The following is a 101,482-nucleotide window of genomic DNA, read 5'->3' as shown; positions in this document are numbered from 1 at the left end:
GGCTCCCAAAAGAAAGTCTGAATGAGGGTTGCCAAATCTTTTTTTTTTTTTTTTAAATGGCTCCAGAAGACGAGGCTCAAAAGCAAAAGTCTGAATGAGTGGTTACCACGCCGCCTTCTTATATACCCGTGTATACGGGGAGTGGCTCGGCATGCAAATACACTAAGCCAATGTTCATGAATGTTCATTGGCCTTTTGAATAAGGCTTGGAGATGATTGGACTCTCAAGCGAGTTCCCATATGTAACGTTGTAGTGAAGCCAACTGAAGGGAACTAAAATATCATTTCATCCCATTCTCATTCCAAACCTGTATGAAAACACGTTCTTCTTCAGAATACGAAAAAAAGAAATCCTTTAGAAAAAAATCCAACTCACTGTTTTTGGGAAATTACATTGAACAGGAAATGAAGGCTTTGAAGCTTCAATAAAGGATTCAGATGTGCAATAAAAGCATGTATAAAATGGTTCATAAATCCTGTTCACTATATTCTAAGATGTCTAAAGCCATACAGTAGTTTTGTGTGAGAAATTTAAGTCTGTAAAGATTTGTAAATATCAGTGAATCACCTGGATTTGTGAATGAATCATTCAGATGGGTTTGTGAACTGAATCAAGTGATTCATTGATTAAATCTGACTTTCTGATTGACAGAATCTAAAAGAACGATTTATTCATGAATCAGATTTGCTACTTTTCTCACAAATACACCAAGACGAGCCCCCATAAACATTCCAATCATAACAGAGCTCATTTACATATAATTTTAAAGATACAGTAGCAAAACAGTGTTTTATTTAAAAGCTTAGAGAAAGGTTGGAAAACATTCACAAAGAACTAAACCATTGTAAGTGAAATGCAAAGTATGTTATTTCTTGTGTCACCAAATTTCTAGAGAGAAAAAGACTACAAATAGTAAAAAAAAAAAAAAAAAAAAATCCCTTAAAGGGACAGTACACTCAAAAAATTAAAATATCATTTCATCTCAATTTCATTCCACCTTGTATAACTTATTTTCTTCTTCAGAATACACGAAAAAGAAATCCTTTAGAAGAAATTTTGTCACTGTTTTCTGGGAAATTAAGTTGTTAATGATAAATCCCCTATGACGTTTGTACTTGCTACTGTATACAGGCCACCAGGGCACCATTTTCTTCAAGAATTTGCTGATTTTATATCTGAGCTGGTGTTGGCTACAGATAAGGTCTTAATAGTAGGTGACTTTAACATCCATGTTGATATTGAAAATGATGCGCTGGCAGCTGCATTTACAGACATTCTAAATTCTATTGGAGTTAGACAACACGTGTCAGGTCCCACTCATTGTCGAAATCATACTCTAGACTTAATACTGTCACATGGAATTGATGTCAATGCCGTTGAGATTCTGCAGCAAAGTGATGATATCTCCGATCATTATCTAGTCTCGTGTATACTTCAGATAACTAAAACTGTAAATTCAACTCCTTATTACAAGTATGGTAGAACCATCACTTCTACTACAAAAGATTGCTTTCTAAGTAATCTTCCTGACTTATCTGAATTCTTCAGCATGTCCAATAGCTCAGAAAAACTTGATGAAGTAACAGAAACTATTGACTCTCTCTTTTCCAGGACTCTAGATACGGTCGCTCCTCTGCGCCTAAGGAAGATTAAGGAAAATAGTCCGACCCCGTGGTATAACGAGCACACTCGCGCCCTAAAGAGAGCAGCCCGGAAAATGGAGCGCAGCTGGAGGAAAACAAAATTAGAGGTTTTTCGTACTGCTTGGCGGGAATGTACCCTATCGTACAGAAAAGCGTTAAAATCGGCCAGATCTGACTACTTTTCGACTCTTTTAGAAGAAAACAAACATAACCCTAGGTATTTATTCAATACAGTGGCTAAGTTAACAAAAAATAAAGAACCAACAGGCACTGACTATGCCCATCAGCATAGCAGTAATGACTTTATGAACTACTTTACTTCTAAGATCGATACAATTAGAGACAAAATTGTCACTATGCAGCCGTCAATTACAGTGTTGCATCAGATAGTGCGCTATAGATCTCCTGGGGAACAATTCAACTCATTCTCTACTATAGGTCAGGAAGAATTGTATAAACTTGTTAAATCATCTAAACCAACAACTTGTATGCTAGACCCTATTCCATCTAGGCTACTAAAAGAGATGCTTCCAGATCTCATAGATCCTCTGCTAAATATTATTAATTCATCACTGTCATTAGGATATGTCCCCAAAACCTTCAAACTGGCTGCTATTAAGCCTCTAATTAAAAAAACACAACTTGACCCCAACGAATTAACTAATTACAGACCTATCTCGAATCTCCCATTTCTGTCGAAGATATTAGAAAAGGTTGTATCCTCACAGTTATCTTCCTTCCTACAGAAATATGATATCTGTGAGGATTTTCAGTCAGGTTTTAGACCGTACCATAGTACTGAGACTGCTCTTATTAGAGTTACAAATGATCTACTCTTATCATCCGATCGTGGTTGTATCTCTCTGTTAGTGCTACTGGATCTTAGTGCTGCGTTTGATACTGTTGACCACAACATTCTCTTGAATAGACTTGAGAATTATGTTGGCATTAGTGGTAGTGCATTGGCATGGTTCAAATCGTATCTATCTGACCGCCATCAATTCGTGGCAGTAAATGATGAGGTATCATATCGATCTCAAGTGCAGTATGGAGTACCACAAGGCTCAGTACTAGGGCCGTTACTCTTTACGCTTTACATGTTACCCTTGGGTGATATCATCAGGAAATATGGTGTTAGCTTTCACTGCTATGCTGATGATACCCAGCTCTATATTTCTTCGCGGCCTGGCGAAACGTACCAATTTGAAAAACTAATGGATTGTGTAGTTGAGTTAAAAAATTGGATGACAAGTAATTTCTTACTGCTAAATTCTGAAAAAACAGAGGTGTTAGTTATTGGGCCTAAAACCTCAGCGTGTAATAACCTAAAACACTGTCTAATACTTGATGGCTGTTCTGTCAATTCTTCGTCATCAGTTAGGAACCTAGGTGTGCTATTTGATGGTAATCTTTCCTTTGAAAACCACATCTCTAGTATTTGCAAAACTGCATTTTTCCATCTCAAAAATATATCTAAACTACGACCTATGCTATCAATGTCAAATGCTGAAACATTAATTCATGCGTTTATGACCTCACGGTTAGATTATTGTAATGCTTTATTGGGTGGTTGTTCTGCTCGCTTAATAAACAAACTCCAGCTGGTCCAAAATGCAGCAGCTAGAGTTCTTACTAGAACCAAAAAGTATGATCATATTAGCCCGGTTCTGTCTACACTGCACTGGCTCCCTATTAAACATCGTATAGATTTTAAAATCTTGCTAATTACTTATAAAGCCCTGAATGGTTTAGCTCCCCAGTACCTGAGTGAGCTCTTATCGCATTATAGTCCCTCACGTCCGCTGCGTTCTCAAAACTCTGGCAATTTGATAATACCGAGAATATCAAAATCAACCGCGGGCGGCAGATCTTTTTCTTATTTAGCACCCAAACTCTGGAACAATCTACCCTACAATGTTCGGGACGCAGACACACTCTGTCAGTTTAAATCTAGATTAAAGACCCATCTCTTTAACCTTGCTTACACATAACAAATCCACATTCTTATAATTCAAATCCGTTAAAGGATTGTTAGGCTGCACTAATTAGGTCAACCGGAACCGGGAACACTTCCCATAACACCCGATGTACTCGGTGCATCGTCAGAAGAATGGCATCTACGCTAATATTAGTCTGTTTCTCTCTTATTCCGAGGTCACATTAACCACCAGATCCAGTCCGTATCCAGATCAGATGGTCACTGCAGTCCCCGGATCCAGTCCGAACCCAGCCCAGACGGTGGATCAGCACCTAGAGACGACCTCTACAGCCCTGAATGTCAGCGGAGTCCACATCAACTAGATGAGCCCCAGAGACGGATCCACATTGAAGACCACATCACCTAGACGGCTGTCGGCACAAGACCACGGGAACTTTGGCCAGAGGAGAACTGGCCCCCCGACTGAGCCTGGTTTCTCCCAAGGTTTTTTTCTCCATTTGTCACCGATGGAGTTTTGGTTCCTTGCCGCTGTCGCCTCTGGCTTGCTTAGTTGGGGACACTTTCTCTTAACACAATATTGCATTTTATTTTATTGTTTTTGATTAACTACCTTTACCTATAATGTGAGTGTTTAATGTTGCCTTTGGTTTGCCTTGATGTACTGTTTCCTATTTAATACTGTACAGCCGCCTTGTCACAATTCTGTATTGTTAAAGGCGGTATATAAATAAAGGTGACTTGACTTGACTTGACTTATTAATTCTTAATCTTTAGTAATGAAATATAAATGAATTTACACCTTTTTTTTTTTTTACAATTAACCCTTCGCAGGGAGTTTGATTGACAAGCGATCTGACCAATCATAACGCCGAATCTCCCATTTTAGTCACAGCGATCTGTCACCACTCACGACACAACGAAGAGACACAAAACTGTATTTAATGTCTAAATTCTTTGAAAAATGACAAAATTTGAAAGCTGAGACTTCATACCTAAAATAACCTGTTTTGTCTTGTGTGTCGGCGCAATGTATTTTCCACTGCGGCCTTTGCGAAGGGTCAATTTACTGCAGGGTTGCCAGGTTTTCACAACAAAACTCGCCCAGTTGGTACTCAAAACTAGTCCAATCGCGTTTCGAGGGGGTTCTCCTGATACAATTCGCATTCCAGGAGCAAAATATCACATTATTGGGGTCTCTTCAAACCGTGGGCATAAAACACAATCTGCAGCATCAGTGTTAAAATAGGCGAATTCCGCGGGAAAACTGCATACTTGGCAACACTAACCCTGCGTCCTTGATGAATAAAATCAATTTCTTTCCAAATAAAAAAAATTGACCCCCCAATCTTTTTGACCGGTAGTATACATAGTGGTCGTCTGTGTAAAACGTGCCTCCACGATGCTTATAACTCTGAAACCACGTTAATAAAAACACCTTTAATGCAACAATCACATCACTCCTCCTAAAGTCCGGCTCATTCGGTTACATAACACAGCTTAAGGTTTATTTTAAGCGAGAATCGTGCTCTGGACACGGAATGTGCTTTGAGCCGGGATTAAGATCAGAGATCACGACACAAGATCCACCTCATCCGAAACAAATACATCAAAATTAGGCCAGAACTCAAATCTCAACGTGCATTTTGCTTGACTTTTACCTCACATTTCTGCAGCATTTGATCATATAGTTTTAATACGGAATCAAGTAAATTGCATATCAACCTTATTTTTGCGATTTGTATATTTTATGAGTCTAGCTTCTGGTCTCATTCATCTAGCTAAATTTAGCTGTACAAAACGGCTCGTTTGCTGCTTAATATTGCAGCTTGCTGCATCTTAATTATGAAAATTATGAACACACTGTTCTGTAGTGCAGTTTTATCGTGACATCGTTATTCTTCTTGTTATTTCCCCATAGCGGCTAATGAACCGGAAGTGTCGCCCATAGGCTTACATTCGCGTTGAAGAATAAGGTGATGGATTTGTAAGAGCGCAGGAGTCAATCAGTTAATTGATATAGGTATTTATTTGCAGTCAGGAGGCATAGATGAAACAAGAAGACAACTCTGAAAGACATTGAGGAGTCTATGGCCAACAAAAACATGTATGGGTTAAAGACAAACACAAACATGAAAAAAGTAAACTCAAAGGCTGATCCCTCCATTCTAAAGAGAACCTCACTAGGATACACCTCTGATAAACACACACCAGCTCACCCTTCTATATAAAAGAGCTTTGTAATATTAGATAAAGATATATTTCAGAATATGAGCTTGTAAAAGCACTAAGAGGGGGAGAGAAAAAAAGAAAAAAAAGAATAATTCTTCAACCCACCCAAACATCATATGCAGATCACTTAAAGATTCAACAAAGCACACTAGCTTGACATCATTTTTAAAATGTGATTTTTAATTCTGTACATGTAATAAATGTGATGACAAGGTATTCAGTGTTGATTGCTTGTAAGGTCACAATTCCGCATGTGCTTGACGCGCTCGCTTGGAAAACCGGTTAGAAATGGTCAGTTTCTAAATGAGTCCCGCACTCCACTCTCAGCACAGGCTTCCATTGCACAAAGATTAATACCCTAGAGCAGAGAGACGCCACCTGCTCCTTTAAACAGATTTAGAACATAATATTAAATCATAAATGATACATGAACAAGCAAATGTAGTATACAGGTTTCTTACAGACCACACAGTAAAGAAAAAAAAAAAAAAAAGAGAGAATTTAATAGGGAACTGAATGAATGCCAGAATGCTTGCCCAATTACTAAACCATCTATAGAGTTTTGACAACTCCCATCCTCCACAGAGGCTCATCTGAAATTCAATTCCCTGTCCGGGCATCCACAGGGATCCACATTCTTCACCAGGACGCTGAAACGCCACTAATGTATCAGTTTAGGCATATCTGCTTCTTATAGAAAACAAGGGCGATGGCAAGGAGAAAAGCAGCGCAACATTCGGCTCAGGCTTTTGAACAGCTCTCCCTTGTTCTTTTAAAGATAAGTTGATGCATAGACTTTTATTTCAAATGTTTTCTCAGAGTAAAAGACATTTTGAACGATTAACAGCACACTTCACACTCCCATAGAGTCTATTAGGTTTTTTGCACACTTTAAAAAGGTGAAAATGACAAAAAAATTAGACAACAGAATAACGAATGAAAAAGGAGAGACGGTATCGGTAAGGCCAAGGTTGAGAGATAATCAAAGGGAAACAGAAATTAAGCAGAGAAATTACAAATAATCGGATAGACATGAATCTAATTTGTTCTAAAAACATCTTTCGATTCATATAGGAATAAGATAAAGGATTTCATTTCACTGTATTCCGAGTAGGTCTAGATTAATTTCTAATGCGGTTATTTGTCTGTCATCGGTACCTAGAGACCATTAATCAGTGCTAGTGTTTCTCACAGAACACCCAGTACAATCAACATCGACGTTCACAGTCAAACACACTCTAAAACCTGGTAGCTGTTCTGAAGATGTTCCTTTCACAAAGGCTTCACAACCTGATCCCAGATCAGCTGTAGAGCGGTATCAACAGCTTATCTCCTTCTCTATCACACGCGCACACACATAGTCTCACAAGCCTGTCATCGAAAAGAGAGGAGGAGGAGAAGGTTGGGTCAAAACTTCCACCACTAAAACCAAAAGAACACCGTAATCTGACGGAGCGACATTTCCTTTACAAGGTGGCTTCTTCCTCAAGAGTCACGTGGATGAGATTATACTTGAGGGAGAGAAGATGATGGGCAAAGGGATTTTGTTTATTATGTTAAATAAAAAGTTAAAGCGCTTCTGAGGACAGAGCCAAGGGAGGAGAGGGGAGAGGGACCTGATGCTCCTAGCTCAGGAGCTGACGAATCTCCTTGTGCATGTGACACAGGAAGTCCACGTAAGAGGCCCCACCATTGTTGCTCTTATCCTCCACCAGGAAGTGCTTGAAGATCAGCTCTAGCTTGTCTTCCTGTTTCACCACCATGAGCTGAAAAGACAACGATTATTTACAATGATATTTATTTAGTCTTGGACAGGTTTGGAAAAAAAAAACAAACAAACAAAAAAAAAACAGCAGCATTTGGGATCTGTAAGAATTTCTTTCTTTCTTTTCTTTTTTCTTTTACGTTTTTTATGGTCATCGACGCTGCATTTATTTGATCAAAAATCCAGAAAAAACAGTATTATTATTAAGTATTTCAATGTAAAACAACTTTTCTATTTGAATATATTTTCAAATGTAATTTATTACCATGATCAAAGCTGATTTTTAACATATTTACTCCATTCTTCAGTGTCACATGATCCTTCAAATATCATTTTAATATGCTGATTTATTATCAATGTTGAAAACAGCTGCTTAATATTTTGTTGGAATCTGCTATACTTTTTCAGGATTCTTTAATAAAAAAAGTTAAAAAGAAAAGCATTTATTTAAAATAAAAATCTTTTATATTACAATATCCACCTTATTTTTCAATGCGGAAGTAAGCTGTTTTCTGGTAATGTGTTAGACGTCCGGTTTATAATCCGCCATAACAGTAAAACAGTTTGCACTACAAACCAGTGTGTTCATAATTAAGATAATCCATTAAAATAATATGGTAAGACATACCAGTTTGCAATATCAAGCAGCAAAACGAGCTTTTTGTGCAACTAAAAATAGCTGGAAGTGGATGAAACCGGAAGCCAGACACAAAAAAAAATTTACAAATGGCTGCACCCACTCTTATGGGAAAAATAAGGTGGATAAACTATCATTTAAGTTTGTTGTCAGTCAATTTTGTTAAGTTTTTTTTTTTTTTTTAAAGAAATGAATACTTTTATTGATAAACAAGTAATAGCCACGACTTATATCCAGGATTTGTACAGTGTTAAATTACATTCCAGGACTTTCAAGGACTTTTCAAGCACTGTTTTTGATTTTCAAGGACTTCAATTAGAAATCTTATGGTTTAAAGTTTTCCCGTTGAAGAAGAATAAATAAATATTATATATATATATATATATATATATAGAAAAAAAGGTTTGCAAAACTGCTCCAAAATCCTGATCTGAAAACAAATGATTCATGATACGCACTCCAAAGTCCCAAACTGAATCAAATGATTCGCGAACCCGCACCGAACTCCTGATCTGAATCAAATGAATCGTGTTCTGCACTCCACGGTTCTTATCAAAGCAAAAGATTTGCAAACCGGCTCTGGAATCCCGATCTGAATTATGATTTGCGAATCATCATTTTAGATCAGGAATTGGAGTGTGGATACTGATTCATTCAGTTCGTGGTATGATTCAAAAATCCGTCATGAAGTTCCAATTTAAATCAAATGATTCATGCTACATGATCTGAAGTCCCAAACTGAAACAATGATTCACGATACCCAAAATTCCAATCTAACTCAAATGATTTGCGCTACACAAGTTCCGATCAAAAACAACTGATTTGCAATACTTGCTCACTCCGATATCCTGATCTGAGTCAAATGATTTGTGCTACGCGAAGTTCTGATCTAAATAAAATGATTCGCATTACACGCTCTAAAGTCCCGATCTGAATCAAATGATTCACGATACACAATCTAAATCAAATGACTTGTGCTACATGAAGTTCTAATCCAAATAAAATGAAGTCCTGATCTTAACCAAATGATTTACGATACACAAATTTCCAATCTAACTCAAATGATTTGTAAGACCGCTCCGAAGTCCCGATCTAAATAAATTGATTTGCAATATGTGATTTGAAGTCCTGATCTGAATCAAATGATTCATGCTACGCAACCTGATTGGAGCGCTTCGAAACAGTGAATCATTTTGCGACACAATGGTTTAACTGACTTGGATAGTTTTATGATATTAACTGAAAAAGGCAAAAAAAAGTATGATTAATTTAACTGTGTGAAAAGATGTGTGCTTATTGAAAAAATTAATTCAAGCACTTTTCATGTACCTGTTCGGGAACATTGATATTTCAAAGGATTTTCTCTGTATATTTTTAGAAAAGATTTCTATTTTGAATAAATGCTGTTCTTTTTATTCATCGAAAAACTCCTAATGAAACAATAACAGGTTCCAACAAAATATTAAGCAGCAGAACTGTTTCGAACATTGATAATAAATCAGCATATTAGAATGATTTTGAAGGATCATGTAACACTGAAGACTGGAGTCATGGCTGATGAAAATTCAGCTTTGCTTTACAGGAATAAATTACATTTTAAAGCACATTAAAATAGAAAACCATAATTTTAAACTGTATGAAGTAAATGCAACCTTGATCAGCATAAAAAAAAAAAAAAAAAAAAAAAAAAAAAATTAAAAATCTTACTGATCCCAAATGTTTGAACAGCAGTGTAAATTAAAAAAAATAAAAAAAATAAAAATAATATATATATATTTTTTAAAGAACTCAAGTGTCACCCTATAATCACGAGTGACCAATAATCACAGACGAACATTAATCTGGACATAAAACTACTCCCTTTTTCCCCCTTAATCAAGGTCATGCATAATTCCTGGATTATCTTGACATCCTGATGCTTCTTTCATCTGCTTATAATTTTATTGTACTGAGATAATAATAATAAAAAAAAAAAAAAAAAAATCAACAAAAGTGATCCAAGCATTCAAGGAAGTAAACAATCTTTTCAGCTGCTTGAATGACAGATATCTGCAAAAGCATAATATCAAGGCCTGTAACGTATTTACCTTCATGTATCGTGAGCGCTGTGCCCTGACCGACTCGATAATCTCCCTCAGTCTCTTTGAAAAAGGATTATCCAAAGCCGGCAGAGAGGTCTAAATCAGCAAAACACACAATAAAAAAAATCGCCAATGTTCACATCATAGTTTAAAAAACATGAAGTGCAACATGCAAAAACAGGTCAAGCATCCTAGGCAAAGGATTCAAGTTTCATATGTGCTCATAAGTAATACTAGAGCTATGTAACTGCTTCTGTATGAGGAAAAACCTAACTTATTTATTTGCATTATGCATGCATATTATTTTCTCAGCATTTATAAGGGGTCGTACCATGTTGGGGTCTATCTGGCTGAAGGCCGTTGTGCCGAAGATGCTCTGAAGCAGCTCCTGCTGTGCATTGACTCCCACCCAAAGGAAAATGTTCAGTCCGTTCTCTAACAGGTACACTCCTCCTCTAGACAGCCTCTCTTCTGAGTCTCTCACTGCCACAGGCAGAGACATGCTCTCAACATCCAGCTTTTGCTGTAGAAGAACGGAGAACATCATAACCATCACAGCTCAATTACAATATCAAACAGGCTGATATTATTGTGTTTGTCCCTCACCAGTGGAAGCAGATGTGGGTAGAAGAACACATGACTCTCAGATACATCCATAGTGCTGACCAGTTGTCTCAGGTAGGCACGGTCATCCAGGGAGACGTCCGCCCCGGGCTGCAGAACGTCGCTCTTCAATACGCAGTTCAGGTACACGGGCAGCAGCTTCATACATTCTGGTAAAATCAGCTGTACGCAGACAAACAGATAAGAAATTATCAACCAAATGCAGGATGTAGGAAGATATTTAATCTTTAATAAATAGTATTTGTGTTGGTTATGGCACTATTATTTTTCATAGTTACCTGCCCTGCTGAAGATGGACTAGCACAGTTCTTGCGGTAACAGGCTAAGATCTGTGCACACTGATTCACCAGACTGTCACGTACATTCTTGGTAGGACTGCTGAGTACACTTCGATATGCTGTAAACACATACAAGAATATAATCCATAAACTCAGGTCCCAGAACACATCTTTAAAAAAACGTATACTATCTTCAAAACTTTTACATGAAAATGGCTATATTACATACAGTTAACTAACATCTCAGCCTCCACTGAGATGCTAAAGAGGTAGGTAAGAAAGAAAGCAAAACAAGATGTCAAAACAAAAGCTTTTGAAATAAAATTAATATACAAAAATAAATTAAAAAGCAAAACAAAACCTCAAAATATAAGCTAAATAAATAAAAAATTTAATGAAAAATTAAACAAATATAAATACAACAACAAAAAACAAACAAACAAACAAAAAGCAAAACAAAACACCAAAAGCTGTGAAATAATAAATAAAAAATAAAATATAAAATGAATATAAAAAAATAAATAAAAAAAGCAAATAATCAAATAATAATAATAATAATAATAATAATAATAATAATAAAATAATAATAATAAAAAAAAAAAAAATGCAAAAAACAACACCAAACAAAAATAAGACAATGATGTATTATTAAATGAAGTTAAGAGACTGGAAAGGGAGCTGTTATTTTCAAAAAAAGAGAAAAAAAAGAAACATTAACAAAAAGCAAAACAAAACACCAAAACAAAAGCTAAAATAAATAAATAAAAGAGATAAAAAGTAATCAATACATTAAAAAAACAACAACAATCTTTTGAAAACAACAACAAAAACTGAAACAAAACCCCCTAAAAACACAAATAAGTAAATACATTTTTTTTAAAAAAGAATAAAATTTTACATTGGTGTAAAAGCTGGCCCAAGAATGCTAGCGCAGGAAGCAGTGAGACGGTGTTTATCCGAGCGGTGTGAGAGGATGTGTGTGGTTTGACTCACCATATTTGGCGAAGAAGTTGATGATGGTGTCAGTCTCACAGTTCCTGTACAGGTCTGCCAGCTGAGAGCAGCAGTTCACTGCCATGTTATGAACCCGAAGTCGTCGCTGACCACTGCAGCTGGTGTACAGAACCGCACACTGAAAGAAGAGCGAGAGAAAGAGAGTACAGACAAAAAAGGTCAGCACAGCTGAAGTCATTAAATGTTGAGATGACTGAACTCAGTGTAGCTGGCAGTTCACGTGTGTGCGCAATACTAGACACAGACACACACACACCTGCATTAGAGCTCCAGTCTCTTCGCTGAGCTTGTCATCATGCCTGAACTCCACGGTAACGGTCTTGTCACAGTCTAGTCCTGCCAGCTCTACATCTGTGGTGTTGCTCATGTAGAAGGAACCAAAGAAGTCGGTCGCCCGGATACCTGCCACAGCACCACACACAAGTTAAACTCCATTATATATGTGTACATTAAAAACTGATGATAAAAAATGCAACATAAAACAGGTAGTGGATGAAGGTTACATGACTAGATGACCCTAAGCTTCTAATCGGTAGTGAATAAATATACTGTGGTAGGTAAATGGCATGTACAGAGTTGTGTATTCACCTGTGCTGGTGCGGACCCTCATCACAGCATCAAAGCCCACCTGCTTCTGCACATCTCTCCTCAAGTCGTTGAGGAAACGTTCCTGGTCAGATGGAGCCTGAAACAAACCATAGTGTGTATAATCACAGTGCATTTTGGTTAAGGAGATTTCCTCTGGTCATGTATGGTATTAATGAATAGGTTGTATAGTTCTCTCTTACCTGGAAGTAGGTGTATTTGTAGATGGAGCCACCCGTTGAAGTGGGAACCACCCCTAACGTTGCTACATCAACATACTGGTTGGGAAACAGGAAGAGGTCCACACAGCAACCCTGTGCAACACACTCCTTGGCTAGAGTGTTGTAAAAACTAACTTGCGGCTGGAATAACGACTGCAAAAGAAATGGAGATGGGAATTTCACAATGTGCCGTATGGAGAGGGTCCTTTAAAACTACCAACTAAATTCCCAATGGAAACAAAACATTTTCAACTGCTGCTGTGCATTCAATATTGCATTTATCAGAGACAGACAATGTAAAGAGCAGTACAGATTTGAGAGGAAGAAGTCATTATACCTTTTCTTTATCAGTGCCCACTAGTTTCTTATCCTCTCTGTTCTTTAGTTTGCCTGGAGCCTCAGCGATGGGAAGAGACGAGTGAAAAACAAAGAGCTTTCCAGCACAGTCTGCAGCCTAGATGACGAAGCAGAAATGTCACTGTTACCGAATGATTCCACTCCGAAAAACCAAGTTTCTTCCATTAACACTATAAAGAAACACTCCATTTAATTACTACAAGACATCACTTTGAATCACAGTGCATTGTGGGAATCATTAACATTCATATGATGTACACTGACTGTGAACTATGAAACTTGCGCTGATGCAATGAGATTAAATACCTTGAGTGCTTCCAGCCCGGCCTGAATGACAGGCCCAAACACAGTCTCGGTTTCCCGTGTGTCCGCAAACATCTCAGGGATCTGATCCAACAAACTGGGGGCAACACACATTTTCTTAATCACACACTGATGGTGAAAAAAAAATCTGGTATCCTAGCTTTTACACTAGCTTAAATAGATAAACTGTACTTAAATATGGATGTTACAATAACACATACACTACCAGTCAAAAGTTTTTGGACAGTAAGATTTTTAATGTTTTTTAAAGAAGTCTCTTCTGCTCACCAAGCCTGCATTTAGTTGGTCCAAAGTACAGCAAAAAACGTAAAATTGTTAAATATTTTGACTATTTAAAATAACTGATTTTCATGTAAATATTTTGTCAAATGTAATTTATTCCTGTGATTTCAAAGCTGAATTTTTGGTATCATTACTCCAGTATTAATACTTAAAGTATTAATTTCTATAATTTCTCCCCCCCCCAAAAATATACTGACTCCAAGCTTTTAAATGAAATAGAGTATGTTACAAAAGCTTTTAAAGTCAAATAAATGCTGATCTTTAGATCTTTCTATTCAAAAAAACAAAAGTACTCAACTGTTTTAAATACTGTTAATAATAATAATAATAATAATAATAATAATAATAATAATTAATGTTTCTTGTACAGCAAATCAGCATATTAGAAGGATCATATGACTGGAGTAATGATGCTGAAAATTATCTTTGATCACAGGAATAAATTATATTTTAAAATATATTCAAATAGAAGGCAGTTATTTTAAATAGTACAAATATTGCACAATATTAATGCAATTCATCTGCGATTATGAACACGATACAGCATAGCTTGTCCGTGATCTACAGCTCTGTGTTTAATTGCCACACCAGCTGAATGCAGGTGATGGAGATTTACTACTAATCACAGAACTGGCTTTACTGACGAGATGTGCATGACAATCGCATGCAATTTATTGTGCAGCCCTATACTGTAGTGTACAAAAACTGAAGCCTACCTCTCAATAACCACCCTGGACTCCGAGACATTGACCAGAAATCCATCCAGTAGGGGCACAAACATGTCAGCCACATCTGACACAACCATCATCTGTGGCTGTGCGAGGGAGGCCTTCACATTATAGAAATGAAGCACTTTATTGTAGGTGACGAAGCCAACTCGAATGTTTGATTCCACATCAGGATTCTCTCTGCAGGAACAATAAATAGGCGATGTCAATTGCTCAACAAATATGAATTAATGTTCTTTGTTATTCTGATTGTACTGCTTCTTGTTTAAACTCTTACCTTGGCAGGTAATCCAACAGTGTCTTCAGCTCCTGACATACGATTCCCACCATGCCATTTTTCACAGCATTGTAGGACACGTCAATCAGGAAGATGTAGGCTGGTGGCTGAGGAAACTTATTGTTCTGTCAATAAATTATATTTAAAATTACATCCCATACATATCAGCACAGAATTTTCTTAAAGGGACAGTTCACCCAAAAATGAATATTCTGTCATTAATTACTCACCCTCATGTCGTTCCAAACCCAGGAGAGATCACTGAATAAAGTTGTTATTTTTGTTTTCTTTGCACAGTACAAAGTATTCTTATAACTTTAAAAAAAAATTATGGTTGAACCACTGATGTCACATGGACTATTTTAATAACGTCCTTACAATGATTCGGTGCCGCCTTGACCATGGTGGGAGCCTTGCAGAAAGCTCTTGAATTTCATCAAAAATATCTTCGTGTTCTGAAGATGAACGAAGGTCTTACGGGTTCGGGCCGATATGAGGGTGAGCAATTAATGACAGAATTTTCATTTTTGGGTGAGACTGTAATGGCAAGATGGAAACATATACTGTACCTTACAGTAGTCCACAGTAGCCATAAACTCATAACTGCCCATCGAGAGCTCCGGTCGGTCGTAGCAGTCCACCCTCTTCCCTGTGTGATCCAGATGCTGGAAGTAATGGGGAGGCACTAGTAGTAGGAAAGGAAAACAGAAACCAAAACGTTAGATGTCAATTAGGATGAATTCAACATGATAAACATGCTATCGTAGCATTACTAACCCTCGGTGACACAGCTGCAGAAGCCACACTGGAAACGACGACCACCTTCGATAAACTGCATGTACGGGCACATATAGGCCTTACAACGATTACAGCGGATGGGACCACTTTCTCCATGATCCACAAGATATGGTGGTGTCTGGGAGTAAAAAGGAATGACATGCCATTACCTACAAACCCTCCTGCAATTATTTTAAAGCAAAACAACAACATGCTGTAGTTCTTGTATTTTACCTCATCTGCAGGCAGAGGGGCCAGGGGTTTAATGACAGCAGCCAAGGGCACCTGGGACTGTTTAGCCATGTCGGAATTGCAGGGCACGTTGTAGGCTGTACAACGGATGTAGCGTGGACTTGCATTCCCTTTGGAGAGATTAATATAATACATTTATTTGGAATAAAGCTTATTGTTTCACATACATGCACTGTACAGTATTCCGTAATTCCGGTTCCATCCAAGTATCTAATCTGTATTTTTACCTTGATCTCTAACTTGGAATTTGGTGGTGACAAGAGGTGGGGCCTGACCTCTGACCCCTGTAGTAAAAGGTTCACTTCCCTTGTTTGCTTTGTCATCCTCGATAACCTGAATCTGAGAAAGCAAACAACAGCCTATGAAAGAGTGACACACCTTCATTTATGAACAAACAACACACCCTGACCTTTCACCTGTTAAACCTCTTTATGCTCGTATAGAACTAATCCAAACAGGATCAGTAAATGTATAAATTAGAGCCACATCTGATCATCTAAAACAGATTAAAGGAATATTCAGGGTTGAATAAGTTAAGCTTCATCGACAACACCCGATACATGCAGTCCCCATCAGTTTAGCTCGAATATCAAACATTTTTTTTACTGAGCAGTCCCACAGACTTTCACAACAAGAGCATAGAGTACTGCAGGTATGAGTGCTAAACCCAAGAAAGAGTTAAGATTTTAAATATGTGATCCCAAAGTCAATGTTTTTGGTTTAACGCCTTAAGATCTGCAATTAAAAGACATAAAATATATCAGTAATACCCTACTCATGGAGATTATCTTGATGAACAAAACATGTAGAAATCATAAACTTCAACTTAGTTTCTGCAACAATACAAAAGCCAATAAAAAAGCCCCATTGACTTTTTAATCAGGGAAAGTCCAGGTTGTATCCAGGTTGGCAATTAAAATTACGTAAATCCTGCAGCTCTATTACTGCCCTTTTGTCATCCCAAAGAGCTTGAGTAGCATCTATCCCAGAATATACCTTTAAATGATGGGCCACAATGCTTTTATTAGAGACAGCCAAATAAACCATAAATACGAACGTGTCAGTCATGCACACGCTGTTACTATATTGCATGCAGGAGTGTAGATACGAGCGGTTTTGGGTGGACACCAATGACCAGTCTAAAAAAAAAGTCCAAAAAACAAAAAAACAAAAGAAATAGTACAAGTCATTTATCCAGAATCAATGATGATTTAAAAAGGACAGTCCACCCAAAAATCTAAATTCATTCATTACGAACCTGAATGCCTTTCTTTTCCTTGTGGAAAACAAAAGATATTTTGAAAAAATTTGGGAATCAAACCATTGACTTCCATTGTATAGACAAAAAAAAAAAAAAAAATCGTCCTTTTCTGTTTCACAGAAGATACAAAGTTGTCGTCTAAGAGTCAGTTTTTTTAAATTGAGATTTATACATCTAAAAGCTGAATAAATAAGCGGTCCATTTATATATGGTTTGTTAGGATAGGACAATATTTGGCAGAGATACAACTATTTGAAAATCTGGAATCTGAAAGAAATCACCTTTAAAGTTGTCCAAATTATGTTCTTAGCAATGCATATTATCAAAAGTGAAGTTGAGATATATTTACGGTAGGAAATTTACAAAATATCTTCATGAAACATGATCCTAATGATTTTTGGCATAAATAAAAAAATCATTTTGACCCATACAATATATTATACAATGTATTGTTGGCTATATGTACAATGTATTGTTGGCTTTTGCTACAAATATACCTGTGCTACTTACGGTTTTGTGGTCCAGGATCACATATGTGAATTAATAAATGACAACAGAATTTTAATTTTTGGGTGTACTATGCCTTTAAGAATTATTAAGGATGTGTCTGGTACACAGAAGCTATTATGTCAGCTCTATATGAACAAGAAAATATTCTGTTCATCTAGACAGAGTCATTGGCATCCGTATGAGTAAAGAACAGAGAAATTGGGATACAGGAAAACAACACAGAACGGCAGAGAGACACGAGGCACTTACTGGACTTGGGATTGCGTCTGGGTCTATTCTATGTCTTGTTTTCTGCACAGGCGGCATGTCAGAGGCTTGCTTTACATTTTAACAATTTAGCCAGCAAATTATAAGAGAGAAGAAGGATAGAGAGAGAAGCCAAAACAAAAAAAAAAAAAAAAAAAAAAAAGAGAGAGAAAGAGCAAAGAAGATAAACAGAAGTGTAACCACAGTTACAGTTCCTCTGTTTTTTTTTTTTTTTCAAGCCTAGAATTACTGATGATTAAATCACACTGTTTAGCAGACAATATAAGCAACATGTGTGCAGTTATTGCGAGGCGGCACGTGCAGAGTTTTCAAGCCTTGAAAAATCCACGAATCTGGATGTTACTGTTATTAATAGCCGCCATAGTGCATGCACATCAGACACAGGAGACTCCAGAGCGAAGCCTTTCTTAACACAAGCACGTCACACAACTATTTACATAGATATTTATTTTATAAACTGACAGTGTACGTCTATGTGTGAATGCGTATGCAAGTGCATTAGTACTGACAATGATGGATAAATATATTAAAAAACACACTTGAGCAACACAATAGATGTGTGGGAAAAGGTATGGTGGGCAGTGATCTTGTGTGTGTATATGCATGTCAGATCTGGATTGTTCATACCGGGCTTGGGATAGAATCAGGATCAAGCCTTTTTGGGGCGGATGGTGCTGGAGCAGGTGCAGCGGGTGGAACTCCATAATTTGGCTGCCCAGGATATGGTCCTGTGTAACCAGGCTGAGGACCTCTGACCTGCCCAAAAGCACCTAGTAGGGAAATAATGCAAATAATAAGCAAATCAGTTCACAAAATCAAAACCTGGGGAATGAATTAGCTCTGTTGAATGGTTAGTTCACCGCAAAATAAAAATATTTACTTGTTTTAAACCTGTATAGCTTTCTTAAAAACACTATTTTAATGGTATTAGTAATATTTAACTGATGCTCACCATTTTGCTGCGGAGGATATCCCTGCATTCCTGGCTGTGGTGGTGGCCCTGACAGGGAAGCATTGATAGGACCAGGTGGCATGCCAGGTTGTGTAGGGGGTACATGATTAGCCTGTGCCATTGGAGGCCCTTGTGATGCCATAGGAGGATGCCCTTGAGATGTCATAAGAGGCCCTTGTGATGCCATAGGAGGCCCTTGCGACGTCATAGGAGGAGGGCCCTGCATTCCAGGCCTTGGTGGAGCACCAACTTGTGGTGGAAACCCAGTAGAGGTTGGAGGGGGACCTGAGTGGTAGGGTGAGGGTTGGGAAACTGGTGGTTGGGGCTGCATGACCCCTGGGAGCTGAGATGGTGTTGAGCTGGGTGGTGGACCTGCAGGGAACGTGGAGGGCTGTGAGGTGGGAAGTGGTGGTCTTGGGAACGAGGGCTGTGTTGGAGGAAGTGGGCCTCCGTATGACTGGGTGGGACCTGGGGGCACCTGGGCTGTGGAAAAAGGAGGCTGAGAGACAGGCGGAGCTTGAGGGAAGGACTGTGGAGAAACAGGTGGTGGAGCTTGGGGCTGAGTGGGGCCAGTGGAGGAGAAAGGTGGGACAGCATTTGGGAACGGCTGCTGGGCAGGTGGTGGAGCTCTGTAGTAGGACTGTGGAGGAGGAGCCTGAGCTACAGCTTCAGTAGGCGGAGGCTGTGAGGGAGCAGTAGAAGCAGGTGGGAATGTAGGAGGAGCTGCAGGTGTGTAGGGAACAGACATAGCAGCCTGGGACACAGTGGGAGGGGCTAGACAAAAGAAAGAACAAATTGTCACAGTGACGCTCTAGATCTTTATATGATGTTACACTTTTAACTCTAGGAGTTATTTACCATAGCCCGGGCCTGCAGGGGAGGGTGCAGTCGAGCCAACCTGCATGCTGGCCATCTGATTGGTCATCTGCTGCATGCTGACAGGTGAAGCTCCAAACTGCTGGCCGTACGGGGGTTGAGGACCAGACAGATTCACTGCACCTGGAGTGTAAGGTTGAGACACTGGAGGCCTAAACAAGCAATAAGAGAAGATCAAAGTAAGAAACATGACAATGCTGCAAAAAAACATGCATACAAGACTCACTTTGCATTCGTTAAATTATTTATAATCCATTTCTGTAATATCAGTTAACAGGCAACACATAGGCTAAGAAAGAAAAAAATGATAGAAAGGACATGGTTATGTGCTGATTTGACAGGTCACTGACCTCTGTGGTGGAGCACCCATTGGAGGTGGTCCATTCTGAGTCTCTCCTTGCCCAAACTGAGAATAATTCTGGGCACCTGAGACAGGTGGTGCCCCTGAGGTGGGGGGGTCCCCTCATACCTTTAGCAGAACCAGCAATAATTAATTAAATAGTTTATCCCAAAAGCACACGTTTTATTTCCAACTTTTATGATTAACTCTGAGCAATAAAGTCATTTAACTTAAAGGATTAGTTCGCTCATGAGTTAAAATTTTCTGACAATTTACGCATCCCTATGTAAAGATATTCATGTTTTTCTTTCTTCAGTCGAAAAGAATATAAGGTTTTTGAGGAAAATATTCCATAACTTTTCTCCATATAGTGCACTTCAATTGGTATCAGCAGGTTCAAAAGGCTCTACATGATCCCACTCAAAGAATAAAGGGCTTGTCTAGTGAAACAATTGATCATTTTCTAAAAAAAAGGAAACATTTATATACTTTTTACCCAAAAACACTTGTCTTGCACTAGCTCTGTGACGCAACTTCACACATTATGTATGATTATGATGACTTTCCCAACATGACTACGTAATTCATAAAGTCATGAATTCAGAGCTAGAGCAAAACGAGCATTTGTAGTTTAAAAAGTATATACTTTTTTTTTTTTTTTTTTTTAAGAAAGTGACTGATCTTTTCGCTAGATGAGACCCTTATTCCTTGGTTGGGATTGTGTAGAGCCCTTTAAAGCTGCACTGAAACAGCAATTTGGACCTTCAACCCGTCAATCCCCATTGAAGTCCACTATATAGAAAAATCCTGGAATGTTTTCCTCAAAAACCTTAATTTTTACAGACATGAACATCTTGGATGACATGGGGGTGAGTAAATTATCAGGACATTTTAATTCTGGAGTGAACTAATCCTATAAGAAAATGATGCAGCAAATTTATAATGCAGCCTAGAATATGGAGACTTGTTTGTTTTGTTTGTTAGTCCTTTTCTCTCTTTTTCTACTTATGACATTATTAAGAAGAATAAACAGCTGTACAAATATGGGACCTAAGATGAATAGAAGGGAAGGAAAATATTATAGGTCAGAAGAGTCATTAAAACATTTTTTTTCCCTTTATGACGATGGGATTATTTTGCTGTTTTTTTCCCCCTTGCATAACAGTGACAAAAACTAGGCTTGGTGTGAGGCATATTCCACTGAAGTGTCACAACACAAGAAATAGATACATTCTAGAGACATTTCTGATGTAGAAATGAATGGTTTGTATAGATATAAATCAAGATAATCCACGTATTAAGTTGCATTTGTTTGTAATGTCACTAGCCAAATGTGTGCACAACTCTGTATCGACTCAATTTTACTCATATTTGGCACATAGCCAGTGTCAAATTTGGACTCTGTATACTAGTACTACAAACAACTTCTGTGATTCACATGTAAGGGAATGAAAGATCGCTTGATCAAGAAAGGATAATTAAAATACTATTTTTTGATTATTTACATAAAGTATTGAGAAAAGAGATAATGGGGGAAATAGCCAAGCAGAATGACAGTCTCTCCCTGTGTGCCTTTCCACAACAGTGCCCAGACGTCCCACACACTGCAGTCAATAAAGAATTGCAGGGAATAGGGAAAAGGACAGGCTGCTAAGCAGAATTAAACCAGTTACCTAGGTCAAGAGGAGAGGAGGAGGACAGGTCAGAGACTAAGTTTGTTGCGAGAGTCTTAGAGGGAAAGCTTGCATAAGGAGAATATCCTGCAATACAAGAAAGAGAGAGCCGTGAAAAATGGGAATGAAATGTGAAAACAAGAGATGAAAGGTAAAACGAGGAAGCTGGGAGGGAGAAATCTGACTGCCACTTTCTTCTTTGCTTGCAAGGTCACATTAAATGATAATAACCTGTCATAAACACATTTCCTTAACCAGTCACCATTTATCTTGTACTTTCACCCTCCTTACCTTGTGGTGGACCTTGTTGGTAGCCAGAGCCTGGCCCATTATAAGGTGCGTACTGAGCTGGATATCCTGACGGCACATGGCCACCCCCATATCCAGGCTGGGGGTAGCCCTGATATCCAGGCTGAGGCTGCCCGTATGGAGAGGCCATGTGAGGTTGCTGGTTGACATTCATTCTCAGTTCATCCCTAACTCTGAAGAAACAGGGGAAAAAAGGATAAAGAGAAAGCGAGGGAGTAAATCTATATTTATGAGGTACTGCTGTGAGAAGAGCTTAAGAGGTCTTGTTAGTTTCTCTGATGCTTTCTGGGGTCTAAAGACATGTGGTGCTGGACTGCTGGCGCAGCAAAACTCCTGACTAATCATTTAAGCTCAGGCCTGTGCAGCAAATGTTGACATAAAAAGAGAAATTTGCCAGGAAAGCTGTTTCACCCTTCAAGCTGGAAAAGCTTTGGGGTATTTAAAAAGCAAACACATGGAAGTTGATGAGTAAACAAATCACAGGAGAATTTCACATTAATTGTAGGAATCAGAATCAAATTCCGATTCTAGCAAAGATCTAATGCCTGTATAAAATGAAAAAGTGATTCCTTTAGAACTGCAGAGGAATTATTAGTGTCAATGTATGCTACCAGTCAAAAGTCATTTATTTCATCCAAAGTAAAGAAAATTAATACTTATTAAGCAAGGAAGCTTTAAATTGATCAAAAGTGATGATAAAGACTTTTATAATGTTACAAAACATTTCTATTTCTATTGCTGTTCTTCTAAACATTCTATTCATCAAAGAAACCTGAAAAAAATATCTACTCAGCTTTTCAACATAATAGTAACAAAAAATGTTTTCTGAGCAGCAGATCAGAATATTACAATGATTTCTGAAGCATCATGTGACTGGAGTAATGCTAAAGTGATGCTAAAAATTCAATTTTGACACAGGAACAAATTTCATTTTAAAATATATTAAAATAGAAAATTATTTTAAATAGTAAAAATATTTCAGAATTTTACTGTTCATGCTGTACTCTGGTTCAAATAAATGCAGGCTTGGTGAGAAGAGACTTCTTTTAAAAAAAAAAAAATACATTAAAAATCTGAGACTGGTAGTGATCATCTTATCGATAAAGTAATATTAAGCTCCATAAAGTAATATTCACAACTTTTGACCTTTATTTATCCAAATGGAATTCATTGGATCATAAAAAATAGGCACTGCAAACCAAAACAGAGACAGAAGTGAATGAAAGCGGATCATGAATGTATATGTGGAGGTCAAGTTCACCCTTAGGATGATCTCGACATCATAATAAATTAACGTTAACAGGAGTGCACACACGTAAAATTAGTCTTTAAACAAATTTCTCTTAGACGTCGCTGGTAAATTTCACAATAAATTACAAAGAAACATCAATTAACACATTGAATAAACATGAATTTAGAAGTAAAAGACTGAAACAGTATTTTCTGACAAAATATACTTCAATAATCTGTTTTACAGTGCATGAAACGGCTGAATTAACTACTGGCAGGAGTTTAGATTAGGTTATTAATTAGTATTAACCCAACAGTCTACAAGAGCTAGTAGGCATCGTAAGCCAAAATGAAAAGTTCGAGGAATTTATCACGTTGATGAAAAAAGTTTGAAATTAATAATCGGAGGCTACTTCCTGTTTTAGTGTCAGCTTTAAACTGTGAAATATTGAAGCATGACCTCTCAACCTGTAAATTTAGGCCTGTATAGGGTTAATACGATTTAAACCCAATACTCAAAAACATAACCTACATTCAAAGAAAGCACACCCTAATAACATTGACAGTACATAACAGACATCTGACGTATTTTGTGATCCACACCCACCCCAAACAGACTCTTCAACTCACTACTAGTCTAACAGCTTACTTGAGTAACTCCTGAAGCTGCTTATTATAATGGTGTTTAATAGTGTCTCCCACATATCAATTTCACAAACATCAATGAAACTGAAGCTGACTGGAGTGGACTCAAATGACAACTACTGCCAGCACACTTGCTTTCTTAATAGATGTTACAAAAGAACACACAAAATACAGATGGAAAAGTTGATTTAACAGCAATTATGAAATATCTAGAGTTATATTTTTTAATAAATCTGCTTTAAAACTACAACTCCTAATTTCTAGCATGTAGCATAGCAAAGGAGTGTTAGCACAACGCAGCCTTGAATAATGTTGAATAATTCAAGGCTATGGATACCGTAATAGTATACAGCATCCCATGTGCGAGGACTTCCAGAGATAAACATGCTCATTTTCCATCTATCTGTCTGAAATGAAATGACAGGCCTGCTGGATGGCCTGAATATACTCAGACAGGTCATGTACAAGATCACAACATGAGTGACATCGGTACATAAAGGAAACCAGCAGACATGGAAACTCCTGATCAAGCAACTGGTTTTATGCCCTATGGCTTTAAGACAGTGATGATCAAACAAGCACGTGCCGCAAAAAATTGCTTGTCCATCTGTGACCCTGGACCACAAAACCAGTCTTAAGTAGCATGGGTATATTTGCAGCAATAGCCAACAACACATTGTATGGGTCAAAATTTTTATTTTATGCCAAAAATCATTAGGATATTAAGTAAAGATCATGTTCCATGAAAATATTTTGTAAATTACCTACTGTAAATATCTCAAAACTTAATTTTTGATTAGCAATATGCTTTGCTAAGACCTTATTTTTTGACAACTTTAAAGGCGATTTTCTCAATATTTTGATTTTTTTTTTTTTTGCCCCCTTAGATTTCAGATTTTCAAATAGTTGTATCTCAGCCAAATATTCTTCTATCCTAACAAACCATACATCAATGGAAAGCTGATTTATTTAGCCTTTAAAAAGCAGCATTATTAAAAAAAAAAAGTGAAATGAAGGTACATCAGACAAACCTTCATATATAGGGGGCGTGGTTTAGAAAGAAAACATATGCCAGTTACCATAGCTACCCAATAATTTACTTTAAAAACACATGAGAAATTCTCTTTTTAATGGGTATTTACAGAAACTTGAATTAAAGTTGTTTAGTGTGTTGATGTTGTAGATTAACATCCTTTTCTGCTTATTTGAAAAAAAAAAGTTATATATATATATATATATATATATATATATATATATTTTTTTTTTTTTTTTTTTTTTTTTTTGAAAGCAGTGTCATGCTTTCACTTTCACACATATAAATTTGAAAAATATAAGCAATTGAGAGGGTCATTAAATTGGTAAAACAATAAAACTAAAAAAATAAACTAAGATGATGCCATTAAGACACTTGAAGTTGAAATGTCAATCAAGAAGTTGAGAAACAAAATCATAACATACTCAACCAGATGCACTGCAGCAACTACACATGTGCTATTAAAACTTTATAATATACTATTAACTGGGCCACTAACTTACATCACACACGTTTTAATAAATGACTTCATTTTAAAATCACTATGTGGCGTATGAGGACATTAAATCCACTCACTCTCTCACGTCTTGCTAAGCTAATTTGGGATGTTTATCATTGCTGGCTTTTAAAACAGAACCAGGAAATGTCCCGCCGAGTCTGCCAACACATATCTCACCTTAATAAGCTCTTACATCGTATGAATTACATCAAAATGTGACACTTTAATGTGTTAAATATGAATTAAACTCAGATATGACTCGACGCTGCGGCTCGCGGTGAATGTGCTAAGCTAGGCTAACAGTGACAGGAACATAAATAATCAAATAAAAGAACAATTATCCAGCGCCAGTTGACAGCTCACCTCATAAACAGCTCGATGGGTTAACGAACGAGTCGTCAGGACGCCGTTCCGGTTCTGAACGCCGGTAAACGCGATAGTGCTGCCGTTCTTTCACGGAAAGAGAGCAGCGAGACGGACGTTTAATCCCTTCCTCACGCGCACCGGAAGAACTGTGAATATATGCCACGTCCACATCCGGTCATGATGCAGTAGTAGTTGACGTTGGAGGACTTTCACTTTATGGAAAAATAAAAAATAAAATAAAAGAAGTTTTTTGTTTGTTTGTTTGTTTTGACAGAATTTGACAGACTTAATTGTATGCATCAAAAGTATTCTTTACTAATGCATTTTATTTGTTTATTTAATTTAATTTAATTTAATTTAACTTAATTTAACTTTATTTTATTGTATTAATAAAACCTAACTGCCTTTGAAACACCTTTAAAAATAAAAAAATATATTATTATTTAGTATAGGTATGTGGAGAAAACAAGTGGTTTCTATTGTTAGAGACTTTTATTTTGAAGCACGGAACTTCCGGTAGGCAGGGTTGCTGTTTTCTTCCACACAGCTCAGACTTCAGTGTTTCTGTTATGGACTGACAGATCCGTGGCCTGTGGAATTAACATTTTCTCAATCTTAGAAACACCACCCCTGTCTGGACAGATAGTGGCGGGGATGCGGCATCGACATGGGAAATCTTTTCGGGAAAAAGAAAGCAACTCGGGTGACCGAGCAGGACAAAGCTGTGCTGGTGTGTTTTAGTCAGCTGCTAACTGGCTAATCATTTTAATCAGATTAGTTATTATATACATACACTTGTTAGCCTCATAATGGTGGGTTTCACTGGACCACCAGGCATCAGTATTGATGCTGAGTGACTCCAGAAAGTGAAAGTGTTTTTTTGTTGTTGTATGATGTAGCTGTAGGACCATTAGTGTACATTTGTGCTTTAAATTTTCTATATTATCCTTTCTGTGTGAGCAGCAACTGAAGCAGCAGAGAGATAAACTCAAGCAGTATCAGAAGAAGATTACGCTTCAGATGGAGAAAGAGCGACAGCTGGCCAAGCAGTTATTGAAAGATGGAAAGAAAGAGTGAGTGTGATCATGTCTCATCCTGTTACCCGTTGAACTAGGAGATCTAGTTTCCAAAACAAGCAGAATCTCCCTCATAATATTTTTTGTTTGTTCAGGAAAGCACTCCTACTCCTTAAGAAGAAACGCTACCAGGATCAGTTACTGGATAAAACTGAAAATCAAATAAGCAACTTGGAGCGAATGGTAAATAAAACACATTTTTGAGAATATTGTATATGATTTGTGTTGTACAATACTGTGTGTGTGTGTGTGTGTACTTGTTTTTGCTACATTGTGGGGACCAAATGTCCCCACAAGGATAGTAAAACCTGAAATTTTTGACATTGTGGGGTCCGTTAAAAAATTATTAAAAATAGTAAATGATGTTTATCTGAAAGTGTAACGATGCAAACATGTTTTCTGTGAGAGCTAGGTTTAGGGTTGGGTTAGGGGATAGACAATATCGTCTGGTCAGTATAAAATCTATAGAAGTCTATGGAAAGTCCCCACAGTTCACAAAAACAAACGTGTGTTTGTGTTTAATGCATATCACATTCAGAGCTGTTTTTGTTTTACAGGTTCAAGATATTGAATTTTCACAAATAGAAATGAAAGTCATTGAAGGACTGAAAGTTGGCAATGATTGCCTGAAGAAAATGCATGAGGTACATAATAAGAAATCTATGATATTCTTAATGCTTAATGCAATCTGCTGGTGAATTTAACATGCACACCATTGTATCTTTATTCTTTTTTCCACTAACCAGGTGCTGTCCATAGAGGAGGTGGAAAAGATCATGGATGAAACGCATGATGCCATTGAGTATCAAAAGGTAAGTTTAACTTCTCACGTTCAATAGAAGTCATAGGACTCTATATGGGAATAGATTCAGATATACAGCAGGGTCCAAAGAAATACTTCTTTTTTTTGTATACACTACCAATCAGAAGTTCTCTTCTTGGTGAGCAGAAGAGACTTAGCATTCTTAGCATTCCTGTCAAACTTAACTCAATGCAAAACATCCCGCGGATGGAACGTTGGAACGCTAAGAGGTTAAAAACATTCAAAATCTTAGACAGTCAAATGTTTTTGGGAAATACCAACTATTTGTTTTAATATTTTGGTTCAGCTTTTTACTCATTGTTATGTTGACAGTATAATTTGTAATGAAAATACACTACTGGTCAAACGTTTTTGAACAGAAAGATTTTTAATGTTTTTTATAGAAGTCTGTTCTGTTCACCAAGCTTGCAATTATTTGATCCAAAATACAGCAAAAACAGTACAATTGTGAAAATGTTTTAAATGTAATTTATTCCTGTGATTTCAAAGCTGAATTTTTAGCATCATTACTCCAGTCACATGATCCTTCAGAAATCTTGAACAATAAGATTTTTAATGTTTTTTTTATAGAAGACTCTACTGCTCACCAAGCCTGCATTTATTTGATTCAAAATACAGCAAAAGCAGTAATATTGTGAAATATTTTCACTATTTAAAATAACTGCTTTCTATTTGAATATATTTTAAAATGTAATTTATTCCTATGATCAAAGCTAAATTTTAGCATCATTACTCTTCAGTGTCACATGATCCTTTAGAAATCATTCTAATATGCCGATTTGCAATTCAAGAAACATTTATTATTATAATTCTTCTTCTTCTTCTTTATATATATATATATATACATACATACATTATATATACATACATTAGTATATTAGTATGTTAGAATGATTTCTGAAGGATCATGTGACTGGAGTAATGATGCTAAAAATTCAGCTTTGAAATCACAGGAATAAATTACATTTAAAAAATGTTTAAAATTGTACTGTTTTTGCTGTATTTTGGATCAAATATTTGCAAGCTTGGTGAACAGAATAGACTTCTATAAAAAACATTAAAAATCTTTCTGTTCAAAAACTTTTGACCGGTAGTGTATTTTCATTACAAATTATACTGTCAACATAACAGTTTGAGTAAAAAGCTGAACTAAAACATTAAAACAAATAGTTGGTATGTCTCAAAAACATCTGACTGTCTGTTCAAAGAGTTCAAATGATCAGTGTAACAAATGTATTAATTTGTATGATTCATTAGTGCCTTAATAATAGTAATAATTCTTCAGTTCACATAACTTTTTACACTTACTTTTTTTTTTTTTTTTTTTTAATTCTAACACTTCCACATATAAATGGAAAAAGGTTTCTAAACAAAGTATTTTTCTAAGTTGTATATAAAACAGATTATTGAAGATTATTGGAGTATTGGAGTCTTTCTACTTACAAATTTAATGTTTGATTCAATGTGATACTTGCCATTTCTTTGTAATTATTTACGCAATTTCTGAGTAAAAATAGTTTCAAGAAAAACATTTCAGCGTACTCTAGGGATGTCAGATTGTTCTTCAGATTGTCTCTTTAGATTGTAATGTGCAACACAAAAATCTTCCACGGATCATTATTTGAGTTTATGGCAGAAAAAGTTTTCGACTGACACCTGCTGAATTTAGAATCACTACATGCTACTACTAGCATGCTACTCTTATTGTTTTTATAATATATATGTTAGGAATACTAAAAGTAGTATGGGATTCAGAGTTGACCTACCAGTTAACTCCTATGCCCTTAGTTACTGTTGCTCACTTAGACAAACAAAAGGAGTTGCCAGCTGTCAGTTTACAATGACAGCTGTCAGTGTGAAAACCTTGCCCCAGGATGTTTCTGATAAATTTTGGACACAGAATGACCACCTCTTGTTGAGAAGCATTCAAGTGGCACTTAAATATGCCATGAAGAGATATATAAATGATTTATCTATTTAGGTTTGTATGTTAGCATGGACTCACTCATTTTAATGTTAGCCAGAGATACCTTGCTGAAGCACACAATGACAATAATGTTGATGAAAATTGTAAATTAATGAGAGTATGACCAGAAAATGAACGTTGGTTGAATAATAAAATACATTTCATATTCCATTTCCTATCCTCTCAGGATACCTGGAATCAGTATTACAATTCCCCAGGCACATAATTTTACCATTTTTGTAGCATAAACATCAAACTCATGAGAGCTTTGGATCTTCTAATTTTTCTCTACGGTGCTGACACCTAAAGATGTCTGAGTTCCATTCCCTATGCAGCTGATACTCAACTGTCATTGGCTCATCTGTGTTCGAGGGGAGGGGTTTACCGATAGCAGTTCACTTGGTGTCTAATCATTAAAAAAAGTCTAAAGATGAGCAGCCAAAAAGTCTGTAATAATCTTTTTTTTTTTAGTCTACACCACATGCACTACATCCTTAAATCTACAGGAACTGTGAGAGGCAGCTGGAGCTCTTTCACAGAATGCTGCATCTCTCTTGTGTGCTTTTTGCCGTTTCAATCTTGTGTGCACTATGTGGTGTTTTTCTCTCATTCCTGGTTGTCTGTGTGCGTGCAGCAAATTGATGAGATGCTGGCGGGATCTCTGACCCAGGAGGATGAGGAAGCTGTACTAGCAGAGCTGGAAGCCATCACTCAGGTGTGTACATGAACGCTCTCTGACAGCCCTTGTTACTGATGTTGTGTCAGCTGCTGTGATTTCATCTACCTTATACATGTCCTGTGTGTGCTCAGGGAGACGCTGACCTTGAACTTCCTGAGGTGCCTGAAGAAGAACTACCAGAGGTTCCAGAGCAAGAGCCAGGTCTGTGTTTTCTTCTTCTTTTTCTTTATTTCTGTAATAAATCCTATACATGCAGTGCACAGTATGCAAATGCTAAGAAAACATTTTTGTAATGTTTCAGTGCGGGAGAAGGAGAAGGTAAAAAAGAATCCAGAGAGAGAGATGCTGGCACTGTAAATACAGACCTTTCATACCTCCATGTCTGCTCTCAAATCGTTCCACTGGAGACCGCAAGGGCTCATCCCAAACAAAACTCTGTGGAGTGATTGACAGTCCTCCTCCACGTACATGTTGAAGACCTACAACCATGCCATTTTTTTTAATTGTATATACACTGCATACTGTATACCATTCATTTAGTTTAGAAGATTATTCTGAAATACTCTTAACAGTGCCTGGTCTTTCTAATCACCCTACAGTTTTGTCTGATCTATCAATTATATATCAAAGGCGTATCATGTCAATGCCTGTAACTTTCTAGTGCATGCATCACTTTTATTAACAATCTCTGCTAGTGTTTCAAATGCACCATGTTTTGTCACAAAACTGAGGAATTTCCATTATGAACTCCAGTATAAACTTGTACAAACTTTTCAGTGTGCTGAAAGATGTAATTAAAAAGTACAACAACGACAAACCTGGTTTAAGTAACAAAAATCTCATTTATAAACATAGGTGTAACACAGCAGCAATGTCAATTTGAAGTTTACAAAATCACTAGTGTACACCTCTTATTGAAAATAAAATAGTGAAGTCCTTAATGCATTATGCTGCACACACACTGTTTTGTTTTTATAAAGCATACATACAATACAAGCAAAACTAATGACATGGAATCTTAAACACTTTTTCTGTCATCATTTGGAATGTGGCTAATGTACTGATTTATTTGAACTTTTTCTTTTCTTTTTTCTTTTTTCTTTTTTTTTTATTTGACATATTAGCTCTTTGATTACTGTACTATGGTTTCACTGTTCAGTAACAACATTTTGAAGTTCTGCAACAATAAATTTCATGTAATCATTTTTCATCACTGTTGTGATGAGTTCATGTAGCGGCCACTAGGCAGCAGTGTAATGCAAGCTGTATTTGGTACAAATCTGGTAGATTGAATATGGTTTGCTTTACTGCAGGTAGTTATCATGCATTTCTTCAAATGGACTTAGATATGTCACATCTTAATTAAATTAAGAAAAATACACAAATGAGATCTCTTTGATCTCTTTAACTACAGCTTAAAGGTTTAGTGCCATTAAAATTGTTTTAAAGAAAATTTTTTATTTTGCAAAAATGCATTAAATGAATCAAAAGTGACAGTAAATACTTTTGTTACAAAAAAATAATATTTCAAATAAATGGTGGTTCTTCCATCACAGAAATAAATTGCATTCTAAAAATATTAAAATAGCAAAATCTTATTTTAAATTGAACTAATATTTCACAATATTACTGTTTTTACTGTATTTTAAAGCAAATAATTACAGCTTGGTGAGCATAAGAGACTTAAAAAAAGACAAAAAATTTTTTTTGACCCCAAACGTATGAGCAATATCTTCGGAGCTTTTTATTATTATTGTTTGAATACTATTTGAGATTTACAGTAAAATGCATGTACCCCAGATAACTGGTTACAGATTTCACTAGTTCGCAGATTTGCTTGACCAAGCCTAAGTTTGAAAAGTACTGACCTAAAAACAGGTACCTGTATTGCTTAGTTGGAAATCCATTGTCTGGAACCAGGCGGTTGAAGCTGTGTGGGGCTGCTCTTATCTCGCCTGACACAAAGCACTATGGGAGTGGGCGGCTGCCCCACGAGTCTGAAAGGCTCCAGCAGAGCTTAATGTGAAGCAGTTTCATACTGTTACATTGTTAGACAACTGACTTTGACCAATGAACAAGGGAGGTGTGAAGAATATATGGTATAGACAGAAACTGAGCTTCCTAAATACAATAAACTGAAGATACCTTACACAATATGAGTTAGGACTCCTACACACAATTTTAAATCCTTCATTTTGTATTTAAAAGTTTACATTTAAATATTCTCATCCAACATTTAAAGTGAGTTTACCATATTTTCACACAGAAGAGCCCAAAAGAAGCTTATCTTAATCAAATCCAGCTGTTTTAAAGAGATGCTGGATTTAGGTGTCTGTATTGATCTCTGTTTTGCTTTGTTGCTTTTTATTTACCCTTTACACTTGGTCTTGATAGATTCAGTAGATAAGACCTCCACTGTGATGTGAAATCAATCGATGTGGCCTCTAGACGGAAGCATCTCTAATGTTATACGCATTCGCCAGGAACCTCCATGAGCCGTATATGTGCAGCTGGCTGAAAAAGTAACAAAGAAAGGAAATTGTCCATTGTATCAGATTGGATTTCTTGACCTTTGCAATCAAGGAGCACACAAACCATTAAATGCAGTTTACTCTCTCGCTTGACCTTTAAAACAGGGAAACACTAGAGCAAGGGCATTCAGTCCCGCTCTTCGGGATCCACCTGTGGAGATCAGCTCTAGGTGTAATCAACACAATCTAGATAATCAAGGTCTTGAGGTTCATTTGAAAATTACACACAGGTGTGCTGGAAGAGAGTTTGAACTACAATTTAAAAGCTTTTCCATCAGAACAGCTGTAAAACGTATTGCCAGGGCCATTACCGCCACATAAAATTGTCTGATTAAGGTCCACGTTGTGGTTAAAATTATGATCCTTGGAATATTACCGCATACATGTAATTTCGCCCTCAATTTCTGCCCTCAATTCTGTGTGTAGTCAGAGTTCTCCATTATATGGTAGTACACTGAGCGAGAGTGCAGCAGGGGAATTGTGTGTTGGTGGTGTGGGTAGGAGCTACTGAGAGATAGGCTACATAAAGGAATCCCTGCCTACATCACACGCACCCACGCATGAATTGCGCAGTGCCCACTACTGTACTCATCTGATCCTCCTCCAGTCCTTGTGTGATAGCTGCACTAAAAGTGATGTAGTCATGATGATGCTGGGAATACAACCATGAAGCAATGTTTCTCAAAACAACAAAAGACATCATCTATCTTTTGATTTACAGATCTGTATCGTTTTACACAAAAATCCACTATTAAATGTCTCAATAGATCATTTATAAAATATTACTAAATTAATAGAGTGTTTTCAAGATGCGTCCTCAATCGGCCATATTGGTGGCACTGAATGTAAACAATGCCACTGAACCGAAAGAAACTCGCATATTGATTATTGCTGCTGAAAATGGTCAATTATTGTCATTTTTTGGGCTGTACTAATCGGTCGGACCAGGAAAAACATTTGAAGTACTGTAGAATGCCAAACGTTATAACAAATTAAGAAGAAGAGTGCAAAAAACTGTGAGGAACAAAAGGCGTTTGTGGTTGGCCAAACTGAACCGCAACATTCTTGTTTGTTCTTATCATTTCCGGTCAGGTAGGTGAAACATACTACCCATATGTATCTTTACCAACAATTAACTTTAGTTTGTCAAACTGTTGTGCCCTTTCCTGCTTACTAAGTCTTTCTCTATATGATTTAGCAGCTTCCACACATCTTTTCAGTAGTTTAGACAGCATAAATTAGCAGAACAACGTATTCAGTAGTACATTAACCATGCAATCCATGCTGTTGTTTACATCCGAGTATCGCCAATATGGCCGCGCATCCAGGTAACTGACTAAATCGTGACGTAAGTGCAAACCCTAATTCCCTAGATAATTTTTTCTTACTAAAACGGTCCAATTTTGTTTTAACATACTCTCGTTACAATTGAAGTTTTTGGTATGCCGTTTTTCACAATATCACAATACCAATACCATTAAATAGCATTTAAGTGCAGGTTGTAAGGAAGAATTTCATTGGTTGAACCTATCATTTACTGTTTTGAGTCTGAACGAAACTTGTTGAACTTGTGAACAAACTGAATGAATCTTGTGAGCAGGGTTAAAGGTGTAGTTCACCCAAAAATAAAAATTCTGTCCTTAATTACTCACCCTCACGTCATTCCAAACTCATAAGATCTTCGTTCATCATCAGACCTCAAATTAAGATATTTTGATGAAATCTGAGAGCTTTCTGTCCCTGCATAGACAGGAAGGGTCCTACCATGGTCAAGTCACAGAAACGATCCATGTGACATCAGTAGTTCAACTGAAAAACAAAAATAAAAACTTTAAAGATAGGTATGATGCTGCTGAGGTAAAACAGGCATACACAGTCAGAAAGCTCTCAGATTTCATAAAAATATCTTAATTTGTGTTTCAAAGATATACAAAGGTCTTACGGGTTTAGAACAACAGAATTGTATTTTTTGGGTAAACTAGCCCTTTTAATTTGCTGTCAGACTAGCATGTTGTTCGTTCAGTTCCTCAAGTGAGCCGTTATAGTTATGAACAGTGTTGGGAAGGTTACTTTGGAAATGTAATAGGTTACAGATTACAAGTTACTTGATTTAAAATGTAATAAGTAGTGTAACTTTTCAATTACTTTATTAATGTAACTTATTACTTTTAATTACTTTTTGATTACTTTTCTAAATTTCTAATATTTTCAACTGTTCATTCATTTTCATTTTCATTTTCAATCATTTTAAAACATTTAAACCAGGCAGAGTTAGCCTTACAGTAACGTTCAACACTGATTACTGTCAGACTTTCAAAACCCTTTATCACTTGAATTAAGATTATATTAAGTAAGGGATAATATACATCTTTATTTTGCCAACTGGCTGGATGTACATTATCTCACTTACACAGCTGTTTGATGGATTATTTAGATGTTTCGTGTCAAAATTATTAGACACGAAACACTGATCTGAGATGAAATATTTGAACACAAAGCTTCCATGAAGATATCAGTTGCTAGCAAACGACAAGTTCAAACTAGACATTTTAGGGATACAGTGCAGTCATACCAGTTTTCTTACACAACATTTCACCACATAAATAATTAAGTAGTAGTAGTACTAGTTTGTTAGTTATCTTATAATCCATTGCAATGTACAAAAAAAAAAAAAAAAAAAAAAAAAAGGCAGCAGCTGCGTTTGTATGAAACAATAGAGCAAGTCCACAATACCAGGATGACAGAATTAAGAAATTGTACACATTGTAATATTTTATTAGCTAACCAAACACAAAGCTTCCGCCAAGAAAAATTATCAAGCATATAGCACTGACTTAAGTTACCCCGAAGGAGTCTGAGCTGTGTAATAATTTAATTTAAAGCACAGCCACCACAAAAACAGACTTTTTTTTTTTTACTTATATTTTTGGGCTTTTTATGCCTTTTACTGTGATAGGACAGTAGAGAGATGACAGGAAAGAGCTGGGAGGACAGAGGGGAGCGGGATCGGCAAAGGACCTCGAGACGGGAATTGATATAGTTGCGCTATATGTCATAACAAGATAATAACATAAATAACATTATAACAAGAAATAGTTTAATATCTATGATACTGGGTTTGAAATCAAATGTTTGTATAGTTATGACAGAAAACACTAGCATCTAACAATGCCTTGGAAAAAACAATCTTAAAAAATAAAGTTTATGCATAAACCCAAATAGGAAATAAAACAGTTAACGAATAAGCACGTGTCCTATTCTGTGCTCTAAATTCCTGAAACATTGGTGTCTCATTTTAGAGCAGTCAATGCAATTTAAAAGAAGTCAGTTAAATCTGTAAGTAGGGCGTGGGTGTGTGAATAAATTCAGATGTAATCCCCTTTGTAATCACTGGCATTTTTCAAAAGTAACTGTAATTACGTATTTTTTCTCAGTAACTGTAACTAATTACATTTATTTTGTAATTAAATTACGTAATTCCGTTACATGTAACTAGTTACTCCCCAACACTGGTTACGAATACAATTTAAACAATTTAAATGACACTAAAATAACATAAAAATCTAATTTACACAATTTTAAAATACATTTATATTACATTAGTTTATTTTAGATGTATAATTATTATTCAACAATGATTGTTGATTAGGGTTACGGTTTTTAAAACTGATTCAACTGATTGTCGTCACCTACTGGCGAACGATTTAAACTGAAGTGAATGGATCTTTTTAGTGAACGGGGATTCAAAGATTCAGTTCACTGAAGTGAATCAAATTCCGCCCTATTAAAGAGTGGGTCCCAGAGTTCAGGAACAGATTGTTCCTGACACCACACTAACCCCTCTGTTATGCCAACAGTATACACTGCAAGCACGCCACATATTGCTGTAGTAAACGGTCTCACATCCGCAGCTCTGTCACTATCCCCGTGGTCGAGCGAACGCTCCTATTATAACCAAGGAAGCTCTTCCGTCGCGTCGCGCCGCTCGTTCCCAGCGTAAAAGGTGAAGGAGGAGAGGCGGAGTCCGTTTGAATATCAAGCGCAGTTCCAGTGACGAGGATAAACGCGCACGGTGGATTCCCGCCACTCCGGCGGCTGCGCGTGGGCATCAGTGAGAGAGTTCCATATAAAAGCTCCCGCATCCTCCTCTGCCTCTGACACTCTGTGTTTGAATGATACAGTGTCTTCTCCTCCTCCTTCTCATCCTCTCCTCCTCCCGTGTTTTCTCGGAAACATTTTCCTGCAGTAGAATATCAAATTCTCGTCTATGGTTCTGACTCAAGCCTCCAAAATGTCCCGGACCGATGAGGTGCACCGTATAACGGAGAATGTCTATAAGGTGAGTTTCACTTTAATTGTATAGGCAGCCTTATATAGTATGACGTTTATATTTTCTCTTAATTAATTATATTCTATATTTTCTGTGCTAGGTTTATTCATTCATGTTAGATGTAAATATAAAGGTTTTCTTTTTAAAAGTTGCTTGCTTAATAACTTGCTTAAAGGGACAGTTCACTCAGAAATGAAGATTGTGTCATCATTTACTCACACACTCATGCTGTTACAAACGTGTCAGATTCTTTTCTGGGACACGAATTAAAATCGTAGGCAGTATATGACGGCACCTACATTCTAAAACGTCATTCCAACTAAGTAAATTATGACAAAATGTATATTTTGTGGTAAACTATCCCTTTAAATAATGCAAACTAGAGGCTCTAAAAGCAGTAAAAAGCTGGTTTCAGTGTAGAACCAGTTTAGCCAAATACTTGAATCTGTCCTGTAACTCACTGGGACATGTGAGTTTCGGGTACCTAGTCTGATTTCATCACTCGGATGTGTAGAAAGTAAACATTTCAAGAGTGCTGTACATTTCCTCTACTTTTGTACTACCTGCATTTTTGGAATTTGTGAAAAGCTTGATTGTTTGCCCTGGCTTTGAAAGTGTTGGTGTGTGTGTGTGTTTGCAACCATGGATTTGTTTTGCTCTAAATGAGTTCTCGGTTGGTAATGTGGTATGAAACTGATTGTGTAAAACAGATGGAGCATATCTGAGTCCCATCAGGAAAGAGTGACTAATGCACTTCCATGGATCTCCACAGCACATGCACACAAACGTCCATTTACTTCATTTCTCTGCCAGCGTTATTCCTCTTGGAGCACACGTCTGTTGTAGCGTACCTCTTTGAAACCACCTGACTCACCAAACTAAACCTTGGTGGCTGCTGAGACTGACCCAGTGAAGCGTGTTAGTTCAATCCTGCAGACATCTGTTAAGGGACTTTAATGTTTAGGCTGTTAATTCCAACCCATGGAGCTAATATCCTTGGCTAGAGAATGAAGGGACACTATTATTACTTGGACAGGAGCAGCGTTTTTCTGAGCTTTTAACTTTACTTTGGGGTCAGATGAAAAACTGAGTGTTTTTGCCTGAAACCATGTAGCAAATGCACTTTTTAAGGTGGTATTTTATTGTGATATGTGAAAATGAGACATTATAGCATATGGAGGACATTTTGTCCTGTGTGTATGGCATGATAAATATCATGCACATTATTAATCAATTTATTTTAATTAAAAATTTCATTTACTTCATTTTAAATCACTTTTTTACTTTTTATTACAGCTAAATATTGCTGAAGTGTGACTTAATGTTTTTTTAATGAACAAATAGTAAATTGTAATAAAAAAGTAAATAGTAAAAAAAGTAAAAGTTAAAAAATTTATATAAAACTTAAAAAAAATTATAAATATGTTGATTAAAAAGGTGTAAAATAACTATGCATGTCACACTGCATGATATATAATTTTTCTGTTTTATATAGTATAATATATAATACAAGATAAGTGTAGTTTGTTAACAAACTTTGATGCTGACCTGAAAAAGCCTGATCTGAAAAATAGTTTAAAAATATAGTAAATAGGTGAACTATGCATTTCACACTGCATGTTATATATATATTTTTATATTAGATTATATACTGTATCATATTATATACTTGCATTTTAGTGCTTTATTGGTGTCATCGCTAATAGAGTGGATAAATAAAGTTTAAAAAGTATATGACTGCATATATGTATAGAAAAAACATGTGATTGGTCAAACATGTGCCTGTGTGTTTATAAGGAAATGGAAATCACATCTGACAGGAGTGCAAACAGTATGTAAACTAACAGGAATGCTGTTCTAACTTAGAAAGTCTCGTGAGGTTGAAGTCAAAACGAGGTCATGATAATATCTGAAGAGGGAAGTTTATTGTTTTGTACTGTAAGTCTTACATTGAATGTGGAGATGCATTTTTCATGAGCTTAGAAAAGTTGAGTAACCAGGCAAAAGAAAAGCTTTAGTTTAATAACTGGGCATTTCTTGACCACATAATCCTCCTTCAGGATTATTTTCTGTGCATTAGTATTATCTTCTTGTCGAAGGCAGAAGTTTCAGCATATTTACAGTGAAACCATTTCCAATATTATGACCTTTAATGAAAATTTTGACATTTTCCTACTGGATTGTACTTGATTGTCTCAGGATTAACCAAAGACATCAAGCTTACGTATTTCCAATGTTTTCTCATAGATAGGATGATTGTATGTAAGATAAAGCCATAATTTATCGAATTGACTACTTCAAAAACCTATATTAAGACAGTTTAGAAAGCAATCAGCGGTATGACTAGGGATCATTATTTTAATGTCCTATAGTGATGAGAAGTGAGAACTCAAGTCATGACCAATATTACCTCTAGCTTTGAGCATTAAGGCTGTTTTGTCCTTTCAGACTCTAAGTGGGAGGATATTCATTCCTCATTGGGTCTCTTGGCTTCTTTAGGCTCTGTGATTTGTATAATTATGGGTATTGTGAGGCCACAGTGGGGTTCTCTATTATAAGAAATAAAGAGACAGCGGATGCAGCAGGGCGATAAACTGCACTCACAGATAGAAGAATGAGGTAGTGGGCTATTTGACAGCATCAGGCATCATCTTTCACATCAGCGGTTCTGAATCGGAGGGTCGTGACCCAGAAAGGCTAGTCTGTTCTGTAACGGACAGCAGGACAAAACACTGTTAAACGCAAATCATAAAATACAATATAAGGTTATCATTCATTGTTAAGATGGCAAAATAAGTAGGCGTATCAACTTTTAAAAGGGCAGGGAACAACCTGCTTCAACACACCTACCTTTAGTATTTAGGTAATCCTGAAGACCTTGATTAGCTGGTTAAAGTGTTTTTAATTAAACTCTGCAGGGCTGTGGTCCTCTAGGACCTGAATTTGACATCCCTGCTCTATTGTATTTTGTAGTGATGCACCAAAATTTTGCCAAGGCCCTATAAAATTCATTTTATTTTTTTCCCCCCAAATTCTGTTTTATTTTTTTCCAAATTGCATTTTTACTGTTTTAATTTTTCGAAACTCTGTTTTAACACTTAAATTAAATTTTATTAAACAAAAAGCATGTCTAATTAACTGAAATCATAAAATAACAATATTAAACAGCAATTTATTAAAAGTCGAACAAAAATGACATTTTAAGGCCCCGAGAAATATGCTTTATTTTTTCTCAAATTAAGTTTTATTTTTTTTAGCAAATTCTGTTTTCCATTCACTTTTATGGATTCCATCTGAATGGTTTCTTTAAGTATTAATAATCAAAAGCACCTCTAATTCATTGATTTTATAATTTTTTTTCCCCCAAGAAATACTGTGTGTATTTACATTTTTCTGCTATATAAATATATAGTGGTAATATATTCTGGTAAATAATTTTTCTGGTAAATATTACTTTAAAGATAATGTTTTAATAATATTAATTTTAATATTATTAAAAATTTTTACCACATTGCGTAAATCATAAGGCCCTAAAAGTGCAACAAAAAAAAGCATTACTCATATTTTGCCATAAATGCATCTGTTACTCAGTAGGAAGTAGTCAAATTTGAGAGATGCCAACCTTGATTCAAACCAAATGGGCTCCTCAAACCAGGAACAAACTGTTCTAGTATCCTAAGTAATAAGTGGCTCCATTTGACCTAGAACTAAACCAACTGACCCTTTGCAAAAACCCGCCCTCCTTAGTTACTGTCCTGTGTCCGACAAACAATGCTGCTTTCACACTACACATCATGTTCTAACACAGTTAAAAATACGAGGTCTCAGCTTTAAAATGTTGTCATTTTTTATGAAATTCAAACAATAAATACCATTTCGTGGCTATTCAGTATATTGTGACAGATTGCCTTATTAGATCAATGACATGTAAACCGATCATCTTTTCTTCTTTACTTAAAGCACGAAAAAAACATGAATGAACATCAGCACGTACTGCAGAAAGACATCAATACACACAATTCTTCAAGTTTAAGTCCACCGAAGCTAGTCTACTCTCCTGCCTGATTTGTTTGTCAGACAGAATGGTGGATTCAGCATTATGATTGGTCAGATCACCTGTCAGTCAAGCTGTTTCCGAAGGGTCAATTATTTTTTGCATATTGTTGGGCCTATTGAATTACATTCTTTTTTGTAGTTACTTTTGTACAATTTTGCTGCTGCGTTGGGTTGCTACTTGATATCCAGAGTAAAATCTAGTTGAGAAACACTGTTTTATATTCACGTAACTGGTTGCTTTGTCTTTAATGCTCATGTTTGTCACATTTTCAACACTGATTTACACATAAGGTGCAAAGCATGTGTAGAAGTTGAATGACAGGCATGTCTTTTAATGGAATTCTGCGAGTGCATATTTCACGTAGCATGTCTTATGTTAAACTCGATCTGTCTGCAATTTTTTGTTTAACTTCATGTGTGATTTTGGGAGTGCTTCGGTATGTATGTTTGTGTGTACGCCTGGCAGCTGCTTAGTAATCCCACAGGACCCTGGGAGCTCAAATCCATCCGTCTGCACTTACGAGTGACTCAGCCTGCATCTGCCAGTGTGTGTGGGCAGTGTCTCACGGGCCAATGAAGTATGTGTGTCAGTACGTGCATGTGCCTCTGTCTCCATGTGGGTAGTGTCTCGCAGACCGACTGGTCTGGGTTGTGAGAATGTGCCTCAGCCAAAGCGTAGGGGTTGTGAGTGAGTTCAGCTTTGTGTGTGCCCACGGTGAGTAGGACAGTCAGACCTTAAAGACATTGTCATCTGTTGGAGGCAGGATCCTTCGTACCACGCTGCACTGCCCACAACCTGTCATCATGTCCACGCTTGAAGTGGCCTCTCACTGGCCTGCACTTCTTTGGTGTCTCAATTATGCTTATGCATATATATTAAAGAGGAATATTTTTGCCTCTTTTCCCTCAAAGCAGATGGAGATTTTAGGGGACAGTTAAAACAAAAATTTAAATTTTACTAGTAATAGTGACAAGTACAACTGGTGAAACTGTCAACGATCACCTTTAAGACCTTTAAGTCACATTTAATGACAACGAAACAGTACTTATTGCCACCCAGTGCAGTTCTTTTGTTTGAAGGATCTCTACCTGGTTCCAAAATCAACATAATCTCTGTGTGTGTGTTTGTTTTTGTGTTCAGGTGTGTGTTCTTAACAAAATGAAATGGATTGTCAGGGAGGGCGAGGATTGCTTTATAGGCTCTCTGTGAGTTTTGGGTGAGGCCAATTGGCTTTTCTTTCATAAAGTGTTTTGATTTCCCAATTCATATGCATAGCAATTAGAAAAGCACAGTATGTGTCCCCTTGCGCCCTGGTTTTGGCGTTATATAACGAGTCCTAGTTTTAACTTTTCCTCTTATCTCAGTCCAAGTCATCTGGAGAGCCTTAAAAGAATATAGATGTCATTAAAAAGCTGTCCTAAATAATATTTTGTGTGTGTGTTTGTGCCGTAAACTGTCAGATTGAAGACAGATGGTAGCTTAACAGCATGTTGGACGAAAGCTGTTGGACTGTGTGTTTTTGCGTCTGTGTTTTTGACTGTCTCTGTACCTCTAAAGGGAATGGGATTCTTCGTTGAGACAAGTAGATCATAAAAGCTTGGTAAAGGGCAAAGCTTACGACTTCATGCAGAAACCTGGTACTTACAGATGGTCGCATTATGAGTGTGCCGCCTTCCTTCATTATGCCATGTTTTATTTATTAATTTATGTCTTGCTTTCTGGACTCTTGCTGAATACCACAGTGACCTCTGTTGTTGCTTTTCCACATTGAAAATACATTTTTACAGTGTATATTGGCTGTTAATTTATGTGGCTAGTGCTAACTAGTAATGACAGGCATATGTGTGTTAACGAAGTTTGGCTAATGTTAACAGTTTCTCAGTCAAACTAATATTAGTTCTAAAAAAAAACTTTACAGAGTGTTAATTTCAATTCATCTGTTTTTGTACTTTATTTCATATCAATACATTGTATATTTCATTATAACATAATTTATAAAATAAGTCATTAGTCATGCTGTACTCTTAGTTTGATTGTCATTCTCTTCAGCACTCATTTGCAGTGGCTTCACATGCAGACCTGTCATTTAGCAATTACTGGCATCTACTTCAAGACAAATTAAATAGTTAAGTCTAGTAATTCCACGTATAGGCTTAAGTGTCATTCACACCAAGGACAATAACTATAACGACTATAACGATAACGTAGGGCCCTATGAAATCCATTTTATTTTTTCCAAATTCCATTTTATTTTTTTCCAAATTCTGTTTTTTCAGTTTTATTTCTTTTATTCTGTTTTTGGTGTTTTAATTTTTCTAGAATAGTTTTAAATGGTTAAATTAAAAAAAATATTAATCAAAAAGCATGTAATTACTTGAAAACATGAAAAGTACACAATTTAACAGCAATGTCTTAAAAGTTTAACAAAAAATTGATTTTTAAGGCCTTATGAAATACATTTCAAAATTTTTCTCAAATTCAGTTTTATTTTTTACAAATTCTATGTTTTACGCTAATTTTCTGGATTCCATTGTAATGGTTTAATTAAATTTTTAATAAATCAAAAGCATCTATAATTAATTTATTTTCTTAAAAAAGTAATTATTATTTTATGTATTTATTTTTTCAGAAGTACTGTGTTGTGTATTTACATTATTTCTGGTAAATATTCCTTAAACAATAAAGTTTCAATAATTGTAGTAGTAGTAGTAGTAGTATTACATTAGGTAATATATTCTTCAAGTCACAGTTTCTTCAAGTTAAACTAAACTTTTATTTTGATGGTTTGCTGTAAAGACCTTTAAGATTCTACAGTAAAATGCTCATGGAGTGTTTTTTAGAGCAGTTCTTGAGATTAGGTTTATGTTCATGTTCTGAGGCAGCAGTGGCTGAAAACACTGCGAGCGTCACGTGTGCTTCAGTATGTGTGTAGTAAATAAAACTGCACATCTGCGCCACCATTCATTCACACAGACATGCAGAACATGCAGGATTCATATTTTTGCAATATTTTTGCATCTTAACATTCACAGACATGTGTACAGACCTAGTTTTGATTTATTCATCCAAAACTGGCAAATTCCATGACATTCTGTGTTATACAGTAGCCTAAATTCCATTTTTATGACTAGGTCCGGCAATTCCGACTGCGTTTTCTGCATTGCTGAAATTATAGGGCCCATATAACAGCACAGAGGAGCGATAGCATTGGAATCACTTTCAGAACTAATTTTTCCAGCTGATTAATGATGAAAACACTTATAGCCAATCAAAATCCATCCTGCGTTAAAGAGCTTGAGCACTTAAAGCGGCAGATGACAAAACTACATCGCATGCTTATAATAAACAGAACATTATCTTGAGTTGGTGCAGACACTAATTATCATTCTTGGTGTCAACAGGCCTTTAGTCAGTGCTCAGTGTAACATGAGATTGTATATTTGCTGGTGTGGTGTTGTGGTTAAAGCTAAGGGTTAGTAGTAACCAGATTAAAGAGTTTTATGTGTGTGCACCCAGATGGAGAGAGAGACTGCACTGTTGTCTCTGTGTGATTTGTAGGTGAGAGGTAAGCCAGCTGTTTGAATGTCAGCGATGATGAAAGAGTGAATGAGAAAAAGAGGAGGGCAAGATTTTATTTTGCCAGCAGCGCACCAGATTATTGTGTCCTCGCAGGCACAAAATGTTTTTGTACTTTCATATAAAAGTCACACAGATACACTCCTAGAGCACTGAACAGGCATCTGTATGCTCTAATAAATCCTTTTATAATCATTTAGACTTTAATGGCCTCTAAAGTCTGAGTGATTATAAAGGAATTCATTAAAATAATGGTTAAAATAAAACATTTTGTACCTCTCACAGCAGCTTGATGTTGAAACCAATCCAGGTTTATTGATAAACATATCTAATGGTACAAAATACAGTATTTTTGGCCCTTAATGCATCTCTTTTGACATCTATTTACTAGAGGTCGACCAATGTATCGGTTTTGCCGATTAATCGGCGCCGATAGTTGATTAGCGGAACTATCGGTTATTGGCAAAAATCCATGCCGATGGTTTTTTTCGGGTTGGGTCACTTGACATTGACATTGACATTGAAACGGTGTGTACAGTATACGATGTACAGTAAGCTATGAATTTGTTGACTAGATGATGCGTTAGTGGAGAAAGGACAGCAGTATACTTTTGCCCGTGTTTTGATCAAATAAAGTCTTGTAGACCGCCGCTTGAATGGAACGTGACGCGTCCAGTGTGTGTGATACCAGATAGCTGCGAGTTCTTCTAGATGCGGTGCTGCGCTTTTGCCCCTTGTGTGACTAACATATTTTTATATTTTGATTAGATAACCATGTTCTAGAATAGAAGCAGTTAAACTGTGAAAGTACACAATATCCATATGTATGCAATTTCAATACTGTGGCCCTTGTGTAAGTTAGATATTTAAAGATGGCCATCTTTAGCTTGATTGTTGATGTAACGGTAGCACTTTACAATAGAGTTCATTTGTAACATTAAGATTGATAAAGGCTGTAGAATAGAAGTATTGTTCCTTGTTAGAGTGTGTTAATTTCAGCATTTACTGATATATTTTAAAAATGTTAGTTGCTTTTGTTAACATTAATGAACAGTGAACTAACTGTAATGATCAATATATAATTAATATTAATATTTTTATTCATTTACGAAGTATGGTTCAGTAGGCTACTTTTTTTTGTAAATAGTAGAGCACTATTTATTTTCCGTTCAGTATCCATTTGGCCAGTGTGGTCCAACCTAGTTGTCGGTATCGGTAAAATCCAATATCGGTCAACCTCTACTATTTACAGGGCTGTGGTATTTTCCTCTCAAACCCAAAGGTGATCTGCATGCTTATGTGACAATATTTTGGGTCCATCACACACTCTAATGTGGGCTAATGTGGGCTCTTATAATGTGATTAAAGAGTGGCCTGTTTCTGTCATGCCTATGAATATGAATAGATACTGGCAGGGCAAACATAGGGCCTACTACTGTCATGCCTGCCAGGTGGAGTGGTTTGAGTGGGTACCAGAGTGAGGACGGAGGTGGAATTGGCAAGGAATGAAAGAAATTTCTATATCCCTGATGCACAAATGTGTAAGGTTACAGTGATGAGATTCTATATTTGTCTCAATCGTCCCACAAATTGCAAATTCACCTTGCAAATGATGTGGGAGCAGTCTAACAGAGTCAATCTCATGCGAATTGCTAAAAAATGTCTGGGAATATTCATCTAATATTTCAGCCACAAATTAAAAGAAAAAAATTCAATTATATTTTGAATACAATATATATTTCTTCCAATTCTAGGTAGCCTACTTTTATACAAAAAATACTCTAAAATAATATACTATACTAAAAATAATATAAATGAGAATTTATTTGTCATGTAAACTGCACAATGGGAAAAAATCATAATGGACCTAAAACAGGCATGCAAAATTTCTTATTTACTTTTATTTTTGGTGTCTTTCACAGTTCACAGAGGGCAAGCAGAGGAATACAGTAGAATGAGAGACACTGATTGAAGGTGATAGAAAGGGGAACGATTTGACGTATGTGTGTGTTTCAGACAGGAGGAGATAATTGGGAAATGCTGGAATCTTTGCTGTGACATTTCATTCGAGATCTCACAGGAGGGTACACCAGCAGAGAGATGAAACTGCAGGAATTCACACACACCCTCATTATATACATTCATTATATACAGACACATGTAGCAGCACATGCATCTCAGCCGCATTCATCAATGTCTCCTTTCGCTGAAACTGAAATCGTGATTGCTCATTTCTCATGTGCGTTTCTGTGAATGGATTGAGGTGTTGGGAAGGAGGGGGAACACAATGTTCCTTCAGTCAAAGGTAAGAAGTTCTAGCTGCACAAACTCCCCCTCCTTCTGCGATCAGATGGTCCGATCCAAACGTGCAGGGAATAGGAATGCACTGTAGCAGAGAGTATTGCGGGGGAATTCCGACACAGCCATATATGGGCAAGGAAGTCGTTCTCTCTCCATCTCACCTCTCCAAGCTCACTCTGAAGTGGGATGCACTCAGTGCTGATGTTCACGGTGAACTCGCACAGGCACACATACACCCACGCGTGCACACAGACAGGCTCATCTGAAATGGAAATTGGTAAGATGAGCGCCAGGGCGGCTTGTAGGAGTGAGACAGCTGTAACTGAATGACTTGCAGCATCCGCAGTGGACACGCAAAGATCTTTGTCCATGTGGGAAGATGGAGGCCGCCTCTGCAGAACACCCAGGTCCCAGATCAGAGTCTAATATGCTTGCTGTTAGTGTCGTAGTGTAATAAAATGGTAAAACTGATCTCAAGTCAGTGTTTTCTCGAGGCTCGCAAACCTGTAAGACTATCATTCATGTTTGGAACACAAATTAGAATATTTTTGATGGAATCCGAGAGCTTACTGACCCTGCATAGACATCAGTGCAACTGACACGTTCAAGGCCCAGAAAGGTAGTAAGGACATCGTTAATGAAATTAAATTATTGAAAAATGACTATTGAAAAAGAAAAAAATGCACCATGGGACTTACTTCTGTCAGTTAGTTGTTGATTGGATGGAGGCAATCAACTGAATCTGAGCTTGCAAAATTGTCCATTATAAGAAAGGGGTGGGATTTAAGAGGCTGAAATTATTGAAAAGGTCCGGTATGCGCCACCAGTCTTTTCACCAGAAGATCAAATCATGATGACATTATGATTAATAATTACAAGGATGAAACATATGCATGGATTAATTGTTTACAATAAAATCATTAACATGCATTTTGAAAAGACATCAATTCATAGCGATTTATAAATATTTTGCCAAAGAGCAATATATGTATGTGTAAGAAACAAAGTTTCTGCTCATAAGATGTAGGCAGTATATGCATTGCATATTGCTTTTACATCTCTTAGACAGAGTGTTTGTGTGTGACAAAGCTAAAATGTGTTGTTTACTAGATGATCTTACAATATGTAAATTACAGCGCTTCAAGGTGCAAGGGGTCTTTCTGAACAAGCAAAAGTTTGTCTAGCTGGAAAAATACATACAGTATTTAAATCAGGGTCACCTTGAGCTTGTTATTTAGGGAGTGAAACTTCCTGCCCACGTTTAGTTTGTTGTTCTCTATATACACTACCAGTCAAAAGATTTTTTATGTTTTTTAAAGAAGCCTTTTCTGCTCACTAAGCCTGCATTTATTTGATCCAAAGTACAGCAAACACAGTAAAATTTTGAAATATTTTTACTATTTAAAATAACTGTTTTCTATTTGAATATATTTTAAAATATAATTTATTCCTGTGATTTCAAAGATACATATTCAGCATCACCATGAAATGATCAGAAATCATTCTAATATGCTGATTTGCTGTTCAAGAACCAAGATTAGCATTTATCTGAAAAAAAAAAAAAGATTTTGTAACATTATACACTATACCATTCAAAAGATTAGAGTCAGTATAATTTTTTTTTTTTGGAAAGAAATTATAGAAATTCATATTTTTATTTAGCAAGGATGCTTTAAATTGATCAAAAGTGATTATAAAGACATTTATGATTTTACATAATATTTCTATTTCAGATATTTTTCTGAACTTTTTATTCATCAAAGAAACCCGGAAAAATTCTGCTCAGCTGCTTTCAACATAATGATGATAATAAATGTTTTTTGAGCAGTAAATAAGAATATTAGAATGATTTCTGAAGGATCATGTGATGCTAAAAATAAATTACATTTTAAAATATATTCATATAGAAAATGGTTATTTTAAATAGGAAAATATTTCAAATTTGTACTGCTTTTGCATTTTGGATTAAATAAATGCAGGCTTGGTGAGCAGAAGAAACTTCTTTTAAAAAACAACATTAAAAATCTTACTGTTCAGAAACTTTTGACTGGTAGTCTGCTTGCAGAATAATAACAAAAAGATGCACATTTGTGTCTTTGGAATTATAGTTTTAAGCCACACTTAAAAATGTATAAATGTCATGCAATGACATTGCTACAGTGTGACGTAAGTGTCCAAAAGCTTCCAATGGCCCACTGTGTATCATTCTAATAAGCGTATTAATTACACAACTGATTTTTAGGTAATTTCCAGCATTGCACAATTAAATTAATTGACATTGCACTGCGATGCTTTGAACAGAAGGTTAGCCGTTGAAAATCAACCCTGACATTTGGGTTCAAAAACCTACTCAGACACACTGATTAATACACATCATCATTATCCATTTCCCCTCTCAATTGTCCTGAAGCTGTAGGACTCAAGAGCATTACATAACGTTGAACAGCAGGAAGCCTTAACCAGACTGCAACTTATTTCAGTGGCCACACAGCTGCTTTAACCATGTTTTACTATGTATATTGAAGACATAAAGATGAAATTGGGCACTGTTGTGTAACCACCTGACAATGAAGCATAGATTGTTATTGGACTGACACACACACACAAACACGCAGACGCAAGAGTTGATTACATTCATCAATCTTTTCCAAGCGGTCTGAGACTGCAGCTGCATTAGTTTCACATCACAGGTTTGTGTTGTAGGAGGTTTATATAGCACCATGTTCATAAGAGTGTGTTTGTGGTAAATGAGGCATGCTTACAACCCAGCTAGTTCAACTAATACTAACCGTTCTCCCATTTCTCAACATATTACCATGACAAAGCCAAACTGTGTGCATGTTTTCACAGAAAATCATGCACTAACATTTTTGGCTGCGCGTTTCTGCTGATGTGGTTGGATATCTGTTAACAGAGTGTGGAAATGGTGCTTTTATTAAAAAAAAAAAAAGGGAAAATTATACATTTCCTTCTGCAACTGTCTGCATTATCTAATTAAAGCATTCATATTTAGTGCTGTGCTTTGTACTATATAATATGCAAGCGCACCCTCATTTCAGGGGGAGCGTGAAATTCCCCCAGCTGTTTTTGAACAAGGTCCCGCTGATAGAATATGCATCAATATGAAATCTTGCTCATTAGTTAAGACTATTAATTACGTCCTAATGAACATGTCTGTAATGAAGTGCTGAAAAATTACATGGTAATCTGTGTTTAGTGTCTGGCAGAGCTGCACTGAAAGAAAATGACACCTAATCGGGGGGTTTGGTTGCTCTCGTTCATGCTTGTTAAACATAGATTGATTGCTGTGGGACTAATCAAGGAAAAAGAGTTTTCCCTGTGGAGTGTTTTTAATGCTTTTAATGATTAGATGTTGGGTGGACATCAGCTTGGCACTGGTTCATGTGTTCATAATGCTGATTTCTCCAGAACGGAGCTCTCTGGAAAAATGTTGGGGAGAGGAAAATAGTTTGGTGTAGTGATTTTTATTTTTTCTCATGTATATAAAATGGATGAGATTTGCAGTGCATTGCATTCTAGTCATTTATTCCCTTATGAAACACTTAAGTGGGACATTATGATATTGTACTGATACCATTAGTGAACATTAAATGCAGAAATTATACACTTATGTTTTACTAAAGCGCCCTGGTCGTTGTATGAATACCAGTCTTATGTTTCACCTCATAAATATGATCATGTGCTTTCATCTTACAGGAATGTGGTGCAGTGAGGTCTATCATACCATGTTTGTGTAATTCCTTCCTTGATGAAAACTTGCCAGCTGTGTTTGCACCCGACCATGAATTTCTCCTGTGCTTTTATTTCCTTCTCATCTCTTCTGCTGGTGTTTATTTGTTGGCCTGCATTTTCTTTTTTCCTTTATAAGGATTTTATAACCAAGATTAGTACAGCTGGACAGACTCTGCTGTATGATTGCATGCAGCAGATGATGAATTACATAAGAAATAATTGTGAGTTGATGTTGTTAGATAAGACGTGACAGTTAGAGAAAGGCAAGGAGGTTTATGAATGTTTTATGTCGGGCTGATTAAGTTGCCCTGTCGGTTTCTGCTCTTCTCTTCCGCTAATCAATATATATATTTTTGGCTTTTATTTGTATATTTATAAGTGTGTATAATAATTATAAATATGTGACCCTGGACCACAAAACCAGTCTTAAGTAGCACGGGTATTTTTGTAGCAATAGTCAGCAATACATTGTATGGGTCAAAATAATCAATTTTTCTTTTATGCAAAAAATCATCAGGACATTAAATAAAGATCATGTTCCATAAAGATATTTTGTACATTTTCTACCATAAATATTGGAACTTAATTTTTAATTAGCAATATGCATTGCTAATAACTTCATTTGGACAACTTTAAAGGCGATCTTCTTTTTTCAGATTCCAGATTTTAAAATATTATCTTATTCTGACAAACCATACATCAGTGGAAAGCTTATTTATTCAAAAAATTTACACTTATGGTTTTGTGGTCCAGGGTCACATATACACTATCCTTCAAAAGCTTAGGGAGAGTAAGATTTGAACTTCCTGTCCTGAAATAAAATGTATCTCAGTTTCCACAAAAATATTAAGCAACACAACGGTTTTCAATTTTAATAATAAGGAAGATAATCGTAAGAAATGTTTCTTCAGAATAGGGGGTCGACCGATTATCGACCTGGCCAATTATGTGTGCCGATGTTTGTGCATTTTTATGGTTATCAGTATCGGTCGTTTTCAAAACCAACTTGCCGATAAAATAATTTAAAAGCATTTCAAGGAAATTTTTTGTCAGAGCCCTTGTTATTCTTAATTTTGACATTAATTTTCATTTTCAATATCGGTTATTGGTCTACTTGATCTGTCATGATCTGTAATAATATCGGTTCAAAATATCGGTTATCGGTCAACTTGATCTGTAATAATCTGTAATAATAATATTGGTACAAAATATTGGTTATCGGTCAACTTGATCTGTAATAATCTGTAATAATATCGGTTCAAACTATTGGTTATCGGTCTACTTGATCTGTAATAATCTGTAATAATACCCTTACCAAATCATCATATTAGAATAATTTCTGAAGGATCATGTGACACTGAAGACTGGCAAAGCTGACAAAATATTTCACAAGATTGCTGTTTTTAACACATAAACAACTTACAGAGGACAAACTTGTATGAATAGTGTACAAATATCATAGGATATATTATAATTTCATATTGGCAAATAAAAACATTTGAAAATTAAAAATGTATTAACTGCATGCTGCAACCTGAATTACAGTTTGCACTGCAGCAATGCATACAGATTGAAGAAGTCTCTCTTTGCCCTCATTTTCACTCAAAACCTGCTTTCATTGTAACTAGAGCAGAGGGTGGAGGGATCTGGGATATTCCCAAGCAATCAGTTTACTGTCAGCCTTAATTGAGTTCATAAACAACTCCAATTCTGTTAAACCTAGAGTGGAGACTTCCATTCATGCAGCTTCATTCTCCCTCCACCGCTCCCACAGTATCTGTATTGTACAGTGCTTTATTGTTGTTTTCTTTATACATCATCTGTTCTTCAACTTTCTTAGACTCTGTCTCCTGGTAGACTCTTTTTGAACCCTTCCTCTGTCCTTTTATATGCTGTCCTGTTATTTTCAAAGCCTGTAGAAACAGGAACAACGTGACTCTAGGGAAAATGTTCTTAGAACAAATTTGTCAGGTCACGATATAGCAAGACATTTTACTCTGAATGGAGCAGCGAAGCTCTTTTGAGAGAAGGAAGAGGACTCCTCAATGAGGAGCTTCAGCAGAAATGAATAGGTTTTAAAGGGCAACTCTTAATGTTGGATTAGGTGAGTCAGGCTGTGGGTAGATCTCCACATACTCCCACAATCCTGTGCCCACCAGCAACAAAGAAATGGCAAATCCCAACTGGCACGATGCCTTCCGAGTCTTACTAATGAGAGTGTCCTGAAAGGTGGGGGCGTGCGAGCTCTGGCTCGCTCTTTTTCTCTCTCTCTCTCCATCTCTTCTTGGAATCTACACATGCAATGCATCTTCATATCCACACCTATATCACTAACAGACAGACACTTTATTGTAATATACACTTAGGAGTTCACAGCTTTAATTATCTGCATCCTTATGAGATGTGACTTGCCATTGAGTTTGTCCCATTGGAGAATGACTGCTAAATGGTGACTGCTGCTGACTAAAGCTGTGCTATTTCTGTTTCAGTCCATCATGGAGCAGTTCAACCCTTGTTTAAGGAACTTTGTTGCCATGGGGAAGACTTACGAGAAGGCCCTCTCCAGTGAGTACATCAGCGGCTTGTTCATTTTCACCCTTGCAGGCAATGAGCCAGCTATTCAAGCTCTTGTTTCATTGGTCTGCTTTAATTTATGAGAAGAAATTGCTTGAAATTCATGCTTACAGGAAGCACCACTCCTTGGTTGCATACACCCTTCTGACTAGCATCTGGGATTTGTTATTGCTAATATAAAAATTTTTGTTGTTTAAATGTTTGTTGAATGTTTGTTAAGAATTAATGTTTTTGTTTGTGGGGCAGAAGACTTCCTGTCTAAACATGTCTAAATCCATCTGCACCCTGAAACCCCCTAAACATCCATCCGGTTCATGCATGTTGCATCTCCAGAGCTGTCACATACATGTAACCAATGACAATCGATGATGTATTTCTGTTATGTGTGCGGACCTTCATGTGTGTTTTTTGAGATGTTGACTGGGCAAGGACAAGGACGTAAGCATTTCGGAGCAAAAATATGCATTGGGAGGAAGGGAGAGTAAAAAATGGAACAGAGGACAGGCGTAAATAGGGCAGAGAGAGCTTTGGGAGCAGACGCGGTCCCACGGAGGGAGCGAAAAAGGGAACAGGGAAGATGTATATTCAGGACAAGAATGATACGTCACTACAAGGAGGATGAAGTATGGCGAATAAAACGCTAGGTAGCACAGGTATCTGGTGTTCAGAGCAACTGGTGTTGCATTGCCTCTTTCTTTCACAATACTTTATTCTGAGAATAAGAATTTACTAACAATGTCTCATTTTTAACATGTAACACTCTTGAAAAAAACAAAATGCTTTTTGTGACAAATCCTAGCAGTTGTATAACAAACACAAAAACCAGACACAAGACCTAAATGAAGTTCCAAATGTACATTACCAGTCAAAAGTTTTTAAACAGTAATATTTTTGATGTTTTTTAAAGTCTCTTCTGCTCACCAGGCCTGCATTTATTTGATCCAAAGTACAGCAAAAACAGTAATATTTTGAAATATTTTTGCTATTGAAAATAACTGTTTTCCATTTGAATATACTTAAAAACGTAATTTATTCCTGTGATTATTTATTTATTCCTGTCATTACTCTAGTCACATGATCTAATGATTCTAATATTCTGATTTGCTGCTCAAAAAATAAATACATAAATATTATTATGTTGAAAACAGCTGCATAGATTTTTTTTAGGTTTCTTTGATAAATAGAAAGTTCAGAAGAAATTTTGTAACATTATAAATGTCTCTGTCATTACTTTTGATCAATTTAAAGCATCCTTGCTAAATAAAAGTATTAATTTCTATAATTTCTTTTATAATACTGACTCCAAGCTTTTAAATGGTAGAGTGCATAAATTTATTTCAGATAAATCCTGATCTTTGGATTTTTTTTATACATCAAAGAATCCTAAAAAAAATTTACTCAGATGTCTTAAATATTGAAAATAATAATTATCGAAAATGTTTCTTGAATGGCAAATCAGCATATTAGAACGATTTCTGAAGAATCATGTGACACTGAAGACTGGAGTAATGATGCTAAAAATTTAGATTTGATCATAGGAATAAATTACATTTTAAAATATATTCAAATAGAAAAAACTTATTTTAAAAAGTAAAAATATTTCAAAATGTTACTGTTTTTGCTGTACTTTGCATCAAATAAATGCAGGCTTGGTACACAAAAGATACTTTGCTAAAAAATATTAAAAATCTATGACTGGTAGTGTTGGTTCAGGAGGAGCCTAATCATTTAGTCCTGTCAATCATCATTACGAGCCTATATAAGCAGCACTCATCGGGCCGTCCCAGTAAAAATTCTTCTGTCATCCACCACCTCCACCTCCCCATTTTCTCCTCTATTTCTGTTATTCTCCCTCTGCGTAGTACCGCAATGGTGGGTTGAACTTGGAGCGCAAACCAAGCTTCGGGTTCAAACCTCCATTGAGGACAGCAAGCCAAGTTTGTTTACTATTAACCACCAGGACTAGATGGGCAGGCGAACTCATGAATCGATCGCAAAATGCAGCTAATTACTACAGTTTCTACTACTTTTGTGCACACTTTAGTGTAAAACTAACAACGCAAAGCTAGTATTTTCATGCTTCTTATGGGTTTCCTTTTGTTATTTAACAGTCCACAGTCTCTCCTCATCCATATTTGATGTTTAATATGTATGAGGAGTAGTATTTTGGTCCAGTGAGATTTTAGTCTGGGTGAGCTTTACTTAGCGTGATGTCATGGAAATAGAAAAACAACAACAACAGATAAGTCGTGATTGTGGCTGGTTAGGAAAATTCAGATTAATATGAAAGAGAACTTTTAAATCACTTGTCTCTTTTATCGCATTGCTTCTGGTTAGGACACAGTTTTAAACAGATGCTAAACCAATGGGATTTGCATTATATTCAGGTAAATAATGCTGACACATTGTCTGATCTCAGGGTATAATGTGTACAGATTTCTTGTGTTCAGTTTAGCTCTACGGACAGGGCAGAAGCTTTAGGATGAGCACCAAATCCCTGTAGAGTTGCACTGTGCCAATACTGCAGAGAACCAATCACTTTCCTCATCATTCCAGGCTTTATCTAATATTTTATGAGCCAGAAAATACAAGAAAAAGACCAACGCTCTAGGGGGTAGACCATAAGAGTGTGTGCATGTGTGTGAGAGTGTGAAGTCTGATAGATAAGGTTAAAAATAGACCCAACTCGAGTGAGATTTGCAGTCCCATCCTTGCAGATCAGCCTTGGCTGCAGCTACGAAGGTTCGCAGAATCCATCATGGGGATTTGCTGGAGTTGTAAATATGCCAGGTCTTGCAGGCAGCAGAGTGGAAACCCTCCATAGTACCTACTAATGACTAATGCAGATGGTGGCCACTGGGCATTTGCAAGTTTTTGGGCTGCTTGGCAAATGCATGAAACCAATAATGAAACTAATAGATCATTAAAATGCCATAGTACAGAAAAGAAACATTGGCTGCAGTTGTTCAACAGTGGAGCATTTGCATGCCCTAGAGTAGATGATTATGTTGAGATGTCTTGTGCATAAGCAGCTGTTAAGCCTAAAGTGTCCCCCTTCCTTGGAAGTGTTGGAGGACTCGTGGAAATGAAGGATTGAAAGGGTTAGGAGGTTCAAAAAATAATTAGAATAAGAATAATTAGTGACCACAGACGTTAACATCCATGTTCGATCTGTCTGCACTAGGCTAGAGAATATCACATACTAACTCGCAATGTGATAACTGGGTCTAGATTGGGCTTTTCTGTGGTTTTCAACTTCGGATTGTCTCCTGTGGCTGATCAGTGTTTCCTCAGAGATGGTTGGAGAGACTTTCTGTCCTATTTTTCAGACCTCTGTAATCCTCTTTCCTTATGCTGCCTCTCGTTCCTTTACCCCTCACCACTCACTTTAAGCCTAACCGCTGGAGCACCAAAGCCCCCAGATTTCCCCCTCTAATCCCTCACAACCAGGACGCACCTTATCCTGAGCCTGGGATTTGCATGGACACTAGCAAATAAGTCTATACATTCATACATGATTGGGCTGCCATTGGTCTAGCCCTACCACCTCCACCCAAACACTCCCACTGCATTGAATTGGGATGGTCAAACGGCATACTGAATTTGATGTGAATGTCAACAAGGCTGTTAGGGAATGTACATGTGGCAATACTGAGAATGCAATGCTTGTGTACATTCACTGTAATGAAATAGACAGGGAAACACATTACACCGTTTTCCAAGGCTGGATGATATATTAAACCCATTTAAAAATCATAATAAAGCATAATGCTATTGTGAATTCATAAATGCTGCGATTCCATTAAATAAATATATGCAATGCATGTTTAATATATGCACTTTAATTATTTACATGCATGCGTCAGAGCGGGTCCCTTTACAATAAGTGCTGCTCCACACAAACTGTTATGATTTACATGTGTGGAGCATCTCAGACTCCATCTCTGCATATTGTTGTGAGTTTGGGTTTATTATTACATTAAATTGGGAACACAATGTGTGCCATTTAATCGGATTTGTAAGATAAATCATTTATAAACCACGTGAACACAACAGAATACATCAATATCTTTCTCAATATGCTAACTGTTTATCGCAATTTCTAAATAAAAGCTCAAACCCTCACTTTGAGTTTATACATTTTGATGTCCACATATTCAAGGAATTAAAATGGTTGTAACATTTCTGTCATAAAGAAATGGCCAGATATTAAAGATTAAGTGGACATTGGAATTAAATGTTGTTTAATCAATAGTAAACAAGGATTAGATTGCGCAAAAAGTGTAAAAACAATCATCATCTGCAGTCATTTGTTATAATGCATAATGTACATTAGTTATTGCCTCATTGCTATTATATATGTATTTTAACTTATTGTTCACTTAGGTCTATTTTAATTACGACAGAAAATTAAAAATATACTAGATTAATCGACAAATTACTCGATTACCAAAATAATCGTTAGTGACAGCCTTTTACAATTACATCAAATTAAATATGCCGTGTTTGTCTGTAGGATTCTTATCTGATTTTAACATTTACTTGATTTTAATGCTGGACTTGGCTTATTCTACTGTTACACACGCTAACCTTCGTTAACCACTTGCTCAGTACCTTCTGGTCCTAAATTTCACTGTGCTCCAAGACACTTTGTGCTTCTTGGCACTGTCCTGCCTCACTAAACTGCCGTGATCCTCTGGCTCTGAGAGAGCCTGATTGAGAGCCAGCCCTTCTCTGCCATGGTGACGCAGAAGAGCCACAGCTGTCCCTGTGGTGGGACCTTACACAAAATAAGTGATTGCTCTCGGTAATGTGCTATCAGATGTGAATGATAAGTTTTGGAGGGTATCAAGCTTTTTGTTTGTTTTTATTTTAAAGTAATGGTACTTTTGCTATTCATCGCTCACCAATCACAAGCTCCACCCCCACCTCCCCCAGTTCTCTGGCCGAGCCATCATAGAACATATAGAGCTTAAAGCTTTCCCATCCACCACTCCTGTTTCCATAGATGCGGCACCTGCGGGTTGAGGGAAGCTTCGGGTTAGCACATTAGCTCACTCCCGATTCTTATGTCCCAAATGCTTCCATGTTTCCAGGTGTGACATTTGCAGCAAAAGGCTACTTCGACGCACTGGTGCGGATGGGAGAGCTGGCCAGCGAGAGTCACGGCTCTAAGGATCTTGGTGAGTTATAGACTGTAGCTGCAGTGCCCCCTGTGTTTGGGAGGGGGATTGCAAAAGAGAATAACTTGATGGTTTCAGTGTGAATGGCTTTGGATGTGTGAGTACATAGTACAGCATATTTAAGACTGCATCTTTGGGTATAACACACACTATCTTTGTACAAATGTACACACTCTGCAGATTCATTCATTTGCTTATTGGTGGTTGGTTGTATTGTGTTCATTCTATCCTGTTGTCTTATTTCCGTGTCTCTCTATGAAAAATCATCAATCTGTATTAGAATTTAGATTTAGATGAGGCTATAAAACAATTCTCGATGCTCCTTTGCAGTAAAATATGGAAAATCTTGTGACTCAAATTTGCACTTTCACAATAAACTTTGCCATTCTGCTGTGCACTAGAACAATCAATCAGTTTTTAACTGTGATTTATGCATTAATTAATGCATTAATCAAATGCATTAATTGTAACTTTAAAATTAAAAGGTTCGCATCTTTGCTGAGTAAAATGGCTTTAGTCATGATCTTAAAATATTTAATTTTAGTGTGGCAGTTTTTGCACAGCACAACAACTTTTGTTTTCTATAATGTTGTTTTTTTTTAGTGCTATCAAATCGATTAATCACATCCAAAATAAAAATTTGTGTTTACATAACGTACATGTACTGTGTATATGAATATATGAATACATAAGTATAAATATTTTTAAAATATATATACATGTACGTTCGTGTATTTATATATACATATAAATATACACAGCACACACAAATATGTTATGCAAATACAAACTCTCATTTTGGATATGATTAATCATGATTAATCATGATTAATCAATATAACAGCACTACTTGTTTTTTCAATTAATGAGTTTAAAATGAATGTTAATTTTGAATTCACTATGCATTAAGTATCTGCAAATCATTGTTTTTTTTTTCTAGCCCTTGTATGAAATATGCCCTACAAATGATTGCACAACAATTTCATGAAAAATTGAACATGCAAACATTTTTAGAGATGACATTCAGAGAACACATCTGAAGTCACAGTACAAGTATGTTTTTTTCTCCCTGCACTAGTGTTGTTGTCTGTTCATTATTTATGACTGTGCCTTGTAGTTACTGTAGAGGTGACTAACTCAGAAGTAAACACCATAGCAACCAATGGTAAAATGGGCGCACCAAATACTTATCAGAATGTACAAATAATAACTCTTTGGCATTTACTTTTCCAGGAAGTGTTGTTTTTTCTATTCTAGTATAGAGCATTTTTTAGATCAGTATATCATTTGATTTAAACCAGATTAGGTACGTTTTTTGATCTCCGAGTGGAAACTTCTTGACCAGAGTGTGGGTTTGAACCTCAATGCTTAACTTTAAAAAAACAAGTCTTGTTGTCCGGTTGTGTGTTCAGTGCATCACTTTAGGAAGAGTTTGAGTCTAATCAGACAGACTTCAGTGGAATGTGAGACTCTTGATAGCACTGGCCAATGAATCTGCAGCATCATCTGTCATCCTTCAAGTTCCTAAAAGCACATCAGAGTCGCAGCAGCAAATGCAAGTAGAAGTTTTCTCTTTAAAGAGGAGTAGAGGGGGAGAGGCTTACAGAAGGACATGAAAGCTGGTTATATTTCCATTATTCATCTTAGAAACATTTTTCCGAGCATTCATCTTTTTATTTCACTGGTTGGTGTCTCATTGAATACATATTCAATGAAGCTCACGATCCCAGCTCTAATTTGATCAGTAAAAGGCTATTATTTGAATGAATTCAGCTCTATTCTATCCTGAGATTGGTTACTTGATTTCTAGCGTTCTCAATATCTAAACAGCATAGCCAGGCGGAGCTGGAGTCTTTATGAGATTATATTTTAGTCTGGAAGAGAGCTATTTCTAGAGTGCTGCTGTCTCAGCATTGTTAAAAAGCAGCAATATCTGTGTATGAAAAGTTTAATGAGAAAAGTTTTATGAGGATTTAAGTCTAAGAGCCTTTTCATCCAAGACTTTTTCCATCGCTTGACAAATTAAAGCATGCCTGTGTTTGTTTTGTGCCTTTGTGATAATACAGAAAATTAATATTTTAATCTTCAATATTGTATAAGGCTGGGTGGTGTAGGGTTAGTACAGTTTCTAATATTTATTTTCTGTTTTAAGTCAGTTGTTTTGTATTCAAGTGTTACATTTAATGTGTGCATGCGTGTATTGATTATCTTATGTTTCTACAGCTGTTCCAGTAATGTTCATGTCATTTCTCTGTGCCTGTTCTTTTACAATGAATGTCTTTTACTAGCATGATGTATCGACATCATATTGGCCCAATATCTGCAAATATTTAATTTTTTATTATAGTAGCAGCAGATATTGGATATACAGCCAAAACATATACCTCATTTAGAGATTAAATATTGGTGAATCCCTAGATTTTACAAGTATCTAATCAGCAGTGCTTCGCACTTGTTGACAGTTTGTTGCATGTGTCATGTTTCCCAGAGTCTCGTTCTTGTCTTCAAATGGCCCGAAAGCATTCCAGATGCATGTCATAACCACAAACCATACCAGTTCCTTTGTCTGGTTGCTTTCTGAGTGAGTACTATGATTGATTTGCGTGAGCAAGACAAAGAAGTGTGTGTTCATCTTTGAGTGACAGGTTTTGTTAGGTTCAGGTCTGTTCTGTAAGCAGAGGCTTTAAAAGAGCTAGCGAGATAACACTGGCATGTAGTGGAAACTTTTATCCAACTTGGCAACAGGCAGAATGAGTCTGCATTATGAATTTATACTCATGCAGACTTATGTGTGGGTGAGGGCGCGTGCGTTTAAGCACGTGGGAACTGTAGCATCAGCCATGTGGACCCAACTGGTTGCTGCACGCTTAAATAAATCTCTTAAGTGAGGTCTTGGCCCAGCGTTAATAATTGATACAGACTTATTTCTGGCTTTAGTATAATTGTATGCTATAAGGAAGGCAGTTCTGAGGATGGGAGGCTTCACTGGTCTCAGACCATCATGATGACGGCAATGAATATTTAAAATCAGTCACACAATCTCAGTCAAACACTTTTGCCTGTCACACTCAGCCCCATGTGAAGATGTTCCTGTCTGCTTGGACATGTCATCATGTCTCTGAGATGTACTGGAAGGGTTTTTTAAAGGATGTTGCACAAAAGCGGCCACATGTGCGTTAATAATGTATGATCTGAAGCTTAACGGCTAGCAGAGTAGCACATGCCTGAGGTGTGTGTGCACTTGTTGTGTCCCTGAGTTATATTATTGCTTATGGATGTTGATTTGATGTCCATAACATAGCTTTTTACTACAGTTGACTTGTTTGTGTATGCAGAATAGGCCTGTTTCTTTTTTTTATGTAAAATGTTTTAATATATATTTTTTAATCTCTCAGCAAAGTTGTTAAATTAAGCGATTTTGCACTGCATGGAAACTTGCATCGCAGCTCACACTAGGTGATGCTTCCATTACATATTTGTGCAAAATGTTGGCGATATTTTATAAGTGACAGTAAAAAGGTATTGCAAAATGACGATGTTTCAATTAACCAATGTTTTTTCTTTTTCAAATTGCTTGAAAAACCACCTCTTGTGAGCGTAAAAACTTTTTTTGAAATGCAGGTATTTTTGCGAAATTGACACGTTTTCTATTATTCTATAATTTCAATTTGCGCATTTTGAAGGGTAATGGAAATGCTTCTACTGTTTTGATAGTTTGAGATGCAGTTTAAGACCAGCCCAATTATACAGAATTTTCTTAAAGGAATAGTTCACCCAAAAATGAAAAAAAACTGCCATTTTCTCACCCCCAAGTAGTTCTTAGTAGTTTTTTTTTTCTGCAGAACACAAATAGATGATATTTTGAAAAACGTTGGTGTCCAAACAACATTGAAAGCCTGTTCTTACCAATGTTCGGAGTAAAGTATTCAGTCAAAATTTTATGTGCAATTTGCCTATTGATACTGCAGTTGCAAAATTACGATTTCTGTATCTTTTAGTTTCACTTAAAGTAGTAGTTCACCAAAAAAATTTAAATTCTGTCATTAATTACTCTCATGTCGTTCCAAACCCGTAAGAGAACGCAAATTAAGATATTTTTGATGAAATCCGAGAGCTTTCTGACCCTGCATAGACAGTAACACAACTGACACATTCAAGGCCCAGAAAGGTAGTAAGGACATCGTTAAAATAGTCCATGTGGCATCAGTGGTTCAACCTTAAGAGAAGATATTGTATAGTATAGAATAAAGTTATTGTTTTTTTTTTCTTTGCATGTAAAAAGTATTCTCGTAGCTTCGGAAAATTAAGGTTGAAGCACTGATGTCACATGGACCATTTTACTGATGTCCTTACTAGCTTTCTAGGCCTTGAACATGGTAGTTGCATTGGTGTCTATGCAGGGTCAGAAAGCTCTCAGATTTCATCAAAAACATCCTAATTTGTTTTCCAAAGATGAACGAAGGTCTTATGAGTTTAGAACGACATGATGGTGAGTAAATAATGACAGAATTTTTATTTTATTTTATTTAAACCCACTGACTAGATGATTTACAAAAAAGTGTCAGCTTATTGGTTAAATGGTTATAACCAGTCACATGTGATTTATCTGAACACGTTGAATCTTCTGAGATGAATGTTAATAACAAGTGTAAACAGGACTAGATTAGCACCTATAATGATATCAAATCTCAGAAAGCAACCAGTTATGAAATCAAATGAGTGGAAGTAATCAAAACGTATGAAATTCTGTTACATCGCTGCAAGAGCTTTGCTCTCAGGGTACTGGATGATGGTGAGATTTCATTAAGTGCCGTTATCTTCCTCTTCATCGCATCCTCAACTCTGAATAACTCACAGTCTCTTGCTGTGAAGAGATGCGCGGTGATTCTTCAATGCAGCACTTGTGCGTATCGCATCACCCACCGCCTGCAGTCAGCCCACGCACTGATGCAGGAACGCGGCCGGCCCGAGGAGAGAGAGGGAGCCATGAGCTAAAAATAGATGAAACACTTGCCTTAACAGGAGAAGTTCCGCTAGAGAGAGAAAATGAGAGAGCAAGAGTAATGTGAATGCGGACCGTGCTGTGGATTTAGAGTCCCAGAATGCCTCCTTGGTGATGTCAGTGTTTCCAAAAACAGCTTCCCCCGTCTGCCTCTTCGATGCTGCACGAGTGTGTGGAATACTAAACAGCTTCCTGTTCCCCCTGCCCAAATATGGGTAGCAGCCGTCACGGCTGTGTGATACCAGCAGGTCGTCGTCTTCTCACGTTTGTAGGTTTAACTTTGGGAGTTTTCCGTCAAATTAGAACCGTTTATGCTGATAATTAGTCTAAATCCGGGATATTCTCGCTCCAGCACAAATATTTGCAGAAAGGGAACTGTGTTCTCTGACTAAACACAATTAATTGCATCTGCAAGCATCTTGCTCTCGCTGTAGTCACAAAATAACTCTGGGGTGTTTGAATAATTAATGCTGCCAAATCTTGGTGCAAACTGAAGTGCTCCAGCAACACATCCGGTCTCAGTTTTGATAAGCTATTCAAATAAATCCCTCAAAATATGCCTCAGATCAGATTTCCAGGACAAACATTGAGAATTTGTATGTTTAGCTTCTGTGCTACTGTAGCACATCACAATGCAGGGGATTTTTTATGTTTGGAGAATAGCCCGACAGGGCTAAATCCCTCATTTAATTAATTTACAGTGAAGATAAATGGGACATGTCTGCAAAACTATTAGCCTTTTTTTGATAGAACAGCATAAAATGAAATACAAAATGAAATATGCACAGCTCTCTCTCTCTCTCCGTTCTCAAACCTTCAATTCCAGCTCACAACAGGAAGCGTAGAAATAGCACTTTATTATGTGATTGACTCCATCCTGATGTTGGGAGCACAGCAGCAGGTTGGCACAGACAAAGTTTCATTTTCACTCCAAGTAGGTGGGATTTGTAGTGTCATAACATGGTTTGAGTGTTTCCTCACCACTCTAAAAGCCATTGTCTCACCCTCTGGGTATCTCTCGCTCCACACACAAACAAAGCACACATACAAAAACAGCACAAGGCTCAAACACCTCAGAGGAATGAATCACAGAGCTGATAATTGCTGCTACAGATGCCATCGTGAACAGAAGAGTCACTTGGAAATGAATCCACCGCTGTGACTTACATCAAGATCGTCTTTTGGAGAACATTCTTGTAAGAGCATTTCATCCTCTCACCGATAGGCAAATTAATGAGTCGTGCTTTAGAGAAGGCTTTGCTCATGAATATTAAAGAGATATTGGAAGCTCATTTTCCACAAGTTGGTATGATTCTTGCAACATAGGCCTACTTCGATTAAAATTCCTCAATGATTGTATAAAACAACCTCTTTTTACCTTGTCAGAAACAGCTCTGTTCCCAACAACTCATTTTGGTGCATGTCTCTTTAAATGCTAATGAGCTACTGCTCACCCCACCCACTCTTCCATTTTTTGTGTATTCTGTGGCGCATTACAATCAAAAACAAAACTAATCCACTGCGTCCTCAGTGGCTCTGAGGCCGTCAGCGGTCGTGGGCGGAGCTTGAGCGGAGCTTGAGCAATATGTCATCATACTGCTCACAAAATAAAAACGGCTTGATTGAGACTGTTTAGGTTTTTTGGGGATTAAAAAAATAGAGTGAACAGATTTTTGTCATTGTAGGGTGGTTCTGTCCACATACTGCTAAGACATTTAAATGCAAACACTAGGGATGTAACAATATCAAAATCTCACAATACGATAATATCGCGAAATGGAATCCACAATAAAATATTTATTGCGATTTGAAAAAAAAAAAACATGAAGAATTGGAAAAAAATTACATTTTGTACATTTTAATGTTAACTTATTCTGTCTAATGCACTTTTGATAGTGAAATGCTGTAATCATCTTCTGCGAAATTAAAGTATAACTGGTGGCCATTGCGTTCCCAAACGTGCTAAACTTACAGTAAATGCAGTAAACAAGTTCACTGCCTTCATTCACTGTGAACGGAGAGGTTCTGAGGTCCGGAAAAAACAGTTCACGAGCTGATTGCCTTAACAATGTGTGCGCTTCGCTTTGAAACACACAGAGAAAACAGACTTGAAGAAGGGATTAAGCCACATTGCACTTTCCGTTTTAGTTTGTTTGACAGATACTGTGTCAAAACATAATGGCCCAAAACGCAAATTTAAGACCTTTTATGTTAGAATAAGAATATATTTTAAAAACTACACATTTGGCCTGAAAGACCTATCGTTTCATACCGTAATTTGACTGATAATATCGAGTTTTGATATCACGATATTGCTAATATCGTTACCTCCCTAGCAAACACCATGTAAAAGTACATTTTGCATCCAGTGTCCCCTTTATTATTTGTTAATTATGTATTTTTATGCTGAACAGTCAATGCCAATATCAACTGAAAAAATCAGTTCCATTTTACTTGCTCACCAGGTTTTGGAGCAGAGATAAATGTTCCATAATTAATATTCATGAGCTATAACAATAGTAGGTTTCACTTGTAGGTCCCAATGCAGTTCAAAAGTCATAAACAGTGATAACAGTGTTACTTCTATATCTGATCGCCAAATGAATTTGGCTGCCCAGCATATCCTACCCACAACCCCCCTCCCTGAATCTGTTCTGCTGCAGTAATCAATCTCCATTATGACCTCATCAGCTGCTCTCTAATAGTTATGTATACAGTCCTCTGCCACAAAGTAATGACTACAAAAGAATTATTTAGGCCTTGGGGTTTCGAGCTCAATGAGGCGTCACAGCGTTTCATCTTGGGTCACTGAGTTTTACAGTTTCAGATATGACTGGATGATTATGTTGAAGCATATGGATCATTTTGACCATTTTGTTTGTTCTGCCTATGGATATACAGCCATATGTGAGCTCAAGGGAGAGAAAGGGCTATGCACTGTAGGTTTATGTCATATTTAATGCTAAAAGTTCTGCAGCAAAGCGTATCGGAGAATTCAGCGGAGGAGACTTTCGGTCCAAATGTGCTTAAGTTTATCACATCCATCTGTGTGCTGTATAATTCCCTCAGTATTGATGTTTATTACTTCTACCAAGGTCATAGAAACAGGGACATAATTTGAGAAGGACATGAGAGAGAGAGTTGAGCTAGTTTAATAAGAGACAGGATAACAGAAAATTGAAAAGGAAAGAAGAAAACAAAGATAGGAAAGAGAGTGGGTTATTTTTTCTTCCAGAAAGTAGGTTTTCTAGCAGTCTCTCGCTCTGATGAGACACATTATGAGGCTCATCTTACCCTGGAAAGGTTATGTTGACCCAGTGAGACTTTACAGTGTCATACAAATTATACCACTGTAATACTGCACCAATCAGGTCTGTTAATAGCCCTTTGTAAAGTTTTTTTGTGTAAGTGTGTGAAATCGCGGCCATGTTGTACTAATTAGTTCCTTGTTTTAGTTCATTCGTGGTCAGTTTTATTTATTCGTTCCATAATTTTAGTTTAAATTTAGTTAAATCGTAGCCAATGAGGGAATTAATTAATAAAATGTGGGAACAAATTCTTTGTGTCCTGAATGTCTTATTTTCCTCCCCTGAGCATCATTTTATGAGAATAAAATAGGTTTGCGAAAGCCGTTTCATGTTGACTTTACCTGTGCGCTGCAAATCAAAAATCATTCTCATTTTAAGCTCTTTATCTTTTTGTATTCATTCCTTACTAAGTCAGTGCTTTATTTAAATAATTTATTGATAAGCGTCATTTTTTTTGTCAAACAAGCCAACATTTTTTGAAGGTGTGGGGTGCTGACTAGATGCCACAGTGTTTTTTTTAGACTGTACCCTAATTGATTCGGCCCTTTAAGAGCGGACAACAATATGTTTAAGTCTTTCAAAGCTGCAGATGTTGTGATCCGTGCTGATTACTGCTAAGCGGCTTAGAGCCCTGCCGAGCACGGCTGAATTGCAGCAGAGAGATGGGGGTGTGGGAAGGATGAGGACCGGGAGTGCTGTCAGACCTTTGTGCTGACTTAGACAGGAAATGAGAGTGTGTCGACCTACAGACGAGATCTGGATGGGGGACGGAGGGGTGAGGCTAGGGCATGGATTGCAGCAGAGGGGTCTTTGTGTTACATACTCACTTTGATGTGAACCTGATGGTTGCCCATAGGAAAGATATTACAGGTGATATCTCGTAGCGATCTCAACAATATGTTAAACTGTGCTCAGATGTGATTGGAGATTTGGTAGTTAGAGATTATACAAGACAATATGAACATTTCTCAAAGGCTAAATTATCTATCCACATTTATTTATTTATTTTATATTCTTAAGGCTAGGCAGGGCTCAACAATAAGGAGTGCCCGATGACCTGGAGCCAGCATGAAAGACGCTCGGGACAGTTGACGAATATGCATCGTCGTCATGAAAGTTTATCATTTGCACGTGTTTTTTAACCTTGATAATTTTAAATTTTAAGCGATCACAGAGAGATGCATCTCTGCCAGACAAATAGCCTACAAAAGTATTAGCTTTGTAGTTTTAACAATGATCAATACTGCAATGCAATCTTCTTTCAAAATGTCATGTGTGTGGAAATATTACGAACTCTTTAGACATCCGTTAACAGAGGCCAGAGAAGCTAAAGACGAACGCAAAGAGAAAAAAATACTGTAGCAGGCAGACCAAGATCAAGGTGCACAGCGTGCATGACGCTCGCAGTGTTTTCAGCCTCCTCCGACTCAATATATGCGTACAATATATAACACATAAACATAATCTCTAGAATTGCTCTAAGAGTCACTTCATGAGCATTTGACCTTATCTTCTAAGAAAAAAAAATTGCATATACGAAAAGAAACTTGATGCAACCTGTCAAAATAAAAGTTCGGTTTAACTTGAAGAAACAGTGACAGAAAAATATTACTTAATGTAAATGATAGTACTGCTACCATTACTATTATTAACATTATTTTTAAGAAATATTTACCAGAAGAAAATATTTACCAGAATTTATTAACCAGGCAAATGTAAATACACAACACAGTACATCTGAAAAAATATATTTTGTTATAAAATCAATTAATTAGAAATGCGTTAGATTATTACAATTTAATGAAACTATTAAAATGGAATCCAGAAAATTAAGGGAAAACAAAGAATTTGGTAAAAGAAAAAAAAAATTGTATTTTGGAAAAAAAAAATAGAACTTAATGTTATTTTTGTTAAACTTTTAGACTCATGATCTTTGACATCTCATGATTTCAATTAATTATTTAATTAATTGATTATTACAATTTAATGAAACTTTTAAAATGCAATTTTAAAACAAATTTAAAACTAATTTAAAATTTAAAACTATTTAAAACTACGTTTCATGATTTCAATTAATTAGACATGCTTTTTAGACATTAATATTTTTTAATTTATCCATTAAAACATAGTTTAGAAAAATGTAAACAAAAAAAATTGAATCTAGAAAAATTTGAATGGAATGTCGTAATTTAAAAAAAAAAAAAAAAAAAAAAAAAGGAAAAATAAAACCATAACGCGATATTGTTGCAGTCATTTTCTGAACAATTTTTTTTCAGCTGATAAGTGATAAAACGTAAATACATAAATACAGCACATTTTTGTGATCCTTATATTAATTGTTATAGTAACCATTTTTTATGTGATTGGGCCTTTTGTGTATTTAATCTTCCTTATTTACTGTAACTGCCTCATTCATTTTTCCTAAGCAATTTTAGGAGAAACATCTGAGATGAAGAATACAGTAGAAACCAGTAAAATTTCCCTTTAAATATTTAGCTAAAAAATCTGAAAATGTGAATTCCTATTTAAAAATCTATTTTTTTACACTGATCACAACATCCCTTGCACACCTGATATTATATGCATTGCTATCATATCTAATAAAATTCTTCCTGAATAATGATTTCCTATTGGACAAAAGTAGGCATTCTTATTTGGCATCTCAGAAAGTGTCATGTTCATGACTGTTCCTCCTTTCCTGCTAATCTCTTTTTTCTTATTGTTACGAAAATTATGGACTGATTTTAAGTACAGCAAGATACAGTACGCGTAATGTGTGTGTGTGCATATGCACCCTTATTAATCTGTTTCGATGGACGTTACTGGTTGGATGGCCTCTGGCGACCTTGAACTAAAACGACTGTATAAAACGGACTGTCCCTCTATTTCTCAGAAGGCAGGGCTTAAGAGGAAGGCTTGATTAGATATGTACTGCAGGCTGGTGCAGTTGTTCTGGGTCAGGCATGACGGATTCAAAGACAGGCAGGGTCACGCTTTATGAAACGCACTGTGTGGCTCAGTAGCTCAGATTTATGAGGGACGTGCATGGATTTCAAATATGAATGAGTGTGTATTGAAGATATTTCATATCTAGTGATAATAGAAAATAATAGGCTGCACAAATATAAACCCTTATACATTAAGAATGCCTTCCGTTTATTACCAGTTCAGGAGGTAGAGAGACGTCATGCCCATTGGATGTCATGCGAGTACATGTACGTCTGTCATTGTTCACTTACAGCAGAAAAGTTGTGTAAGTGCCTTGTCTTCTCAAAGTGTCTGCGCTGATGCTGCCCTCTGTGTTACATACTGTGTGTGCGTTTTTTGTTATTCTATTTCATTATTTTATTAAGCCAGCTCAAACCTGGTTAATGCAGAGTTAGACAAGAGTTTGATGGATGAATGGAAGGAAGATGTCTCAGCACTCTATAATCATTTCTGTCCCTGTGGAAGTGTGCATTGACTTACTAATGAAATGAGTGGAAGTTTTGTTTTAGGGCAGCTTTGATAACTTAATATGACTTACAGGCACCGCTACAATGATGCCAAAAATATGTACTTTGATGACCTTTGCACTTGATGAAAACACACAGATAAGCAGCCAAATGTTTGTACTTGAACCCACTGTGGCTGATATGATGAAATTGAAAAATGCTCACCATATACTAAACAAAATGATACTACTTTAACATAAAATGCTTCAAAGAACTGCCTTGGAAGAGTCACTAATATGTGTCATAATAAGAGTCATTCAAATGTGATTTCGACTACAATGAATGCGTGTTTACTGCATGGAGTCAGCGAAGGCAATTCAGATTGCAAGCTCACAACTCAAAATAAGTTATAAAATTATAGTTCAGACTTTAAATTTTGATTGGATCAACTGCATTCACAGCCATTGTAAAATAGCAATATACTTGATAAAAAAATACATCACATATATATAATTACATATAATAACAATAACAATATATTTATTTTTAATAATATATATTTAAGATAACTGTTTTATATAACTGTTAAAATAACCGTTTATTATATTTTATAATGCTGTATATTCCTGTTATGGCAAAGCTAAACAGCCTGCTCAAACCTTTCTTATTAATAATTGAAATAAACAAATAATAATGATAAATAACAACAACAACAACAACAATAATAATAATAATAATAATAATAATAATACGTTATATAATAATATAAATATTTTGTGGAATATTTTTTGTGGAAATCACAATAATGCATGCTTGTTTTTTTGCGTGGAGTCAGCAAAGACAATTCAGATTGCAAACTTAAGTTATAAAATTATAGTTCAGACTCTAAATTTTGATCAGATCAGCTGCATTCATAGCCGTTGTGGCAATATATTTGATATAAAAAAATACATTAAAAAATATATAATTACATATAATAATAATAATAATAATAGTAAATGTATTTTTAATAATATATATTTATATTTAATAATATATATTTAAGATAACTGTTTCCTGTGTGTTTAAAATAATTTGTTTATTATATTTTAAAATGTTGTATATTCCTGTTATGGCAAATTTAAACTACCTGCTCAAACAACATTTCTTGGTATCCATGAAAATAAACAAATAATAATAATAATAATAATAATAATAATAATAATAATAATTAAATAAATAAATAAATAATTAATTCTAAAAATATTTTTGAGGAAACCATGATTTTTTCCCCCAATGATTCTTTCATTAAAGTTCATCAGCAGTAGTTTGAATTAGTTTTTAATTTTTTGTAACATTGTAAAAGCATAATAATAATAATAATAATAATAATATAAATGATCGTTCTAATTATAAAAATTATTATTTATCTAATTATATTTAAATTCTTATTTTAATTTTAATTTAATTTAAAATTATTATTATTATTATTATTATTATTATTATAATAATCAGTTTCAATTATTATTATTATTCATATTAATGACATTATTTGTAAGTAAACATGGGTGTTATAAAATCACTGTAAATCACAGCACTGTGTTTCTTATTCTTTTACTGTGAAGTTATGTATTCGGCAGCGAATAGTGGTGTAGGAAACACTGCTTTAATGTTGTGTTTATGAGACTAGGCTTGCTGGCCTGTGTTATTTATGCAATTAGTGTCTGAGGTTTGACTCATTCACCCTGGGTAGCTTCTCACTCTTTCTCTCTTTCACACTGTCTTAAGGTCTTCTGTACTTTTGTTCCTGCTCAAACTAGGTCTTTTGTTCCTTTTTTTTTTACAATGCATTGCCTAATCAGAAGAGGCAGCATGTAGGTACCCCGACACAACACAACACACACGCCTGAAATGGCTGCATGATTCACCTCTTCTCTCTTTATTTGTCCTTTCTTTTGATTTTCTTCTCTCTCGTGCCACGGAATGATGTTGACATGAGAAAATTGTGTGCTAACTGCATTTTCTTTTTGACATCTTTTCTGATTTGTTTCTCATGTTTATTAAACATGCATCTTCATGGAAGAATATTTCAGTATTTTACTTTCTTTTCAGTATATTACTTTTTATTTCTGTGTGATATTTTATTTTTATCTTTTATTAAACAGTGTGGTTTTATATTTTGTGGTGTTTTTATTTAATTTATTGTGTTCATCAGATCTTTTCTTGCACCTTTAGCTTGACTGTCGGCCCATCTTGTTCATCATTTGTTTTTATTTTTCTCTCTACCTCCTTTTTTCTCTCCCCTGCACCCTTTGTCAGACTGCATGGTGTCCTGATATCAGGTGCAAAAGCATTTCAGTGACAATTTAATCTATTTCCTCTCTCTATCTCTCTCTCAAGGGGATGTGCTTTTTCAGATGGCGGAGGTTCACAGACAGATCCAGATGCAGCTAGAGGACATGGTGAGTATCATTAACTTGATGAAGATCGTATTGCCTCATAGGCTCACATTTTCTCATTACTTTTTCTCACAACATGACTCAGTCAATCAGGCTGTATCTAAGAGGCTCCATTAGCCTCCAGGGTAAGGAAATGGGAGGGAGTGGCGTCTAAAAATGTCACATAGACTCAGACGCTTCCGTATATACATGAAGGACAATAGTCCACGGTCATATGCGTAAACACACCACCTTAGACAAAGCACAGACTTTCCTGTGCTGTGTGACACAGCTGCAGATGTTAAACAAACCATATCTGAGTCCTTCTGATAATGATAACATGGCAGAAACTGGAGTAAACGTCTGTTAGTGAGTACATTATGGATAAGACATCAGTTTTAGTTGTGCACAGTTATTTCGGCTAGTGTCAGCAAGTGAGTTCAGTGTAGGCTGTATAAAGCGTAATGTCATGGAATTTGCCAGAATTTGGATTAATAAGTAAAAAGTAGGTCAGCACACCTAAATCAAAACGCCATATGGACTAGTGTCTGTGAATATTAAGCCACAAAAATACTACTTAAATATGAATCCTGCATGTTGTGTATCTGTGTGAATGAATGGCGCAGACACGCGGTTTCGTTACTACACACATACTGAAGCGCACCTCAATATATGAATGTGAATACATGAATACAATCTCAGAGCCACTTCATGAGCATTTTACCTTCTTCTGAGAAAAACTGTAATCATATATGCAAACAGAAACAATAAAAGTTTGGTTTAACTTGAAGAAATTGTGACAGAAATATATTACTTAATATAATGATACTACTACTAATATAATTATTATTAAAACATTATTTTCAAGGAATATTTACCATAAATATGTAAACCACAGTATTTCACAGAGTTGGTACAAATAAAACTGAATTAGAGAAAAAAAAAAAAGTATTTTATTAAGCCTTAAAAATGACATTTTTCTTAAACTTTTAATAAATTGCTGTTAAATTGTGTATGTTACATGATTTTAATTTATTAGACATGCTTTTTGATTAATACAGTTTAATTTAAACCATTAAAACAAACTAAATTTAAACAGAAGAAAATGGAATCCAGAAAAAATCTAAGAGAAAAAATGGAATTTGGCAAAAAATAAAATGGAATTTGGGAGAAGAAAAAAAACATTGGTGTATTCAAATGCAGAATTCTTTTTCATAGAAGAGGAAAACTGCTGGTTTGTTGTACTGTGGTGTTTGTGTATATAATATAAATTGTATTTTCTACTGTAATTTTCAGCTGAAATCATTCCACAATGAACTACTCACAGAACTGGAGAAAAAAGTGGAATTGGATGTTCGCTACCTAAATGTAAGTATATAAACATACACAATCACAAACATTTAAGTTGTAATGACATTTGCCAAAATTTAGTGGACGAAGAAGAAGTCTGTTGCTTGTAGTCACTACTGTAGCGATGTATGAAGAACAGCTCACACAGAAATGTGCGGTTGCACTTTATTTTATTTTAATATAAGGTAACATGGAATAAGGTTAGGTTTAAAGGTTACATGACTGTAAAATACTAGAGAAAATACTATGAAGCCACTTTCAATCCAAACAGAATTTTTTGGTGAAATCAGCTTGAGAAAATCTTTCTCCCTCCAATGGATTTCAACATGTTAACTTTTTCCCATTTCGTAATTTTAAATTTCTCTTTCACCTAATCCTAGCACTGTTTTTGTCTTGTGTCTTAGTTTAATTGTTCTATAACACATACAGTCACTTCCAATGACATAGCTAGATTTATTTCCCATTTTACTTAATTGACCTTATCCACCCCCAAATAACATGTCATTTAAAGGCAATAATTGAGTTAACTGCATATAATGAAAGCAAGAGTATTAGCGCATTACGCCAACGTCTTCCAAATGGCTCATCTCGTCTGTATGAGGCGAAAGTGTTTTTTTTTCTTCCTTTTTACTTGAGAGAAATCTTTTTACATGCATGAAAGATCTGCTGTGCATCTGAAATGAGACTTTCAGCTTCACAGATTAAGAAGTCTTCTTACCGGGGTCTCTAACAGGCTTGTTTGTAAATGCATTAGATTGACCCTCAGCTTCTTGGCAAGAAATCAAATCCACATTTATTCGGTCACTCCTTTTCAGCATTGACAGAAATAATTAACTACGCTCCCATGCTTCCCATTCCACACATGGCAAATAGACTGCGTCAGGCTCAGTCAAATGTAGCAGAAGAAGGTTTTGGCAGTGAAGACTAGTGAAAACAAAGACGCATGGTCTGGAACACAATGAATCCGTGAAGCAGGGCGTTCTGGGAAGACACTTTGAGGAGAATAAAAGACCTGATTGGGCTGACTCAGCCAAGTTCCCATTAGTACAGAACATGTGATGACCTTCATGTCTTTTAGATTCTGGGTTCACAGTCGACTCAGAATGGGCACACTTTAAACATTTATTCAAAGCCTTACGGCTGAAGATATTCTGAGAGTAAAGAAATCAAGCATAATACAAGAGAGCCCAATCTTATTCAATTCTCATTAGCATTTATCCACTTGAGGTCTTGAATAGACGCTTGCTAAAAAATTTCGAAATACAACCATTAAGTTCCTCGTCTTGTCCATTTGGATAATGTGGAGGTCGATTGTGATGAGAACCTTGTTATTTTGTCTGGCAGGCAGCTCTGAAGAAATATCAGATGGAACACAAAAGTAAAGGAGAGAGTCTGGAGAAGTGCCAGGCTGAACTGAAGAAACTGCGCAGGAAGAGTCAAGGCAGCAAGAACCCCTCCAAATATGGAGACAAGGAGATGCAGGTGAGCCAGCGCTGTCTTCAAATTTCAACAAATGAAACTTTCTTTTAAGTACTGTCTTTTTGGTGGACTACTTACACCAAACATGATCATTTATTCACACTCAAAAGAGTTTAATCTTGGTCTGATTTTTATTTAAAGCTCTTTTATGTGACTTTCAAAGGCCTGAAATATAAATTAGTTGCATCAACCATATCTATGATACTTTTTTGGTGCTTTGCATCCGTTTTGAAGCTTGAAAGCTCTAGTCTTCATTATTTACAGTTGCATGGAAAAGAATGTCAGGTCTTTTCAATGCAATTATAAGCATCAGTCTTCATATCTTCTCCTTTTTTGTTGCATGGAAGAAAGTAATGCAGATTTGGAACAACATGAGGCTGAGTAAATGATGAGAGAATTTATTTTTGGAACTATTTCTTTAAAATTTCTCTCAGTGTACAGAAGGCAAGCATAAATCAATTCAGGTCTTGAAAATTTAATGTCTGTGCACTCTGAGTTTGGCAGTAGATTGGGATGTTCCAGAACTTGGGAATTGTATTATGTTTGTGCAATTCGTGACATCCAACTGAGACTTTACGCTGGGATGAAATGTTGTTGGAATTCTATAAATCCCTCTGTTTCTATAAATAATCTCTATAAATTCCCCTCTTTTTGTCTTCACAGTTTGAACATTCACTTTTGAACACACTTGAGAGAGAATGAGAAAATTAAACATGAGCATGAATGTTAAAACTTTAGGAAAATGTGTGATCACATTTTTACATTGGCTGCAGTGTTGATGGCTATTCACACACATTTTTCCAACATATTTTTGGATTTATAACAAACAAACAAACAAACAAAAAAAAAAGCTTACCTCCATAATTATCTTACCTCCATAAAGGTGTATTTTTATAATCTGATATGCTGTTGCTCTTTTCATGCTCGTGCTTTGCACTGAATCAGACGATAATCATTAAATACAAAAAATGATTCCAGTTTTAGTCTGTTTGGCTCTTTAGGTGCTAAGGAAAATCCCACTCTGTTTGGCTGAAGTCCTTTCATGCAATATTGTACTTGTTTTGTGTGGGTTTCATTGTGTGGTGTCCTTGTGCTTTTGTTCATCGAGGCCTCGTTGTACGGGGGTTGATTTGTCGGGGCTGCTGTTTGTTTTGAACGTACGCCTCTCACTACCGTCGTCACCAGGTGCGAGGTCAGGGGGAAGTGGGAGTGTTGTGCTGTGGGCTGACCTGGGGTCAGTTTATGCCATTAGCAGTAGGTGTGCTCTTCATAGTGGCGTAGGAACACGCTGTTGCGTAAAACACTGTGGGCTCAGCTTATTTGTTGAACACACTCCACAGGTGTGTATAAAAGAAAACACAGAGAGAAGGAAGGTGAGTGGGTTGTTTAAACGAATTACGTGAACTTCCTGTTCCAGGGTCGAATGAAAACTGTAGGTTGATCACAGTGAGCCAAACATCAGAGATGATTGATTTGTTATTCTGTATCAGGGTTGGCCAAAATCTGTAATTTAAAAATTTGAATTAAATTGTCCATGCACAACAGGATGTTGAGTTTGAGTTGAGAAATCTAAAATAGAATGTCAGATGGAATGCTGGATTAAATTATATGTGTGCTAAAAAAGCAATATTTCTTTGAATTTCATTTCCATTTGAATTCTGTTGCCTGTTCTGTATATGCTGTTTTATGTTTTGAATCTTGACCTTTTGTAGATTCAGTGCCAAGCAGAAACAAAGGCTCTGATGTACTTGTTTTCTTGACTTTTGATATAGTATGCAGCTCTGTTGTGGAAAGTGCATTTACAAAAGAGATGGAAATCACATTCTGATTGTTAGTTTAGCTTGTGCCTCACAGCCCTGGGTGGCACAGGGCTTCAGGGAAAATAAATAAATAAATAAATAAATCGATATTTGGAGATGTAAGTCAAAACGTCTCTGGCCTCAGCTCATATACCCCAGACAATCCCTAGGACAATTTACTAGTTATGAAAGCTGAGATTTACCCCTGAAAAATGCTGTGTATGTGTGAACCCTTCCCATGGTTCCCTACATGTGGCAACTCTCTCTTGAGATTTCTTAAATGTCAGTTTTCTATGAGTGTGATTTCTTTCTGTAATAGCTTTGTCAATTATTTATAGGTGTGTGTATGTGTTCATTCCACTTAGCGGCTCAGTATGAACCGTGGATGAATTTTACATGTGGGGCTCATGGTCCCTGCTGTGCGTCATGCTGTGGAGAGTCTGGTTTTAGAGATGGCATGAGCAGAACACTGCAGTCTTTCCAAGGCGTGAATAGTAGTAGCATATCAGTTATTGTCCCATTTTATAGAGGTTTTTTTGGAGATATTCAATATATATAGGCCAATATTGAATATTTAATTGCGCATGATAATTGATAATTTCCCATATTTTTCCATTAGATGAATGGAAAAGGTAATGATTAAAAATACGTCAAAAATAATTTAAAAATGTAATCATTGCAATCTCAAAATAAATAACATTTTTTTCATACTCTGTAATGTTGTATTGTATAAATTTACTTGTACGAAAAATTATGATGTATGATCTTCCTTTAAAATAATATTTATTCAGAAATTGCTGGTAAATTCCACAAATAAGTAGCTTGGGTATATTTGTAGCAATAGCCAAAAATACATTGTCTGGGTCAAAATGATCAATTTTTCTTTTATGCCAAAAATCATGAGGATAATAAGTAAAGATCATGTTCCATGATATTTTGGAAATAAATATATCAAAACTTATGACTGATTTGGAAACAGGACTTAAATGTGAAATTTTGAAAAAGACTGAAATAGTATTTTCTAGTAAAACATTCTCCAACTGTCATTTTTACAGTGTAGCATTTTAAACAAATGATTTATATTTTTTTTAAGGAATTTACACAGAAAATTGCCCAAAATGTAAATATACCAGTCTTTCACTAATCAGTGTTTTCTTGCAAAATCTATTTATTGTATAATTGTAATTTAACACAGCATGTTTTGTTTTATACCAGATAAGGTAGTAAAAGCATACTGTACCTTGACAAAGGCTACTCATTTTGCCGAAACTAATATACAGTGCTTAAGGGAGTGTGCAGTTATATTTCTTTATTTTGTTTTATATAAGAAACACTGCTGGTTCAGTTTCTTCTCTGATTACTAGAGAGAGACGCAGGTCTGTTCCAGATCCCCTGCAGGACTATGCCAATATTAATACTGTGACCAATGTAATGCACTCATTTCTCTCTTTTTTCCTTGAGGAATCAATGCATAGAAATCATGGCACGGTCTAGTCATATGCTACATTCATGTTCGGCACGTGTTAAAATGAGGCCAACCGGAGGGCAGGCAGATTGATTTGAACCGGAGTGTCACTTACGATTTCAGGCTGCAGTAGCGTGGGATTTGGACCAACGTTACATCATCTTTGTGCATGTACATTAGTATTCCCCTTGGGTGGAAAACTAAAGGCATATCTGAATATAATTTCTGAACCCATTTAGCCTTAGTCCACCACACTAAGCCATATGGCTACATACTGCAGCATACAAACACATTATGACGCTGTTTACCAACCTGTTGAACGCAGCGTTTGTAGTCTGACAGTGTTTAGTGTTGCTTAGTTGAGTATGATCATGTCAGCTATTTCACAAGTGGCACTTAACGTCATGCTAAATCATGCTCCCTGTCTATTACTTAAATCACTGGGAGATTGTAAATATAGATGTTGGGTTATTTGACATGCTCCTGTAAAAAAGTTTATGCAGTTTAGTTATTTAAATAAATCATTGCTGAACCTCTATTGCCCCAGGCTGTATTGCAGTAAATATATATTAAGGCTGACAGAAAAAACATTGGTTTTCATCCATTTTGCTTTACACATAGGTGAAATAAAGCAAATTACTGCCAGCAGTTGAATGCTGCAAACTTGATAGGTGTAAAATGCAGAAATATACAGTACATTTGAGTGACTGCCTTAGTGACGACATATTTTTGTACTTGTGCTGATTCTACATCTGCCGTTGTGTAAGTGCACTCGCTGGACCTCAAAGTTTAATCTTAGCCTTGTGCCTTGTACATGAACTGTACATGTAAATGTACTTTTCATGACTCAGACACTGAAAGTACATTTAATAGGAGCAGAAAAGGGGTCTTGACCATGGGTCATTAAATACAAAGAAGATCTTGCAGTATAGTGCTGTCATTATCCAGAAAGAAAAAGACAGACGTCATATCTGATCCATTAGTGCACAAAACAAGCAGTGTACATGCGGAAATGGGCTACGTCAACATGTTCAACTTGAAGTCTTAAATGACTTCTGCTTACATGTAACATTCAAAAGTTATAAGTTCTAAAAAAGATGTTTTAATGTTTTTGAAAGGAATAGTACTATTAGAAAACATTATATAATATACAATTAATAAAAAATATTCACAATACAGTTTTCTATTTTTTATATATTGTCAAATCTAATTTATTCTTGTGATGGCAAAGCTTAATTTGAATCAGCATCCATTACTCCAGTCTTCAGAAATTCAGAAATCATTCTAATATGCTGATTTGGTGGCCCATTTCTTATTAACAGTATTTATTTTCTATACTTATTTAAAACAATTGTGCTGCTTAATATTTTTGTGGAAACTGATTTTTTTAAGAATTATTTAGTAATGTATCAATGTAAAAATAAATTAATAAAAACTTGTAGTAGTATACAGTATATGCTAGTTTGTCTCCAAAAAAGTCATCACACTTGAGAACTGAACTCCAAAAGGAAGAGAAATGCCTTCATAATGGCTTTTTTGCCAAGTATGTTGTTTCTAATTTTGTAAGATCCTGGAGAGAACAGAGCTTATTTGAGGAGAATTGTAACAAGCAACTATGCTTTGCCCTCAGCGTTTTCCGTCCTGTCCCCTCAGTTTTTTTGCTGAGCAATTCCCAGTTCACTTTAAATAAAGTTACAGGTCAAAAGCCTAAGTCTTTCAAGCTTGATAAAGTGATGTGACTCAGTCTTTGGGTTGATGCTATGTGCAGAAATATTTAGCGTTCAGCTGTTTTGGTGTGCTGAGCATGCTACCTGTCAGCGGTGTGACCAAACTCCCACTTGTGATCAGAGAGAATCCTGGAAATGCTACATCTTACATCTAGTGTTTTACCTACAGGCTGATTACATCTAAACTAGCTTGACAACTCCGTACCTGCTTTTATATTTGACACTACAGCATCTGTTGCCTAGTCAGTTCTGGGGCCTTTTTTAGTATCTGTCTTTATTTTATTTTTTTTTGTTTTTTGTTTCTTTCATCTCCCACATTCTTTACAACATGCCAAAGTATTACAGACAAGTCTGTTTGATCTACCAGATGTGCACCAAATGAGTTTTAAACTCTGGATAAGGCATTTATTCAATGCACTAAACCCATGAAATGCAAAGATTGGGAGTCTGGGTGAACATATTGTACACATTCATACATCACAGTGAACCTGCAACACATTTTTTGCATGATGACCTTTTTTGACTTAAGACTAATAATAGATTTGCAAACAGTGATTCCAGCCTTGTTAATTAACACTTGGTGGGAAGGAATCAGCATAACTCGCTGTGATATCACAATATCTACACAGGTTGAATAACCTTATGAAAGGTGTGTGTGTGTGTGAACAGTTTGGATTACATCCAGTTCCTGCGAGGTGTATGTCCTTGTGAGATGATGTTTTGGCTGTCGCACAATCTTTAGTGAGGCAGTAGCCTTGATACTTTTCACATATTCGAGTTGGATGTTTTATCATTTTATTTTATTGAATGCTAAAGAATGAACATGACCTTCTTTGTTACTTGGATTCTCTGATCAAACCAAACAGGCTGGTTAAATTCAGCCCACGCCAGCTTTGCGTGCGATGGATCATTGAGCTTTAGCATTCCCATTTGCTTTCATACAATGAGAGTAATAGCAAGCCTACATGGTTGTCAGGTTTCTCCTAGCATGGCCTTCATTACATCAGGCTGCGTCAAACTGGGGCATTGTTTGTCATTTTTTTTATGTCTGCTTCACGCCACCTTCCCTGTCCCTCAGTACGTCGAGACCATCAGCAGCAAACAAAATGAGCTGGATAACTACATCTCTGAGAGCTACAAGAACGCCCTGTCCGAAGAAAGACGGAGGTATTGCTTCCTCGTTGACCGTCAGTGTGCAGTGGCCAAAACGAACAACACCTACCACACAAAGGTGAGAATTCACGTCATGCTGAAGAAAATTTGGGTCGCAGAAACACTGAATTTTAGTTAATTACCTAAAATTGTGTTAAGCATGCATTTTAGCCATTATGTGCACATTTAAATGTGTTAAAGACAACATGAAATGCCATTTAAAACATATTTAGCTTCTAATCAATATTTGATTGGATTATCTGGTCAGTTAAATTGATTAAGCCTCATTTATGTCAACATGGCCTGTTCAATTTTGATTACATGTTGTCTTTAACCATCAGTCATGTAATGTATTAATACAGATCATATATTATAAATTATAAGTATCCATTTGGCCAAGTAACTTATATACTTGGACAACTCCATACGTTGTGTTCAGTTGTTTCTGCTCCCAAATCCCATTTAGTCAGTCATTCATTTCATTTCAGTGCTGATCATGCCACCATGCTTGCTAGAGAATGTGCTATACTGTGTATTTTGGAAAAGCTTCTTAGTTTGGGTCAAAAAAGCACTCATGCCAGTGCTGTTTACAATGGAAAGTGATTTATAATCAAGACTGTTTGATTGCTTATCAATTGTATAAAAATGGTGCCACCCATATATCAAACACAAGTGTGAAAGATTATTCTGTTTAGAGCATTACATTCACACTGACCAAAAATAGAGCAGAGATCTGGTGATATCTGGTGGATTCACCAGCACACAGAAGAACACCAGTCATCCCCGCGTAAGCGAGATTCACTCCTCTACTGTGACGCCCACGCTTCAGAGTTGGTGATAGACAGAGCGTTGGGAGCAACGATGGCAAGAGAAGAAGAAAAAGGGAGGGCCAGGCAGAGAGTGGCCCATTTTTACAAGAACAGACTGTTCAGACGATAATCACTGTTTTCATGTATGTGTGTAGGAAGATTCTTACTGAAGAAATTTCTCTGCAGGCAACTGCAGAAACATTTGAGAGGCATTACCTCACAGGGGAAATTACATTGGGGTTTATTCTACCTAGTACTATATTACCCACTTTTGTGAGAACAGGAAGAGCAAAGTGACGTGAACAAAACTGACCATCTGCCAGAGTTGGTCATGGCTGGATCTTAACACCGTCGCCCACACCAGTCGTGGTACTTGATACTTACTCACTCGTCTGCAACTGAGGGCAGAAGGAACAAAGAGTATAAAAACTCTTATGCTTGGATGACTAAGAGATTTTACCACTGGGAAGAAAATTGAAAAGAACCTCTTAAACACGTAATGAAATTTGCACATTTGAAGAGTTTTTTGGGAACTAATAGGTAGTTAGTAGTGGTCTCTGAATGTCCTGATGCCTTCCCTGTTGAGAAAAACAGCATTTACTGGTTAGGTATGTTATGAAGCATGGTAGCTGGTTTGAGCTGGTTTAAGCTGGTTCTTTGTTGGTCATGAGCTGGTTTAAGCACTCAGGACCATCTTAAACCAGCTCATGACCAACTAAGGACCAGCTTAAACCAGTACATCACGAAGACGTCTATTTGATGTCTGCATTTACATCTGCAAGATGTATATTTTTTAGAGTGTTTACTCATCTGCAATACATCTATAGGATGCTTCCTATCAGATGTCAATTAGATGTTTATTAGATGTCTTCAAGATTTTTATGATTTAAAAAGTATGTAAAACTGACATCTTAAAGACATCTGTCAAATGTTTGTACACAGCAGATGCTTTCCAGATCAAACAATCTTTAACAGACATACATGTGTACAGATGTACATGTGCTATCTGGGTTACATACCTAACCAGCATATGCTGGGTTTTTTTTTCAACAGGGTTTTAACGCAATTCATAAGCCCGATTTGGATGGTAATTGTTTCTCAGGGGGTCGTAAGGGATTTTATCCATTTACAGGGGGTAGTTGGTGATTTTAATGCTGTCCAAAACCAGGATGTCTTTGTTTTTCTCTCACCACCTGCGTAAAAATTGACAAATTTTTGACAAACAAAATTTTTGACAAACAAAATGTGGTAATTTCATTCCTGTCCAAATTCACATCTGTGAGTTTACATGAAGAAATCGATTCAAAATTCATGGTTTAAACCCTTTTTGTGCACTCCCGAACATCACACAGTAACTGGCTCGCTTCAGTGTAATTTGCATGCATATTTATTAAATTTTATTATAAGAACAGTATTTCATAATGCTCCACCACAGCGAGTGGGAGCAGATAGAGAATAAAATCACGTAAAAATTCTAAATGGGTCTTTATTATGGCAGCAGCTGGTATGCAGTACAATTTTAAAATGTGTATTTTGTACAGTTATAAACATAACTATGTAGCGTATAATTATATACAACTATAGCGTGTCTATTTTCCTATTCCTAACAGGAGATTTAAAAAAAAAAAAAAATCTAATAATAAATATGATTATATATTATAACATATCCTTGGAATAAAAAGCATACATTTTTCACAATAATAAGAATACATATTTAAATAAAATTCATTTTATTTACAGCAGACAATCATGTCACTGGCTACGTGAGCAGCGCGTGAATAAATCGCCATCCAAATCCACAAGTTTTGTCACTGAGGTGATATGTAAATTTCACAGGCGTCCATATGAGAAACAATTACCATCCGAATAGGGCTATAGACCACTGCTAACTGCCTATTAGCTAGATGTAGCATATGTATTTATTCAAAGTAATTTTTATTCAAACTTAACACTTATTGCCAGGTCATTCCCTGTGGATCGACTTGGGATCAAATGCCTCGTTGAGGGTTTGAACTAGCAACATGCCAGTTAGCATCCCTAAGCTTTACCCAATACACCACATGATGATCAGTAACCAAAACTAACCCAAAAATGAAACCGACATTCACTTGTGTCATTACAAACTTGTATGATTTCGTTTTTTAACATGCATAAAAGGAGATGTTTTGCAGCATATTTACTCTTTTTTTACCCTGTATTTTAAGTCTTCTAAGACTGGTTATTATAGTTTTATGGTTTTAATGGTTATTCACATATTGTATTCAGAGATCTCAAATATCATGTTCTTCCACATTGATAAACCTGGCACAATATGTCTTAATATATCAATTTTGAATGCAAATGAACGAGACCCTGTTGAAGAAAACAGCATATACTGGTTAGGTATGTTTTGTAGCATGGCAGCTGGTTTGAGCTGCTTTAAGCCGGTCCTTAGTTGGTCCTTAGCTGGTCAAGTGCTGGTCCTAAGCTGGTTGAGAAACTAGCTTCTTCTCAGGACCAGCTTAAACCTGCTCATGACCAACTAAGGGCCAGCTTAAACCAGCTGCCATGCTTCAAAACATACCTAACCATCATACCTTTCTTTTTCTATAGTGACGTGTATCAGTGAAATGTCTTCTCAAAAAAATGGTTGGATTTGGTTTTGTCCATTAGGAATTTATTGAAATTTATTATATATAAATAAATATGTGCACAGATAGATCATTTATAATAAGCTCTGCAATATTCCATAAAAATATGACTTGTCCATTTTAATTTCACAGTGACTAAGATCTGCCAATTTGCACTCCTGAAGGGTGTTAGCGTTTTTGCTTTTATGAACCCAATGAGGTCGTGACAGAGTCTGCAGGTGCTCAGACAGGCAGGCAGGTGATAATTGCTTTGGGTGAGGTGGTATGTGGTTGTGACTTAGAAAAGGACCGTAGGGGCTCAGTACATGGGGCACTGACCTGTGCCAGCCAAATACAGACTATGGAGGTATTATGAGTACAGAGTGAAGGAGAGTGAGAAAAATGATTAGATAAAAGCCTGTAGGCATTTCAAAGACCTTTCACCCAATGCAATGTGTAGTACATTTACCACTCTTATGTTAAAGGAACTTTGCACTGAAGCAAAATTTGGTGGATCTCTTGAAATAAAAACAACTGAAAAAAAATTGGGGCTGCCCTTGACTAAAGATTTTTCTGGTCAACTAGTTGTCGTTCATTTTAAGCATTAGTTGACTATTTAGTCACACTTTTAGTAATTAACCATATACATTATAATAATGAGCCTTTAATTTAATAATTTACTGATAAACTAGCACTTGCTTTGTTTTTCGGCTTGAGAAAGTCGGCACAGTAGTGATGTTTCATACGGATTACATAATCTGAGAATATTTGTTTTCTATTTGAATATATTCATTTGAAAATAGACATTTTACTAAAGATATATTTTTCATGTCTGTAAGGCAAGCATACATGGAGTTTCAAAGTTTTGCGCTCAAGTTCACAGAGACCAAAAAACGACAAAGTGCATCCTGTTTGCTTTATTTTACAAAAGCGCAACGTTTTGTTATTATTGTGAGTGCACACAAATAAACGTGTAGTCTTTACAGATTGTAAAGTTATATTACTCATCTGTTTGACCAAAAATGAGTATTTTAAGAGCAAGCGACCGCACCGGCACCTCCATCTGTCATGCAGTGAGCACGCTACTATTCAGCTTCCACACTCCGCACATTTTTTTTAGGTTAATTTTAGATTAAGCGGCCATGTAAACTAAAATACTACATACATCTTTCAGATGAAAAGCCGTATTTGAGGTTGATGAATGATAGGTGAGTGTTTGGATGTCCTGCCTGATGTACTATATTACCACATAGACCAGCCGTTAACGATCTGTCCGTCACAGACTGCGTGACTTTGCCATTTCCTATGGATTTTTTTTTTCTGTGACTAAGCGACTACTAAAATTCTGGTTGACCAAGCCTCTTCTCAGTCGACTATTAGGGGGCAGCCCTACTAAAAATGTTCCAACACGTCAAATTGTTGATTAACTTTTCATTTGTCACATCTCTCTGAAATGTGGGTCTTCAGAGTTTTAAATAAGCATCCATGCACTGATGATCTGAATTACAGAAAAGAGTCCAAAGATAAAGTTGCAATTCCTGTGCTCTACATTCAGAGGTCTCTAGGCGTTCCTCATCTCTCTTACAGCTACTGGTCTTAGAGCTCAGCTAGGCTCACTGCTTGTGCATAGGGCAGTGTAATGAGGCTATTTCAGGCTTCAACCTACAGGGAGGGGAGGTTGTCAGGATAGAGAAGGATGTCTCAGAGCTTCAGAGGAACGTGAGGTGAAGAGGGATCACTTTATCACATTTCCTCTCCCTATCAGTCCATCAATTGATGAGCTCACCCCTGAAACCCCCAAGTTTATTTTCACAGAGAGAATCTGTATTTGGTCTGTTATTCTTGATTGGTCCACACAGGTTTTCTAGGCTAATCTAAATTATTCTTTTGCAGGTGTGTAAAGCTTGCATCACTCATGCTGGGTGCTAATACTAGTTTGTTTGCTTTTAGGGCAGAGACTTGCTGACGCAAAAGATCCCATTGTGGCAACAAGCGTGTGCCGACCCAAATAAACTCCCAGAGCGGGCGATGCTTCTGGCTCAGCAAATGGGCTCTGGAGCGACGGGGACACTGGGACCCAGTATCCACCACACCTCTAAATCTAACCTGACCATCTCAGACCCCATTCCCGGGGCCAAGCCACTTCCTGTGCCACCTGAGCTCGCAGCTCTCATGGGGAGCCAACAGGCGGTAAGTTAAAAGCCCAGACTGACCCAAATGTGAGCCACAAAATGATACAGTGTTTTAATTGCAGCTAGATCATTTGTAAATTGTTGCATTAATGATGTGTATAATTAAGTCCTGAGGGTGTTTAGGAGAGTAGGTGGGCGCACTCACGGCCATAGGAATGAGAGAGAATTCTCAAATTCACTATAGATGGATATAAAATCATTAAAATACATGTGACGTTTGATGGTATTTTTGATTTCACTGATCTCTAAATTAAAGCAACTAGAAAGAAAATACATGTATTTAAGTACACATGGAAACTAGGTGTCTCAACTGTTCCTAAAAATGTGACTTGCATCATGCAGAGGATGATGGGAGCAGATAGCCTACCCATAGTGAATGGCTCAGGGGTCCATGCAGGAGAAGACTACCAACGCTGGATGGAGACGAGAGCCGCACATGAGAAACCAGCCCACAGACATGGCGGAGAGACCTTCTCCAACACCCTGCCTGTCCGCAAGGTTGCGCCTGTGAAGCCCAAGAACACTCTGGGTAAGTTAAAAACTAACTTTGACAAACGCAAACAACAGTAGCTCTCAGATCACGACATCTGGAAGTTTATTTAATACCCAGCATCTCTATATGACTTAATAATCCACCATCTGTATTTATAGCTGTGTCAGTGTCCGTGCACCTGTGTGTTTCTCTCTCTCTCCTTGAGAAAGTAGAGAGTATTCCTCTAGTGAGTGGACAATAACAGGGCAAACACTGCTGGAAATGAAAACAGGGCAGAGCAGGTGGGAATAGAGAGGACAGCTTTAAAAATGGATAGAAAATAGGTGAAGGGTATAGCTTCTCTTTGAGGGAAGTATTTTTAAGAAGCAACGGAAATGGGCACTCTTAATGAGCGTCGTACGTGACCTTTAGGTGGAATTTTAAATACGCTCCTAAACCTACCGAACTGCCTCGTAGCATCGTAACTGAAATAAAATCGTAAGTCTTTTTCCAAAAAAAAAAATGTGTAGGTGTGCAAACTGTATAATATCCAAGGTACACATTTGTGATGACGTGAATGTTTCAGTAGTGACAATTTTAGATACTTTTGTACCTAGCTCAAAAATGCTAATCGGCACATGGTTAGCTAGCACAGTTCTGAATAGTGGTATACATAAAAACTAAATGTTATAAAATAACTCCCAAAAAAGTGTGCTTAATTGCAAAAAAGGTGTTTGGTAGGTGACACAGTGTTATACACAGATTTTTCAGACTTTTAAACACATTTACCTCAAAATGATGGGACCTATCTACTCACAGCTATGAGAGAGAGTGACAAAAATATTTCCTGATCACAAGTGTAGGGATGTAGTTAAAATCAGTCTCAATTTAGCCAATAGACTAAAACTTTCATAATTTACAAAGAAAATATTTATTTTTTTAACTTCACTTTTTAGAGTAATCAAAAAGATAATTTGTAAACCAAAAATGGAAAAAAAATTGTTTTAGTATAAAAAAGTTGGAATTTAGGAGTTAGGGTTTGGGAGAGCACGTCCCAATTGAAAGTACCCAATAAATAATCATTTTAAATATATTAAGCTTACTAATATTTTTGGTTTCAATAGATAATAGAAGGATCTAAGATTTAAAATACTTAAATGCATTTAAATGTGTTTTTTGACTGTGGGACAGCCATTTGGACCAATAGTGTAGAATGGCCCATATACATAAATATTAGGTGAAATAGTTTGGTTTTAATCTGTTGGATTGTTCAGTACATACGGAATGAAATGTACATTTATTTATAAACTGTAATTTTTCCTTCTTGCATAGTTATACAAAATTTCTCAGTATGGATTTTGTTATCTCTGACCCCAGCAGAGACACAGACCCTGCCCAGGTCAAGCTCCATGGCAGCTGGACTGGAGAGAAACGGACGGACACGTGTTCAGGCCCTCTTCTCCCATGCCGCCGGAGACAACAGCACACTCCTCAGCTTTACAGAAGGAGACATCATCACACTCTTGGTGCCTGAAGCCCGGGACGGTTGGCACTACGGCGAAAACGAGAAAAACAGAATGTACGCATCTTCACAATAAAATTTGCTCATGCATAGGGTGAATGCACAGAAAAACAAGTAGATTTTTAATCATGAAAATGAGTTTTAGAGAATTTGATGAACTAGAGCATCTACTTCAAATTCCTCATTGCATGTGTCTTTTCAGGAGAGGCTGGTTCCCGTTCTCCTACACCCGTGTGATTCCTGAACCAGACACCAATAAACTCCACGTCAGGTGAGTCTGTCTGAATATTAATGAGTTTACAAAAGCCCTTTCAGTGTTTAAATGTCATTTAATATTGTGCTGGCACAACCTATGAAGCGCAATTAGAGAACTACGGTCAAGAGCTGCGTAACACCATAAAGCATGCAATTGAGAAAGCCTTGTGCATGTGCATAAAAGACATTAATGTTGACATGACCCATCAAAACTGACCTTGTTTACTTTATTCACGCACATTCATAGTCTTGTTGTGATTGATTCATTCCAAAGAAAAAAGGCATTGTAATCTTTAATTTAAAATATAATGTGTTGCCCTTCTTCTGACACGATTTTGCTTTCGTCACTTGGATAATGTTAACCATTGTCATAATGCTATAATTAGCTATTTAGGTATCATTTTAGCAGTGTGCATTACATTAGGCTCTATTATAGTATACAACGCCCACTTTCTGGATCCATTAATTTCCAATGAACAAAATAAAATCCCAGACTACATTTTTTTCTGAAATGTCACATTACAGAAATAAAATCACGTTGACTAACGGTGTGGATATGTGTGTGTGTTTGTAGTTTGCAGCATACCAGGAGCAGCAGCACAGGAAATCTTCTGGAGAGAGAGATGGCTTTGCCAACACCTGATTACGGCATGCCCACACGCTTCCTCACCCAGCAGCAGAGCACAGCACACAGCCGACAGAGACCATACAGCGTGGCAGTGCCAGGATTCTCACAAGTAGGCTATGCACACACACAGACACACACACACAAACACACACACACACACACACACACACACACCTTGTCTATTCTCAGTGCAGTGTCATTCTACATCCAGTACATTTAATGATTAACCTTGACAGATGTATGGAGATATTAGTATAGCTTTCTATAAAAATGTTAATAATATTGAAGCATTAATCACCCTACGTAGACATTTATCAGACATGATGATATATAGCGGGGCGACAGTTCGATTAGCGCAGCCCAATCTCCAGCTAACAGCATAGAGGACGTTCCAGGACATTACCCTAAACCAGGATCAGTTTCCGCCCGTAACCAGTGTTATTTTGGCCGCCTGTGCCTACATTAGAAAAAACCTGTCTTGTTTGATTTAACTTCTCTTTTGAGACATTTACAAATAGATAGGTTTGGGGTAGAGACAAAGAGAAATGACTGCAATGAGGGAGAGTATGTGTATGGAGATTTTAAGCAACTTCAAATTTATTCTTGGATTTCACCAGCAAAATAGCGATGGAAGCCAGCATGGTGTTAAAAAGAAAATCTAGGGTTTGTCTTTAACATTTAAAACCCATCATTTATTGAGAAACGTTTGCATGAAAAACATGTGTGTGCACTACACTTCACTGAAATAATTACACTTGCAATGGCATTACAGATTTAAATATGTATGAATAGCCATGTATGTTATGTAACAAAGCCAGCAATAAACATCTCTCATCTCAACTCTCATCATTACCCAAGGGTCCCCTCCTTAGTGCATTTAATATGTATTAAGTTTTGTTTGGGAAAAAAAAAAAAAGGAATAGTCTCTGTTCTCCAATTCTCAGTTGGATCTTCCCATTGTTCCCATTCAGAATGCACTCAATGACCTCCTTTTTTATTCCTGCTTACAATAGAGATACTTTCGCTATCATCAGTACTGCAGTTCTTGAGTGTTTTTTTGTATTCTTCTACTGCCGTCTACTGGATGTTTGAGGAAAAGCAGATACTGAAACTAAAACTTGTTCTCTTTCCTTCACAGCAAGGGTTGGAGGAATACGAGTCTCGATTCCAAACGAGGTAAGATTTAAGTTTTCAATTTCTCATATGCCCCCTGAACAGATATTTAAAAAAGCATTTCAGTTTGTCTATAAGTTTTCTTTGTTTCCTTTTATTTGACTTGTTCCTTTCTGGTTTTGTATTAAAATCTAAAAATCCCACATAAATATTCCTAATCTTGATTATGGCAAGCAAAAATCTTGTTTGCTTGACCTGCAGCCGGAGCAGACGAACATAGCTGACGTTTCTGAAGGTCTAGCCCAAACATAAGGTGGGCGGGTGACCGAACGGCACCTAAACCCATATTGAACAAAGGAGAAACCTCTGTTTAAATGGGTTTCATAAACCTCGCAATAACGTAGTCAGTCATTTATGGTCTTTTCCCATAGATGAGAGGTGTAGCCGTACTTTATCAATTTGAATGAAATTTTTGGGTTGTACAAAGCATCTTGTGTGACATTACTATAATAAATAAATAAATAAATAACCCTTCTGGGTCATCTATGGGGAAGAAGACCATTCCCAGCTTTTATTCCAAATTCCTTAGCATCACAAAATTTGAAGTAGGTGTAGATGAAATATATCAGTTAGTTTATTTTTCCATTTAAGTTTCCCCATTCCATTCTTGCTTTTGCTGTCCATGTGTGTCTTAATTAGTCTTTAAGTGTCTTTTGTTCGAACTTTAATTTCTGTAGGGAAGTTCATGAGAAGCTATTTTCCACATGCTACCTCCAGTGGTTTAAATCTGTAGTTCACTTTGTTTAGATCTTGCTGTACACATCATTTAGATGCATTTAAAGGATTAGTTCACTTCTAGAAGAAAAATTTCCTGATAATTTACCCACCCCCATGTCATCCAAGATGTTCATGTCTTTCTTTCTTCATGAAAGAAATGAAGATTTTTGAGGAAAACATTCAAGGAATTTTCTCCATGTAGTGGACTTCAGTATTTCTAAAAAAAAAATATCAGTTGATATACTTTTTAACCACAAATGGTCATCTTGCACTAGCTCGACTTCACGCATTACGTTGGCGTAAGTACCAACCCAGTGTTTACAAAGCGAACATAAAGAAAGTCAAACACCCTTTACATAAAGAAGGTAAAACAACAATGTTGGAGTAGAAAATAAGATGAACACTGACGAAGAACTAACCGCGCGGGACCTGACAGCTAGACGAGCAACACAAGCATTTGTGGTTACAAATATATAAATTATTTTTTGAGAAAATGACCAATTGTTTTCGCTAGGCAAGACCCTTATTCCTCAGCTCCCACTGAAGTCCACTATATGGGGAAAAATCCTGGAATGTTTTCCTCAAAAACCTCAATTTCTTTTCAACTGAAGAAAGAGACATGAACATCTAAGTAAATTGTAACTCAGTAATCTGAGTAAATTGAAATTTTTATTCTGGAAGTGAACGAACCCTTTAACACAATGGGCTCCATTTTCACAATACAAGTGTATGGTTTTTTTAATTATTATACATTTTAATTCTCAACCACACACATACGTGATTGTAGGAAATGCAGCCCATCACATGTTTGTAATGTGCATTAATAGAGATTAGTATTAGCAGTAGCATTAAAGGGATAGTTCACCCAGAAATGAAGTAAAATATAATCTTTTATTCACCCTCAAATCATTACAAAGAACTTTCTTCCTTCCCCAGATCACGAAAAAGAGAAATGAATGGAGACTGGAACTTTCTTTCATAAAACTAATTTCCTACATTAATAAATCTCATGAACCCTATGCAATGAATATGACTGATCTTGTTAAGGTTATTAGTGCACGATATAAATTTCTGTCTGTTTCTCTCCCTAAGTTAACATAATTGGATCCAGAACATTTGTAGTATAGTGCACAAGTCGTACAGACTAGTTTTATTTATGGTGCTTTTGCCTGATAAGCTGCAGTCTTCATTCATTGTAATTGGGAAGAAAAGAGCACCAGTACATTGGTGTTCCACACAGATTTGGATCGTGGGAGTTAATGATGACAGTTTTCATTAATGGGTGAACTATTTCTTAAACATCAGTGCTTTATGCGCTCTGCTTCGATGTGTCTGTGTCCAAAGCCAACCTGGCAGCATCTCCCTTTCTTTGTTCCACAGTGCGGAGGGCAAATTGATTTCGACAGTGTGAGAGGACAGACAAACACACAGACACCACCTTCCCCTCCGTCCACACACCCCACCCCCTGTCTTCCTTTATCTCTCAACCGTCCATCCCCCTTCACTCCACCCTCAGCGGAAGAGGATCTAAATCTACCCTTCCCACCTTCTATTTCCCCTATTTTGTCCCAGTCGGAACGGAACCGGAATGCCGAGTATTCCATGTTGACCTTCCTCATTATACGCTCCTATCATGAGGATGTTGAACTTACTTCAGTAAACATGTTGAATTGTCGCTATGTATCTCTTGCCTGTCTTTCATGCATGTACATGTCAGCAATGTATAAATGCGGAACTTTTGCCATCCAGGAATAGTTTACATGAAAATAAATTCTGTTGTATACATTATTTTATTATATTATTTTCTTCTATGGAACACAAAAGACTTATTTTATTATAGTATATCTAAGCAGTTTTTTCCCTTACAATGAAAGTGAATGCTGACCAGATTTTCTTTGAACAAAATGCTTTTTTGGTCATTTTGTAGTTGGACAGCAACCCTATCCGCTTTCACTTTAGGGAAGAGAAAAGCTCAAAAATCTGAATTTCTTACTTTGTTTTTGTGGAAGAAAGACAGGTTGTATAGGTTTGGAACGACATGAGGGCGAGTAAATAATTTTTTTGTTGAACAAAAATCTTTAATGAATCCACTGTGGTAATATGATTAAATTTGTTGTTTGTAACAATACTGATGGGTTTATCAAAGTATAAACGACTGTTAATAATGAAACTCAGCTGAGAAAGACCGCATTCTGGTGAGTTTGCATATTTATAAAAATGTATTCACATGTTTTTAATTATTCCTTTTACACTGTACAATTGAATGAATTTGATGTAATTAATTATCCACAACGTTCAGTGTTTTTCCATTTCATTGCCATGACTGACGATTGTTTTTACACGATTTAAACCATGTTTAATATTGACTAAACAACATTTAATTCAAATGTCCACCTAATGTTTAATATATGGCCATTTATTTACGACAGATATGTTACAGCGACTGTAATTTCTTGAATATGTGGACATCAAAACGTGTAAACTCAAGAGTGATGGTTTGAGTTTAAACAGAACATGAACAGTTAGCATATTGACGTATTCTCCTGTGTTTGCGTAGGTTTCTAAATTATTTATCTTACACATCTGACAAAGCATTACACTTTATGGTTTTTAAATGGGTTTAATATATCATGCAGCCTTGGAAAACAGTCTAATAATGTGTTTCATGGAATCTCGTCCGTGGAATGCGCCACTTCCGGTATTTTGCTTCCGGTTACTAGACGGGCAAATTGCAGTCGAAGATTTTAAAAATCGAGTACTCTAATTGAATCGGATAAATCGTGACAGCTCTAGTGCGTACTGCACTTTTTGACATTCTTTGTGTGAATATCGAGTCTGAAAGCCTAGAGGTTGAACTGAAGCAAATTCTTTAATATAAATGACAAAAACAGGTTGTTTATGGAATTCATGGTTCATGCATGAAAGAAAAGACAACTGGTACCTATATATCCATATCTCATCACCAACCACGGGTGAAGCAATAAGCAGTAAGCAGCTGTATGTTGGTGATTCACCACAGATGAGAGGTATAACCCTCTTAACCATGGTAAATCACTGGAACACATGGCAACGAGCGGCTCATTGCTTCTATAAATAAAAGCAGAAAGGAATGAACAATATAGTTTTAGTCTAGACCATTTACGGTTGCCAAGCAACGTCTCAAATTTAATGTAGAATGTTCAGCTCATCCATTCAGATATTAGAATCTGAACTATCCATTTTTTCTCTTCTGCACTGATGTGTGTTGCGGTCGTTATAGCGATACATCCATATTAATGATGTGCCAAGTCTTAACATTAATATAATCCATGTGATCCAGTGCCTTGTACATAGCACACAATATTTGTAAATACTATAACTTAAAATCGAATGTTGAATTGTAATCCTGAGTAATATTTTTTTCTTTTCACATTGTTGCGTTGGTTCATTTGGTTCAACAAGATCTCTGTACAGCTTTTTGATTCAAAACATATGTAAAAACAGCAATAATCAAATTTGATACCATCCTTTTTTTGTTTAGTATCAATTAAAACATTATGCTTATAATACACTTACACACCACTTGTGTGAGTTTTTTAGCCTTTTTCACAGGAGTGAAAGCTGAAGTCTTTTAGTTCCAGTGTTGTAATGAAAGGGAACTGATTAAATGCTTTGAAATAGCCTTTTTCATAGAAACAATATGCTTATGATTAAGCTACAAAAGAAACGACGTTTCTCTGATGTGACAGAAACACCACATTGCTTGTCTGGTCTAGTAATTGTTTAAAGGTGGACTGCTTTATATTTTCTCTGTATTGTACTTGAAAAGTCAATTTATTGTTGTATGAAGGTGATGCACAAATAAATAAAAAGCACCTTCATTATTACCACAAAGTATGCGTGAAGACATCCAGATTGTTTTGCTAAACGTTTTCCTCCACTAAAGATCCTGCCAGGTTCTTTGTGTCTGTCTGTCTCTTCTCCTGCTATAGTTTTTTTTTGCTTTTGCTCTGTTTGTCTTTTTCTGTGTGTGTAACTAAACCAACGTCTTGCTGTAGCTCTGCCAACACTCTCCATCTCTGTTTTGATGAATTTAGAGACAAAAGCAGTAAGGTGTCAAGGACTGGAAGCCAGTGCCAGTGTTTCTTCTTTCTGCACTAGAGTAAAGGCCATGGTACAGCCGCCACGTTCAGAGAAAGCTCCACCTCTGTCATGATATTTATGTTGTTTTTCTTCTGGAATGCCCACTTTTTGGATGTAAAAGGAGAGAAAGTACAGTAAATGTACAGTCAAGTATATACACACACTCCAATATGCATGTATTTTGGGCGACTCCGGAACAGTGTAATGTTGCTAAATGACCATGTGACTTTCTACTCTTAAAAAGACGAATAAACATTTCTTCAGATTAAATCGGTGTAGTCATTTCTTAGCTTTTTTGGATTTCATATTGATAAGTTGGTAAGATGTTTACTGTCGTGCCATGGATAGAATTTGAGATTGTCAACAGTTTAGTTCACTTGTCTCTAAATTGATCTGTAATTGCCAGCTGATGATTTTTAATCATCACCATCTTAATATCTCTGCAGTTTTTGTGGTTCTCATAATGCTCAGTTCGATTATTGCAGACTGTCATGAGTGCCCTCTAGCGCCTCTAGAGTGTACTTGCTTCACTTCACTTTCCCTGGGACTCATTTCATCATGGACTTCATTTCCCATCATACACTGCACACCCACACCTGTTCTCATTCTGTAATTATCACCTTCAGCTGCTGCCCATCACCACACCCTCTCTCACATACTATTTAACTGGTTCATTTTCATCTGTTCAGAGGTGAAGTACTGACTTGCACCGGCAATCTACCAAGCATTTCTTTGTTCCTCGACTCTGTGATTGTTTTCTGCCTGCCTTGACCCATTGCTCTTGTATCTCGACCACGATTCTGCCTTGCCTCCATTGTACCTGTCTGCCTGTGATTTCGACCCTGCCTGTTGACCACTGAAATAAAGTTCTTTGCACATGGATCCGAATGCTCATGCCGCAGTCATTACAGAATACTTCACCACCCAGGATCCAGCAGAACTATTCAAGTTTCCACGGCATGGTGACTACCAGGATCCATTGTCTAGACTCTGTGCCATCTTCCAACGAGGAAGAGACATCGACAGCTACGTGGAGGAGTTTCTGGGCTACAGCCATATGGTTCTAGGGGATAATGATCTACTCAAGGATTGTTTTCTGAGTGGTTTAGATTCTGAGATCAGTCTCAACCTGCCCTGGGACGATCCAGAGTGGTCTCTGGCCGAATTGATTGACTTTGTTCTCTTGCACTGTGGATCCACATTCACTGTAGGAGAAGTGGAGGAGGAGATCCCCTATGGGAACGATGGGCAGAGAGACCACCACCCAAAGATTATTACCCCAGAACCTCAACCAGAACCACAACCACCACCACTGCATAATATGGCTGCCACACTTGAGCCACTGCATAAGATGGCTGCCACACCTGAACCACTGCACAAGATGGCTGCCACACCTGAGCCACTGCACAAGATGGCTGCCACACTTGAGCAGTTGCACGAGATGGTCGTCAGACTTCATCTAGAGTCGGCAGACAAGATGGCCGCCATACCTCAGCCCACGTTAGCTCACCAGATGGCCGCCTTCCCTCAGCTCGAGTCAGCTCACAGGATGGTCGCCATATGTCAGCCCGAGTCAGCTCACAAGATGGTCGCCATACCTCAGCCCGAGTCAGCTCACAGGATGGTCGCCATATCTCAGCCCGAGTCAGCTCACAAGATGGCCACCATACCTCAGTCAAAGTCAGCACTCAAGATGTCTGTCATCCCTGAACCAGTGCACCAGAAGGCCGTTGAACCTCAGGAGGTCCCGCTGGTGGTTACACAACCACCAGGGGTAACGGCTAAAGCTGAAGTCTCTCTGGTGGTGCCACCAGTGGCTGCACAACCTCCGGAGATGTGGGTTAGGGCCGCAGATTCTCCAGAGGTTCCGCTGGTGGCTGCACAACCTCTTGATCAGGCACGAATACCCTCGGTCCTTTCAACCCTGACCATGGAGGTTCCGCCAGTGGCTGCACCACCTCAAGAGATGTCGAATTGGGTCGTAGACTCTCTGGAGGTTCCACTGGTGGCTGCACGACCTCTAGGTCCGTTAGTTCAAGTCATTGAACCCTTACCTTGCCTGGTTCCAGACACAAAGGTTTTCGAGTTACGGCCAGGAGAGCCATTGTCGGGTCAAAGCCCCGAATCTCGGTCAGGAGAACTGTTGTCCGGTCCAAGCTCCGAATCATGGCTAGGAGAGCCGTTGTCCGGTCCAGTTTTCGAGTCACGGCCAGGAGAGCCGTTGTCCAGTCCCGATCCCGAGTTGCGGCCAGGAGTGCCGTGGTCCAGTCCTGTTCCCGAGTTATGGCCAGGAGTGCCGCCCCAGAATTATGTGTCGAAGCCACGACCAGAGCCCTCGGGACAAGAGCGTCCTACCTCACCTGAACCATCTCCGGGGTGGCCGCTGCCACTTGCTCCGTCCTGGGGAGTGTCATCGTCTCCAGTCTTACCCTGGAGGGAATCCCTACCGGCTGACCCACAGCCGGCCTCTCCCCGTGGAGTTCCTAACCCGCCTGTTCCACCCCGTTCCATCAAGGAACCCCGAGCAGGTACTGTCTGGGCCATAGAGGCCAAAACTAACCTCTCTAAGCTCTTTGTTTCAGTCCGTCCTGCTCCGCACTGGTTGACTTCCCTGTCACCCAAGCCGCACTGGAGGGCGATCCTGTCGCCTGCTTCGCCTTGGAGGGCGTCTCTAGTGTCTGCTCCACCCTGGAGGGTGTCCCTATCACCCAAGCCACCTTGGAGGGTGTCTCTGCCACCTGTTCCACTCTGGAGGGCGTTCCTGTCACCTAAACCACCTTGGAGGGTGACTCTGTTTCCTGTCCTGCCCTGGAGGGCGTTTCCATCACCTAGGCCGCCCTGGAGGGCGTCCTCGTCGCCTAAACCGCCTTGGAGGGCGTCTCGATCACCTGTTCCGCCCTGGAGGGCGTCTCCGTCGCCTAAGCCACCCTGGAGGGCGACTCCATCGCCTAAGCCGCCTTGGAAGGCGTTTTTTGTCTCCCGTTGCGCTTTGGGGGCGTTTCAGTCATTCGATCCATCTGGAAGGTGACATTGTCAAGAACTCTACCCCCATCCCGTCCCCTGCTCTAGTTATTGTTCCGCCCCTGATCCACCACCCTCCTAGACTTTCTAGTGTTTGAGCGTCTGGAAGCCACTGCCTAGAGGGGGGGCTATGTCATGAGTGCCCTCTAGCGCCTCTAGAGTGTACTTGCTTCACTTCACTTTCCCTGGGACTCATTTCATCATGGACTTCATTTCCCATCATACACTGCACACCCACACCTGTTCTCATTCTGTAATTATCACCTTCAGCTGCTGCCCATCACCACACCCTCTCTCACATACTATTTAACTGGTTCATTTTCATCTGTTCAGAGGTGAAGTACTGACTTGCACCGGCAATCTACCAAGCATTTCTTTGTTCCTCGACTCTGTGATTGTTTTCTGCCTGCCTTGACCCATTGCTCTTGTATCTCGACCACGATTCTGCCTTGCCTCCATTGTACCTGTCTGCCTGTGATTTCGACCCTGCCTGTTGACCACTGAAATAAAGTTCTTTGCACATGGATCCGAATGCTCATGCCGCAGTCATTACACAGACTGCAATACTATTACATTCTTCATCTAGAACTCAGCAGCTTTCACTGTGCTACTCATTTTTTCTCTTATTAAACACAGGTGGGTTTTGAATTATGTGTCAATAAAATTACAGCTTAAATGTTTAGAATAACATACTTTTTTTGATCCTGCATTATATTTAATGTACATGGGCACAGAATTAGGGAGAGGAATCGTAAAAGTTTCATGATTCCGGCTTCTTGAGTACTTTTAAAGAATAAATACTGCCAAATTAACGTAATTCAATAATAAATATTTACAATTTTTTATGACTTTTTACTGTGCAATTTAATGCAACCTAATAATTGTCAATTGTAAATAAAACTAGACAAAACAGACATTCTAAAAATTCTAACAAAAGTATTTAATTCGATAATTTGAAGCATTTTTGAAATTTCAATTCACTGTATAAAGTTGCTTTGGAAGTTGATGATCAACATTTTCTAAAAGTTAAGCACCGTCTTAATTATATACATATAAAATCTGTAAAGTTTCAGTCTATTTTGTATATTTTTCTGTGCAAGTGTCTACTGATTTTTTTTTTTTTTTATAGGAAAAAAAGTTATATAACCATTATTAGTACAGTTTCTCATTAAATAAGGCAAATAGTCAAATTCCAGGTTTTTCTCATTTTTTCAGTGTGGTTCCTGAATTTGAACGCTTTTGAGTGAGTAAACTATGCCATTATATCTCCATGATCATTTATAATTTTAATGTACAAGGAAAATTAAAAAATAAAATAAAAAATGCATGCTTCTGACATCATTGAATATCATTATTTCAAATGGAAATCATTAAATAATAAAATTGGCCCAAAAAGTATTTGAATGCTTAAAATCCAAATGTCAAACGAATAATCGCGATTAAATCACATTCAGAATAAAAGTTTGAGTTTGCCTAGTATATGTGTGCGTAACAGAGAGAAATATTTTATGTACAAAATATTTGTATTTATACATAATATAAATTCTATAAAAATTATAATGAATACATATGCTTGTAAATATTTCTTAAATATAAATACTAACACATTTATGTATATATGTACACACATAATAATTACACACCCTACACACATATATTAGGCAAACTCAGACATTTATTTTTTGTATGCAATTAATCGTGATTAATTGTTTGCCAGCCCTACATTGCATTAAATATATCAAAACAAGTAGTATTTTTTATTTTAGGCAAAGAATAGTGTGTTAGTTTTAAATATATAAAAATTATTTTTAGAAATTGTATTGTTATACTTCATGGTTGTACAATTATTCAGAAATTAAGTGTTCAAAATACATTTTGGGTCTCTGTATATTAAGTATAGCATGTCAAACTTAGCCTGATTTTACTTCAGTTTCAGGTTCTTTCCTACTCAGTCTATGTGATAAAGCTCCAGCTTTCTAAAGAATTAAAAATTTACATGTACAAT

At 36.8% G+C, this 101,482-nt stretch overlaps 3 protein-coding genes across 12 annotated transcripts; 2 read left to right on the top strand and 1 right to left on the bottom strand.

Moving 5' to 3' along the window:
* Positions 1-5,594: 5,594 nt before the first annotated feature.
* On the bottom strand, positions 5,595-26,120 carry sec24c (SEC24 homolog C, COPII coat complex component). 4 transcript variants are annotated; one of them, XM_051124150.1, is made up of 24 exons: positions 25,973-26,120; positions 22,185-22,375; positions 20,497-20,502; positions 20,231-20,342; positions 19,863-20,032; positions 19,005-19,778; positions 18,680-18,822; positions 16,242-16,353; positions 15,997-16,124; positions 15,763-15,901; positions 15,555-15,670; positions 14,986-15,110; positions 14,697-14,888; positions 13,681-13,774; positions 13,355-13,471; positions 13,000-13,170; positions 12,800-12,896; positions 12,468-12,613; positions 12,191-12,329; positions 11,198-11,316; positions 10,902-11,081; positions 10,627-10,818; positions 10,302-10,391; positions 5,595-7,578 (listed from the first exon to the last, which is right to left on the bottom strand). In XM_051124150.1, exons 1-24 carry the CDS (start codon positions 25,975-25,977, stop codon positions 7,438-7,440), a joined length of 3,699 nt encoding a protein of 1,232 aa, XP_050980107.1. In that variant the 5' UTR covers positions 25,978-26,120; the 3' UTR covers positions 5,595-7,437. The 4 variants fall into 4 exon arrangements, with proteins under 4 accessions (XP_050980107.1, XP_050980103.1, XP_050980104.1 ...); XM_051124146.1 differs by lacking the exons at positions 20,497-20,502; positions 25,973-26,120 and adding an exon at positions 18,035-18,103 and having other exon boundaries at positions 20,231-20,349; positions 22,185-22,330; XM_051124147.1 differs by lacking the exons at positions 20,497-20,502; positions 22,185-22,375; positions 25,973-26,120 and adding exons at positions 18,035-18,103; positions 21,894-21,980 and having other exon boundaries at positions 20,231-20,349.
* Positions 26,121-26,476: 356 nt separating this feature from the next.
* Positions 26,477-31,727, top strand: chmp6b (charged multivesicular body protein 6b). Its single transcript, XM_051124203.1, has 8 exons — positions 26,477-26,705; positions 26,939-27,048; positions 27,147-27,234; positions 27,609-27,695; positions 27,798-27,863; positions 30,475-30,555; positions 30,651-30,720; positions 30,821-31,727. Exons 1-8 carry the CDS (start codon positions 26,643-26,645, stop codon positions 30,874-30,876), a joined length of 621 nt encoding a protein of 206 aa, XP_050980160.1. The 5' UTR covers positions 26,477-26,642; the 3' UTR covers positions 30,877-31,727.
* Positions 31,728-37,173: 5,446 nt separating this feature from the next.
* baiap2b (BAR/IMD domain containing adaptor protein 2b) lies at positions 37,174-96,750 on the top strand. 7 transcript variants are annotated; one of them, XM_051124181.1, is made up of 16 exons: positions 37,176-37,389; positions 53,557-53,632; positions 58,738-58,824; positions 72,410-72,421; positions 72,948-73,009; positions 74,282-74,353; positions 75,680-75,817; positions 81,884-82,036; positions 87,326-87,565; positions 87,910-88,096; positions 89,417-89,618; positions 89,764-89,832; positions 90,391-90,553; positions 91,583-91,620; positions 91,819-91,870; positions 93,715-96,750. In XM_051124181.1, exons 1-15 carry the CDS (start codon positions 37,318-37,320, stop codon positions 91,835-91,837), a joined length of 1,590 nt encoding a protein of 529 aa, XP_050980138.1. In that variant the 5' UTR covers positions 37,176-37,317; the 3' UTR covers positions 91,838-91,870; positions 93,715-96,750. The 7 variants fall into 7 exon arrangements, with proteins under 7 accessions (XP_050980141.1, XP_050980138.1, XP_050980137.1 ...); XM_051124180.1 differs by lacking the exon at positions 91,819-91,870; XM_051124177.1 differs by lacking the exon at positions 91,819-91,870 and having other exon boundaries at positions 96,411-96,749.
* Positions 96,751-101,482: the final 4,732 nt, after the last annotated feature.

The sequence above is a fragment of the Labeo rohita genome, chromosome 12 (assembly GCF_022985175.1).
Source record: "Labeo rohita strain BAU-BD-2019 chromosome 12, IGBB_LRoh.1.0, whole genome shotgun sequence".
Taxonomy (NCBI): domain Eukaryota; kingdom Metazoa; phylum Chordata; class Actinopteri; order Cypriniformes; family Cyprinidae; genus Labeo; species Labeo rohita.
Note: the sequence above shows the minus strand (reverse complement) of the source record. Positions and strands in the feature narration are given on the sequence as shown.

What these genes read in the sequence shown, in the direction of transcription:
- sec24c (XM_051124150.1), bottom strand. An exon ending in CCGGGCTGGAAGCACTCAAG is followed by an intron (nt 13,472 to 13,680) that starts GTATTTAATCTC and finishes TTCGTCATCTAG; the next exon opens with GCTGCAGACTGTGCTGGAAA. An exon ending in ACAAATACACCTACTTCCAG is followed by an intron (nt 12,897 to 12,999) that starts GTAAGAGAGAAC and finishes GGTTTGTTTCAG; the next exon opens with GCTCCATCTGACCAGGAACG.
- chmp6b (XM_051124203.1), top strand. Translation starts at nt 26,643, where the DNA reads ATGGGAAATCTTTTCGGGAAAAAGAAAGCAACTCGGGTGACCGAGCAG. An exon ending in AGCAGGACAAAGCTGTGCTG is followed by an intron (nt 26,706 to 26,938) that starts GTGTGTTTTAGT and finishes CTGTGTGAGCAG; the next exon opens with CAACTGAAGCAGCAGAGAGA. An exon ending in ATGCCATTGAGTATCAAAAG is followed by an intron (nt 27,864 to 30,474) that starts GTAAGTTTAACT and finishes GTGTGCGTGCAG; the next exon opens with CAAATTGATGAGATGCTGGC.
- baiap2b (XM_051124177.1), top strand. Translation starts at nt 37,318, where the DNA reads ATGGTTCTGACTCAAGCCTCCAAAATGTCCCGGACCGATGAGGTGCAC. An exon ending in ATGGAGACAAGGAGATGCAG is followed by an intron (nt 75,818 to 81,883) that starts GTGAGCCAGCGC and finishes CCTGTCCCTCAG; the next exon opens with TACGTCGAGACCATCAGCAG. An exon ending in TCATGGGGAGCCAACAGGCG is followed by an intron (nt 87,566 to 87,909) that starts GTAAGTTAAAAG and finishes TGCATCATGCAG; the next exon opens with AGGATGATGGGAGCAGATAG.